Raw genomic sequence first — 144,179 nt, 5'->3', positions numbered from 1 at the left:
ATGACTATATTGTTTTGTATGAATGAGTGATCAGGATGGTTTTCATATCATTTTGTAGCAAAAACTCTAGGCTACAAGATCCAGTTCTCAAAAGGCTTGTGGACAAATGTTTATTATGTGTTATATGGCCTTATTTCAATTACTTAAAATGTTGTTGTTTTTTTCTAAAACCACGCATAAACGTTATTTTCTCAAAAATACAAACATGTACATGCATGTTGCTCACATATTATTGTAGCCCAGTTTGTGCTTTTTTTAAACAACTGAAAAAGCACAAATGTCAAGGCATGTCAAAAAAAAGTCTTATTCTATTAATAATGATCATTAATGAGCATCTTTAATATATTAAAAGTTGTATTTTCCTGGTTTTAGGGTATGGCATACTCTGCCATACACAAATGCCTCCCTTGCTCTTGAGTACATTTAGCCCATTTTAACAGAGCAGTACAAAAAGTTAATTCAGCAGCCATCTTGGCCACTCCTGGGGTTGCTAACAGGAATGATGTTAATGCTGCTTTTAACTACTCAAATGCACTCAGTAACTTTATGCTTGTGTCATCTTGGACTTACAGTGAAGCGTAGTGTGTGGATGCAGCATCATTCAAAATCAACAGTTTTCAGTTACAGATGCCATTGTAGAAATGTAGTATTCACAATCAGCCATGATTAATTTAATCCAAGATTGAAAGTGTCCAATAACAAAACAGTTACTGAGATTTAGCAACTAATATTCAGCTGATTATGGGATTCTAAAATGGCAGCCGCCATGAGGGTGCCCCTCCCCATGTAGAATAAAACAGCTTTTATAAGGTTACTGATATGATTTGAGTCCTCATATCATGTGAGTGGTTGTGATTTTATTAATATGTTTCAAAATTACAATAAAATGTGGTAACAGTGGTTAAACAGTGGTGTTTTGCTCAAATCACACAAAAATACTATCGTTTTCAGGCTTGTCCAGCCAAATAATGTAGAGTAAAAAAATTCATAAAAAAAATAAATAAATAAAACAGGCCATGGCTCTAAAAGGTTATTAGCTCTTTTAACTTAAAGGCGGGACTTCTATTCCTGGCTGTATTGAACGTTGTGAGTTCTCCAATTAATTTTTCTACAAGTGGTCCATCTCATCCCCCTTATAATGCCTCTGATGTAATGCTATAGTTAAGACACCATGATGTCCTTGCATAGCAGCCAAATTGGTCAATTAACATTTTGGATTCCAAAGAAAAAGAACTAACATTAAAATCTTTGTAAAGTGAATATTATTGCTACCATTATTATTGCTAATTACTTATTTTGATGCTGAATTTTGTTTTGTACATTTCACTCCTGAAAAGGGTTACCACGATGAAGAAAATAAATTATTCTTAAGCCCACATTAGAATATATTATATGGCCTACACCAGACTCTCTCTCAGTGTGCAGTTGTCCCAGAACTTTGGAGTACAAGATTGAGTACAAATTATGAATACTGTCTCTATGTGATATGGCGGGCAACAACCTCACCTGTAAACCTGTAAACCTCACACTCCTTACCTCAAGAGGTGCACTAACAGAGTGACACTAGAGGCTGTAGCCTTTAGCCTCCTTGTTAGAGCACCCGCCTCCCACACCGGAGACCTAGGTTCGAGTCCCGTACGGAGTGGGTAGAACAAGAGTATCACATATAGATATAGGGGTTCAGAACAAACCCTAACCAGAATGTTTGAGGAAAGTCAAAATAATACTGCCTTGCTAGCATTGTAATAATGAAAATAATAATAATAATTTGAAGAGAGTGAAAGCGTTCACATGCTCATCCTTGCATTCTTCCTCTGGACAATGAATGCAAACCAAGTACAATGCATCAGACGTGGTAACACTACATTTGTTCCACTAAAACACAGAGGAAGGAGTATGAGATGAAAACTTAAAGGAAGGCTGTGGCCATCCCTGCACATTACAGTCCTTCCAATTCACCGCAAAATAAAAAAGGGTTCACAAAAGTGTGAGAGGGTATACATGTGTGTGAGAGAGAAAGAAAAAGAGAGAGAGAACATATTGCCTGAGTTTGAGTGATTAGGGAGGGTGAAGAGACTGCTGCACATTCTTTTCCATTGAAGTCACTGTTTCTGCTGTATTCTCAAGTGCTCAGGGAGGCCAGTGCAGATGCAGGAATATGTCTGAGACCTGTGTTCAGAAGAACTGTTTGAAATAGCTCAAAAAATGGGGCTAGGTCTTCTAAAATAGAGTTTTTTGAGGGTTTTGAGGTGACAGGGTGATTGTCATAACTGACAGACTTTTTGAGTCTATCAAAATTAATAACTATAAAAGTGTGTGGGTTGAATACCAATTTACTATTATCAGTCAATTATGACATACACAAGAAAAAACAACAACAACAGACAGAGCTACACATCACGATTCCAGTGCAACATGAAACAGTTGTGTTGTTTGCCCTTTACAGCATCACAGACTCAATCTGTCTCCTCCTCTCATTCCTTCTTGCTGTGAACTATAATCTCTACAAGGCAGGGATGGCACATTTGGTCCATTATGCAGTTGGACTCTTGTGTGAGATCATTTATCAAGTGGGCTTATACTATTCATCAAATCACCACTTCAGAGTGTTCAACATTTTAAGGAGTTTTACTTGCTCACTTTGTGTATTAAGACACTTTGGCTCTGTTCCAAAACCTAATGAGCTACCTGCTTAGGCAACATTTTTCAGACTGTTCTCACTGTAAATTTGATGACAGGAGGTCAGGAGGTCAATAGTTCTGTCGCTGAAATCGGTCTGTGCTTACTAACCAGTAGCCGAAGCTGAAAGTGTTGTTTAACGACTGGGCAAGTGTGAGTTCCTGTTTCTGGGTGAAATGTCCAGAGTGGCACCAAAAGCGAGTTATCATTTTAGTTGTAAATTATGTGATATTATCTACAGGAAAGCATATTATAATAACCATATGCCCTAACCCCAACCCTAAACCTAACCGTCCAGTGGAGTAAAATGTCAATTTTGAGCGAAAATGAAACCTTTGAATCACGCACCCCATTGTTTATTTGAATGCGATTACTTCCTGGTTTTCACATGCAATACGTTATCAGTAGCACTAGAATTAAATGGGGTCGATTTTAGGGTAAATGAACATTTAGAAGCAACATGTCGATTTTACATGTGACCGTGTTGAATTTTAAGGCATCATAGCATCCAGAAGGCTGTTCCTAAAGGTGGGCTGCATGATTATTTTCTAAGATATCTTCTTTTGGAAAAATGATAAGGCAGCATAGCATCTCATAATACAGTGTAACAAGTTAAAAAAAACCATCCAAGATGGCCGACGAACCATATTGATTATTAATATACTTTTAATTTATTCAAATCTGAAAAGTATCAATGAAAAAAGTTCATTCTGTTTACCCAATATTTGTGTTTGCTATGTATTTATATGTTTATTAAAGTATTGTGGTGTTATCTCAGCAACATGCTAATGCCAGTGTTATGAGGAGCACTATTTGTAGGATGCAAGGAGTTGCAGCCTATGTAAGGCATTACAAATTGCTCACTAATTAGGTTCCATTTCAGTTATGAAGCTGCCATAGTAGAGCCTTTTGTGAAAAGCATTATAAAAAAGGTTTTACTTCCCTAGGCAGCAGTGGCGTAGCCAAGGGTAGGACCAAATTAGAACAATGCCCTCCCAGAATATTAGAGATTATTCTTTGACTTCAAATATGTATTTATAAAATAGTTTAAAAATTGCATAAATTCTGATTTCTGAAATTGTAAAAAAATATTGGGAAAAATCTTGGCCCATCCATTTTAATTGAGGCCCAGTAATTTCCTGGCTATGCTCTTGCTAGACAGGAAATAAAAAATACAATGTAGCTACAATATAATTACATTTTCATATGGTTTATCATTATCATTTGAAATGTTATTATAGATACTGCTTTATCTAATATAATTTCCTCTCATACACTTTAGGAGACTGACAGGAGAATTACACTATAACAGCTTACTGGATCAACTATCATGGATTAAGTGATGGCGCTCTTTCATTACATTGCCAGAATCGCATAGTAGGTCAGGCTGCACAAGTTTCAGAAGTTGGGATGTAGTTGTTGTACCTCTGTTTTGATAGGCTGGATCAGTGTGGTGCTGCTAACCTCTGAAATGTAAGTGGATGACATGGAGAGCTGCTGTGGGAGCAGATGGATCTACCTGCTGTGCCTAACTGAACAGAAAAGATCTGTCATGAGCATAGAGACAGCAACTGGGAGCAGGGATAGAAGAGAGGAAGCATAGATTACTTTTAGCGGTGCTCTCTGGCAAGTTTTATGTTTGAGGAGTGGAGAGGTGCTGGCTCAGGATGCAGCAACAGAACTTGGCTGAATTTCACTTTTAAGGAGTTGCACAAAAATAACTGCTAAATCAAACCATGGCCTAAGAGTGTTCAGATTCCATTAGAGACACCTGTCTCAGACAGTACAGTTGTTGGGAGCGACTTAAACCACCTGTTTTAGGTGACTGAGGAGAAGGAATATATTGCTATAAGAACAGAGAATGTGGTAGTTTTCAGAACCTGTTTAACAGAAGGATGCTAAAATCTTCTAGCATCAGGGAGTTCAAACACACCATTATCTGTTAGAGAAAATGAAGACTAAGATTTAGGTTTTGTTCTTGAAAACACAGAAGCAGTGTTACAAGGATCAACTATTATGGACTGGAAAATGATCAATCATCATTGAATTTATGCTAAGACATTAGCATAAATTCAAACTTACCCAGACTAGCAAACTTGATAACAGAAAAATTTGATATTTCAAAGGGACAAATCAGGGAAAATAGTATTTCCCTTGCTCTTTTAAAATAAATGTCCAATATACTAGAAATACTCTAAAGTGTGACAATGCAAAGCTCCCCACCAAGTTCAATCCGACCATGGAAAATAAGCAGCAAAAATTGGTTGTTCAGAAATCATGGTGGAATCTGAAATCTAAAAATATTACAACAATTTAAAGTAATAAGTCACAACCTAAATATTCTGTCACAAATGACCTCAACTTATCTCTTTAACATACAGTATGGACGTACACATTTGCATACAGTTTCACTGCCTTTAACTCATTATTCAGCGATTGAATATTGAATAGACAGACAAAAATTCATAATTCAAAAACGACACCTGTCAACTATGCTGGTATGTGGAGGTTAGCCAGACATACTACAGGTCATTTACATATAGAAGTCTTAAAAGCAGCTTTTAAAAACAGGTTTAAATTTTAAGGGTCATAGAGAGGGTAGAGACTGGTCATGAGAAAACAGAATTATGACTGTTTTTAGAAATTTCAATCAATATAAGTTGACTTCACACAGGGTTCTTGCAAGCCTTGTGACCTTCGGTATGACATAAGAACCAAAGAGGTTTGAAGTTATTTGACTTGTGTTGTTCAATGATTTGATTTGAGGGTGAGTAAATAATGACAGAAAAAGAAGGAAAAAAGAAAGAAACAAATTAGTTGAGAGCTCATGAAACCAGTATACATGAACTGTACTACATTTGGCATCTAACCAGACTCAAGATATAACCGTTGTTTGAGACATAACTGTTTCTCATTGTGGAGTATTAATCAGATGTATATGTATTTGTTGTCGGTCATGGGCTGCAGTTTGTCTCTAGTTTTACTCTTGACATTCTGCCTCTTTTCCTGTTCAGGATTTTCCAGATGCTTCGAGAGACTTTTCCCTACATCTCTGTGCCAAGCAACACCCTCATGCTCTCTCTATTCCATGCACATACAAACTAATAAATTCTCCCACAATTCTATCTGCTCTGTTTCTGTCCTTTGCTCTGTCCTCTATCATACCTTCAGATTTGTCCTTCTTTCTCCTCCATTTCTGTTACTGTCATACGCTTTTATTCCACTCTTACACTTCTCACTCTTCCTCCATGTGCTTCGGCCTGCAGCAGTATTTATGAGTGCCTGTGTGATGGCGTCTGGGGAATGATGAGGTTTCCAGACCCAGCATTGAACTAATTTCCTCCGCTATGCCTAGACATCTCTTGCGAGAATGCTTAAGACTCAGACAGCTCTCTTGACTCTTTTAAACTCATAAAAACCAATACATAAAATTTATAAATTAAAGGGATTCTACACTCCAACCCACAGACAGATTACATAAATGTTATTATGCCATATTTGACACACAAAAATTGACAGATGGATTTGAACAGAAAATTGAAAAGATTCGAAATGGTCACTCAAATAAGGACTTTTTCCATCAGGGTAAATAAATCACACAAAATAAGGTAATGGAATGACAAGACTTTAACCTAAAAACAGTCATTCTTACGTGGAGAAACCATAATTACATCTGGTGCAGCAGATTGTTAAAGGGATTGTTCACCCAAAAATGAAATCACCCTCATGATATCCCAGGTGTGTATTACTTTCTTTCTTCACCAGGACACATTTGAAGAAAAATAGAAAAATATCTCAGCTCAGTAGGTCCTTAAAATGCAAGTGAATGGAGATTTCTCTTTGAAGCTCCAAAAATCACAGTCAGCATAAACACCATCAATACAACTCTAGCAGTTAAAATAATGTCTTCTAATGCAAAATGATCACTTTTGGTGTGAAAAAGATCAATAATTAAATACTTTTTAACTATAAATCATCACTTATGGTAAGCTTCACGAGAGGGTGGAGTCCATGCGGTCTCTCGTGTGATGTATTCATGTTGCCATGATACAGAGGTAATCCCTGCCTCGGACCTTCTACCTACGGGTATGAGGCCATCGCGGCGAGCACTGTGGGCATTTCGGGGACAACCTAATCCCCACGGGCCTCCCATTCCCCAATTTAGGCGCTCAAATGAGTAGCATCAGAGAGCAGGCTCATCCAGTCTGACGCAGAAACCTCAGCTGGGCTGGGCGTCGTCACCAAGTCACAGGCGGATGCAAAAAATGATGGACATGCTTTCCTGGACCGCCGCTAGCATCGGGTTGGAGTGAAACTCTCATTTCTCCCCCAAACCCTCGCGGCTCGATGATTGGTATCTGGGCTTACGGTGCCTCTCAAAGCCAAGCCCCGAATAGTGCATTTCTTCCCGGAGGAGCTGACAAGATCATGGGAGGCACCTTTCACTGCCCGGTCCCGATCTTTTGGCTCCCCCGCTCTCACTACCCTCGATGGCGGAGTGGCCAGGGGTACTCTGTGATGCCCCAGTGGATAAGGCGGGTGCTCGAAGCTCCCATCCAAGGCTTGTAGGCTTACGCCGTCCCTGACGGCCAGGGCCTACTGTGTCGCTGGGAAAGCCACTTCCGCCCTGCACGCTATGGCTCTCCGCCATGATCGACCTCTGGAACCTCCATGTCTGGCCCCTCGACGGGACTTGGAAGACCTCAGTGGCCTACCACATGCCGTGGTAGACACCATCACTCAGGCCAGGTCCCCCTCTATGAGGCGTCTGTATGCCTTGAAGTGGCGTCTGTTTGCTAAGTGGTGTTCTTTTCCGATGCGAAGACCCACAGAGATGTGCAGTCGGCTCAGTGCTTTCCTTTCTGCAGGAGAGTTTGGAGAGGGTCTCACTCCACCTTGAAGATGTACGTAGCTGCTATAGCGGCATTACACAGTGGACGGTAAGTCCTTAGGGAAGCACAACCTAATCATCAGGTTCCTGAGAGGTGCCAGGAGGTTGAATCCCTCCAGACCGCACCTCATTCCCTCGTGGGACATCTCTGTAGTCCTGCAAGGCCTACGAGGGGCTCCCTTCGAGCCCTTCGAGTCAGCAGAGTTTAAGGCACTCTCCTTGAAGACTGCCCGCTTGACAGCGCTCACTTCCATCAAGAGAGTAGGGGACCTGCAAGCATTCTCTGTCAGTGAAGCGTGCCAGGAGTTCGGTCCAGGCTACTCTCATGTGATCCTGAGACCCTGACCGGGCTATGTGCCCAAGGTTCCCACGACCCCGTTTAGGGATCAGGTGGTGAACCTGCAAGCGCTGCCCCAGCAGGACGCACACCCAACCTTAGCATTGCTGTGTCTGGTGCGCGCATTACCCATCTATTTGGATCGCTTGCAGAGCTTTAGGGTCTCTGAGCAGCTCTTTGTCTGTTTTGGCGGACAGTGGAAAGGGAAGCGCTGTCTCCAAACAAAGGATCGCCCACTGGATCATTGAGGCCATAGCTATGGTTTACCAAGCCCAGCATGTGCCGCCCCCTGCAGGGCTATGAGCCCATTCCACCAGGAGTGTGGCAGCCTCCTGGGCTCTGACCAATGGCGCCTCTCTAACAGACATTTGCAGAGCAGCGGGCTGGGCTACACCCAACACATTTGCGAGATTCTATAATCTCCGGTTCGAGCTAGTTTCGTCCCGTGTCTTAGCAGGAATGAACAGGTAAGTCTGGGTCATCTGGCCAGGTATATCACTTGCACATAGCACCTTTCACCTCCCTTGAGCTGAAGATGTGCATACTTAATTCCCAGTAGCGTTCACAAATGTGTTCTCTGGTTGTCTTCCTCATAGCCCTGTGGCCGCCAGCTCAGTACGTGTGCTAACTAAACCCCATACTGGGACAGGTGCTCCGCATGTGCTGATTCCACGTAGGTAACCCCTTGCGATGTATATTCCACTGAAAAACGTTTCCCTGTTGGCAAACTGCGTCTTCCTTGGGCAGAGGCCCCTCTGCCCCAGTCACCATGCTCATAGAGCTTCCTCCCTCATTGGGTAGGACCTACCACGGGACTTCTCCACATGACATTATTCTGATTAGACTTGGCAAGGTCATGTGACGTATCTCCCTCTCCGGACGAGGTGTGGTCTCTGCAGTGTCATCCCCTTGGGAGGGACACCCCCAACGTAGACACTTGTGTCCTGGTCTGTTAACGATTTCTCTCTATTTCTGGGGAGAAAAAGAATAAAGAGAGAAGAGGCACAACTGGGCTAGCCTGTCCCTATCCTTTGGGTAGTCGATTCGTCCCCAAAGGGCTGTTTGACACTCATATTAGTGTCAGGGGAGGTTACGTATACTTTCAATGTATGGAACTACATCATTTTAGTTTTTTATTATAATAAAAGTTATGAACAAAACATAATGGGACATAAAATAGTAATTACAATAATTTGCCATTATCCTGTATTCATTACACATGTTCACTTAATTGGAAAACACTCTGGGCTATGAATTATTAAATAAGATATGATTAATTCTAAATATTAAATAAGATATTATTAATTCTAAATTTACAGTCCTCAGAAAATGTACAGAATTCTTAGGATGCATATGGATCGCATGTGTGCGTAGTTTGACTACGGTTTGAGCACATGCGATCCATATGCATCCTAAGAATTCTCAACCAATGAACAAAACTGAGAGCTCTCTTGTGCAATACGTTCTCATAATTTTAACCAGCACACATGCGCAACATGAGAGAGTACTTGATCGCAAATCTCCAGTTCTTAAAGGTGCCATGTCCAATTTATGTTTAGAGTTAAATTTTATAAAATTTCTACATTTAGCCTATATAGCAGATGCTTTTAAAAAAGTGTCTATTTGCACCCCAGTGTAAATAGCATCTGCCACACAGGGCAGCTATTTGCACCTTAATTGTCTGGTGGAACCAGAAAAATATACAACAAATGAACAAATAGATGTTGCTGCAGTGGCTTGGGGTGTAAACATGGTGTGTGATAGTGTATTGTTGTCCAAGCGAAACAGGTTCGAATCTGCGTTTTGTCCCAGCCTCTTTCCCATCCGATTTCCAGTTTCCACTCTTATTATTTCCTATATTTCCTTTATACTACTTAAAATAATAGATAAAATATTATTTGGTCACGGTGAATGTCTAGAGTGCAGAGAAGAGTTTGATCCGGAGGCCGGGTCTTTCGATCGCACTCGTTCCTGTGTGAAACCATGGTTACTATAGTAAAACCAAGGTTATTTTTGCTAAGGTAAGGTTAAGGTTAGGTTTAGGAGTAGAGGTTAATGTAGTGTGTCTGTGGGACTCTAAATAAACACAATAAACACACTGCAGTGATGCCCATTCTGTGTGTTAGTGTTTAAATATGGGTGCAAATAGTATCTGACACTATATGCACTGTGGTGTATATAGCATACACCATTATTTGCACCAGGGTGTAAATTGTATCTGACTTTAAGACATCCTTATTCAGTCCTGGAAAGTCATTGATCAGAAGATATGGGAACCCTGAAAATAGTAATTATAATACAGTTATTTTCACATTATAAATAGATGACTGATCTTCTTGAGGTCTTGCACCAGCACATACTTTCATATACAGTACTACAGCTCTAATGGTAATAATGGCCAAGTTCAGCAGGGAGGGATTTGAAGTGGAAAATCCACAGCCTCTTCAAAGTGAATGAAATAACTATTTATCATAGACCTCTGAATCACAGCAGATGTTTAGACTTGTGGTCCTATTTAAAAAAGGAAAGAGACAGAGAGAAGGGACACATATAGAGAAAAACAAAGGAAAAAAATAAGTACTTTTCAACTATGCACACTTTCGACACGACTTAACAACCTGGAAAATTCCGAAGCAATTCAATTAATTTTCACGCTATTCATCATTATAAGACAAAAAGCTAGAGGAGGACATTGCTTTAATTCCTTGTAGTTTGCAATTTAGAAATAAATCAAGACTGGCATTAGGGACTGCATTAGCTGAAAAGTCATCTGCCGATTAAAAAAAAGACAGAAAAGGATCATTATTACCAATGCTGTCCGATTCAGATTTTGAAGGGAGTCTTTGCGATTTCATGACTGCATAGCCGACACCAATCATAACATCAGTGTGTTGCTGCCAGTTACTGCATGATAATAAAGCACACAAACTGTACAAGATTAAAAAGAAAGTGTGGAAAATTCATGCACCATTTCTGCTGGTTATACTTGGAATTAATCTTAGTGCAAACTTGACATTCAGTGCAGAATTCTGAGTTATTTTAGTAGAGTAGGCTACTTGTATTATTCAGCTTTAGATGTAAGCTATGTCCTTCTCATCTGTCACTGCATGCATGTTGATAGCAGTGGTGTAGTCGGGGCCATATGCACGTATATGCCGTCTGCTTATTTTACCCAGGGCTGGTTGCATACAACGACTTCTAAGGATCAATATTTGCGTATACAAGTTTCAATCTACTGTCAGTGTGATCAGTCTGAAAAATAAACCTCTGTGGCATGAAAGAGCCCATAGTTGAATAAACATCTTCAGATTAGATTTTCCTTCGACATAACTTAGTTTACAACAATCCTTTATCATCATCATCATCATCATCATCATTCAGTTCAGAAATTCTCAACATAACTTGTTGTAGGCAAGAGAGAAACTGTTTACAAACCAAACAAGATTGACAACAGTAAACATGCTAGAAAAAAAACAACAAAGCCACAGAGTGTGTATTAGATGTATTAGAGATGAAGCGGAAATTTTCTTTTTCAGAAGTTTCTCGGGGCAGAGGTTTCCGATGATGAAAATGTCTGCCAATTTGACTGGAACTTATGTCTGGGAGAGACACAAGTGCTGGAGAAAGTTTAAAACCACATCTGTCAGGTGTATATCACTCACACTTTCATGACATAAACACAAAACCCAATGATTAATTAATAATGATTATCTGCCCCTCTTAAAACTTTTAAACACTTTTCAATATCCTACTATCTTAGCAATTCAGCTAATTTGAGTTTGTTTTAAAATGATACCTTCAAAGCTTTTTAAGTGTTTATGAAGTGTAACCCAAAATTCATAACCCTTCACTGTCTATAATTTCTCTTCAGTAGGTTGTGTCATGAGTTCCATTTGCCGTGTGCGCATTGTCTGAAGTCTAGGAAGAATTCAGTCATATTTTCCATTCGGTTTCTTTCAGTTTTCTCTCTCCCTGGCTAGGGGTGAAGGAGGGTATTGAACTTAGAATAGGAATCTGTAAGGGATTGTGTCTAAGAAGACAGACCTTCTTCGATTAATGAGAATAAGATGGACTATAAAGAGAGAGTGCATGTAAGGTAGCTGTGTTGTGATCTGTTTTGATGTACCATCTCCCATCAGACATCAGCTCAAATGTGTTTATCTTTTTCTGTGGCGCTACTGATTGATTTGATACCGTCTGATTGCTCAAGCAGCCTCGGAGACACTGGTTCTGGCCCCATAGAAACCAGGAAGTAATTGAGTTTATTTGAATAATGGTGAGCGTGATTCTAAAGTTGTTTTTTCACTCTAAAATTAACATTTTCCTCCACTGACAGTTAAAACATATCTTCCTGTTGACTGCATTACTTAATTTACTAAATAAAAACAACTTGCATTTGGCACCACCCTGTGGACATTTCACACAGAAACTGGAGCTCACACGCACCCATATGTTCAACTACAACACTTCCCTCTAAGCCCACTGGGGGGTAGTGGTTCGAATTTTGGTAAGAAAAGACTGGTTTCAGCAGCAGAACTTTTGACCTGTTGTCATTGAATTCAATGTCTGATCAGTCTGTTTTACATTTTATCAAATATTCTAGTTAGGGGTTGTTCTAAACACAACTCGAAGTATTAAACTTCTCTAAATAATTGATCCTACACTGCAAATTGTGTAGACTCCATTTAAAAATATACATTTATAACTACAATTTAAGATTAGACTTTAAAAATATTCTGTTGACTTTATAAAATAGTTCAAAATATAACCGACAGGGATGACATGGTTGAAAATATTTGCATACTGAATTTCGATGAGTCTTCTTTCGCACGTTTGTTTGCATACTGAATTGTGATTTGTTTCTTTTTCAAGCATCTGACTCTTTAAACAAACAGTCACCTTTAGACTGCAATAGTTCTCTTCTGTTGTGTGCTGATACTCATAGAACAGATTGATTTAAAAGTTCTGCTGCTGAAATCGGTCTGTGCTTACCGAATTCCAAACCACTGCCCTAGTGACTGAAGTGTTGTTGACCATTTTTTGTGTGAAAATCCATAGAGTGGTGCAAAAAGCAAGTCTTTGTAGTTGTGAATTATGTAATATAGTCAACAAGACTGCATATTTTATGAACCCAACACCCTAACCCAAACAACAACTCTAAACCTTACTGTCAGAGAAGGAAAAATGTAATCTTAGACTGAAAATGCAACCTCTGAATCGCGCTCAGGATAGTTTATGAGAATGCAATTCTTCTTGGTTTGCATGGGACAGGAACCAATGTCTCAAAGGTTGCACACACAACATGCTATCAGTAGCAACACAGGAAAAGGTCAACACATTTGAACTGATGCAAAAAATGTCTGATGGGATGCCGCTTGTCAATAATTCGACAGAGTAGGGTTGATTTCAGTGTACATGAACATTCGGAAGCAGCATGTCGATTTCCTGTGTAATCATGTTAAGATTTAAATCTAAAGCCTCAATACTATTCTTTAAGTGTCTTCCCGGCACTTGTGTTTCCAGCAGGAAATTTGAATCTAGTTCATATATAGGACTCTAGGAAAGTACTAATAATCTTTAAAAAAAAATAACAAATATTAGTAACAAATGATAAATGTTTACATTTTAGCATGACAATTTTGAAAGTTTGAAGAATTGCTCTCAAAATGTCTTTACAACTTCACTAGCCTTATGGGGCAGTCCAAGATTGGGTAGGGTCAGTGAAGGGCCATGCACATGAAAACATTGAAGTCTGTTTCCCCTCCTCCTTCTCATGCCTTTATTTTCACATTTCCTCTGCTGGTGACGTGGTTTGAGAGGGGAGCACAATGAACTTAAAATGAGGTCAGTGTTAATCTGGGGCAAGTTAAGAACTTAATTCATACTGCATTACATTAACCATCAACCTTGAGCCAGTTCTACAAAAATATAGAGAAGATTCTCAGATTCTCAGATTAGAATTTAACAGTAGAGCAAGAGCCATAAGTGTATCACTGTCCTACCAAAATTCCATCCCTTACACTGAGACAGTAAAATACTGGCCTGTAAGATTAAATGAAGGGGCTGAGGGATAGAGTTGGACCAAGAGTCAGTCTAAAGACAGAGGTAGAGAAAGCCATGTGATTAGACAATGACTACATCTCACAAAGATACAAGCTTTCTAAAGATCAAGACTGCCAAGCAATCGGAAGAAGTCCTTCCACTCTGTAATTATGTTAATCTTTTTTTGCTCCTTTTGCAGCTTCAAATGAACTGCAAAGAATATTTAAAGCAACTGTGAAGCAAATGAACTCATGGTGGCAGCATGAAGACACTTGGTGAAGAGAATGGTTGCACCAGGTAGAGTTTGCCCACAGGTGTTTGATGAAAATTATCCTTCTCTTTTTGAATACAAATGTCTTCAACGTTATCTGATGTGAAGGAGATTCAAAGTTGGTATCGGATGTATGTAAAACAGTGGAACAGTTATGCACTGGAATCAATTTATTGAATCATAATGTTCATTAGTGATTGTTATTTGTTAGTTGAGTTTCAGACCACATAAAAAATGGACCTAATCAGTTGTAGGAACACAGCATGATCCAAACTATTTGCACTCCTAATAGAACCTTTTAAGCTCAAGCATCTAAACAAAAAGCAATTTGAATGCAAACTTTTTGGAATATGATCTCCCAGATTCCAAGCTGCATTGTGGCAGCATAACCTTTACCCTGTCTTAGCTCACAAGGGTGGCCTGAGGATACAAATCACTTCTTGAGGAGTGGAGGGGAGGAGAGTAGGAGGAGAAAAGAGTGAATGGGCGGATTGGGGTTAAATGGCTTTGTTGACATCCATGAACAATATAAATACTGGTCTAGTGGAAATGTAACATTATCTCAACATTATCTAATCTAAATGCTATACCTAAATTCAACATATATATGTTTATAGTCCTTTATGTCTTTGCCAAGTTCAAACTTGATACAACTTATTTGTGATTGTGCAGCATTTTAAGACTAACTTGGTAAAGCAGGGATTCAGTAATGCTTCAGACTGGGATTGAACCTTTTGCAGACAGAAGCTGGACACCTTTCAGGAAAGCATTAGTCAGCCTACTTTTGCTCTGCATCACCAGAAGATATGTCTGGTTATGGAGTAAAAAATATTCCATATGCATCCTTTCTACAGTATTATTGTGTATTATAGGCTAAACAATAAACTGTCAGGTTCCTTAAAAATATAGAATGTACAGGTGAAAACAACTAAATAAACAAGTCAAGTCAAAAATATTATGAATCAAGCTCTCTATTAGGTTACACATGCAAAAAAAAAATATTTAAGGGTCAGATAAGGTACACTAAAAATATTTTTTTCTCAGTATTTGTATTGTCTTTTCAAATATATAAACATCTTTAAAACAAGAAACATTTACTTTTTGTTTGAAATAATCTAACAACCTTTATTGAGGTTTATGCTTAACAAGAAAAAACTATTTGCCAGTGTGCTACGAAGTCCTAATAAGTTGACTCTACTCGGTTGATTGAGTAAACTTGTTCCCTCAATTGAAATTGAGTAAGGTGTCTCTGAAACTTGTGTAATTAAGTTCACTTAATTTAGTGTTCATATAGAAAGAACATACAGTAGCTATGTAAGTTATAACTAGATGCAAATAGACTTGCGATTTATATGTTGTTATTTCAACTTAATAATATAATTGAATGGACTCAAATATTGGTCATACAATAAGCTTAAATAATAACGATTATGACTGATTCTAGGTCAATCATTCCCCACACAAATGCATAGACACCCGTACTTCAGTTGAACATGCACAAGAAGAACTGATATAGTGTTAACAGGGTCCAACTTGACCAAAGTGGACACGGATCACCCTAATGATGACAGCCGAAACAACTATTTGCAAAAATCATAAATAGTACTACAAAAGAGATAAACTTATATGAATCCTTAATAACAACTATTTAAATGCCCCCATATGTTCCCTTTGACCAAGGAAATATGATTAAAAATGCAAAAGTTCAAAGCATTGTGGGGGCAGTGGTGGCTCAGTGGTTGAGGCTCAGGGTTATTGACCAGAAGGTCAGGGGTTCAAGCCCCAGCACCACCAAGATGCCACTGTTGGGCCCTTGAGCAAGGCACTTAACTCCAGGTTGCTCTGGGGGGATTGTCCCTGTAATAAGTGCACTGTAAGTTGCTTTGGATAAAAGCGTCTGCCAAATGCATAAATGTAAATGTATGTGCTCAATAGTTTGAGTTAAATCTCAAAATACTAAATCTGTGGATTTGTAAGAAAATTAGTTTATGGATCTTACATATTTGAGTTATGAGCCTGAAACTTGACATTTTAAGTCATTTAATTAAGACAAAACTAGATTTTACTCCAGTAATGTCAACAGTAGGGTCCATAGTGAAGTAAATGTATCTTTTATGGATGTTTACATATTTTTACTGGAAAACCAGACAAATAAAACTCATTAAGTAATTTTTGTTTTTGTTTTTACAGTGTATAAATAGCAACTGCACGTTTCTTTTTTTATGGTGTACTGAATGCAGTGTCAGTCTCATATTGTGAATTCAGCATTCAACTTGCATTAGACTCACAACCAAGTCATTTGGATCAGAAAACTTCTCTGCATTCATGAATCAAGTAGAAATTTCCTAAACAGCTTTGCAATCGCTTAAGTATTCTCTGCATACTTATAGGCTCTAACGAGGACTCTAAGGTCAACTTTTTCAGAGCAGACTTTAAGATCAATCAGAGGCATTATCATAGTGATTTATTGTACTTAAGGAACAGCAAAAGATGAGGTAAAGAGGAGAAAGATGAAAGAAAAGAATCAGGCTCTGTCATGGACGGTCTCTCTCAGCGCTTCTTCCCCAGCAAGTAGAAACGTGTTTCATGTGTTCCATGGCTGTGCTCGTAAAAGAGAAAGGCTGAAGAATCTCCACTACCTTCCTGAGCACTATCCAAACACTTCTGCCATAACACAACATAAAAATATCACTTCCTTCCACATTCTATGTAATGTTCAGAAAAATGGGACATAAGAGAAAAGTTCAATGTTATTCTGTTTAAAATGCAATATGTTCCATTTAGAACATGTTAATCCATTGTGATACCCATTCAAATTTGATTTTGTGACCCATTTTGACTATGAACCGCAACATTAATACTGTTAATACTATAGCAATATCATGTCTTAATGTTCATCAACAAATACCAGTGTTCTGGTGTTAAACACTATAAAACAAACACAAAAGTTAAAGTGACCACACTTGATCAAATACACAAGATAATGCCCAGATATACCTGTATATAATCGTGCTCGAGTATAATCAAACACAGCTGGACTCAATTGAAGGTGTAGAACCATCTCAAGGATGATCAGAAGAAATGGACAGCACCTGAGTTAAATATATGAGTGTCACAACAAAGGGTCTGAATACTTAGGACCATGTGATATTTCAGTTTTTCTTTTTTTAATAAATGTGCAAAAATGTCAACAATTCTGTGTTTTTCTGTCAATATGGGGTGCTGTGTGTACAATAGTGAGGAAAAAAATTAACTTAAATGATTTTAGCAAATGGCTGCAATATAACGAAGAGTGAAAAATGTAAGGGGGTCTGAATACTTTCCGTACCCACTGTACTGTACCACCTTGGAGAATGAGAGCATTTATAATGTTAGCTGCCTCTGGCTTACTGACTTAACCAGTCAGTTATCTCAAGTCCTAATTTTACCCTCAATGAGTGAGTTCCATGCTCACAGTTAGAGGTGTAATGACTCCTCCTATGCTGTTTTCCTCCTATTTAGACACCTCTTACATGACCCATTATAGCAGAGAAACATATGGTCTTTCAGCTCATGAGGGGGAATAATGCAGACTACCTCTGCTCATAGCCTACTCTGCTAATACATTTACCCCGCTTACAGGTAAACATAAACCCCTCAGCATTTTGGGGAGATAACTTTTGTCCATTTAGAGATCAAGAACTGACTGTTCACTTGCTATATCCTACCCCATTGACAGGTGCCATTGTAATGATATAATCAATGGTATTTACTTGTTAACCACCTGTCAGTGGTTTTAATGTTGTGGCTGATCAGTGTATGCCCACCTGCCACATAGGCTAGCAGATGAGGTAAAATAATTCACCACTGCGAAAAATAAATTTGTTGGGTAGCCAGTGATAATTCCCTATTCCTTGAGGAGGTTTGAGAATTATTACTGAAAACAAATCTAAGCTGTGCACTACACAACTTTATCACTCCTCTTGAGCTAAACCTGCCCATTGAAAATGAATTGTGTCTTAGTAATGTAATTAGCTAATTTCATTGACACTCTGAACCCAAATTTGATTAGATGATGACATTGTTTTAAGACTATGACCAAGAGTGTTGTAGATTTAACATTAACACTTTGAAATTAACAAATAATTGGTCACGTAAGAAATATTTCTATATATTGTTGAGAATATATTGGTTCCTCTTTACTGGCTTATTTCACCACAGTGAAACAGTACAATGCCTTCTTTTTGTCTTTCTCCAATTAATGACTACTATTATAACTGTAAACAAGAGTATTGGCAGTGCGCATATACAGCATTTCTTTCTGAGCTCTCTGTGACATCTGAAACACATTCTTACTGTCAACTGCACGTATGCTTTTAGATCTATCTGACAAGTAAATGGCTCAAAATGTTTTGTCATTTTCCCTAAAATGATTTGGCACCTGGTTCAGAGAAAGCCATCCACACTGAGCACTGACCCTAGATGATTCAACCTAACCGCCAGTCTGAGCTCTACCAGACGCTGACCACAGAGGCACACATTACTGCAACTCCTGTAAAACAAAAACACTGAAAATGACCACTTCTGTTTAAACCTCACACTGCCCCAATCTAGACTGTCTTTCCCATCTTTCAAAAATAAAAAAGGTTCTCACCAGTAAATACATTTTATAAATGGCTGTATGGTGCTGGAAAGATTTTAGCTGCAAGTTGGGTTGGATTAAGAAAAAAAAAACATGTGTCAGGTGGATGCAAGTTTGACACATAGGCCTATTTAGGAGGGCTTCAGCCTCACTAAAATTTATCTCAGCCCGCCTAAAAACCCATGACTGCAGTCAGCACACACATTTTTTAAACTACGGCAGCCGGAGCACTGAACAAGTTCGAAGGGTGATTTTCCACCTGTAAAGACTGAATATAGCATGAGCCAATAGCATTGCAGTGCGTGGCTGTGAAGAAACATATCATTGGTTTGACCCAATTAACAAATTCGGCCATTTCACCCATTCGATTTATGAGTGAGTTTTAGCATCTGTAGACCGACTGAGGCATCTCGTTTATTCAGTTCAGTAATCTTGTTTACAAGGAGAGAAAGGGGCTGAATTAATTAAGATTCAAATTGACTGATGACATTACAATGTAATTTACTTACTAAAATGTTTTATTATTTTTATGCTAATATTCTCTCTCTGCTGAAGTCTCTTAGCAGACACACAGATATTAAAAAAGTATAACTAGACTTGTTTCTGTCATGAACATCATAAAAGTATGATTACAAAAATGGTCACTGAAGGTGTAAGTGAACAAATTTGAACTAATTTTGATATATACAGTTGAAGTCAGAAGTTTACATACACCTTCACCAAATACATTAAACTCTTTCACAATTCCTGACATTTAATCGTAGAAAACATTCCCTCTCTTAGGTCAGTTAAGATCACTACATTATTTTAAGAATGTGAAATGTCAGAATAATAGTAAAGAGAATTATTTATTTCAGCTTTTATTTCTTTCATCACATTCCCAGGGGTATGGAGGAGTTGATGCCGGCCTGCCTGGGAACCGGCAAGCAAATTTTCTTTCTCACTTTTGCTCTGCCTTGCCCTTGCCCTTAATATTCTGAATGAATATTAGCTGGCTATCTTGAATGATGTATTAGTTAACACAGTTATTTAAAAACAAAAATAACACTATCTATGCAAGAGTGAAATATACATTAAATGTGCACATCTTATAGTGTCTGTGGAGGCTGAGCCCCCCTAAGATTGAAATCCTAAAATCACTGGTTCGACATATGTAACTTTCCAGAATCAGGGCCTCAAATTTTTGCTTCATTGATCGTGAAAGGAGATGCTTAGTCTTGAAATCACTGTTCGGTCAAACTAGTATTATTATATGAGTTTCATTTTTCATACATTTTTTAAAGAGGTTTGTTCATTTTACAACAGTTACAAAAATACATTAATTCATTTAACATAATTTAATATAAAATGTTACTTTTTCATTTAAAAAATATTAATTAATTACAAATTATAATAGATAATATGCCAGAATGGGTAAAAGAGTTGGAAATACAGGGTTGCAAATGTAGCCTTAATTAAGCTATCACTATAATTCAGAAAGTATTCAGAAACATTCATTTTTTTTCACATTTTGTTATGTTGCAGCCTTATGCTAAAATGCTTTAAATTATAAATAATTTTCACATCACACTCCATATCCCATAATAACAAAGCAAAAAACTAATTTTGGAAATACTTTGCAAATGTGTTAATAAGAAAAAACTGAAATATCACACATAAGTATTCAGACCCTTTGCTATGACACTTTTTTATTATTAGCTCAAGTGCATCCCATTTCTAATTTAGCTCAAGTGCATCCCATTTCTCTGGATCATCTTTGAGATGTTTTGAGTCCACCTGTGGAAAACTATATAGAATAGACATGATTTGGACACTTTTATCCAAAGCGACTTACAGAGCCCTTATTACAGGGACAATCCCCCTGGAGCAACCTGGAGATAAGTGCCTTGATCAAGGACACAATGGTGGTTGCTGTGGGGATCAAACCAGCGACATTCTCATTACCAGTTACCAGTTATGTGCTTTAGACCACTACACCACCACCACTCCAAGATATCACAGCTGAAAATGAAAATGTGAGCAAAAACCAAACCATGAAGTAAAAGGAACTGCCTGCAGAGCTCAGAGACAGGATTGTGTTGAGGCACAGATCTGAGGAAGGTTACACATTTTTGGGGCTGCACTGAAGGTTCCCAAGAACACAGTGGCCTCCATAATTCTTAAATGGAAGAAGTTTTGAACATCCAGGACTCTTCCAAGAGTTGGCCGCCCAGCCAAACTGAGCAATCAGGAGAGAAGGGTCTTGGAGAGAGAGAGAGGTGACCAAGAACCCGATGGTAACACTGGTTGAGGTCCAGAGATCATGTGTGGGGGTGGGAGAAACTTGCAGTAGGACAGCCATCACTGCTACACTTTAACAATCTGGGCTTTATGGCAGAGTGGTCAGACTGAAGCCTCAGTGCAAGACACATAAAGTACCTAAAGGACTCTCAGACTGTGAAAAACAAGATTCTCTGGTCTGATAAACCAAAGATTGAACTGTTTGGCCTCAATTCCAAGCATCATATCTGGAGGAAACCAGGCACCGCTCATCACCTGTGCAATACCATCCCAACAGTGAAGCATGGTGGTGGTGATAGCTTAATGCTGTGGGGGTGTTTTTCAGTGGCAGGGATTGGGGGACTGGTCAGGGTTGAAGGAAAGCTGAACGCAGCAAAATACAGAGATATACTTCATGAAAACCTCAGACTGGGCCAAAATGGGACTGAAAATGGCTGTCCACCGACTGTCCCCATCCAACCTGACAGAGCTTGAGAGGATCTGCAGAGAAGAATGGCAGAAAATACCCAAATCCAGGTGTGCAAAGCTTGTCGCATCATCCCCAAAAAGATTTGAGGCTGTAATTGCTGCCAAAGGTGCTTCAACTAAGTATTGAGTTAAGGGTCTGAATACTTATGTCAATGTGATATTTCAGTTTTTTTTTTTTTTTTTTGCAAAGTTATCAAAAATCTGTTTATTTGCTGTGTTATTATGGGGTATGGATTGTAGACTGATGTGGAACAAATTATAATTTAAAGCATTTTAGCATAAGGCTGCAACATAATAAAATGTGAAAAAAATGAAGGGGTCTGAATACTTTCTGAATATAAACCAACCACCATATTACCTTAATCTGTTTAGAAAGTCAAAATGTGTGTTAAAAGAATTTGCAATTAATAAAATTATTCACACAGCTTACATGTCTTAACAATGAAGTTGCATTTTATCTAATAGACTCAAAAGTGTTTAATGGCAGTGTTTGACTGTTTGACAGTGTAGTGGATGTAGAAATATAAAGACACTGACTCTCACAATATTGAAACATAAGATCAATGCAATATAATTTTTTTAAATGTTTCTGTTGAACTATTCTGCATTATCCAAATGCATTGGACTGGAAGTGACATTGTAAAAAGAGCTCTGTGACTGACATTCTCATTCAAACAGCTGTTTCAATCTCATCTTTGATAAGGCCTCTAACGAAGGTTTTACATTTCACATTTACATTAACATTTCTGCCAGAGTGTACAATATAAAACCAGCATCCACATGTGGTTTTCCTGGGACAAGCGCCATCTACTCTGCTATATCCAGCCACACCATAAAAGATGATAGAGGTCTATTCTAACATGTGAGCCAGTCACATCTTTGAAGATACTTCTCAAGCTTGTCCTAATAAATCCCATAAATTAACAAACCATTGTGAAAATGCAGAGGAAAAAAAAAACAGTTCTCTTTCCCAAAAAATAATGATAATAAATTTGCCATTAACTCCAGGATATACGTCCTAAGTTCTGGCAGTTCAGTACCAAACAGATCCTAATCCACTTTAATCTTCACCTTTTGTCTACTATGTTCTGCTTTGTTATTGTTATGTACCTAGTACAAGAATATTGGGCCATTATATGGCCAGCACCATAGTCTCATTTCTCTACTCTTTAAGACAAGAGAAAAAAGGGGAGGTCAGACAAGGCCATGGATCTTGAAAGTGCAACGTGTCCACAGGGCAATGAGCATGGTTTGATGTGATGCCACATTTTCTTCTTTTTTTTCTAGCTCTATCTCTGTCTCTGTCTCTTTCTCTGTCTTCTCTTTTCACAACATGTTGCATATGAAAAGACTAATGGATCACAGCATCGCTCATATGTTCAGACATGCGGTGGATATTTGCACACATATTCATGTTGAGTTACTCTTATCTATATGGGTTCGACATTGATATTATTTATAATTATTATCATTATTATTTTGACATATCCCACTTTATAATCAAGGTGTCACTACCTGCTAAGTTTTTGTATTGAGTGTGGATGAAATAAATAAAAACTCCTTGCTTTTAACTTTATCTTTAGTCATCATCTTGCCAAGATTGTTGCAGGTGCTGTCATCACAGCCAAATCTGTAAACATCACCTGCAAGTTTTACTACAATTGGCCAATGCAAAGAATTTGTGCATTGCATTGTCACCTAAATCCAACTATAGGGCAATATTAAGAGTCAACCCTACATCCTAATGCTGTTTAGCCATCCACAACACCTTACAATACACCTTACAATTTATTTCCTCATCAAAATACTGCATTGAATGCTCAATACAGCAACTCTACATCTCACCATAGAGCACCATTTCTAAGGATCTACAAAGTCAACTAATGAATCAGCGAATCATCACTTGGAAATTCCTGCAATATAAAGGTTTGCACAAAAATGATCACATCCACTTAGGATGCAACCTGTCAAAGCCGAAACATGCAAATCCTAATTATAGCCATCCCGAGATAAACATTTTAAGGTTTTGATTAATTTCTTTGCAGTGTTAGCATTGGAAACCACCCCTGATCTTTCCATCTTTACGCTTCTGGGAAAAGGCATTGTGCACTGCAAAGCATCCTATCAAAACGTGCTCCATCACGATATCCTGAACCTCAACAACACTGCTCCATGTTTGAAAATGTCCACGTTGTAATGAGGACCCAGACGAGTTTGACATGTTTTAAGGCGGCCCTTATTGTTGGCTGAAGGAGGGACTCGCTTTAACTTGAACATGTAGAAGTTATCTTGTGCTCTCAGCACCTCCCCAAAACTTTGGCATATAAAAGCCAGGGTCAAACATTTAAGGCAGTAGGGAGTTTCTGCTAGGGTCTGGATTGGGGTTACACTGACCGGAACCTACGTGTATGATTAAGGACACAAACAGGATTCCCCTTACATCAAAGAGTCTACATGTCTAATATTTAGACATGTTCAGCTTTGTGGATTTCCGGTTAGGGTTGCTGCTCTCAGCAGCGGTCCTTGTGGTGAGAGGACAGGGAGAGGATGATAGTGAGTATATGATATTTACTGCTGCTTTTGAAAAGGTGCTTGACTGAGGGATTTGGAGAATGCAAAAGGGGTAAAGTGATTTTGGCAGCTGGGTGTTGTTGCTGATACCAACTGACCTGCAATCTAAAATCATTTTGGGAATGTCTTGAGGAGGAAAACAGCGTTTTCTCTGGCAGGCTTTTTCCTAGAATTCGTAACTTTTCATCTTATTGCACGCGGACTAGTTCAATTCTCGTGCGCCTGCAGATACATGTTCGGCGCGCGCACTATGTGATGTCCTCGAGCGAAGTTGCAGCGCGTCTGGATGCGCTTAAGGAAAGGCGTGACATGGATGACAGAGGGAAATAGCGTGCGCGTTAAAGCTACGTATCCTCTACGATTTGCTTTTGCATTGTACTATTACAGGATAATACGTCTTATCGCTGGATAACAAATGTCTTAAAATAAATTGGGTGCATCTCTCATGTAATAGATGCTGCTTTAGACAGTTTTAACCAGCATAACTGCTGGACTTAAAGGATAGAATTATAATTGTGCATACTGAAAGCAAAACAAGGCAATTTTAATCTATTGGGAAAACTTCTGGTTTTAATTTCAATAGTGCAGGCAACAATGAATTGCATGTGATCGGGGCGTGACGGTATTATTCACAAGACTCTGGCGACACCAAGCGGTGAACTGAAATACTGCATGGGTCTGAAATTTGGGGAAATTAGGAGGCCTTTTCCTCCGACACCATTTCCACCTCTCCCCGTTTTACAATTTTATCTTTCAACTTTTGTAAAAAAAAAAAAAAAAAAATATATATATATATATATATATATATATATATATATATATATATATATATATATATATATATATATATATATATATATAGAGAGAGAGAGAGAGATATATATAGAGATATATATATAGAGATATATAGAGAGATATATATATAGAGATATATATATCAGCCTAGGTTAAAACTATGATATAATATGAGCTCTGTATACTCGATTGTAATGGGTTTCGATTATAATCACTGATTGTTTTGGAAAGGTGACTCTTTATTAATTAATTACTAAAAAAAAAATACGATAAATGCACTGGGCAGGGTAATGCACTCTATCACCATTGCTTTAACTGTGCTAAATCTTAACGTTAGATGATAAATGCCATACTTGTTCTTAAAATATGAAATGCCCTGGAAAGTAACAGAAGTTTCTAGCTTTGGAACCCATTAGTTGAGACATTTTAGATTTAATGGAAGTGTTGGAGGGAGGTCAAACCTTAGTTTTTCTTTATATTTGGTGTCATGGAAAAGTGATTGAGTCTGTCCTGAACTAATTCACTTTCGTCTTTTTGTCACAGTCTCTTTTGGTAGTTGTTCATTGGACGGTCAGTCTTACGATGACAAGGATGTATGGAAACCTGAGCCCTGCCAAATCTGCGTCTGCGACAGCGGAACCATCATGTGCGATGAGGTGATATGCGAGGATACATCAGACTGTGACAATCCAGAGATTCCCGACGGAGAATGCTGCCCCATCTGCCCCGACGGTACACCTACCATCTTTGCCCCATTATGCGCGCAAAGTAGCTCTGTCGCCCTCTAGTGTACAAGCGCTTAACTACATGCTGTGGGAAAATACCGCGGAAGACCTGTGGAGGGCGCTTGTGTTCAAAAATATGACTGGATTTTCTCTGACCGTTGATGGTTTTTCACGGGACTAAAGGATTAAATATATTTTTGCTTGTAGTTTGTATTGCCTTTTGGATAATTGCACTTTTGTTAACACCTTTGACATGAATTAGTCATTAAAAAACAGTTAATGGTGCATAACAGATCAACTGTGCATTCCAAAAAGAGTCAGAATATTTGTGACTTGTTGAATTAAAATAAATTGATGAGCAGGGAAGTATCATATAATGTTTATAAAGTTATTATTTAAAGTTGTTATAAAGAGTCACTATATTTTTGTGATGATGCGGAACAGTCCTCCGAGTTAAGCATGTGCTCATCTATATATTTACTTGAGTTGAATTAGTGGCACAGTTCTAAAAAATACATGTATATGTTTGTTTGTTTGCTTGCATGTTCATTAGATGTAGTGGAGATTCCAGGAACTTTGCCTCCAGTTACTGATCCTGTGAAGGTCAGTGGGAATTTAATCAAATAAAATAATATAATGCACCTCATTTATTCAATAATATTACATGAAATTGAACTATCCAAAAATCGGATTTTTCACTTTCATATCTAAACCTTGTATATGTAAATTCACAACAATATATAAAATACACCAAAATGACGTGTTATGACTCATTTTCCATTTTTAGCCTGGCGAGCCTGGGCCAAAAGGTGACCCGGTGAGTAGAATTCTTGTTGTCTTGTTGCATGCTTATTGTTATCTTTTTAAAAACACATGTAAAAAATGCCAAATTATTATAATATTATATAAAGTGAAATCTTTTTTAATGCATTGTACCAGCTGCATTGGATAAAAAATAAAAATAAAATAAAAAGGCCAAGAGCACTTGAGATGAAAATGTTAAATATGTTGCAAATGGAAAGAATTACTGCTTGTTTTGCTAACATATTGACCTCTAATTGTCCTACTGACCTTTAACCTTTGTTACCATACGTTTTACAAAAAACGTATGGTAACGTACATAAGCAGAATCAAATATTATGGCATGTATTGTTACATTATATTGTATAATGTATTACATTATGATACTATTTCACGATTAGCCTACATGATTTTTGACCCTATGTCCTTCATAACATACCAACACATTTTTGTTAAAGGAACAAATCCTGATTAGAAATGTCTGAGGAAATGATTAAATAAATTGGATTCATGTATACACTTCCAAAGCTTAGAACTATTCTGCCATGCAAAGCCAAAACACAGTAACACACATTTGGTCAAAACTGAGTTATCGTTGAAATGATATCTCTGACACTATGATCTATCCAGGACTGACAGGTTTGGCTCAACTATGCTCGGATATTCCCCTTTACTGGACGTTAAAAAACAAAACAAAGTTGAAGCTGTTTTCCTCATTTCCTGTGCTTTTAGAATTTGTTCTAGGAAGTGCTATATGATGTTGAGATATTATTATAATTCTGTGTCATTTATAAATCTTTGCTGCTTGTTTGGTAGGGCCCTCCAGGGTCTCCTGGTAGGGATGGCATTCCCGGAGATAATGGACTCCCTGGACCTCCTGGTCCTCCTGGGACCCCTGGCTTTGGTAGTGGAGTAAGAAACTATATTTTTGCTCTTGTAAAACTTGAAATCTTGTAATTGTGGTGTCAATATCCATAGGATTACGTTTCTGAGTACTTTGCCATGTTGGCCTAGATTCAAAATATACTGCAAATCTTGCATTGGCATGATGTGTAGCTGCAAAAGCGCTAAATCCAATAGTTCATTTCTCTTGAAATTAACAAATAAAATTGTAGTTGTTGTTTTAGTTTTGCTTTTTACAAAAGTTTTATTAGCGCATGTAACATAGATCAGATTTAATTTTGATAGTAAGTTAAGATGCATGGAGCATCTGTCATGCATTGCATTATAACCCAGTTTAGTTCAGTACCAGCAAGGTGAACAGCTCCCAGCAATCTTACGTTACTTTGCTGAACATATTGAATTAACCTTGTTAAATGGTTTGACACTGCAAAGGTAATTTATTATTGTGGCTTGCCACATTTCAGTTTTTTTACAGCATTTATACTGTGTGATAAGCAAAATGTTTGCAATATCCTTCTGTAATTTCAGTGACACTGCATTGTGGTGAATGGCATTGTGGTACAGTTGTGGCAGTGTTTGTATAGTTAATTTAGAGGAACAATAATCACAGGTGCACCAAAACAAACTGAATATCGGAGATGAATAAACAAAGCTCTACTCGGCTTACCCTCTTTCTTTCTTTTTCTCCACTGTAGACTTTCCTCTCCCAGATGGCTTATGGTAGTGAGAAATCCAGCGGCCCTCCTGTCCCCGGACCACCAGTAAGATACAACTCTTCCTTCTGTTTCCTCTCTTTCATGACCCACATCTCACACCCAAAAGAGAAACCACTTATCTTTTAAAAAAGTTGGTAATTTGTCTTAATTGATCCCCGTTGTATACACACAATGTAATGTGATGTAGACCATTTAGCACTTTGTAAAGAGATGCATAAGGTGTATAATAGGCTGTGTGCCTTGAGACACAGATGAGCAAGATTACAGTTATACCATGCTATAGGCAAATGGAATATAAAGTATAACATATTATATATTACTCATTAGCTATACTATATGTTACAAGTTTTTCTTGGTTGTTGGCAGAGAGGATGTTCCAAGCTTCTTGGAGAATTTGCCACAGTTCTTCTATATAGTTAGGCTGTCTCAGTTGCTTCTGTCTCTTCATTTAATCTCAGACTGACTCTATGTTTAGTGGGGGGCTCAGTGGGGGCAATGCCATCTCTAGCAGAGCACCCTGTTCTTCTATTCTAATCTTTTCAATTTGCAAAATAAATGTTTGGGAGTCTAACATTTCAATTTCCTATTGACACACTAAAATTGAAGATATAAATATCCATCTTAAGACAAATGTGTGAAACATTTTATGTGCCCAAGACTTTTGCACAGTACTGTATATATATATATATATATATATATATATATATATATATATATATATATATATGTGTGTGTGTGTGTGAGTGTGTGTATGTATTATTTGCTTTACTAAATTCATTCACCTAAAAATGTTAATTCTCTCATCATTTACTCACCCTCATGCCATCCCAGATGTGTATGACCTTCTTTCTTCAGCAGAACACAAACGAAGATTTTTTGAAAAATATCAGCTCTCTAGGACCTCACAATGCAAGTGAATGGTGATCAGACGTTAGTTGCTCCAAAAATTACATAAAGGAAACATAAAAGTAATCAAATTAAATCCATGTCTTCAGAAAGTATTTGATAGGTGTGGTTGAGAAACAGAACAATATTTAAGTCCTTTTTACTCTAAATCTCCCTTTTAACTTTCACTTTCAGATGTGAAAGTGAAACTAAACAGGTATCACATGTTACTTTTAAATGTAAAAGTGAAAGTGGAGATTTAGAGGGAAAAAACAACTTAAATTTTTATCTGTTTCTCACTCACACCTATCATATCACTTCTGAAGACATGGATTTAATTTGATTAGTTTTATGTTTCCTTTATTTGAGACCAGTTTTGTAGCAAAAAGACGTCTGATCACCATTCACTTGCATTGTATGGACCTAGAGAGCTGAGATATTTTTCTAAAAATATAAATTTTTGTTCTGCTGAAGAATGTCAGTCATGCACATCTGGGATGGCATGAGGGTGAGTAAATCATTTTTGGATGAACTATTACTTTAAATAAGTGCAGTAAATGGCATATTGTACTTTAAATTATTATATTAATATCTTGTTTTATAGTATTTTCCTTTGTAGTATTTCTGTATTATTTCTAATAATTTTTTTCTTTCTCATTTTAACTTTTTGTTTTTCTCTCTTGTAGGGCCTCATGGGTCCCCGTGGCCCCCCAGGACCCCCAGGTTCACATGTAAGTCTATTTCATTAATTTTTCAACTAGAAGAAATGCTTTTGGTTTGTTAAAATACATTTTTAGCTTAAGTATTAAAGACTTGAGTGCTGTCAGTGAAGCCCATAGGCAAAACCTGAACACAAATGATATAACTTCCTGTAGCTCCTGTATGATTTTTGACTCTTCTGTATTATTGTCTGTTCTCAGGGCCCTCAGGGATTCACTGGTCCCCCAGGTGAACCTGGAGAGCCTGGTGCTCCTGTAAGTATCATCTACCTCCTTTGACCTTGTTTAGTTACTTCCTATAAACACTATTTCAGGGTTAATTTTATTATATAAAGTTTTTCACTGCAGACAGTGAAAAAATATTCAGAAACATGCTACATCATAGAACACTTAACATAGTTGTTTTATATTTTACTATATGTGCATATTTACAACCACCCACCCAACAAACTCATCCATACTAGCATCATGTGAGCTGTATTCTTCTACTGTTGTTGCCTACAGGGTCCAATGGGTTCTCGCGGTACTTCTGGTCCTCCTGGAAAGAACGGAGATGATGTGAGTTTTGTGTAGATTAATCTGAACTTCAGATGAATCCAGTTCAATGTGGCTGACTTCCAGGGTTGGCAAAATTATTTTCAATTCATTAGATGGAATTTGAATTTAAGTAGCCAATTGGAATCAATTGCAATTTAAAGACATTCAACACAAGGACAAAACACACTCCAAATAATATTTCAGTCCATTTTTAAGAAGATTCATTTGATCAGGCTTTAAAAAATTAAGCATTTGGATGTAAAAAATTTCATAAAATTTACATCAAACTGAATTGAGTAATCTTTAACAATTTGTATCTATAGATTATAAATTATGCACAATGTGTAATATTACATTTAACCTTAATACATAGATTTTTTTTCTTAATAAAAACCTGCATCTACAATGATTTAGCACATGTATAAAAGTTGGAACAAATCCATATGTTTAATTAACTCAATGTAGCTGCCATTCAGAACCAATATCCATTGTGATGAACATCAGAAATAACTATCAAAATATTATCATGATTTTTTTTGATTGATTGATTATCATTAATTGCTGCATTTAGAGTGGACATAAAGCACTTATATAAATATATATATATATATATATATATATATATATATATATATATATATATATATATGGTGTCTATTAAAGATCACTAAATTCAGTTAAATAGAAATTTGTCATTCAAATTTAAAAGCAACTGTTTTTTTTTTTATTATTTATGTAATTAATTCAAAAAAGTTTTTAGAGGAATTTCATTAGTCAAACACAGGTTTTTGTTGGGTTAACCTCCTCATGGTCACTATACTGTGGTTCTCACTCTCGGTGGGACACGTGGTGAGATGTGCGTGGATGCCGCGGAGAATAGCGTGAAGCCTCCACATGCGCTATGTCTGTGCGGTAACGCACTCAACAAGCCACGTTGTCCTCTGCCACCCGGATTGAGGCGAGTCGCCACCATGAGGACTTAGAGTGCATTGGGAATTGGGCATTCCAAATTGGGGGAAAAAGGGGAGAAAATCCACAAAAAAAGAATTAAAAAAAAAGAACACATCAGTTATATGAATTTCTTTGCATTCCATTGTGTTCTAATTCTACTTATTCACTACTTATTCTTCAAATTACAATTACAATTCCTCATCCATCGATATGGCAGATATTCAAAAAGGACCGGCTTCAACATGCATTCCTGTTAAATGTTCTTACCTCTTTCTTGCTCTTCCTCAGGGTGAAGCTGGCAAACCAGGTCGCCCTGGTGAGGTTGGACCTGCTGGGTCTCAGGTGAGTTTTGCTCACACATTGTGGCCCCCGCTTACACTCTGACGCCAACAAATGTCTGCCATATTTTACTCTTAGACAACATTAGGTGTCTCAAAATACAGTATTAATGGAAATGGTGCATGCTCATTGTAATAAACAATATAAACTCTCATTATTTAAGTAATTAAAATGGGTGGAAAGGTATGTTGTACATCAATTAGAAAATGCCATTTATTATAATAATGTTCTCTCGTTTATTTTAAAGGGTGCCCGTGGGTTCCCTGGAACCCCTGGACTCCCCGGCATCAAGGGACACAGAGTGAGTATGACAGCACATACAGTTTTATTTATAATTTTTTTTTATTTACCATTTGATCATATTTTCATTTTGTCTTTTTATTGATCATTTTTGTTTGTGTTCCTGAATTTATGTGCTTTAAAGCACTGCTTGAAAGGCGCTACTCAATACAATTCTCCTTTGTGTAACATCTCTGGTCACCTTTTACAGGGTTTCTCTGGTCTAGATGGAGCAAAGGGAGACGCTGGCATTGCTGGACCTAAGGTACGATTTTACTTCAATTTGTATGCTGTGTACATACAGTTATTTTTTCCCCAGATTTGGTGGTTGAACAAGTTTACTGATTTGACTTCACACATGGACATATTCTCTGTTAATAGTGTCTCTTCTCTGATAACAGGGAGAGGCTGGTTCCCCCGGTGAGAGTGGTACCCCTGGAGCCATGGTGAGTAGGAGATTCTGCTCTCCATGTAAAGAACTTGTAAATCTTGGTATCATTGTTCTTACTTTTCCTCTCCATATTTCTTTCAGGGTGCTCGTGGTCTTCCCGGTGAGAGAGGCCGCCCTGGTGCCTCTGGCCCTTCTGTAAGTGCCATATCCATGCATCACTGAGTGCGTTTACATGCACAGACTTATAATTATGTTGAATAACCTGAATACAAAAGGTCAAGTAAACCCCTTTACCAGTGTTCTGGCAACTTACTCTAAACAATCCTTGCAATTGTCATCATGTCATTGCGTTGTCTGGTTTTCAGATTGGGCTGATTTTTTATAGTTATTAGCGGATTACTTTGCATGAACACTCTCATTTGCTCTAAAACCCTACTGTGCTTAATCCTGTGGACAATAAACTACAAAACCATTCTCCGTTTCCCTTATTGCTTCCATTTAAGCTCTTATACAACCTTGAACAGTCAATGCTAATCTGTGATGATTTACTGTCCTGGTTGACATGATTTTGCATCTGATACTATACTAACTTCAGTCAAATCAAAGATCAGTCATTGTGCTAAATTCTTGTACATCACTACAGTCTACTCTTTGGTCTCTTTTGCACTGGCCCTAAAACGTATTTAGATACTTAAGCTAAGGTTGTTAAGAATGTAATCAACCTAGCATATTCTGTATCTTATACAATGGCATTCATTCATTGTTAAGTGTCCACATACAGTACTTTATGGTGCAACTCAATGTTAAATTCAGAATACACCTTATGTCATGATGCAAAAAAATACCCATCTGCTGGTATTTATATCTAGCAGAGGATATGGAGTACAACTTCAAAAATCAGTCCTGAAAACTCACACGGAGCAAAGTGATTGATTGGCATGGAGACATAATCTCATCTGGTATTGTATTTGAACCAAAATGATTGACTTGTAAACAGGTCAGATTTTCTGGCAGGGTTGAAGGTTATCAATCACTGTTATCACCATTTCATAAAGATGGACGATATCATTTTTTGTTTATTTCTTTTCTGCAGGGTGCTCGTGGTAATGATGGCAACACTGGTGCTGCTGGACCTCCCGTAAGTTTCATAAAATCAATACTTTTGTAATGCTGCAGTACTGCATACTTTATTGATAATCAAAGAATATTTTGATAATAATGAAAGTTCCTTTAGACAAATAACTTTAATAAACTTTAGTTTGGCTAAATACAGTTACGTCAAATACATACGTTACAGTAAGAAAGTGCATTTAAGCAGTTTATTTGGTGCTTGGCACTTAATTGGTTTGATAAATCATACATTTTGCATCCAGTAAAACTGTCAAATAACCAAAATTTGCACTCTATATCTTCATCATTGCACTTCAGCTCAAATTTCAATTAAAACATTTTATGTAAGATGTCCAAATGATAGTACTTTTATTGGATTACACCAATGAAAGTCATTTTTAAGGGACAGATCAGGTAGAGATAGCTCTTTACTGTAACAAATGCACTCATCCACTTTTAAAGATATTTTATGATCTTAATATTTATCTTCAATATTAGGGATCCACTGGCCCTGCTGGTCCTCCTGGATTCCCCGGTGGTGCTGGTGCTAAGGTAAATCAGCCCCCAAACACTTACTGTAACCCCACACAAACAAGCCCCGACCACAGATAACATATGTGTCTATGGCAGTGGATTGGAACAGCAGTCAATAGTTGTCATGTGCATAAACGTAAAGCAATCTGAAACTGTAAAATCTATTGAACATATATGTACCTCCTAAAATTGTGTAGACAACAATTAATTGATCGTTAAGTGACCTTGTTTTTTTAGCAGATAAATGTACCAACATGCAGCTCTATGCATATATAAACACAGATATATATATATATAAACAGGTGCACAGTGTCACTCACTGTCTGTTTGTCCTCTGTAGGGAGAGACAGGCCCTGCTGGAGCCCGTGGTTCAGATGGACCTCAGGGAGCCCGTGGTGAGCCTGGCAACCCAGGACCTGCTGGTGCTGCTGGTCCTGCTGTAAGTATTTACATACTGTGTAGATCAATAACATGATAAAACACTGTCTGAAATCACATAGTTCAAATAAACTAGTCTTGCATTTCCAGAAGGAAATACCAGTGCTTGCATTGTAGCAAAATAATAGTGGGAAATGTTTTGGTAAAATTATAAAAATAATATTAGCCCAAATATAACCCCAAATATAGATAAAGTGATAGTGAATGATAGTGAATGATAGTAGCATGCTATATCAATGTATACAAATAGATTATATTATATTCTATTATATAGCATAGTTAAGAGTGATTTTGGTTATAATTCAGTTTTGAGCGAATGTAGATACTGTGTTTTGCAGGTCAATATAGTATAGTACACTAATTTATTGTTTGATTGGTATGATTTAATTTTTATTTCTATCCTTATTACTCTTTATCTTTTTTTTTTTTTTACCTTCCCAGAACTAATATTGTTGTAGTTTCGTATTTTCTTTACATTTGCTCCGGTTTAATTTTTGTGTGCAAATAAATAAATAAAAAAAAATAGTATAGTACTGTAATATTAGTCCCTCTGCCTCTATGAAAGTCATATAAGCACTTGTGTCACTCCACAGGGTGCTCCTGGATCTGACGGTTCACCTGGTGCCAAAGGTTCCCCTGTAAGTCTGATTTTATAATACAGCAATTAAATGCAGTATTGTGCTATATATCTGTGTCTCTCTCTTTTTTAACACTATATCCATCTGTATGACAAAGTGGGCCCATTTTAATCACTGTGGACAAAAACACATTGTTGTTTTGCAGGGTGCTTCTGGTATTTCTGGCGCTCCTGGTTTCCCTGGTGCCCGTGGACCGGCTGGACCCACTGGCCCTAGTGGTGCTCCTGGCCCGAAGGGTAACAACGTATGTACTGTATACTACCCACTGTATTATATATTTCTGTGCTTTTAGCATTTGTCATTTTAGCAATTCAGCTAGCACAGATAGTGTTTGACTTATTGACAAACAAACAGAAATGTTTTGCTAGCGCCTGTTAGGAATGAGGCAGCGAGGAGAGAGGATCTAAATGCAGGCTTCTTTATTATTAACAAAATACAAAACAAACACAAAGGAAAAACCCTCGATGGGGAAACAAACAAACTAAGAACTCAGGCAGGGAAACAGGACGCTCCAGAAGTGAAGCCCTGGAAGGCTCTGGGGGCGGAGCCCTGGAAGGCTCTGGGGGCGGAGCCGCAGGAGGGTCGGGAGTCTCTGGGAGAGGAGCCGTAGAAAGCTCGGGAGGCGAAGCTCTGGAAAGCTCGGGAGGTACTGGCTCTTGGACGGTCAAGGCTACAGGCGCTGGCTCAGGGACGGTCGAGGCCACAGGCGCTGGCTCACTGACATCGGGGGCCACAGGCGCTGGCTCACTGACATCGGGGGCCACAGGCGCTGGCTCACTGACCTTCGGGCTGCAGGCATTGGCTGGTTGGCCGTGGTTAGCGTAGGCTGGAGAGCAGAGGCCTTTCTTCTCCTCCTCCTCTGGGCGGATGAAGTTAGCAGCGCTGGTTCGTTGACCACGGCAAGCGTGGGGGTTGGCTCACTCACCGTGGCTGGAGAGGAAAGCCCAGAGGCGGGAGCTGGGATCTGGAGAGGTGGTTCCCCGGCAGCGAACTCCTCCAAGATGAGTCCCACAACTCCCGCCAGGTGCAGTCTCCGGGAGTTCCCACCACCGGTGCTTGGGAACACCGAACCGGTATGCCACCTTCAGAGTGTGGTCATCCCAGCCGGTGCAACTGGCCACGTTGGTGAAAAAGTAGGAGAACTCCCGGACAGTCAAGTCCGCCTGTGTCAGCTCCATGAGGAACCCTGCTAGATCCATAGTTGGTCGTTCGTTCTGTTAGGAATGAGGCAGCGAGGAGAGAGGATCTAAATGCAGGCTTCTTTATTATTAACAAAATACAAAACAAACACAAAGGAAAAACCCTCGATGGGGAAACAAACATAAACTAAGAACTCAGGCAGGGAAACACAGATCAGGCTTGACAACATTCAACGAACGACAAGGAGTGAACAAAAAGCAGGGCTTAAATAACCAGGGAGTGATGACTGAATTAGACACAGGTGAGAACAATGAACAAAATGGCAGTGGTGATGGCTGGTGGATTCTGGGAAGTGTAGTACATTTAACAATGACAAGTGAAACCCAGGGCAGACAACAAGGGAATCGTGACAGCGCCACAGCAGGCTGTGTTATCAACCTGAGAATGTCTTACTTATAATTGTCTCTGCATAATAAGCTGGGGTAGGAGAAAGTATTTGACATTGAATAAGGAATTGTCTGAAGAGTGAGGAATAATGTGCTGAGCTCCTAGATTTATCTCTCATACTCTATTTACAGGGTGACCCTGGTCTCCAAGGCTCTAGGGGAGAAGCTGGTCCAAAAGGAGAGCCTGTAAGTATCAAATATATTTCCTTGGAAAAAAATATATTCCCATTATATATTCAAGGTACCGCTGCTGTTATATTTAACACATGCTGTTCTTTTTTCTAGGGCCCATCTGGACCTCAAGGTCTTGCTGGACCTGCAGGTGAGGAGGGAAAGAGAGGAGCTCGTGGTGAGCCTGGTGGTGCCGGACCTGTTGGACCTCCTGGAGCTCGTGTAGGTTAAAACCATATAGAACTAGAGTAAACTTGCAATTAAGTAATCTGTTTCCTCTTTTTGTGAAAATGAAAATTCTGTTATCATTTACTCACCCTCATGTTGTTTGAAACCTGTATGACTTTCTCTCTTTCTGTGGAATACAAAAGGAAGAATGATGACCTCATTCACCATTCACTTTCATTGTATGAAAAAAAAAGATGCAATAAAAGTGAATGGTGACTGAAGCTGTCAGTCCCTAACATTCTGCCTACAGTAACAACTCCTTTTGTGTTCCACAAAAACCAAATATGGGCATTGAATAAAATGAGGCAGAATTTGTATTTTTTAATGAACTTTCCCTTTGAAGTGTCCACAACTTTGTTTTGTTTTTTTGTTTTGTTTTGCTTTTTTGTTTTGTTTTGTTTTGGTTTGGTTTGAATTGTTTTGTTTTTTGTTTTGTTTTGTTTTGTTTTTTGTTTTGTTTTGTTTTGTTTTTTGTTTTGGTTTGGTTTGAATTGTTTTGTTTTGGTTTGTTTGTTTTGTTTTGTGTTTTTCACATTTTATCTTCATCTTTCAAAAGGGTGCCCCTGGCAACCGTGGTCTCCCTGGTGCTGATGGAGGACCTGGTACAATGGTAAGTCAAATATTTTCTGTTAAGCACTGTGAACACAAATCAGACCTAGGCTATACACATGCAAAATCTTTTACTCTAGTTCACTCTAGATGTGCAGTATAAAAAACTAAAAATTTACTTATTGCATCTTGTTTATTTCATATGATTGATTCAATCTGACTACATAGGACAATAAATGCATATGCATATCTATATTGATGACACCTTCTGTTAGACAACTGACTGATCTGGGTGTTTAAGAAGCATTTCATTTGTTAAATGTTTGGACATCAGCATTAGTTCCCTAATACAGTACTTTGAGAAGGAGCTGTCCATGGTCCTGTAGGAAATTCTGTAGCTGAGAAAGTAAATACAGCCATTATAACTGTCAATGAACTTTACACATTTCAGGGCGCCCCTGGTGAGCGCGGATCCAATGGACCAATGGGAGCTCAAGGAGCTACCGGAGAGGCTGGCCGCCCAGGAGAGCCAGGTTTGCCTGGATCAAGGGTGAGATATAGGTCCCCTATTTCTGGTTTGCATATCAAAAGTGTAAAGAGTCTTCACCTCACCTGATCCCTGGGGCCTCTCTTCTAGGGTGTGAATGGTTCCCCAGGTAGCCCTGGACCTGATGGCAAAACTGGACCTGCTGTAAGCTGAATATAATTGTTATAATTCACTGCCTTAGATACTAAATCTGTAGCACTAGTACACAATCATGTTTAAACATGCTTATACAGACACCATTACTGTATTACAAACCACAACACCACTAGTAGTATTTTCTCTTATCATTCTGTTTTGTGTACATTTCTACAGTATTTTATAAAGTACAGATGATCAATGGGTCTATATGGGTTCTTGTCTTTAATCTGAAGGGTGCATCTGGACAAGATGGCCGCCCTGGACCCCCAGGACCTGCTGGGTCTCGTGGTTCACCTGGTGTGATGGGATTTCCTGGTTCCAAAGGAGCTGATGTAAGTTTCTCTGTCAAATGTGCATATTTACTATTGATTTATAAATTATGTACAGTAACCGTTAGTTCCGGTCCACTAATTTGATTGCACAAGCAATTTTATTGCTTTATTCTGTTTTAGAAAGTAAATGGATTCCTTGATGAAAATCAGATTATGCAAACTGTTTCAAACTTTTACTAAATTCATTGATTCATATGGTTTTTTTTTCTGTTTACTTTCAGGGTGAGTCTGGTAAGCCCGGAGATAGAGGTGTTGCTGGTGCCCCAGGTGCCTTGGTATGTACTAAAATACACAGTTTTGAAACTGTTTCTTAGTTGTATGTCTTGATTTATGCAAAAAGCTAATAAAAAATTAACTCTGAGCTGAGTTACCTTGGTCAGCCCATATAAAGAGGGTTACAGCAGTGCATCTTTTCTGTGTATTCATATAGGGTGCTCCTGGCAAAGATGGTGATGTTGGTGCTCCTGGTGCCTCTGGACCCGCTGTATGTGTCTTTGAGCCTCTTAAAATTGCTATGATAAAAACATGTTTCTGCAAATGATGATGTGAACTGTTTCTGCTCTGATTCTGAGTCTGCCGTCTCATAGGGACCAGCTGGAGAGAAAGGAGAACAGGGACCCGCTGGTTCCCCTGGATTCCAGGTGGATTTTCAGCTACTCGCATACTTAAATACATTTTACCCCTAAATTTGATTCACTTTTATTCATTCTTTCACATTCATCTTCTTCCAGGGTCTTCCAGGTGCACAGGGTGCCACAGGTGAGAGTGGCAAACCTGGTGAACAGGTATGTGTGTTCGGTTGAATATCAATGTGTCAGGCATGGATATGTGGACAATCACATTAGTACATTGTTGCTCATCATTTAGTTGGTCATTGCTATTTATGATGTTTACTGTTCAACAGGGTGTTCCTGGCGAGGTTGGTCCTTCTGGTCCTTCTGGCCCAAGAGTGAGTATCTCCTGCTTTACAAACATGCCTCACAGAGATACTGCAACATCTCAAAACAATCTTTAAAACTCACCTGTTAACACCCATTAACCTTTAAAACAATAATCTGAAATCCACCATATTATCAGCAATACTACTGAAATCTCTTCATCTGTGTATTGTTTTTATTTGCATAGTAAAAGTATCTAAGCAGCCTTTAAAACAAGATTCACTTGAGAAGCAACATTTCCATTAAGACTTGGGGGCCTGGGTAGCTCAGCTAGAATTGATGCTGACTAAACCCCTGGAGCCGCAAGTTCAAATCCAGGGCGTGCTGAGTGACTCAAGCCTGGTCTCGTAAGCAACCAAATTGGCCCTGTTGCTAGGGTGTGTAGAGTCACATGGGGTAACCTTCTCGTGGTCACTATAGAATATATAGTCCTCCACACACTCTAGGTATCCGTGGTAACATGCTCAACAAGCTATGTGATATGATGCGTGGACAGACACGGAGGCAACTGAGATTTGTCCTCCGCCACCCAGATTAAGGCGAGTCACTATGCCACCACGAGGACTTAGAGTGCATTGAGAATTGGGCATTCCAAATTGGGGATTAATGGGGAGGGGAAAAAATTATTACTAAGACATGTTTTTGGAGAGTGTATCTTGAATGTCTTATCAACAAGAAACTTTTTTGAGTTATATTTCAACTAAACAATGCTTTTTGTTTTAGACGTGTTAGAAATATATGGTTAGGTAATGTATGGTTCAAGATAAAGAGTCTTCACTGAAAAAGTATGTGTTGGATTTACTTAAAATACATACATAGTATTTTTGTAAATTCAACTTATGGTCATTTTATGTAAAAAACCTTTGTTATATATACACAAATGTATCAGTTCATTAAACTTTATTTACTTAGAAACTAAAGCTTGAATATAACACAAAGTTGATTCAGATTAACATTTAAATCACTGTTTCTACTTAATTTGCTTGACTCTAAAGAATTAATAATTGAGGTCGGGAATTAAACTTGATTCCCCAAAGAAGTGCACATAAAGCTGCGCTCCAGCTATGCATATTCAAATGTGAATGGAAAAATGTAATTTAATGAACAGAATCCAAGTTCACCAATGGGAACACTAATCACACTAATGGTGACTTTGCACAAACAACTAATTACAGTAAAACAACATCAGTAATACTAAAAAATAGCTAAAATCTCTATGAATTCCTAATAACAACTAATGAAATGCCCACATAATACTTTTTGACCAAACAAACACACTTAAATGATTCAAGCGCAAAGGCTTATGTGTATCCCCCACAATCTCAGTTCTTTACTTTATCGAGTTAGTAGGACTTAACATTTTTAATTTGATGAATTTGTAAACTACAAAGTTCAAGGAACTCACAATTATTTATTTACTTTATGTATCTCTCTAAGTTCACCTTAAAATTTATATTTGATGTTGTACACATTAATGAAAATTAAGTAAAGCTAAACATTTTATAAATATGTCTATAAATATATAAATATATTTCTGAGTAGAAGCTATTCAATTTTATACATTATGGTTGTTGCGCCAACACATTTTTCTGGAACAAGATATCTTTGTAATTGGGTTTAATGTTTTTAAAAACTTAAATTTGATCTTATAGGTCTCTAAAAAAATTACAACTCGTTTTTATAAATATTGAATGATCAACTGATTGCATGAATCATGCAATTTAAAGGGAAGCAAACATGCATTTAATTTAATGGCAGTACAAATGTTCCCATCTCCATGCATTAGTAAACAAGCAAAAAAGAATAGAAAAAAAATATATATAAATATTTTCCAATTCAGCTCAACTGGTGGTTTATGGCAATTGCAACACCAAATATCATGGGTTTGATTACCATGAAACACATACTGATAAAAAGTACAAAACTGCTTTAAATCAGTTTTTCCAACAAATTCAAAGATCTTTTATTTTGAAATTTGCAAATCTTGTTCTTGTTTTAATCGTACCAAGTGTATTTTGTCTTGGTCCATTGAAAGATTAGGATAAGAAAACCTCAGTAAATTCATCATTTTATTTTAGATTTTCTACCAGCCTTGTACAGTTGAAGCACTATAACGATATATTGGCTTTTCCCCATTTTGCTTACCTCACTTCTACGGTGAACAGATTTTGTTAGACAGTTGAGATGAGAGACAACAAAATGAGAATCTTAAAATCCTGAATGTCATGCACAGGGTGACAGAGGTTTCCCTGGTGAGCGTGGTGGTCCTGGACCTGCCGGTGCTTCTGGTCCTCGTGGAGCCCCCGGTAGTCCCGGTAATGATGGTGCTAAGGTAAGATTCCTGGCTTAATAGCATAATGACTCAAAATAGTGACGTTTGAAAATATATGTAAATATCTGTAAATGGAAATGTTTACATGTATAGGGAGAGACTGGTGCTGCTGGAGCTCCTGGTGGTGTTGGTCCTTCTGGAATGCAGGGAATGCCCGGAGAACGCGGTGCTGGTGGCATGCCTGGAGCAAGAGGAGAGAGAGTGAGGTTTTTTCTTTATAACAAGCCTTCAAATCTCTTACTTCACATTTAAAGAGTTTTACCACTAAATTGTTTAATTGAGTGTTGTCTCTGGCAACAGATTTTCTACATTCATAGCTGTGCTAGTTTCATGTCTCTCACATGTTCATTTACGTATTTTATTTTTTCTAAGTAGCTATGTAATAAGAGGGAAAATGTACAGTCAGCCAGTCATCCCCCCAAAAAAACAAAAAACCCTTCAGGATGATTCAAGACCCTTTCACTTCTTATTAGGGTCCTGATCACCCTGTCTGGGATTATTGTCTGATAATGATCAGCTGACTGTACATTATCCCTTACTTAGTTTGTACAATAGCAATGTAACATATGTAGGGATAATAAATGGTTAAATATCTATACAGCTTCTGACTCACAACCATCATTTTACAGTATATACAGTAAACCATAGGCTCATTGGCCTTATTTTGCACTATAATTGCACCTCACATGGTAACATTTTAATTTTAAGCAAACATAGGAACTTTTATTAAACTGTCAAATACTATGTTTACAATTATGTTCCTATTTTCATCTTTAGGGAGATGCTGGACCCAAGGGCCCTGATGGTGCTTCTGGCAAGGATGGCTTGCGTGGGATGACTGGCCCTACTGGTCCTTCTGGACCCAGTGGTGCTCCTGGTGAGAAGGTAAAGAAGCCCAAGTAAAACACCTAATTACAATATCAAACAAAAAGATGAATTAAGATAATATTCTAAGACCCACATAATTGTCTGTAAAGGGATCCATGGAAAGGAAGAGGCGAGAACCGGCTTTATAACATAACATAAATAATAGTTTAATAATAAACTGAAACAAAGGACAAACACACACATGACAGACATGTTCGTAAACGATCTCTCTCTCTCTCGCGCTATCCTCTGCAGTCGACCTTTAACCCTCTCAGAGGCTTAATTAGCCTAATAAGGGACCGGGTGTGTAGGATCACGACCCGGCCCCGCCCTCTGCCCTGCCACATTCCTCCCTCGTTCTCTCAGGCTGGGGAGCCCGCAGACTGACGTACACACCCCCCCTTTCCCTGGGGGAGGGCGTGCTTTAAGCCTAGTCTGCCAGCAGGTCATCCCCATCTACTTGGATGAGGGAGGGGACAACGGGAGGGAAACAGAAATAATTCAAATGGGGGTACTTCCTGTAACAGTGTAGTACCCCCCCCAAAAAACACACAAATTTAAACGAGCGGGAAAAGGCCAACGCAGAGCGGCATTGAGAGAGAGAGAGGAGAGAGAGATGAAAAAAAAAAACCTACTCACCGGTTCTCCGATACGCCGTAACTTGTTCCTCGGCCACTCCTCCACCCTCTATCGGATGACAGCCGTGCCTCTCCAGGCGGATCAGAGGCAGAACAGGGGAACAGAAGGTGTCTCCCCTGCCCCTAGCAGCGGTTCTCCCGCTCCAGGCGGTCGGCAGCGAGCCCCTCCCCGCTCGGCGTCTCAAACCCCGCCGTGTTTCAGCGGCCGGTAGGTGACTCCTGCACCCCTGGCAGCAGCCCTGACCACCCCAGGCGGTCGGTTAGGAGCCCCTTCTCCCCTCGCAGATGGCCGCAGCTGCTCCATTGGGGTGGACGGTAGTGGCGAGAACTCTACTACAGCGTATCCCTCCTCCTTCCCGGATTTCGGCACCAGTGTAAAGGATTCATAGAAAGGAAGAGGTGAGAACCGGCTTTTCAACTTTAATAATAAACTGAAACAAAGCACAAACACACACATGTCCGTAAATGATCTCTCTCTCCCACACGATCCTCTGCAGTCGACCTTTATCCCTCTCGGAGGCTTAATTAGCCAATACGGGACCGGGTGTGTAGGATCATGACCCGGCCCCACCCTCCACCCTGCCACATTGTCCTATTGTCATGCTTAGAATAAACATTATATAGCACTTATTTTTCAGAAGCATCACTACAAGAATTATAATTATTCATTATTTGTGTTTAAGGGAGAGCCCGGTGCTGCTGGCCCTGCAGGACTGACTGGCCCTCGTGGTTCCCCTGTAAGTACTCAGCATGCTACCCAAAACAGTAGCTATGTAATACAGAAAAGAACTTCAACATACAACATAGCTTTTATAAGGTTACTGATTCTACATCTCATGTGAGTCATCTTGGTTTTATACAAATGTGTGAAAATTACTATTCATTTCTGAAAGAGTACAACTTTTTTAATGAGGGAAAAATTACTGAGTGCATCTTTAAATGTGGATAGCACCAGAATCATAATTACTTTATTTAATTACTTAGTTATGCACTTTACAATAAGTCTGTATTTGGTAACATTAACAAAATGAGTTAACATAGACTAACAATGAAAAACACCTTCGGAGCATTCATTTAGCTCTTTTATCTTCTCAGGGTGAGCGTGGTGAGGTTGGTGCCCCTGGACCTGCTGGGTTCGCTGGACCTCCTGTGAGTAGAACAATTTTATGTCCCATCACCTCAACTAGAAAAACCATTCTTTGCCAATTAATTATCACCATAAGGTGGATAAAACACCTCAGCTCAAGTTTCTCTGTTCTTAATGCAGGGTGCCAACGGTCAGCCCGGTTCTAAGGGAGAGACTGGTGACACCGGACCCAAGGGTGAACCTGGAGCCCCAGGACCTGTTGGAACTGTCGGAGCTGCTGGCCCACAGGTGCTGCATTCATCAAGCCTTCAGTGGCTTTAGATACATTTATGGGCTTTTCCCACTTAAAACTGTTAACAGGCTCAGTCTAAACCCTGGATTTACTCAATCCTGGGTTATGTAGTTCTATAGTATGATTTATACTTTACCCCATGTTAGTAATGAATCCTGGCTATTCACATTACAAGATTTCACACTGTACATATGTAAACCCTGGGTAAGCATTCTTATGTGCATACTACTGTTCAGTTTCTTAATGACTGCCTCTTGCTAAACAATTGGCTTTTACATTCTAACACCCCATCGTTCCACACTGTATGCCTTTGGCACTGTAATTTTAAAGGTTTAAAAAGCAAAAAGTGTCCTTGACCAAAGGCTAAAATTTATTTTAACCTAGGATTTAGCATAGTGTGAAAAGCGTCTTTAGAAAGTTAAGAAAACATTGCTATTGTTGAATGTTGTCAATAGAATGAGTGGAGATAGCTCCATTTGTCCTTATGCATTCTAATATAATTAAGTAGATGAAAAAAACGCTATCCGTCTCTCTTTAACAGGGACCTGCTGGATCTACTGGACCTAAAGGTGCTCGTGGTGGTGCTGGACCTCCTGTAAGAATCATTGCTATCAAGATTTGTTTATAAAAAAGGAAGGACAAAAAGTGTATCTATACTAACAAGGGCGTAGGAACTATTTGAACTATGTGTGGGGAGGGCACATTTATATCTTATCAGCCTCTATTTACAATATGATGCAGTTTTAAATGCCTAGTTTCCAAGGATGCTCTCATATGAGATATAATTTGTACGTTTAAAGGCTAAATATGGCAGAAACATCAGCCTCTATTGCATTTTTTGTTATAAAGGTTTAAGAATTAGGATTTTTCCACAACTCTAGAATTCTCCATAACATTTTTGGTAAAAGATGGGAATTTGTAGGTGACTAGTCTGAGTGGGACTACCATTTTCCACCAGCCAAATTGAGTTAGTCTGTTGTGGTTGGGAGGTGGGTGGTGTTTCCATGGGTTGGAACCCATTTTTATAGCTTTCCCACTTCAATGCTTATTGCAGTGGTTCACATTTTTTCTCTAAAACAGACAACAGTTTCACACTGTCTTTGTTTTTGTATAGGGTGCTGCTGGTTTCCCTGGTGCTGCTGGCCAAGTTGGACCTCCAGGTCCTTCTGTAAGTATTCTTCAAAACAATTGCTAATCGAATGCAGAGTAAGTATGGATTTTATTCCAGCTTCTCCTTGTGGTAATTTTGTTTGCCCCCCAACCATTTTAGGGTGCTTCTGGACCCCCTGGTCCAATTGGCCCTGCCGGTAAAGAAGGACAAAGAGGTGGCCGTGGTGATAAGGGACCTGCTGGTCGCCCTGGAGAGGCTGGTGCTGCTGGACCCCCAGGACCTTCTGGAGAGAAGGGTAGCACTGGTCCTGATGGCCCTGCTGTAAGTGATCATGCGACATATAGATCCATTGCCACAGCTACAAAAAACATATTGTTTATTGATCAGAATTTCTGCAAACATTTCAGCCAATGGCTGTTACCCCTGATCAGCCCTAGATTTCAACCAGTATCTACACTTAAGAAAAACGTTAACCTAAAAGATTTACTTCATGTGGTAGCATTTTATTCAAGTCAAAAATATTACTTAAAGGAACAGTTCACCCAAAAATGAAAATTCTCTCATCATTTACTCCCCTTCTTGCCATCTGAGATGTGTATGACTTTCTCTCTTCAGCAGAACTCAAACAAAGATTTTTAGAAGAGTATTTCAGCTCTGTTGGTCCATACAATGCAAGTGAATGGGTGCTAAAATTTTTAAGCTGCAAAATCAACATAAGGGCAAAATAAAAGTACTCCAGACAACTCTGGTGGTTAAATCCACGTCTTTTGAAGTGATATGATAGTTGTGGGTGTGAAACTTCAATATTTGTTAAATATTTAAGACCTTTTTCCTTTACTTTCTTCTTCTTCTGTCTTTGGTGGTTCATATTCTTTATGTATATCACCCCCTGCTGTGCAGGGAGGAGAATGTATGATAAAAAATCTCTTAAATATTGAATTTAAATATTTCTCACCCACACCTATAATATCATGTCTGAACACATGGATTTAAACACTGGATTCCTTTTATGGTCCCTTTATGTGGATTTTGGAGCTTCACAATTTTGGTACTTGCATTGTATGGACCTACAGAGCTGAAATTATTCTTCTAAAATCTTTGTTTGTGTTCTGCTGAAGAAATAAAGTCATACACATCTTGGATGGCATGAAGGTGAGTAAATCATGAGAGAATTACATTTTTTGGGGTGAACTATCCCTTTAACGTCATAGAATCAACCTGAAAATCCAGTGTTCGAATTGTGACAGAGCTCTAGGGGGGTACTTTTATGAACTTTTGTGTTTCTAGTATTCTAGCTTCGATAAAACACCAAGGAATCCCCCAAGTTAATTTTTTCTTTTACTTTTGGTCTTTAGGGCCCCACATCCCTTAACCCCCCCCTAATTTGAACACTGGTTATACAAACAAAACAAATTTTAAGGGTAAGATCAGATAGAAATAGCTCCAATTGCAGGTTACCACATTTTACAGTGTATTACCATATTTCTCAAAGCAATCTGCACCGCCTTTCCGTAACGACATTATAGGCCTCATTTATTAAACTTACAGTATGTATGATAAAATTCGATGGATTCCTTTAAAACAAGGAATAAATCTAGATTTATCAAGACAGAAGCTGACGTGAAACTATTCTTATACTTATGGCAACTAAAGCATGTGTACAAACATTTTTCTGTTCATGCACCAGTACACCAGTGATTATATTTATAGTAGATTATGTATGCATTATGTAAATGCCTTATTTTAGGTATCCTCTGTAGTGGAATATTTATTTATAGTCCTATCTGCGTCTGTCTGTAAGAAAGTTATTTTCAAACCTACGAGATAACAGCCAGTTGTAATATACAATATGTAATATCTCAAGAACATATGTTTTGGAGTAAGGATGAAAGAGAATAGTTTTCAAGCCTTAAAAGAAATTAACATAAATCAATATACAGATGGGTGAAAACATTTGTGGGTGTTCTTTAGGTGGACTCCATACCACCAAATGTTCCATACCATCGCAAATGTTCATAATGATTTGCGATTTAAAAATAGTACTTTTTTCATGCATGCAAATGTTTTGCAAATCATAGGAACATTTAGGAAATTATCATACGTTCATAATTTGGATCATGATACGCATGTTATAAATGAGGCCCCTGGTTTTTGATTCAGGCCATTAACTGAAGTTTCCGCAGATGTGTGCTGCTAGAAACTGTCGAAGGTTAAATTGTCTGGAATTGTCAGTTGAGTTAAAGATAACCTTGAACTGGCTTTGTTGTCTGGACTTTAGGGTCCTGCTGGTGCTCCTGGACCACCTGGTGTTATTGGATCCCGTGGTATTGTTGGTCTTTCTGGACAAAGAGGAGAGAGAGGTTTCCCTGGTCTCCCTGGACCTTCTGTAAGTGCTCCAACAAAAGCTTTTTCACCAAAATGTAAAAAAAACTAAAAAACAATCATGTTTATTTTACAAAAGTTAAATGGCTTGCCTACAGCATTTCATATTGACTTCAAAAATGAAAATTCTGTCATCATTCTTTCTTCCATGGACTCACAAAAGGAGATTTTTAAGAAGACTTTTAGGAACTGATGGCCTGAGCCATCATTCACCTTCATTGTAAACAAAAAATTATCCAATGAAAGTGAAAGGTGACTGAAGCTAAAATTCTGCTTAACATCTCATGGACTGTTTGCCATGGAATAAAGAAAGATTTAGGGGTCAAAGAAAGTCAAGTTTTGGGTGAACTATTTATCTTTATGTTATAAACTCAATATATTCATTGCCAGTCTTGATAAAATACTGTACATCTACTTTAGGGAGAGCCAGGAAAGCAGGGACCCTCTGGCCCCGTTGGTGAGCGTGGACCTCCTGGACCTATGGGCCCCCCTGGACTGAGTGGAGCTGCTGGTGAAGCCGGACGTGAGGTGAGAAATCTTTGTTGTTGTGAATCATTGATATCAAGGCTTAATCTTGTTTACCCATACATGTCAGGTCAAAGAACTTAGTGATTACATGCTATGAGTATGATGAAGATCATTCGTCACTGTGACCCTTGTCTCTCTCTGCAGGGTAACACTGGACATGATGGTGCTCCGGGTCGTGACGGTCCACCTGGACCCAAGGTGAATTCAATCACAACCTCATTCTAAGCCTAGGCTTCTGCCTTTGGCATTTGACAACATTTTGCTTTATGATGGCAACATACTATAATTGCAAATTAAAAGATTTCACAATTTATTAATTTAATTTCTTGTTTGCCGTAGGGAGATCGTGGTGAGGGTGGTAATGCTGGTCCTCCTGGTGCTCCCGGTGCTCCTGGTGCCCCTGGCCCTATGGGTCCATCTGGCAAGAATGGTGATCGTGGAGAGGCTGTAAGTTTTTAGATTCTAGCACTGCTTCTAAATTTCTTTCTATAATTGTTTTCAAGGCACACTAAATATTTGTTATCCACTTAAATGGTTTACACCTAAATAAATGTGGCTATGGTGGAAGCCATGTTGAGATCACATGACAAGTTGATGCATCTTTGTAAATAGTTATCATTATAAATTCTCAGACCTGTGTCATAACAATTTCTTAGGATGAATAAGAGCCTGTGAAATATAATTATGAAATTACTTTAAATTCTAAAAGTACACTTTTATTAAAGGTGTTCCCTGCTGAAAAGACCAACTTAGACCATTGTGAATTTCCATGCTGGTTCCATACTTAAGATGCAGTCTTTTGGGGTGCGTTGTGTTCTTTAGGGTGGGCAAGTGGTTGTCTCTTCGTTGGACAGGGAAGGAGTGTCCGAAGTTTCTGGGGGGCACAGGCCCCCCTTAGACCCAGCCATGGTTTGTGGTGGCTTAGTGCTTGTTAAGCTGGAGGAACAGCACAACGTGAAAGCAAAACCATCATGTTCGCTTTGGTGAAACTGACTGACTGAAGAAGGCTTGTTTGTTAAGCTAGGTAGAGGACACTAGCACACCAGCATCCAAAATGTAACATTTGACCTTTAATTGTGGTCTTTTCAGCAAGGTTGGGATTCTTATATCCTTTCAGCTAGGTTTGGAATCTCATGTCATGATTCTTTAGAATTTGGCTCAATGGATGTTCTCAGTGTTGTCCTCTATCTCTCTAAATTCCTTCCAGGGTCATGCTGGTGCTGTTGGTCCTTCTGGCCCCGCTGGTGCCCGTGGTTCTCAGGTATGAGTTTCAAAATGATTCCCATCGATTACTGTATTTAACTAGTAGTTTGTATTAATTCACCAGACTGATCACTTACGTTTCTTTCTATGTAGGGTCCTGCTGGTCCACGTGGAGACAAGGGTGAAGCTGGTGAGACTGGAGAGAGAGGCATGAAGGGACACCGTGGATTCTCTGGAATGGCTGGAGTTCCTGGACCTCCTGTAAGATTTGAACATCTACACATAAATCTGTCTACATAGTACGTTATCTACACAAATCTTCATTTCAAATGCTTTCTGAACATCTTTAGGGACCTCCTGGTGATCAAGGACCTGCTGGACCTTCTGGCCCCGCTGGCCCTCGTGTAAGAAACATCACATCTAACACATCACTGAAAGCATCTGATGTATTTAAAGCAGTGGAATGTATAGACACTGGAAAGGGTTTGATTTATACATATGACCTCACTTTTAAAATACATCGACAGATGAAACTAGCTTTCTGAATTTATTCAATCTTCAATACTGATAGCTCACTCAAAAATGAAAATTCTAATATTATTTACTTATCCTCATAATTCTTCAAACCAGTTTGGGTTTGTTTTTCTTCCATGGAACACTAAATGAGATGATTGGTGAATGTCCAAGCTGCTCTTTTCCATAAGATAGTAGACATTCACCAGGGGCTATCAAGCACCAAAACAGACACAAAAGCACTAAAAAAGTATAATAAAAGTAGTTCATGCCTCTTGTGTTATATATGCTAAGGTTAAAGTCAAGTGGTAGTTTGGCTCCCTTTAAATTACTCAGTATTTGTTTTGTCGAACGAAAAGTTGCTTTGAAACCATAGGACAAGCATTCCAGTGTATGCATTCAGTACACCAAATGATTTTCTTCTTTTAGGGATCTTCTGGCTCTACTGGCGCTGCTGGTAAGGATGGTATGAATGGTATACCCGGACCCACTGGACCCCCTGGACCCCGTGGTCGCTCTGGAGAAATGGGACCTGCTGTAAGTCCTATATTAACTTTGAAATCAACATGGAATTTACCCTATATTATCTGGCGTATCATATTTGAAACATGATTTTCTAAAGCCTCTACATCGTCACCGCGATGATTGTATACAAAATACTTAATATCTACTGACTCCTGGTGGATTATACTTGAACTTCAGGGGCCGGATTCACAAAACGTTTCTTCTTAACTACCATTTTCTTCTTAATTTCTAACTTAAGAAAACGTTAAGAATATTTTGTATTCCCGAAAAAACATTCTTAAGAAAGTTCTTATCTTTTTTTCTTAAGAATGTTCTTAAGAAAAAACTTAAGAAGCATTCAAATTCTCAAAATTGTTTTTCGTAAAAATCCTCATAAATAACATCTTAAAATTAGGACAACCTCACAGATGTCTTAAATCCTAAAAGGTAAGATGTTTAATGAATTTACTGGGTTTTTCATGTTGAGTCTCAAGTCGCTGTGGGCTACGTAGAAATTAGATTTTAGACCAAAAAAATGTTTTTACTTTTGTGTTTAATTATATTTTTTATTTTCAGCTTTCAAACCATGTAAATTTTATCACCAAATTCAAACAATAAATGTTGTTTTGTAGCTTCTTAATGTGGGGACCATGTGCTGCATATATATATATATATATATATATATATCTCCGCGATCTTGAGAGTTCATAGAAAGATAATAATTATAACATTAGAAAGCTGAGACTTTCTTTTTCATCCCTCATCCACATCACTATCAGAGTTGGGTACAGCGAAGACAGCCTGCCACCCTTTCCTATTTACCCGCCTCTTACTTTCCGACATGATATTATTATCAAACTTCCTAAGGAGAACTTTTTCCTTGAAGTAATTTCCTCAACAACTCTTGTAGTTTTTGTTTCTTTTCTTTTACTTCATGTCAATTTTAAAGTTATCAAATGGTTAGCAGCAAGTAAATTCTCCAATGATGGTTAATGTCGTTAAACTAACACATCTCACGCACTTTGTATTCAAATATCACGGTGCTTGATACTTAAAAAATAGGTTAATAGATACATTTATCATTACGATCTACCAGTGTTGAAGTATTGAATTAGTTGTAGGCTATTAGACAAGGCAACTCCATCTTTTTACTCTTAAGAAAACATTTGAGAGCTTCTTAAGAATCTTTCAAGAATTGCGCTTAGGAACGTTCTTACGAACTTCTTATAATTTATTCTAAGAAGTTTCTTAATTTTTTTCCTAAGAAAGTTTTTGTGAATCCAGGCCCATGATGCAATAGGCTTCCAAAATGGCCACCTCACTGTCGTAATGCACACCTTTTGCAAGAAAATCTTAGATAACACTTTTATTTTTGTCTAATTTTCTAGTAAAAATATCTTAATATTCTTAAAAAATTATATACTTACTTTGCAAGCAAAGTGGCACAAGATATTAAGTCTTGTTTTCAGAGAAATCTGACAAAATGCATTCAACTGTATAAAAAACAAATCTGCCAATTGGGTAAGAAAAATAAAAAATAATTTTTTTTCTTACCCAGTAGACAAATAGTTTGTTCTTGTTTTACACATAAACCTCACAAAATTTTGTTTGATTTCTTTGAAAAAAAGATTAAATATTTTAAGTCATTTTACTTGTCAAGTAAATTAATCTTGTTTTAAAAATATTTTTTTTTACTAGAAAACCAGATAACAATTCTGATTAAGAAAATAATTTTTTGTAGTGCGTCCACCATCCCGATAATTTATTGTGACATTGTCGCTTTTCCCCAGGGTGCCCCTGGTCTTCCAGGACCTCCCGGCCCTCCTGGACCTGCTGGCATCGGTGAGCCTTTCATGGCCATGCCCCAGCCCGAGAAGGCTGCAGATCCTATGCGTGGAGGCTACAGGGCTGATGATGCTAGCGTCCACAACCGAGATGCTGACGTGGACACTTACCTGAAATCCCTGAGCCAGAAGATTGAGAACATCCGCAGCCCTGAAGGAACCCAGGCCAACCCAGCTCGCATGTGCCGTGACCTCATGATGTGCCACCCTGACTGGAAGAGCGGTATGCCCAAGCAACAAATGGAAACCTGCACCTGCTTTAAATAAAAAACTTTTAAGATTGAAGTCAGCTCCAATGTCCCAAGTAGCCCAAGGGCAATTAAAGTGATGTGATAAAAATAAGTTTACAACAGAAATAGGGTAGTTGACACGACATTTGAAGCAGTTACAATTGTGTCCTGCAGTGTGACATGTTTCACTCCATCTAAAAGTATTTTTAAACAGCAACAAAGTTGCTTCTGCAAACAAATGATGCTAGATGTTTCCTCAAAACAAAGTGTTCAGATTTCTGAGCCATTTTTACAATTAGTTTTAACCTGAGAGGTCAAGGTGATTTAGTCAGTTACCCTCAAGTTTGCATGTGTAGTTCATCACATTAAATGTAAACCTTTCTAAATACATTTGTTGGGCCACTGTATTTATCATGGTAAGCCTTGCATTTAAAAGGTAAGATATTCACTTTATCATATTCTACAAGGTTCTTACTGGGTGGACCCCAACCAGGGCTCTCCTCTGGATGCCGTCAAAGTCTACTGCAACATGGAGACTGGTGAGACCTGCGTCAACCCATCTCAGGCCACCATACCCATGAAGAATTGGCACACTAGCAGTGTGAAGAAACACGTCTGGTTTGGAGAGTCCATGGCTAATGGCTTCCAGGTAGGTCAAGATCATAAAGTACATAATCTGTACTGACAATATGAGATTCGAGAGGCTGATTATGTTGGCTTGACGGAACCAACATACTGTTATTCTATTAACTTTGTTTAGAGTTTTTTTAAATCCCTAAACCGAGACCAACATTTCTTACACTCATAGAGCTTTCAAGCTAAATTCCCCAAACTTGGCCTAGATCTTCATACTGTTCTGGAATAGTTTGCTGTGTCTTTTCTAACTGATCGGACGTATTTTTTTCGGACAGTGGACGATAAAAAATTGGGAAAATACCATAGAGTTAAATTGACAGAATGTTCAAATGGGCCTACAGAATGCTTGTTAATTCAAACTACAACTGTCAAATTTTTAAATGTAAATAAACCCACAAAAGGCATTTGATCTGCTTTTTGAAGTTGTGCCATCATTATATATGTATCTCTTTATCTATCTGTCTATCTATCTAATGATTTGTGACTATCTTGTTATTTATTTTATATCATTTCAACTGTCAACTGTTGAACTTGTCTTAAAATACAATATGTGCATAGTCATGTTATGTGCATGAATATACTCTACCAGTCAAAGGTTTGGACAGACTTAACTGAATTAATGTTTCTCATGATCTTGAAAAACTTTTGTTCTAACCCTTATTTGGTCTTGCAGAACATTCAGACCCAATTAGAACCATAAAAAAAAAAAACAGACCCGCAAGACCAAGGAACGGTTTTGTTTACATTCTTGAAACTGATTCGTAGACAAATATACATGTCACCTGAAAATGGACATTATTGGTCACTATCCCAATCCCATACTTCAGTTTGTGATATTTCAGAGTTTAATGACTTTACTATTATTCTAAGATGTGGAAACAGTATAAAATAAAGAACAGTAGTTGTGTGCAAACATTTGACTGGCAGTGTAGGTAAAAGACATTTGGGCAAAATGTCTGTTTTAGGCGTTGCCATCGTAAATGCTTAGCCACATCATTATGATATTACCTGACAAGGACAGGTATATCACATAGAATATCACATGTCAACTGAGTGCTTGAGATAGAATTCTTCTTTGTATTTCATTAAGCTTTTGTTCTTTAGTTCCAGTATGGCAGTGAGAGCTCAGATCCAGAAGATGTCAACATCCAACTGACCTTCATGCGCCTGATGTCCAACGAGGCATCTCAGAACATCACTTACCACTGCAAGAACAGCATCGCCTACATGGATGAAGCCACAGGAAACCTGAAGAAGGCTCTGCTCCTGCAGGGCTCCAACGACATTGAGATCAGAGCGGAGGGCAACAGCCGCTTTACATACAGAGTCAGCGAGGATGGCTGCACGGTGAGCGTCCCTTCTTGTCTTAGTCTGTCAATATGCCTTTTCTCTATTTGTCCATCCATCCATCTATGCATCCATTATGACAGGCTATTACAGGATATGTTTATTTGCTTAATCGCTTCATCTTTGTTTCTATTCCTTCTACTCTTAAATTTTAGTGCTTTTTTCCTTCTAATCTCCCATCATATTTCTTTGCTTCAAATGTTTTAAAATCCTAAAAAAAAATTATATATGGTTTTAAATGGAATTTTAAATCCTAGATTTTCCATTTGATCTCAGGATTTTGAACTCTGCTGTACAGTATATGAATTAAACTATGCCTCAATCACTGATTTATTTTCTTTTTATCTCACAGTCACACACTGGCACATGGGGCAAGACAGTCATTGACTATAAGACAACGAAAACATCTCGTCTGCCAATCATTGATATTGCTCCTATGGACATTGGTGCTCCCGATCAGGAATTCGGCGTAGAAGTTGGCCCAGTCTGCTTTTTGTAAAAAAAAAAAATCTGGACATGACTTTGCTGTTTTTTTAGCAGTCATCTTCAAATCTTTTCCTGTTCATAAATGAACTCTTATTCGGCTGCAATAGGTCCATGTGTTTAAACCTGATTTCCTGAGGACGGTGCTTGTTGTGATTTCCATCTTGAGAAACCTTCCTAAAACAACGTTTAAAAGAAAATCGAGGAGCACTACATCAGCCAGCATTGACAGCATGGACACTTAGTGAGAATCCTTTGCGTCAACTGCCAACAAGAAAATAATATAACTTGTAAAATGCCTTGCCCCTGGAGTCCAAAGAAAAACAACAACCCCAAAAAATTCTTGTGACATTTTTTGACCACTGCAAAAGGACAATGAAAAACAAGCAAATGCCAATGTACCATTCTCTGGTGTTGAATAAATATAACAAACGACAGCCTAGTGTCTTGATCCTTCTAACCGAAAGTGAGACATAACATCACATAGGGAACAAAGTTAGGTAAAATTGTACACAGGACAACCCCATCTTCATATAAAGCCTACCTCAGGACAAAAAAAGTACATGTAACTCAAGTTTTGGGGGATATGGGGCAGTTGTATTTAATTCTATCGAGGATCAATAAGTAAAAACAACAGGTATGAAAAGGTGCTACTTCCTGTTTAGGTCCTGTCTGTGTATGTATGTCTTTGAGACAAAAACTCAAGGGGCAGGGCCTTTTTGGTGCTAAATGTCAACAGAATGTCTTGGTGTCAATGTGATGCAATTGCTTTTATCAAAGTGTCTGTTATAAAGGAGAGAAAATAGCTGGATAGGATGGTTACTGTATATTTGCATTTAATCTGATATGGGCTAAGTGGATGGACTGATTGCCATTTCCCCCAATCCAGAAACACCTTAAAGTCTAAAGAAGTATTTGTGTCTAGATGCCGCTCTCCGTGTCATTTCCAGATTTTATTTCAAAATGCAATGCACACCTCTTTTTCTATTTTTTTATGTTTGTTTGTTTGATTTGTTTTTAGTGAAATGATTCTTTAAAAAAAAAAAATTCATAAATGAGACGGCAAAGAAGTAAACCACAGAAGAAATCGACCCTCCAATGGTTCCATCAAAGGATCTGTACTTATTTTGTACATGTATAGTATTTTGAGATGTTTTTAATTATTTTGGATGTTGAAATAAAGCATGTTTATGTGGTCAACTAGATGCTGGATATGCTTCTTGCAATGGCCTTAATGCCTTTCTCTAAACATAAATTAAACAAACTTCATTTTACTCAACTACCTTAATTTCAACTTTATTTGCACGGGGTTTATGATTTGGGTGTAAAAATATTTTGGAATGCATGTTGGTAATGGAGAGGGAACTGTCATATATTTGCAAACTGTAGTCTAATTCATAAAAGGATGATAAAAACTCGCAAAGTGTTGGCACATTGTATGAAAAAATAGCTTTCTTTGGTGTGATCTGAGCTAAAGAAGCAACTTATGATAATATTGCTGTCAGATTTTACTGAGATTTTTTTATGCTGCTTGCATCCATAAAAAATAACTTTCAGGGAGCGTTCCCAAGATGGCCGCCAAATGGATTGACTTGCCTTGAAAGTAAATTTGAGGTTAGCTAACCATGCTGGGGACCGTTTGTCACCTTACCGTACCGTACACTAGTGATGGCCGTTTTCGAAGAAAATAACCATGAAACATAAATAGCAGATGAAAGACATTAAATAATTTCCAAAGCACTGTGTCATTGTCGCTGTTTTTGACTTGAGTCATTGCATTTACACACCTGTGACCAGCAGAAGTCCTCAGCATGCAATGTTTCGAGCGTATTGGTTTGAAGTTTCAGAAAGCTTTGTTTCTCTCATCACTAACCGTGCTCAAGTGGAAATGCTGCTGCTCTATTGATGACCCATTGCTCACTATGATCAGAACTGTTCAGTGATAGTGGAAAAGAACTTTAAGGTGGACCCAGTAATATTTGTATTATGTTATGTTGGACTTACACTGACACCCAACAGCAGGGATGCAACATAATTCGAATGCAATCATTTTTAGTAACCGATGCATTGTCACTATTCCCGGTCAGATACGATTAATTGCACCCATGAGTGAACGTTTCCAATAGCAGGCTAATTACTGAGATTAAGCGAGTAGTATTCAGCTGGTCATGTGATTCTAACATGGCAGCCCCCATGAGAGGACCCTCTCCATGTAGAATAAAATATTTCTCATAAGGTTATTTATATGACTTGAGTCTTCATCTCTGGGTAAATGTGCAAGATTTTATACACATTTCAAAATTACCATTCATTCTTTGGGAGTAAACATTTTTAACAACCTTTGAATGCACCTTTAAACAATAAAATATATTTCTATACACACAATCAAGTGAGGCCCCTTGTGGACACAGTACATTCTGGCACTGCATTTTCACACCTGTTGACCTAATATATCATATCTGGGTTTGAGCGGCCACACAAACGCAATTAACTTTAGTCAGGGTAGATGGCCTGTTTTATTTAATGTGTATTAAAACAAACCTGTGAGGGATAGAAGGTTTTAGATCAAGTCTAATACAACCTTTGATTTTTGTCCTCTGGAAATTTACAGTAATATAAGTTACATGCAGAACGCTTATCAGGATGGACTTTTTCATTCAACGTGCTAAGAATTAGAATGACTTTTTACACATCAAAGCACAATTCTGTATACAATCTAGCATTTTATCTAAGAAAGCAATATACAACTTATATACCCAAACTCCAAGAAAAGACAATGTTCCCTTATGTTGTTGCCAGTCTGGAGCTTTAACCTTTAGATACACAAAAGCAAAATCATTGTGAACTTTAAAACAAAACAATAAAAAGACTCTCACTTCCACAGAATATCTTCAACTTGGCTAAAAAAGAGGTATGTCTGTGATGTGGCAGTCATTCAGCTCTGCCATGAGGAGGGTCTGTAAGCACTGGCGAGGGGGATCCACAGTGAGCCTGTCATGCCCAGCCAGTCTCCGCAGCTCGCTGGCATTATCCTGGATGGTGATGGTACAGTTGGAGCCTGGGAAATACATATGAAGGGAAGGTACATTACATTGACAAGTAAAAAAGGGTTAATAAATAAGTACAGAAAGAAAGGTAAAACATGTTACATATATTGATTTACATAAAAATATAATCCAAACTATTAGCTAACTGTAAAATAATATGAACACATCAGGTGATTATAGGTTATAATCCCTGAGTAGGGTACCTACTCAGGGGTCTTGACCTTTTGTTTCAGACTGCCAATGACAGGGAGAAAAGAGGACAGGAAATGTTAAACTCCTGATATGGGCGTTCAAACAATATTTGTTCAAATATTGCCTTTCGACAAAACTTTCCAAATATATGAATGGGACATACACTGCTTCTCTCCGGCAGCACATAACATAGGCCAGGATGAGACAGAAGATCAGTGTGAGGGCGAAGGGGATGATGACTGTGACTATGTAGTCTGGGAAGAAATCTCTCTCAGGTGGAGACTCTGGAGGGTTGAACTCTCCACCCCACTCAAGAATCCCTGAACCCACTGTCGGGACTGGAGCATGGACAGATCAAACGACGGAAAGAAGGAGCAAGAAAGAGAGAGTAAAGGATAGATCATCTTGAAAATAGTATCAATTTAGCACAAACATCATTTCCTTTCGCATTGATACAGGATGGATGAAATCAAATGGGAAATTGCTTAATTTTATTGTGTTTGCAACAAGATCAGATTTTGCAAACAGGTTAGAATTGTTTCTTTGGGGGTCAGGTGATGCGCTTTGAAGAGTAGCAGTGCGAAGGCCGAGCTCCCTGTTCGTTTTCGGCAAAGTCTCATTAATAGTGATCTAATGTCCTGAACAAAAGCATGCATTGTGTGCTGAGAATGTCTTTATCTGATTTGTGGTCTTTATCTCTGGGCAACAAGAGGATTTTCACCTCAAAACTGAAAAATAGCATCGGTTACTGATGTGGACGCGCTGATTATCTGAATCAGCGAACTGGTCATCGATAGCATAAAGTCTACTTTGGACAAGAGAATAGATGCATATTATGTTGTCCATTTATGCTGGCCATTAATTAAGATTACCTCAATAGAGAAAAGGCTTGACAAAGCTGAGAAACAGATTTCGATTAACGACAACTCACTGGTTCAAGTGAGTGAATGATTATCTTAAAAGGAAAGTTGCCTAAAGGCTGCACTCGAAAGATTGGAAGATCAAGAGAACATGTCTTGGCACTGTAACATCAAGATTACCAATCTCATTGAAGGTACAGAAGGGAGAAATGCAAAAGACTTTAAGACCTGGCTGCCTATCCTGCTGTAGATGTACACTAAAAAGGGCAGAGTCAAAATTGACCGTGTCCACCGCAGCCCTGCACATAGTGGTAAGGTGGTATGGCGAGGGTGATCTACATTTGTCTGTACCATTTGTTAAACGTGCCATAATGCAAAAAGCTAGGCAATTATAGCAGCTCATGTTCGAAGATGCTCGAGTTCACATCTTCGTGGACTTCTCTACAGATGTCCAGTCTAAAAGAGGAGAGTTTGGCCAGATTAAGAAAGGCTTCGTGAGCTTGGCATTGTCTATGCAATGATGTACCCTGCAACTCTGAGGATTTCTGACCAGCGATGCACAACATTTTTAAGTTGCCGAACGATGTGGCTGAATTCCTGCACGGAATTCCATCAAGTTCACCTGGAGATTAATCCACGCAAAGGAAACGAGGGGGCTTTTCTGAGGAGGGCCCCCAATATTACTTTGTGATGGGCTGAATATAGACCATATCTTCAAGATTTGGAGACATTGCCAAGGTGTTCACCTTCCTATCTCTCTTTTTATAGTCAGTGTTAATTAGCGTTTAGGCAAGGAAAAGGTTGTCAGTCACTTACCCCTTAATTTGGTTGGGAAGGGTTCATTTTTTTATTGGTTCTTGATGTTCATGCTTATTTTTGGGGCAATATATATATATATATAGGGATATTGTTTGTAGAATTTTAGGAAAATAATTAATTTAATCCATTTTGGAATAAGGCTGTAACATAACAAAATGTGGAAAAAGTGAAGCGCTGTGAATAATTTCAGGATGTACTGTATATACACTCACCTAAAGGATTATTAGGAACACCATACTAATACTGTGTTTGACCCCTATTGCTTTCAGAACTGCCTTAATTCTACGTGGCATTGATTCAACAAGGTGCTGAAAGCATTCTTTAGAAATGTTGGCCCATATTGATAGGATAGCATCTTGCAGTTGATGGAGATTTGTGGGATGCACATCCAGGGCACGAAGCTCCCGTTCCACCACATCCCAAAGATGCTCTATTGGGTTGAGATCTGGTGACTGTGGGGGCCATTTTAGTACAGTGAACTCATTGTCATGTTCAAGAAATCAATTTGAAATGATTCAAGCTTTGTGACATGGTGCATTATCCTGCTGGAAGTAGCCATCAGAGGATGGGTACATGGTGGCCATAAAGGGATGGACATGGTCAGAAACAATGCTCAGGTAGGCCGTGGCATTTAAACGATGCCCAATTGGCACTAAGGGGCCTAAAGTGTGCCAAGAAAACATCCCCCACACCATTACACCACCACCAGCAGCCTGCACAGTGGTAACAAGGCATGATGGATCCATGTTCTCATTCTGTTTACGCCAAATTCTGACTCTACCATCTCAATGTCTCAACAGAAATCAAGACTCATCAGACCCGGCAACATTTTTCCAGTCTTCAACTGTACCAATTTTGGTGAGCTCTTGTTAATTGTAGCCTCTTTTTCCTATTTGTAGTGGAGATGAGTGGTACCCGGTGGGGTCTTCTGCTGTTGTAGCCCATCCGCCTCAAGGTTGTGCGTGTTGTGGCTTCACAAATGCTTTGCTGCATACCTCGGTTGTAATGAGTGGTTATTTCAGGCAAAGTTGCTCTTCTATCAGCTTGAATCAGTCGGCCCATTCTCCTCTGACCTCTAGCATCAACAAGGCATTTTCAGCCCACAGGACTGCCGCGATACTGGATGTTTTTCCTTTTCACACCATTCTTTTTAAACCCTAGAAATGGTTGTGCGTGAAAATCCTAGTAACTGAGCAGATTGTGAAATACTCAGACCGGCCCGTCTGGCACCAACAACCATGCCACGCTCAAAATTGCTTAAATCACCTTTCTTTCCCATTCTGACATTCAGTTTGGAGTTCAGGAGATTGTCTTGACCAGGACCACACCCCTAAATGCATTGAAGCAACTGCCATGTGATTGGTTGATTAGATTATTGCATTAATGAGAAATTGAACAGGTGTTCCTAATAATCCTTTAGGTGAGTGTATAATATCCCATCTATTCCACGATAGAAAGAGTTGAGGTTTAAACCAACTGTGCGTAGTGTCACATCACATCCGCCGGAGGGCACCATTGGGATAACTTTACAATGAAAGAGACACACTGTTATGTGCTTATGGAAGCAGCAAGCGGAGCGAAGTTAAGCGAGAATAAGGAGATGGATATATTGAGTGACTCATGCTGACGAGGAGGAATAGAAATCTCTGAATGATAATCACTTTAACAGCATCGGTGTATAAGGACTGTTTCATTTTAGCCTGGCATGATTGACAGTATTGCTTTCGTGATTTATTCGTTTAAATGCCCGGAGGATGACGAGCTCAGAAACACTTCCAACCAATCTGATCACTCTCGGTAAGAAACTTGAGAAAGATGTTCGTAGATGGCGTAAAACTGAACTCGTTTAAAAGTGATTACCTCTATATTTCACCGTTGTTTTGATTGTACATTTGGGGCAAAAATCCACAGCAGGAGAAACATTTTAGAACATTGCAGGCGCGTATTACATCTCCTGCAGAAAAGAAAAAACTTTAATCAGTCTGAGCTGATTTGGCTGGTCTTACTTTGTTTAAAATGGTCATAGCTGGTTTAAGATGGTCTCCCTGCCTGACCAAGTGCCCAAAACACCTAAAACCAACCAACTGACCAGCCAACCACCTCAGGCTTGTTTTGACTGTTTATATTTTCTACATGGATATGAATACATGCAGTATACGCTTGAATTCCCCAAAACGCTGTCTAGGTATTCATCTGAGCCAAGATTTTGGGACACAGCTCTATGTAACTGCAGTTTTGCTCATTGAAACCTTTTGTCCAGGTCACTTTAGTCCAGCTGTTTCCTCAGGCGTCAAATACAAGAAAACTAAACACTAAATAAAAGTACTAAAAGTAAGATTTAGATATGTATTAAAGGCACATTTAGTACATTTTTGCTAATTGATAAAGTTTGATGAAATCTTGACAATGAAGACACCAGTCATGTCAGAAACACAATAAAAGCTGTGTAATTTTACATGGAGTGGGTATGGGCAACCCCTCATGGGTGCTGCCATGTTGACAGCACATGCTGGCACTGTGTCATGCACTTGACTGAGTTACTACATTTAAAAATAACAACATGTTTACTTTATATAGCATTTCAGCCAATGCTGAAACATTAAAATACATGTAAACTAAACAATAAAACAACAAACCCAATTTACTTACTACAAACAACAGCAGAGCCCAAGTCAACAATATAGTCCAGAGAGATGGTATGGTATTGATCAGCAGGATTGTGAGCCACCAAACAGAATGATTGCAAATGGAAAGATAAAATGTCCAAAAAGAGGTCCCTGCTAGAGTGAACCCAAACCCAAAGAAATGGGTTGGGGGACAATCAACTTTGAAAATATGGGCCCTGTGACTATGAGGGCCCCCAGCCCTCTTATAGGACCCATTGGCCTTCCTGTTTCTAATTACATAATGTGGGGGGCAAAATGAAGCTGTCAGCTGAGGACATGTGAGGACACTGATGTACTTATCCTCTTGTTTAGTTGTACATCTGACCTTCCACATCTCTTTCTGTCCTTGTTAGAGATGGTTGATCTTTGTCTTTGAAGACTGTAGTGTACAACTTTGTATGAAATCTTCAGTTTTTTTGGCAATTTCAAGCATTATATAGCCTTCATTCCTCAAAACAATGATTGACTGATGGGTTTCTAGAGAAAGCGTTTTCTTTTTTGCAATTTTTGACCTAATATTGACCTTAAAACATGCCAGTCTATTGCATACTGTGGCAACTCCAAATAAGCACAAAGACAATGTTAAGATTCGTTTAACGAACCAAATAGCTTTTAACTGTGTTTGATACCCTCAGGCTATCCATCTCATGAACAGAGAAATTGCCCCATTGAGCAATAATTATGTGCATTACAAGTCTATTAATGTCTATTAGTTAAGTCTATTTATATTATCCAACATATCCACTTCTGCCATTACACACATTGCTCTGTACATAATATACTGTATTTTTTTTCTTTATATAACGAATTTGTAATAGATTTGCACTATGTGTGTGTATATGGGTATGTATGAAGGTGAGTGTACGTGTATGTATAATTATTTATTTATTTATTTATTTTTTTTTTATTATCTGTCTTGCTGCTGTTTTTGTATTGTTGTACACTGGAAGCTCCTGTCACCAAGACAAATTCCTTGTATGTGTAAGCATACTTGGCAATAAAGCTGATTCTGATATAATGGCAAATGCATGATTACTCAAGGATAAGGTGTTGGAGTGGTTTCCGCTGAATAGTGGGCCTGTCTAGATTTGATAAAAAATGGCTTTTTTCAAATAGTGATGGTGCTGTTTTTTACATCAGTAATGTCCTGAATGTACTTTGTGATCAGTTGAATGCCACTTGTGGTGAATTAAAGTGTTATGGTGGTAAGTGAGGACCCAAAAGCGATATAACAAAAACAGAGTCTTTTAATGAAGTTCAGGGAATAATGTCAAACACAAAGTCTTCTCCTTGAGAGGTATGCAAACAAACAACCCGCAGAGAGGGCGAATAAAAAACAGAACAAATAAGTGCTTCCTGGTAGTCTCAGAGCGAGTCCTTGGGTAACAGTCAGGGTAAGCGGGGAAGCAACTATAGGCTGTGGATCTCTCCCAAGGGCCGACCAGAGTCGAGGGTGGATAGCGGATACCAACTCTCCTGTAGCATCAGATAACTGGGCACAAATAGTGGAGATGGTTAGCAGCGAACAGAGAGAGATGACAGCGGATGCCAACAGGACAGGGCTCAGGACAGAGATAACAGGACTGTAGTTTGCTTAGAGTGTGAGAAACTCTAGTGAGAATCCGACAAAGAATGCAGCGAGAGCAGGGAGAGAATTAGGGAGCTAATCAGAGGAGAGGGGGAACAGGTGGGAAGAGGATTAACGAGGAATTCAGGGGAGATGAGAAACAGCTGGGAGCGGAGGGAAAGGAGAGGGAAAGTAACATATAACGATCAGCAGAGGGCGACAGAGTAGAGGGAAAGAACAGAAACGAGGCATACCGTGACAAGACAGGACAAGACATGACAGTACCCCTCCCTCAACGAGCGCCTCCTGGCGTTTCCGAGGAGGAGAACTGGCGGTCGCGGAGGAAATCATCGATAAGCGAACGGTCCAACACGTCCCGAGAGGGGACCCAACTTCTCTCCTCGGGTCCGTATCCCTCCCAATCCACCAGAAATTGATGACCACGACCCTGAGCGCGCATGTCCAGAATCTTGCGGACCCTGTAGATGGGAGCGCCTTCAACATGAACGGGGAGGGAAGGGGGACGGGTGGGAGCGCGAAGAGCGGGTTTAACACAGGAGACGTGGAAGACTGGGTGGACACGGCGAAGATAGCGGGGGAGAAGAAGTCGCACCGCGACGGGACTAATAACCTGCGAGATACGGAACGGACCGATGAAGCGTGGGGTCAATTTACGAGAGACAGACTTAAGGGGAAGGTTGAGAGTGGAAAGCCATACCTTCTGGCCGCGACAATATCTAGGGCTCTTAGTTCTACGTTTGTTAGCAGCTCTCACAGTTTGGTCCCTATAACGGCAAAGAGCTGACCTGACACCCCTCCAGGTGCGCTCACAACGTTGGACAAAAGCCTGAGCAGAGGGAACGCTGGAATCGGCGAGCTGAGACGAGAACAGCGGGGGTTGGTACCCGAGGCTGCTCTGAAAAGGGGACAAACCGGTAGCAGATGAAGGAAGCGAATTATGGGCGTATTCTGCCCAGGGAAGGTGCTCGGACCAGGACGCGGGGTTACAGAAAGAAAGGCTGCGCAAGATGCGACCAACAGTCTGATTGGCCCGTTCGGCTTGACCGTTAGATTGAGGGTGGAAGCCGGAAGCCCCAATCAAGCGACAAAATTCCCTCCAAAACTGAGACGTAAACTGCGGCTCTCTATCCGAAACAATATCAGAGGGGAGGCCATGAATTCTGAAAACATTTTCGATGACAATTTGCGCCGTCTCTTTAGCGGAGGGGAGCTTAGCGAGGGGGATAAAATGGGCCGCTTTAGAAAATCGATCGATAACCGTGAGAATGACTGTATTGCCCGCCGACGCAGGGAGTCCGGTGATGAAATCTAAGGCGATGTGTGACCACGGCCGAGAAGAGATAGGAAGAGGTCTGAGAAGTCCGGCCGGAGGAGAGTTCCCAGACTTGGTTTGCGCGCAGACGGAGCAAGCCGCCACGAAACGACGCGTGTCACGTTCCTGAGTGGGCCACCAAAAATGCTGGCGAATGGAAGCGAGCGTGCCCCGAACGCCGGGGTGACCAGCCAATTTGGCCGAGTGAGCCCACTGAAGAACGGCCAGGCGGATAGGGGTGGGAACAAAGAGAAGGTGTCTAGGACAGGTGCGCGGCGAGGGAGTGAGAGTGAGGGCTCGTTTAACCTGCCTCTCTATTCCCCAGACAGTCGACCCAATGATACATCCCGCAGGGAGAATCCCCTCGGGGTCCGTGGGAACCTCGGAGGAATAGAGACGTGACAAGGCATCAGGCTTGGTGTTCTTGGAGCCTGGGCGGTAGGAAATAACAAAATCAAATCGGGCAAAAAACAGAGCCCAATGAGCCTGGCGTGCGTTAAGTCGTTTAGCAGAACGAATGTATTCTAGGTTCCTATGGTCAGTCCAAACGACAAAAGGAACGGTCGCCCCCTCCAACCACTGTCGCCATTCACCTAGAGCTAGGCGGCTGGCGAGTAGCTCGCGGTTACCCACATCGTAGTTACATTCAGACGGCGACAGGCGATGAGAAAAGTACGCGCAAGGGTGGACCCTGTTGTCCGAGAGAGAGCGTTGGGAAAGGATGGCTCCCACGCCCACCTCTGACGCGTCAACCTCGACCACGAACTGTCTAGACAAATCAGGTGTAACAAGGATGGGCGCGGACGTAAAGCGGTTCTTGAGGAGATCAAAAGCCCCTGGGTGAAACGGACCATCTAAAGCACGACTTGACGGACGTAAGGGCAGTCAGGGAGCAGCCACCTGACTGAAATTACGGATGAAGCGTCGATAAAAATTGGCGAAACCGAGAAAGCGCTGCAGCTCGACGCGTGACTTAGGTACGGGCCAATCTAAAACGGCTTGGACCTTAGCAGAATCCATTCGAATACCCTCTGCAGAAATGACAGAGCCGAGAAAACTAACGGAGGCGGCATGGAAAGTACATTTCTCAGCTTTTACGTAAAGACGGTTCTCTAATAGGCGCTGGAGGACGCGGCGAACATGCTGGACATGAATTTGGAGAGACGGAGAAAAAATCAGGATGTCGTCGAGGTAAACAAAAACAAATATGTTCAGCATATCTCTCAGGACGTCATTAATTAGTGCCTGAAAAACAGCAGGGGCGTTAACGAGGCCGAACGGAAGAACCCGATATTCAAAGTGCCCTAACGGAGTGTTAAACGCTGTCTTCCACTCGTCCCCCTCCCTAATGCGTACGAGATGGTAAGCGTTACGCAGATCCAACTTAGTAAAAAACTTAGCTCCGTGCAAGATCTCGAAAGCTGATGACATAAGAGGGAGCGGGTAACGATTCTTAACTGTTATGTCATTCAGCCCTCGATAATCAATGCAGGGGCGCAAGGAACATCCTTCTTCTGAACAAAAACCCCCCGCCCTGGCGGAGAGGAGGAGGGACAATAGTACCGGCATCGAGAGCTACAGATAAATAACCCTCGAGAGCCTGACGTTCGGGAGCCGACAGCGAGTAAAGTCTTCCCGGGGAGTGGTTCCCGGACGAAGTTCGATACTACAATCATACTGAACGATGCGGAGGGAGAGAAGTGGCCCGGACTGACAGAACACCGTCCGCAGATCGTGATACTCCTCCGGCACCCCGACAAATCACCAGGCTCCTCCTGAAAAACAGAGACAGAGGACACAGGGGGAACAGCAGACATTAAACATTTCACATGACAAGAGACATTCCACGAAAGGATAGTATTATTAGACCAATTAATAGAGGGGTTATGTTGGACTAGCCAGGGGTGGCCTAAAACAATAGGGGCGAAAGGGGAGTGAAAAATAAAAAAAGAAATGGTCTCGCTGTGATTACCGGAGACTGTTAGGGTCAAAGGTAACGTCTCACGCTGAATCTTGGGGAGGGAACTGCCGTCCAAGGCAAACAGGGCCGTGGACTTTCTTAAATCCATGAGGGGGATACCGTGTTCCCGAGCCCAGGTCTCGTCCATGAAGCAGCCCTCCGCCCCAGAGTCAATCAAAGCCCTGCAGGTGGCAGAAGAGCCGGTCCAGCGGAGATGGACGGGAAAGGTGGTGCAAGACCTCGAAGGAGAGACCAGAGTAGTAGCGCTCACCAGTAGCTCTCCTCTTACTGGCGAGCTCTGGCTTTTACCGGGCAGGAGGTAACGAAGTGAGTGGCAGAGCCGCAATAGAGGCAGAGACGGTGGGTGATTCTCAGCTCCTTCTCCTTAGCCGAAATGCGGATGCCCCCCAGCTGCATGGGCTCAGAAACCAAGGTGGAGGAGGAGGATGGTAGTGCAGCGGAGAGGGGTGCAAAGGAAAATGTGGACTCCTGGTCACGAACTCTGCGACGACGATCGAACCGTCTTTCTATGCGGATGGCGAGCTCAATCACGGAATCCATGCTGGAGGGAACCTCTCGGGAAAGAATCTCGTCATTAACCTCCTTGCAGAGACCATCCAGAAAACGGGCGAGCAGCGCTGGCTCGTTCCAGTCACAGGAGGCTGCAAGAGTACGGAACTCAATGGAGTAGTCAGTAATGGACCGCTTACCCTGACGCAAAGACGATAGGACCCGGGATGCCTCCTCGCCAAAAACAGAGCGGTCAAAAACCTGTATCATCTCCGCCTTGAAATCCAGATAACGGTTAGTACATTCAGCCTCCGCCTCCCAGATGGTCGTTCCCCACTCTCGAGCCCGTCCGGAAAGGAGAGATATCACATAGGCGACACGGGCTCTGCTGTGGGAATAAGTAGTGGGCTTGAGAGAAAAAAACAACGTCACACTGGGTGAGGAACGCACGACATTCAGAGGGCTCACCAGCATAGCACGGCGGGTTATTAATCCTGGGTTCCGGAGGCTCGGGAGCCCTGGGGGTGACCGGTGGCTCAGGGCGAAGAGGAGGTATCTGCCTCGAGAGTTCGGAGACCTGAGCAGCCAAGCTCTCAATGGCGTGCCGCGCCGCAGACAGCTCTGCCTCGTGTCTGCCCAGCATCGCTCCCTGGATCTCGACAGCTGACTGGAGTGAGGCCAGGGTCGCTGGGTCCATCTTGGTCGGATTCTTCTGTTATGGTGGTAAGTGAGGACCCAAAAGTGATATAACAAAAACAGAGTCTTTTAATGAAGTTCAGGGAATAATGTCAAACACAAAGTCTTCTTCTTGAGAGGTATGCAAACAAACAACCCACAGAGAGGGCGAATAAAAAACAGAACAAATAAGTGCTTCCTGGTAGTCTCAGAGCGAGTCCTTGGGTAACAGTCAGGGTAAACGGGGAGCAACTATAGGCTGTGGATCTCTCCCAAGGGCCGACCGGAGTCGAGGGTGGATAGCGGATACCAACTCTCCCGTAGCGTCAGATAACTGGGCACAAATAGTGGAGATGGCTAGCAGCGAACAGAGAGAGATGACAGCGGATGCAACAGGACAGGGCTCAGGACAGGGCTCAGGACAGCGATAACAGGACTGTAGTTTGCTTAGAGTGCGAGAAACTCTAGTGAGAATCCGACAAAGAATGCAGCGAGAGCAGGGAGAGAAGTAGGGAGCTAATCAGAGGAGAGGGGGAACAGGTGGGAAGAGGATTAACGAGGAATTCAGGGGAGATGAGAAACAGCTGGGAGCGGAGGGAAAGGAGAGGGAAAGTAACATATAATGATCAGCAGAGGGCGACAGAGTAGAGGGAAAGAACAGAAACGAGACATACCATGACAAGACAGGACAAGACATGACATAAAGTACCGATTTCCTTCCGAAACAGCAAAATCTGTACATTATTCCAAACTTTTGGTCACCAGTGTGTGTGTGTGTGTATATATATATATATATATATATATATATATATATATATATATATATATATATATAGTCAAGAATATCTGAGGTTTTCTCTGTGTTACTCCATTTGACCTGAAAAACATGTGCTTTTTCATTCAAATGTCAAAGTATTGATATTTAATGATATTGCAAAATAATGATTTCATTTTAAACTTCACACACAATCTTGAGAGGTCCTCTCTGTTTTATTATTATTATTAGTTCAATAAAATAAGGCTACCTGCCTGTTGTTTATACCACCTGACTTTGATTTGGTGGGCAAATGTGTTTAAAATATTAATCATATTTTTAAAACACAACTGTTTCACAGCTTAATATTGAAAGAAATAATAATAAAAGATCATTCTTCTGCACTGTTCACACAAATTGTTTTTTTTAATTATTATTAAGAAGCTTGTAGAATGAGATTTAGATTTTTTTTTACATTACTTTCTCCTGACGGTTGGACACAGAATAAAAGTAACAATACAAAACATGATAAATATTTTTGGTGTGAAGCGGCAGCACTTGGTAAACAAACTTCCATTATCCTGGACAATGGGTGTCAGTATAGAGTCCAAATCCACAAGTACTTTTGTGACCGATGGATGAGTAAATGCCAGCTAAAAACGTATCACGCCAAACAGAATAAATCGCCTCCGAAGGGCACTTTGAAGGGGGAACGATCGTGGCCGCCATGTTGAAGGGTTGTTCCAAACCAAAGTGCCCTTCAAAGGGGCATTTCCATAGAGTTCAACTGATGCACTTCACTGCCAGATGGACAGTCATAAATCTACAGGTTTGTTGTAAATTAACCCACCTGCACTTCTAAACACTCTGGTTCTATAAACAAAAAAATCAGTGGTTTATAAATACTTTTAATTATTATAATGGACTTTTTATTTTTAAATTTAAACCCTTGGCTCTCTGTTTGAGAGTCATTAGCATTTGCCTTTGTGCAACGGCAGCGGCTCCATTGTTTTGCATAGATGATGTTGAAGTGCATTCTGACTGACTTATATTTTTGAGCCCTACACCCTTCAACCCTCTGAAGCTTTTTCTCTGGAGGGCAAACCCTCTGAAGGGATCAGGGCATAAGGATGAGCCTTTCGAAATGGAACACAACACACCCTTACTGACTGCACCTTTAAGCCTAATGTTTTATTGTGGTGGAAAAGATACTTATTTTTTTTGTTAGTTTTGTTTTTAGTCCACACTTATATCATGTCTGAACACATGGATTTAACCACTGGAATCATATGGGTTACTTTTATGCTGCCTTTTTGTGGATTTTGGACTTTCAAAATGTTGGCACCCATTCACTTGCATGGTATGGACCTACAGTGCTGATATAGTTATCTTGTAATTTGTGTTCTGCAGAAGAAAGAATGTCATACACATCTGGGATGTCAGGAGTTTGAGAAAATGATGAGAGGGTTTTAATTTTGTTTGAACTTCCTTTAAGTTTGGAAAAATGTCCCTTAATTTTGAACATTTTAACCTTGCAGCAGCAATGAGAGTGATGCAATTATATTAAGGTTTTTGATACACCGTCTGGTGCACCTGGACATATCATCAGTGACGTAACCTAGGATCACGGGGGGTTTCGGGTCTTTCAACAATCAGACCCCCTCCCCTAGGCGACCCAGCCGGGGTGATCAAGTCCCAGCTTATGTCCAGGTGGCGCTACTACCCTACACGCCATGCCTCTCCTCTCCTGATCCACAGCCACCTTGATGCTACTTCTGCAGCATCAGTGGCCAACTTGATGGCCCTTCGCTGACTCGCCCCTGTGATGCCAAGCATTTTGTAGGCCCTGCAAAGGGAATGGCCCACAAACCCTCGACATCCCACTTCGACAGGTTGGCATATTGCCCGCCACCCATTGCTCCGGCAACCCTCCACAAGCTGGGAGTACTTTGCCCTCTTTCTTTCGTTGGCCTCCTCCATACGGTCCTCCCAAGGCACTGTTAACTCTAAGAGAATCACCTGCTTGGAGGCCTCTGAGGTGAGCACAATGTCAGGCCTTAATGTTGTTATGGAAACTGCTTCAGGGAACTTCAGCTGCTTGCCCAGATCAACTGCCAGCTCCCAGTCGCGCCGTTGCCAACAGGCCAGAGGAGGTGCCCGGGCAGCTGGTATTGACTTCTCCCCAGCTCTGACAAAGGCTGTGGTCTTCACTGGGCGAAGGCTCTTGCTGTGGCTAATTCCACTGCAGATAGAATCCGCTACGGCTTTTAGGACCTGGTCATGCCGCCAGCGGTACCGCCCTTCGCCCAGGGCTTTTGGACAGCAGCTCAGGATGTGTTCCAACGTTCCTCTCCTCTGGCATAGGGGGCATGCTGGTGTCTCCACCTTTCCCCAGGAGAAGAGGTTGGATGGACTTGGCAACACGTCGTGAGACCGCCTGGATCAGGAATTTTATCCTGTAGGGTTCAGCCTTCCAAAGCTCAGTCCATGTGACTTTGCGCTCCACTGTTCAGCTCCCATCTTGTCCAGAGCCCTGTTGCCGCATCCCAGCCATCTGGCAAGCTCGTTTCTCCTCAACTCCTGCACGCACCTCCTCCAGGATCAGGGACCTCCTCTCTTTCCCTTCTACCTTGTCATAGCGAGGAGTTCTTCTGCTGCCCAGGCCAGCTCTCCCATGTGCCACTGAGCCCACCAACACCCTTTGCCGTAGCCTTGACTCTGCATCGTCCACTGCCACGGCAGCCCTCCACTTCCGCCCTGTCCTGACCTCAATCCCAGCCTGGGCAACCTTTGGATCACTGGAATCCCGATACTGTAAGACCTCCCTGGGCCGCGTCACCATGAACTCCTCGCTCAGGCTGCTCATGGGAAGCTTCAGCTTGTTGTTCTGCCCATATAGTGCAATGCTACTCAGGCTTCGAGGCAGTCCCAGCCACCTGCGCAAAAACCTGCTAATCCTCATCTCAAAGCCCTCCACCGTTGAAATGGGGACTTCATACACCAGGAGGGGCCAGAGGATCCGAGGGAGGATGCCATGCTGGTAAATCCAGGCCTTGAACTTGCCAGGAAGGCCAGACTTGTCCACCGCGGCCAGCCAGGTCTCCAGGTCTTGGTTGGTCGCTTTTGTGGAAGTTGCATCCCACAGGCTACAATTGAACACCTTCCCCAGGCTCTTCACAGGTTCCTCTGTCAGTGATGGTATCTTGGTGGTGCCAAGTGAGAAGTGGAACTTGTCAGTGACCTTCCCTTTCTTCAGCACGAGGGACCTTGACTTAGCCGGCTTGAAGTTCATGCGAGCCCAGGACATCAGCTCCTGGAGGCCGTTCAGGATCCACCTGCAGCCTGGGACAGATGTTGTGGTCACTGTCAGGTCATCCATGAAGACTCGGATGGGTGGCTGTCTAACTCCAGACTTCGAGAGGGGCCCCCTGCACTGCATCTCCGCAGATTTCACCAGCATGTTCATGGCGAGTGCAAAAAGGATGACTGAGATTGTACAGCCAGTGATGATTCCCTTCTCAAGCTTGTGCCAATCTGAGGTTGTTGTTCCGGAGGAGACTCATATGGAAGTTGGTATAGTAGTCCAGGATGAGGTCTCTGAACCTCTTCGGGGTATAATGCCGGTTCAGTGCCTCTTCGACCAGTTTATGGGGTATGGATCCATAGGCATTTGCGAGGTCCAGCCACAGCACAGCCAGGTCCCCCTTGTTCTCCCTGGCTTCCCTGATAAGCTGAATGACCACACCTGTATGCTCCAGACATCCAGATACCTCTGGGATTCCTCCCTTCTGGACTGCTGTATCGATGTAGGAGTTCTTCAGGAGGTAGTCTGTCAGTCGCCTGGAAATGAGGCTGAAGAAAATCTTTCCTTCAACACTCAGCAGTGAGATGGTCCTGAACTGCTCGATCTTCTGAGACTTCTCCTCCTTCGGGATCCACACACCCTCTGCCTGTCTCCACTGGTCTACTACCTTTCCCCTCCTCCAAATCACCTTCAGGATCTTCCAGAGTCTGTGGAGTAGTCTTGGACAGTTCTTATAAACCTTATACGGTACTCCACTAGGCCCTGGAGCGGAGTTTGCCCTTGCCCTTCTAACCACCTCCTGGATCTCCTTCCAGCCTGGCTCTTTCCCGTTAAAGTCTGTAGCCGGTGCAGGTGGATTGATCAGGAACCTGCAGGGGCCTAGGTCTTGCTCTCTGTACTCATCACTGTAGGATTGCTTGAGGTGGTGGTCAACCTCAGCTTTAGAGCAGGTGAGTTGGCCGCTACACTTCTGTCCTAGCAGCTGTTTTGTAAATCCAAATGGGTTCACTAGAAAGGCAGCTCTCCTCCTGGACCTCTCCTTCCTCTCCTCCTATGCCACTCTACTCTCCTCAGGGTCATCAGCTTTTTGCGGATTATGCTGCGTAGCTCCGCAAGCGGTCCCCTCTCCTCTTCGCTTGCAGCCTTGTACTGCTGCCTCAAGTTCTTCAGCTCCTGCCTGAGCTGATGGATTTTACTTGCTCTGTTGTTCATGGTATAAGGGGGCTTCGCTGCTCGCTTCTCCTCAAGTCCAAACCTCTCTGCAGCTAGGCTGATAATGATTGTAGTCATCGTTTTGAGGCGTCGATCAGCTCTCCCTTTGGCAGTTGCCTCCAAGATGGTATCTGCGTCTCCGTCAAACTGGCGCCACACCTTCTCCTTGCTAGCTTGGGGCCACTTCACCCGACGATGTTCTGATGTTCTGTGTGCGTCAGGTGATTGCATCACCTGGAGGCTCCGGGCACTGTGGGGTGACTCCGGGCCTGGCTCCTCCTGCGTCTCACCAGGCGTAGTTCCTGTGCGCTGTGACTCTACCTCCTTCTGCATACACTTCATCTTGGCCTGGTGGATCCGCAGGCCATGTCGGTTCTTGCATATCTTGCCACATATGCATTCCATTATCGTCGTCATATTTTCATTGCCATGTGTCGTCATCCTTTGATCCGTCCTGTGGGATTCTCTTCCGCCCCCCCTCTCAGGAATCCCTAGGGGTATATCTCCTGTAAAAAACCTTGCATCACTCACAATTCCCATTCTCATTTTTGGGTTTAACATGTAAATTTAAGATATGAATTATCTAGTTTTAATGCAATAAAAATCACTTTTAATTAATTTGAATTTATAACTGCTTTCATTCTGTTTTCTAAAGACTGGCTGGAAATCAATAGATGTATTATGTTTTTCTATTGACAGCTGTGAAAATGTAAGAAACAAAAAATCAAATCAGCAACTAATTTTGTGAAAAAAATATAATTGTTTCAGTTTTAGTAAGACAATATAAAACCCAATTATTTTGTTCGGAAACATTTTTGGAAATAACTCGTCTTTGTAATATAGTACTTACTATTTTTCTCACACACAATATGTTTTTTATACATGAAAATAGCCTAGCTGCCTTTATATATCTAAGGAAAGGCTCCCTTGCTAGGGGACTGTCATATTGCGGGTCCTTGGAATTGAAAAGTTTGAAATCCCTGGCTTTTAATGACCTGATAATTTGTAAGTTATTTTGATAAAAAAAAAGCAGTTTCTGCAGACATCATTTTAAAGGTTCACAAAAATATAAAAAAATAAATAAAAAGATCTGTCATCATTAGCTCACTCGCATGTTGTTCCAACCCCGTGTGACTTTCTCTCTTATGGAACACAATAGAAGGTGTTAGGCGGAATGTTATCCTCAGTCACTGTTGACTTTTATTGCATCTTTTTCCAAACAATGGAAGTGAATGAGGCTAACGTTCTGCATAACCTCTCCTTTTGTGTTCCACAGCCTGAGGTTGTGTCAGTGATGACTTTAAACTATCCCGTTAAGTTAGCATTTGATAAGTACATTTTATGTCTCCGTAGTCATTGTATTCAATTTTTATTTTATAATTTTTCATAATTTTCTCATATTTTAATACATTTTACTCTTTGTCATTCCTGTTTGTTTGTTTGTTTTTTATGCTTTTTTCTATACTTTTAAACTATGTTTTAAAAAAATGTTTACAGTGTTTTTGTACAGTTACAAAATCTGACACTGTGTACATATAGTGTGGGTTTTATGTATGAATTGTTGCAAATAATCTGTTTTATTATAATTGTTTATCGGTATGCATGTGTGTTTTGTTTACGCAGGGTTCTCAGTGATGCAATGAAGATGGGCGCTATATTGGAAAGTCAGGCAGGCACAGGTGGTTGAGCTGGTGTTGTGTACAGGAAGAATGCCCTTATCCCATATTGGCACAAACAAAATCTGCTTTCTGCTCTCCCTGGCATTCTGTGCCCTGCTGGTACTCCTTATACCCTCCTTACAACCTCCACAGCGACAGGGGGATCTGCCCCAACCCCGGCCCCACGCCAAACCTGCCAGAGTCGGACGGACCCATGACCTCCACAGGAAATCTGTATCAGCTGAACACCATGGAAATGATAATGCCAAGGATGATAGTTTCACCCACACGCTTCCTCTTGGGGGCCGACCCAAAGACCCACAGAGGGTGGTGGAGGGGGCCCCTGAACATGCCGACCCCTCCGGGTCCCGTTCCAAAGACTCTTTGGACTCGAGAGACATTTTTATCGCCATCAAGACAACCAGGAAATATCACAAGTCTAGACTGCAGCTCCTGTCCCAGACATGGGTGTCCAAAGCAAAGGAACAGGTATCGTGTCCAAGTAATTAAAGGGATAGTTCACCCAAAAATGAAAATTTTGTCATCATGTTATGCAAACCTGTATTATTTTCTTTCTTACATTGAACAAGAAATGTGAATTTTTGAACAATGTCCTGGTCACTCTTTTCCATGGACTTCAAAATGATGAGAAAAAAAAAAAAAATATCATAAAATATAGTATTTCTTCTAAAGTCTGGAACATACCAAAAATGTATTGCACTCAAGTCATGTGGACTACTTTTATGGTACTTTTTTTAGCCCTTTAGAAGGCTTGAGAGCCATTGGGCATCTCTAATTTTGTTAAAAAAGAAAATTGTACAGAGGAAACCTCATGTTTTTTTTTGTCAAGTAAATGTTGACACAATATTCAGTTTGAGTGAACTATACCTTTAATACACTTAATGCATCTTTCGAACTTTAATTTTAACATTTTCTAATGTCTAGAGGTAGGATTGTTTTAAAGGTTTTATGCAGTGGTAAGCGTAAAGGAGGAAGTGTGGCAGCTGCTCTTTGGCCGTGTGCCTGGTGCTTTTAACAGTGTGGATGGCTGGGGGGTGTCTTAATGGCCCTTGGGTCCCCTGAAAAAGGAAGTTACTCAGCATTCTGAGACCCACAGACACAAGACGTTGAGTTTGCTTTCATCCAAGTACATTCACTCGACTGCTAAAGGTGACAGGGAAATAGATATGCCCCCTTCCCGAGGCCTCTCCCATAGCCCTTTTCCACCGACATGGTTCGGGGGTGGGTTCCGCAAAAAAGTCAGTTCCTGGCCAAAAACCTGATTCCATACTGGCTCCAAAAGCTTGCTGGCCTCCACTCAGGAACCAATTACATTAGGGGGCGGAGGACGGGATAATGTTATGTCACCAAATTTTGCCCAAACAACAACAGTAGCTACCATCTGCAGCAAAGAGTGCTTCTGCACTCTATAAAAACAATCGAAAACCTAAAAATGATCAGACGTCAAAAGCTGATAACGCAGATGAAACAAGCACTCTACTTGCAATATAGTCTTTACAGAGATCCGAGATTAACTATAGAGAATCACAAAGGGAAAACATAGTCTACGAGAAGATCCGGCACGCAATCAGACAATTGACCAAATCTTAAACTAATTGAAAAGGGCATTTTTGACCATCTACTTGTTCACAGCTATCTGTTAAGTAAATTGGTGGGTTTCTCAATCAAGATGTAAACATAATAATTTATTATATGCTATGGTAAAACTCCAAATATAACCATCTGCTACCCCAATGTTAATAATGATCCCACTGTTACAGTTTACAGAACTTAGCCAGTTAAGCCATAGTTCATTCAAAATAATGTCGTCTTTAGCATAGATTTAGTCTCTGACCATCTTGTTAAGCAATGTAATAATGTTGGATTGCATTACTCCGTATATTTACATGTCCTCAAAAACAAGAGTAAAAGCTGTACACAAACACTGTTGTGACGTGCCATTAACCCATTACGTCACAGTTAGGTTCTGAAGTCAGCGGCTGGCCTACGAAGGGCTCCAGATTGCCCCAGCCGTGAACCAGCAGAGCACAGGCTCGGCATACAAACCATCACCATTTCGGTGGAAAAGGGCTACCAGAGTACTGATTGGGGCCCAAGGGGACCCTAAGATTGATATCTAGATTTTGAAACCAAGCATTTATAAAAAAAACAGCTCAATATTAAGTATCAGTTCATGCCAGCGGAAACATTCTTTCCCAATTGCCAATGTTTAAACTTGGCCTCAAAGTCCTTCTTTTTTAATTTTATGAATAAAATAGGAACTATCCTTCTCTTTTCAAACTGTTTTGTAGTTGACCTAAAGTCCATCAGACTTTCAGAAATTTGAATCGCCCTGCTTGCAATTTTTGGTAGGTGCAACTAGCAACTAGGTGCCAATAACTATACAGTAGTGGTCACGGAAGAGTTTGGATGTGTTCAGTGGAAAGGTTTAACCAGTAGTCTAATCCTCAACATTTGCAAAAACAATTCCAGACTTTCTCAGAGGAGCATTGTTTGTGTGATTTTCCCAGCGAGCAGTTTAAATTGAATCAAGTGCATGAAAGCTAATTACCTTAAAGGAATAGTTCACACATAAATCAAAATATTCTCATCATTTACTCATCCTCATGCCATCCCAGATGTACATGACTTTTTTTTTTTTTTTTGTGCAAAACAAAACAAAAATTAGATTTTTATAAGAATATCTCGGTTCTGTAGTTTCATACAATACATGTGAATGGTGACCAAAACTTTGAAGCTCCAAAAAGCACATAAAGGCAGCATAAAAGTAAGTAATATGACTCCAGTGGTTTAATCCATGTCTTCTGAAGCGATCCAGTCGATTTTGGATGAAGTAGATTAAAATGTAACTCCTTTTTCACTATAAATCTTTACATCAGCTGTGTCCTTGTCGATCATGATTTCAAGCTTGATTACACTTCTTAGTGCGTGACGCATGCTCAGAGTGCTAGATGGTGCTAGAAAGTAATAATTCCTAAAGACTGCAATGGCAAGATGTACAGTGAAAAAGTAGTTATATTTTGGTCTGATCTCACCCAAAGCTGATTGAATCATTTCAGAAGACATGGATTAAATCACTGGAGTCTATTGGATTACTTCTATGCTGACTTTATGTGCTTTTTGGAGCTTCAAAGTTTTAGCACACTTTAGCACACCCGACTCCTGCGGTTTCTCCAATGGGTGGTGGGCCCAAGGGATGTAAATGTTAAATTATTGTCACATTTAAAAACAAGTTCTTCAAAATATGGTATATTATTTATTATACATGATGCCTGCCATGCAGATCCAAAATAAATCAGATATATGTATACTGCATGCTTGTTTTTGAGTAAAAAAAATTATTTGGGCATTCTTTGATGTTCTGGGCTGAAGAAAAAAAAACCCAATTAAATTAAGAAATAACTTTGTTGACCAACACAAAATACATGTCTTTACAAGCTTTAAAGCTAGACTTTACAATGCGTGTAGGCAAAATATCAACTGTTAAATGGTGCTTTTTACGTAGTTGACAAATTAGACTTGAAATATGATTATTTACTGTACACCGTACTTTCAAACATATGGTCAAAACATTATACAGATAAATCTTAAAATAATATTCCAGAAAATGTGCCGCTATCTCAGATTTCTTTTTGTCACGTTGTGGGTTATGGTCTCTGGTTATAAAGTGAACCAATCACAGCTGTTGTGGTCTGCGTTCCATTTTTGGAGAGGTGCAAGTCAGGCTACGGCGTAACTGCCATGGCTATGCATTGCTTATGGCATAGGTTTGACGCAGAAGTATTAATTGACCTTTACAAGACTTCACAGCTTAGTTCTTTGCAGTATTGGTCACTGTATCTCTGGGTTCCACAATGAGCAGATTGTTTTGTGTGAGCGCAATGTATCAGATGGCAGTGATCCCTGACTTCATTCTATCTTTCAGACGTTTATCTTCACTGATGGGGAGGATAAGGAGCTCAGGCAGAGAGCAGGTAACACACGGTACTTTCATATGGATCATGTCGTCTTCTTGATTTCATATTAATCATAAATCATTAGTGATCTGTCATTGTCATGTTTTCACAAGGGCTCAACATCATCAACACCAACTGCTCCGCGGCTCACACTCGCCAAGCCCTGTGCTGTAAGATGTCTGTGGAATATGACAAGTTCATTGAGTCACAGAAAAAGTTGAGTTCGACTTCAGGGCATGCTTGCCACTTTACAAAGAGGCAGTGGTTTAATTGCTTTCTCTCTTTGCCATGTGTTTTGCAGGTGGTTCTGTCATGTAGATGATGATAACTACGTGATCCTGCCCAGATTGTTGGAGTTGCTCTCCTCCTACTCTCACACACAGGATGTGTACTTGGGCAGACCCAGTCTGGACCATCCCATAGAGGCAGCTGAGAGAGTCAAGAGTGATGGATCGGTGAGCATGGTGTCACTCATGGTGTGAAAGAAAGTGTAATTCAGTACTAAACTGAATGAATAACTGAGTTGAACTGAACCGAGCCATATACTGTATAAGATTTTATTTAGCCACAGTTTTGATGTCTTTGTAATCAGATCAAATCAATTTATTGTCATCACACTATTGTAACAGTGGGGGGAAAGTCTTTGGTGCATCATCCACCAACCTTGCAATCATACACTCACCTAAAGGATTATTAGGAACACCATACTAATACTGTGTTTGACCCCTTTCGCCTTCAGAACTGCCTTAATTCTACATGGCATTGATTCAACAAGGTGCTGAAAGCATTCTTTAGAAATGTTGGCCCATATTGATAGGATAGCATCTTGCAGTTGATGGAGATTTGTGGGATGCACATCCAGGGCACGAAGCTCCCGTTCCACCACATCCCAAAGATGCTCTATTGGGTTGAGATCTGGTGACTGTGGGGGCCATTTTAGTACAGTGAACTCATTGTCATGTTCGAGAAACCAATTTGAAATTATTCAAGCTTTGTGACATGGTGCATTATCCTGCTGGAAGTAGCCATCAGAGGATGGGTACATGGTGGCTATAAAGGGATGGACATGGTCAGAAACAATGCTCAGGTAGGCCGTGGCATTTAAACGATGCCCAATTGGCACTAAGGGGCCTAAAGTGTGCCAAGAAAACATCCCCCACACCATTACACCACCACCACCAGCCTGCACAGTGGTAACAAGGCATGATGGATCCATGTTCTCATTCTGTTTACACCAAATTCTGACTCTACCATCTGAATGTCTCAACAGAAATCGAGACTCATCAGACCCGGCAACATTTTTCCAGTCTTCAACTGTCCAATTTTGGTGAGCTCTTGCAAATTGTAGCCTCTTTTTCCTATTTGTAGTGGAGATGAGTGGTACCCGGTGGGGTCTTCTGCTGTTGTAGCCCATCCGCCTCAAGGTTGTGCGTGTTGTGGCTTCACAAATGCTTTGCTGCATACCTCGGTTGTAATGAGTGGTTATTTCAGGCAAAGTTGCTCTTCTATCAGCTTGAATCAGTCGGCCCATTCTCCTCTGACCTCTAGCATCAACAAGGCATTTTCAGCCCACAGGACTGCCGCATACTGGATGTTTTTCCTTTTCACACCATTCTTTGTAAACCCTAGAAATGATTGTGCGTGAAAATCCCAGTAACTGAGCAGATTGTGAAATACTCAGACCGGCCCGTCTGGCACCAACAACCATGCCACGCTCAAAATTGCTTAAATCACCTTTCTTTCCCATTCTGACATTCAGTTTGGAGTTCAGGAGATTGTCTTGACCAGGACCACACCCCTAAATGCATTGAAGCAACTGCCATGTGATTGGTTGATTAGATAATTGCATTAATGAGAAATTGAACAGGTGTTCCTAATAATCCTTTAGGTGAGTGTATAGTGATAGTATAATAATATACAAGATGTACAAAATACACAGTATACACACACACAATTATTGTTGAATATACACATACTGCACTGTGTACAAAATGTACTTTGAACAGTTTCTGTTGGATTGGCAATTGCAGAACGCTGATTGTAATATTCATTTGTTAGACCAAACCATTGATAACCATCTTGGATATCTTGTGCAGGTATCTGTGAAGTTCTGGTTTGCCACTGGAGGAGCTGGCTTCTGCATCAGTCGCGGTTTAGCTCTCAAAATGAGTCCTTGGGCAAGGTAAAACATTTATTTTTTTACACTTAAAGGAATATTCCAGGATCAATACAAGTTAAGCTCATTCGACAGCATTATTGCAATAAAGTTGATTACTACAAAAAAGTAGTAAGTTCTTAAGAAAACAAAAAGGAAAAATCAAGGTAACAGTGAGGCACTTACAATGGAAGTAAATGGGGCCAATTTTTTTTAGGGTTTAAAGACAGAAATGTGAAGCTTATCATTTTATAAAATCACTTACATGAATTCTTCTGTTAAAACCTGTGTATTATTTAAGCTATAAAGTTTAGATCATTGTTTTTACAGTCACTTTTATGGTTTAAGGGTCCAAGTGTGTCAAACTAATTTTGGTTTGCGGGCCTGATTGGACTGAGCGACATTGCTTGGGGGTTTATATTTATAAATGATATATACTGTGTGTGTGTGTGTGTGTGTGTGTGTGTGTGTATGTATGTATGTATGTATGTATGTATGTATGTATGTGATATATATATATACAGTTGAAGTCAGAAGTTTACATACATGTTAGCCAAATACATTTAAACTCAGGTTTTCACAATTCCTGACATTTAATCGTAGAAAACATTCCCTCTCTTAGGTCAGTTAGGATCACTACTTTATTTTAAGAACGTGAAATATCAGTAGAGAGAATTATTTATTTAAGCTTTTATTTCTTTCATCACATTCCCAGTAGGTCAGAAGTTTACATAAACTTTGTTAGTATTTGATAGCCTTCCCTTTAAATTGTTTAACTTGGGTCAGATATTTTGGGTGGCCTTCCACAAGCGTATCGCAATAAGTTGCTGGAATTCCTCCAGACAGAACTGGTGTAATTGAGTCAGGTTTTGCGGTCCTCATTGCTTGCCCATGCTTTTACAGTTCTGCCCACAAATTTTTTATCAGATTGAGGTCAGGGCTTTGTGATGGCCACTCCAATACCTTGACTTTGTTGTCCTAAAGCCATTTTGCCACTACTTTTGAGGTATGCTTGGGGTCATAGTCCATTTGGAAGAACCATTTGCGACTGAGCTTCAACTTCATGGCTGATGTCTTGAGATGTTGCTTCAATATAACCACATCATTTTCCTTCCTCATGATGCCATCTATTTTGTGAAGTGCACCAGTCCCTCCTGCAGCAAAGCACCCCCACAACATGATGCTGCCACACCCATGCTTGATGATTGAGATGGTGTTCTTTGGCTTGCAAGCCTCTCCCTTTTTCCTCCAAACATAACGATGGTCATTATGGCCAAACTGTTCAATATTTGTTTCATCAGACCAGAGGACATTTCACCAAAAAGTAAGATCTTTGTCCCCATGTGCACTTGCAAACCGTAGTCTGTCTTTTTTATGGCAGTTTTGGAGCAGTGGCTTCTTCCTTGCTGAGCAGCCTTTCAGGTTATGTCGATTTAGGACTTGTTTTACTGTGGATATAGATACTTGTCTACCTGTTTCCACCAGCATCTTCACAAGGTCCTTTGCTGTTGTTCTGGGATTGATTTGTGCTTTTCGCACCAAACTACATTCCTCTCCAGGAGACCAAATGCGCCTCCTTCCTGAGCAGTACGATGGCTGCGTGGTTCCATGGCATTTATACTTTTGTACTATTGTTTGTACAGATGAACATGGTACCCTCAGACGTTTGGAAATTAATGCCACGGTTTTTTCTGAGGTCTTGGCTGATTTCTTTTTTTTTTCTCCATGATGTCTCAAACTCTGTGCAAAGAAGCACAGAGTTTGAGGGTAAGCCTTAATATACATCCACAGGTACACCTCCACTTCAGTACACCTCCTATCAGAAGCTAACTGGCTATTGTCTAAAGGCTTGACATCATTTTCTAGAATTTTCCAGGCTGCTTAAAGGCACAGTGCACTTGGTGTATGTAAACTTCTGACCCACTGGAATTGTGATATAGTCAATTAAAAATGAAACTATTTGTCTGTAAACAATTGTTGAAAAAATACTTGTCATGCACAAAGTAGATGTCCTAAAGGACTATTCAAAACTATAGTTTGCTAATATTAGATCTATGGAGTGGTAGTAGGCCCCTTCTGTCTCGAAAGACAATGGCTACGCCTTCTTTATCTTTTTCAGTCAATTTTGTTGTTGGCAACATCTGGAGTGGCTCAGTAGTCCTATCCTTGCATGGCAGTCTCTGCCGCAATTTAGGCAGACAAAGCTGGATGGCGGGTTGGAGTCATGGCTTGGTTTCCCTCCTTCCTGTGACTTCTTTTGTCCTTCAACAGCTGGAGTCTCTTCACTTCTCCCCTTTGGATTCCATCACTTACTGTAGTTCTCCATACGCTGCGATTTTCTGCAAGAGGCTCCCAGGTATCTGGGGATATACCAGTGGTTTTTAAATTACGCTTGAGAACATCCTTGTAACGCAGTGCTGGTCGGCCTACAGGACGGTGCCCTGTAGCTAATTCACCATACAGTATATCCTTGGGAATACGGCCGTCCTTCATACGGCGCACATGACCTATCCAGCGCAGCCTACGTTGAGTTAGCAAAAGGTGCATGCTGTGGGAATTTGTCTGTTCCAGGACAGATGTGTTGGTGATCTTATCTTCCCAGTTTATACCAAGGATTCGACGCAGGCAGCGGAGATAGAAACTGTTCAAGCGGTTTTCCTGTCTGGCATATGTCGTCCAGGTTTCGCTGCTATACAGCAAGGTGTTGAGAACGCATGCTTGGTATACTCTGAGTTTGGTATTCAATGAGATGTTCTTGTTATCCCACACTTTCTTGCTCAGTTTGGACAATATTGCAGCAGCTCTTGCAATACGTGTGTCTATTTCTTTATCAAGCGACAAGTGACTGGTGATGGTGGAGCCCAGATACTTGAAGTGGTCAGTGTTTTCCAGCACTTCGTCATCAATGCTGATTGATGGTGGTGAAGGGACATTTTGGCTCAAGACATTGGTCTTTTTAATGCTGATCGTGAGCCCGAACTCTTTACAGGCATGGGAAAACTGGCTAAGCAGCTGCTGTAGTTCTTCTTCAGTGTGCGCCACCAGGGCCGCATCGTCTGCAAACAGCATCTCTCTAATGAGTACTGAGCGGACTTTAGTCTTGGCTTTCAGGCGGGTCAGATTGAACAACCTTCCGTCACTCCTGGTGTGTAGATGAACACCTTCTGTAGAGTGTCTAAAGAGTGTCTAATATTAAATCTGTGGAGTGGAATATATATATATATATATATATATATATATATATATATATATATATATATATATATATATATATACTTTAACTTTGTTTAAATAACTTTAAAAGTTTAATAATAAAAAAGTATTTTATTATCTTTAAAAAAAATTGCATTTATAAACAACAAGGGTAATAACTGATATAAGTTTGAATAACTTTGTATACAAAACATTTAGACATGACTGAGAGCAACAGAAAATCGCATATTCATATCACATATTCATTAAGCTCCCTCCGAGTAATTCAGTAAGTTCATTGACTGAAGGATTCATCAAACTTTTTCAAAATGAGATTTCGTGAGCTGGTGAATCACTGTTTTAAAAGTACCAGTTCATAAGAGTAATTCATTCACGAATCGGACTAAACCAGTCACCGTGTTTGTTGTTGAGTACAGTTAGTGAACACAATGCAATACAATGCATGCTTTTTTTCTCACCACATTTAATTCGGACTGCAATCTCATAACTTGGGTAAAACTTGTCATAGCTAACACTGGGGTAAAAAGATACAAAATAAACTTTTTGCCCACCAACCACAGTGGCTGTAAATGCCCATTTTCTCCAGCCACTTTGCTTTTTATACCAGCTCCTTTGGTTGTCCATATGAAAACACCAGTACTGTAATGTAGTGAATTATGATAACAAACATGACAATTCATTTATTTCACTGCATTTCATTTGCTTTGTATGGTCATGTATTCAGCGAGTACATCAGTGAAGATAAACGTCTGAAAGATAGAATGCATTCAGGGATCACTGCCAAATCAAGCAAACTAAACTTAGAGCACCTCCTGAGAAGGTCTGAGATCATTTGCAGCATTTTCATGGACGAAACTGTTCTTGCAGTTGCAAACTATTTTCAGCTGACTGAATCAAAGCGGAAACAGTGAGCACTCTGCATGTGCGTGTTCCATGAGTGAATCAGACACACTCATCAATGGCTATTAATATATAATCAAGTGTGTTTCTTCAAACGCACATCTTTGTGTCTGACAGCATTTCTTGTTACATGTCACTTATTATAAGTTGTCCACCACAGAAATAACCAACCACTGCGCTTAAAATATCCACATTTGGCAGGTTAGTGAGTGCTAATTTTAAATTCTGAACAAAAGGAAAAATACTGAATCTAATATTTATCCTTAGACTTGTCCATGTTATCATTATTTCCATTAGAGAAACTTCACTGTGGGAACCTGTGGCCTTGAAACTTGTGTCACCCTCAGACATGTGTGGCATTCGCTGGTACGCGTGACACTGCGAGTGCAGAATGTCGGGCTTAATTATAACAAATTCCACTGATGATGCAAGCTATGACATGCATGCAACACTACAAATTTAAATTAATCTGTTCTGCTGGTGCTAATAAAATAATAATATGAATACATTATATTATATTATTATCATATATGATATCATTCTGTATGTATGCAATGTCAAAATGTTTCTGTCCAAATTTCTTCACTTTCACACGTTACTTTAAGGCTCTCCGATTTATCTCACAAGCCCTTATTTCTCATGAAGAAAGACCTTTAGTATTCTGTTTTTCTTAATTCTATCATCTCCTTAGCAATATAGTAAGTAGACATGACAGTGCTTCTCTGTGTCAATAACACAGCATGTATGAAATTACAATTGCTAATAAAATTTGACATTACACGATCATATAATTATAGTGAAACCGGAGCGATTTGATTATATTTTTGCGGAAGTTTGTTGTGAGCCTCCGCATATGGCATGTCTATCATAGTCCTTCAAATCTGGTTCAGTAGCGTTTAATCTCTACACGCTCTTCAGGAGCTGCACTCAGTGCTGTCCGTAGTGAGGCTCAGTGAGACTGTCGGAGTTCAATTAAATTAGATGCTCAAATGTGCTGTTCATTGCTTATTTGGACAGTAAATTGTGATTTTAGTGCACAATAGTGCACTAAAGTTTTTGTGGAATTTAAAGTGCACAATTACTGTGATTAGATCAAATAACCACGATCAGAAGACAGGCCTAGTCACACATGCATGTGTTGCCATTCTGAAACTTCAGTGTCTGATGATGCAACAGTTTATAGTTTTAAACAGGTTTACATGCAAATCAGTGAGTTGATATTTGATGGTTATCAGCATTTTGGTTTGGATTTAAACTCATAGTTTTGCATTAATTTTAAGTCCTCAGGTCTGGTTTGAAACATAATTTTTTTTTTCTTTCTATCTCGCAGTCTTGGAAACTTCATAACAACTGCAGAGAAGATCCGTCTCCCTGACGACTGCACAATCGGTTACATCATCGAGACTCTTCTGAAGGTTCCTCTGACACACACGGGTCTGTTCCACTCGCACCTAGAGAATCTTCAGAGACTTCCCACAGACAGCATACTCGAACAGGTCAGGGTTCCCAATGACTGCGCTTGCATGCACAATCATGTGCTGATTCTGCTCAGCCAACAACATGTATGTCATGTTTACAGCATAATGTTCTTTTGTTGAAGAAACAGTTTGCAGAGAACCTGATCGACACACCTAGAATTATTCCTGTTTCCCAATTCTGCTTTGCATAAATCACCTTTATTGGCATTCTGTAAGCTTTTTCTTTTTGTTTTGATGTCAAGAGTGGAAAAAAATCTTTCTTGTGTTGTTTGTTTATTAATATGCATGTTAACCAATAAAATAGTTTTTGTTGCACGAATCCAGTTTCAGTGACTAGCTAGGTTAGTTTGAGCAAACTCTGTTTTTTCAGTCTCTAGAATGCGGGTCAATTTTTAACGGTGTCAATCACCATAGCAACTTACGCCGCACGGCTAACCTGCTACGAAGCAGGCTTTATTTAGGGTTACAGATCGAAAACTAACACTGAACCAATCAGCTGTGAGTAAAGTGACATCTCTTACACAATAAAGTCACCCTGTCTGTATTTTTCACTCCACAAGTAGAATCACGCCAACTCTCTCTGAGCGTCACGCATTGGCTGTTGGTGGCAAACGTCACTCGTTCAGCACTCGCTTGAGGGTTAAGCATGAACTCAGGATCAAACTCTTGAGTTGAAAGAGAACATTTGGAGCGAGCATCTTGAGATCATCGAACCCTATCTAAACCAGTTTGGATTTATCTAGTTTTGTCAACCTAGTTTGTTCAACTAGCTTTGTGCTACAGGCCTCATTACTAGCTAGCTGTGTATTAAATTAGATTTTGTGGCATATCTGCTGAAGAGAAAAGTTTAAACCAGTCTAAGATGGTTCACTCAGGTCCTTTGGCTGGTTTTTGGCACTTTTCAGCTGGTCGAGCTGGGAGACCATCTTAGACCAGCTACGACCAGCAAACCAGTGTAGGCTGGTTTGAGGCTTTTTGTTTTCAGCCTTTATTGTTTAGTGTTCTTGGGCAGGAGGAATTGACTTTAAAGGGATAGTTCACCTAGAAATGAAAATTCTCTCATTATTTACTCACCCTCATGATATCCCAGGTGTGTATGACTTTCTTTCTTCTCCAGAACACATTTGAAGAAAAATATCTTAGCTCAGAAGTTCCTTAAAATGCAAGTGGGTGGTGATCCAATTTTTGATGCTCCAAAAATCACAGACAGTCAGCATAAACGTCATTGATATGACTCCAGTGGTCTTCTAAAGCAATGCAGTCACATTTGGTGTGAAAAAGATCAATATTTAAGTACTTTTAGTAACTCAAAATCATTGCTTCCCGTAAGCTTGGGTGGAGTCCAAGTGGTCTCTCGTGTGATGTATTCATGTTGCCATAATGTGGACATAATCTCATGTTCTCCTTTTTATTTTTCACACCAAAAATACATTAATTTAAGAGCTGGTGTCAATATGGATGACGTTTATGCTGACTGTCTGTGATTTTTCAACCATCAAAAGAGAAATCTCCATTCACTTGCATTTTAAGGACCTGCTAAGCTGAGATATTTTTCTATTTTTCTTCAAATGTGTTCTGGTGAAGAAAGAAAGTCATACACACCTGGGATATCATGACAGTGAGTAAATAATGAGAGAATTTTCATTTTTGGGTGAACTATCCCTTTGAACCGAGATTCTTCTCAACCACTTGATTTGTCCCATCTATATGACCCTCTTACATAATACCTGCCTACTTTTACCCCATAGTGCTTGAGATCTATAAAGTGGTTCAGTCTCAGATAACTCCTACTTTACCCAGCAGTAACAATCATCTGCCTTCCTAAATCTAACAGCTTCTGAATCTGTGTGTCTTTGCATTGCTGCATAGGTGACCCTCAGTTATGGGGGATTCGAGAACAGGAGAAATGTGGTCAGTGTTGGGGGAGCATTCTCATTGTCTGAAGACCCTTCACGGTACACAAACACATACATACAGATATATACAGTGGGGTCCCAAAGTCTGAGACCACATTGAAAATCTGAATTTTTAAACAGAATATAGTTATGAATAAATATGTAAGATATGTATTTCTGAGGTCAGTAAGCTAATTTGTGACTGACCCTCTCAAATATAATTTTTTTCTTGCTTCTATTGAAGCACACAATACTGACACACAAATTTTCAATTCACCATTTCACTCAAATTGTTGTGCTTATAAAAATGTTGTGATTTTTTTTATTTATTAAATTAGAAAATGCTTTTGCTACTGTTAAGTGCTGTTTTTAATTTCATAACCATTATCTCTTTAGGTTTAAAACGGTTCACTGCCTACTCTACCCAAACACTGAGTGGTGTCCACGCAAGAGTCAACACTGACTGGGATACAAATGCCTCTCATCTTGTCTCAAAACTATTTATCCTACGATGATGCTCTGAATAATTGAGATGGCTGTCTGTATGAAAGGGCAGTTAACCACCATTTCATAATTTTTTTCTACATGCACAGACTCAAGAGCTGTTGTTTAGCTGGATAATAATATCTTTGTTTTGTATTTTGTACATTTATATGGTGAAACAGGATGAAAAAAGTATGAGAATTGCCAAGAGATTGATGTGTTTTAGTCCCTGTTTTAAGAGGGTTTTGAAAGGATTGTGTTATCTCAGATTTAGTGGGGGATTTTTGTGGTTTTGACATGTTTATACTGTTGAGTCATCTTTTTTCTGTGGGTCGTAAAATTGCCCACTTTTTGTGTGCAAGATGATCTCATCAATGTCTCCAAGGAAGATAAAGACAGTATTGATGCTGTCATCGCCGACTCGTAAGCCGCAACTATAAGGGAGACTACACGTTGGATATCTTGCTCAAAGTACAATTTATTAAAAAGGAAACGAGTAATAAAAAGAATAACTGGTAACAAAGGAGAATAACACAATCTGGATCTGGGAGAGGCACCAATGGAATCCTCAGTACAGGAGAATCCTGTCAGGACTAATCATTGGGCTCATTATTTTCTTAACTCAGCCACATCCAATCTCTCAAAACAAAATGAACACAAAAGAAAAACCAATACAGCCCAAAAGGGGCCGTAACACCCTATCCCATAAAAAGGGATCCATAAGAGACCTGCTTAAAAAAAAACAGCCAATCTCGCCTTTGGATAGCCCCAACCCATACACCATGCCAACTCCGGCTTTCAGCAACCACAGGCCCTGCAGAAGCAAATTAAGAAGACAAGACAAGCATGGTATACATTAGGGCAACCCAACAAGGTCGATTACAAAGACTTGGGGCAAGAAGGCTCTAGATAAGGTGTCATCCAACATGTTATCAGAGCCTGTAATGTGTCTTATGTCCAGTGCATAAGACTGTTGTGACGTAATGAAGCTAGGAAGCAAGTTGCAAGTTGACAATTAGTTTATTGACAGTCAAATTGAGAAGATAGGGGAAAAGTCCGGGGTGATGGTCTAGTGGCGCAGAGTCTCCAATGGTCAGATGATCGTGGTGAGAAGAGTGAAGAGAAGTGTTGAACAGACACGGCGAATCCGGGTAACAGCAAACAGGACACGAAACAGGGACAACGAGAGAACTGGACTGGAACTCTGAAGAGCTGAACAACACCGGACATCACAAACAACGATCTGACAAGGAGATGAGAGAGTGGTGAGAATTTAAAGGGAATGGGAATGAGTGACAGCTGGTGAGAGGAGTGATTGCGGCAGAGCTAATCATGGTACAAACAACACGCCCACACATTCACGCACCCACACAACACACACTAAGAACAAGGCACGAGACAAGGAAGAGACATAGGATTAAATACCGTGACAGTACTCCTCCCCTAGGAACGCCTCCTGGCGTTCCCAGGCTCCCCTTACCTGCCGATTGTAGTCATCGATAAGGGAGTGATCCAGAATGTCTCTGGCCGGTACCCAACCTCTCTCCTCCGGACCGTAACCTTCCCAGTCCACCAGGTACTGAAATCCGCGCCCCTCCGCCTTGAGTCCAGAATACGGTTGACCGAATAAGTAGGTTCCCGTCTCACGAAGTCGCGGCGGGGGAACCGAACCGGCGGGTTAATGCGGAATAAAAGACGGGTTTTATTTTGGATACATGAAATACGGGTGAATTCTCCTGTACGCTGGAGGAAGGTTGAGGCGGACTGCCACCGGACTAACGATCTTGGTGACAGCTGAACGGGCCAATAAATTTAGGTGCAAGTTTATTAGATACGGAACGTAGAGGAATGTTCTTAGTAGAAAGCCACACTTTTGACCAACGACGATACGGGAGGCCTAGACCGGTGGCGATCAGCTTTGGCCTTGGTGCGTGACCCCACTTGGAGTAGAGTCTCCCGGCCCTAGTCCAAGTGCGGTGACACCTCTGGACTAAGGCGTGAGCGGAGGGGACCGCGACTCGGATTCCAGACTAGGAAAAATAGGTGGCTGGTAACCTACACTACACTCAAACGGAGATAGGCCCGTGGATGATACTGGTAACGTGTTGTGGGCGTACTCAACAAAAGACAGTTGCTGACTCCATGAGGAAGGATTCTTGGATACCAAACATCGTAACGCTCTCTCCAGATCCTGGTTGGCTCGCTCAGATTGACCATTGCTCTGGGGATGAAACCCTGAGGACAGACTAACAGTCGCTCCCAGTAATTTACAAAATTCTCGCCAAAATTTGGACACAAATTGGGGTCCTCTGTCAGAGACCACATCTGTCGGGAGGCCATGTAGCCGAAAGACGTGGTCAATGACAATCACCGCTGTCTCCTTGGCAGAGGGTAATTTGGGCAAGGGAATGAAGTGGGTCAGCTGAGAACCGGTCCACCACGGTTAAAACTACCGTGTGTCCCTGTGAGGGTGGGAGGGCGGTGATAAAATCTAGAGCGATATGGGACCAGGGTCTCGATGGCACCGCAGCGGTTGAAGTAACCCGCCTGGGGGTCGATTGGAACTCTTACCAGTGGCGCAGACTGAGCAAGCCAAAACAAAACTGTGAACGCCACGTAGCCATCAAAGGCCACCAGAATCGTTGCTTGACTAAAAACTTAGTTCGATTAACTCCTGGATGACAAGCCACATTAGAACAATGTCCCCACTGAATAACGCTGGACCGTGAACCCTCCGGCACAAACAAACGGTTCGGTGGGCACCGAGCCGGGCGCTACCCCTTCTAAGGCCGTCTTGACCTTCGATTCGATCTCCCATGTGAGTGTAGAGATGAATAGAGTCTCTGGTAAAATGCACTCGGAGTAGACGGGCGCTCGGAGTGATCAAAAATACGTGATAAAGAATCGGGTTTGATGTTCTTGGAACCCGGCGGTACGAGAGAGTAAAATCAAAACGACCGAAAAAAGAGCCCACCGAGCCTGCCTGGAGTTTAATCTTTTAGCTGTGCTGAATATATTCCAAATTCTTGTGATCGGTCCAGACGATAAAAGGTACCCCGAACCCTCCAACCAGTGGCGCCATTCCTCCAAAGCTAACTTGACTGCCAACAACTCTCTGTTACCAATGTCATAATTACGCTCGGCCGAGGACAAGCGATGAGAAAAAAACGCGCAAGGGTGTATCTTGTCGCCTGAAGGAGAACGCTGGGATAGCACTGCGCTCTACCCCCACCTCTGATGCATCGACCTCCACCACGTAACTGACGCGGATGGATCAGGGGTTATCAGGATGGGGGCTGAAACAAAGCAACCTTTCAGTTTGGCAAACGCAGCCTCAGCTGCGTCTGACCACCTGAACGTTGTTCTGGGGAGGTCAGGGCGGTCAGAGGTGTGGCTAGTTGACTGAAATTGCGAATGAAACGCCGGTAGAAATTGGCGAACCCCAGGAATCTCAGTAGGGCCTTACGAGACTCTGGACTTGGCCAATCTACCACAGCCTTGATCTTCTCAGGATCCATGCGCATTCCCTCAACCCGACACGATGTACCCTAAGAAAGGAACAGACTGTGCATGAAAAGCGCATTTCTCCGCCTTGACAAAAAGCCCATTCTCTAGCAATCTCTGAAGCACTAGCCGGACGTGCTGCACATGTTCCTGGAGAGAAGAAGAAAAATCAATATGTCATCCAGGTAAACATATATGAACTGATCAACCATGTCTCGCAGCACGCCATTGACGAGTGCCTGGAAGACCGCTGGGGAGTTGGACAAGTCGAACGGCATGACCAAGTATTCAAAGTGCCCCTGGGGTGTTAAAAGCGGTTTTCCATTCATCCCCCTCCCTGATGCGGACCAAATGATAAGCATTACGTAAATCCAATTTCAGTGAAGATGGATGCTCCCTGCAACCTCTCAAAAGCTGAAGACATCAACGGTAGAGGATAAGTATTCTTTACCGTGATGTTGTTCAGCCCCGATAATCAATGCAAGGTCGCAGAGATCCATCCTTCTTCCCCACAAAAAGAATCCCGCCCCGGCTGGAGAAGAGGAAGGGCGGATGAATCCATTAGCTAGAGAATCAGAAATATATTTCTCCATAGCCTCCCTCTCTGGAATCGAGAGTGAATATAACTTGCCCTTAGGCGGAGATGTACCTGGCAATAACTCTATGGCACAGTCATAGGGACGATGTGGAGGGAGAGAAGCCGCCGAGACTTACTGAACACCTCCTTCAGGTCCAGGTACTCCGCGGGCACGTTAGATAAATCCACCGCCTCTTCCTGAAAAACAGGGACAAAAACAGACGAACAGGCAGAAACAAGACAAGACTTATGACATTGAGTGCTCCACGCTGACACAGACTTAGACTGCCAGTCCACTTTAGGGTTGTGATGGGTGAGCCAGGGATGACCAAGGACGATGGGGGCAAGAGGAGTGTCCAGTATGTAGAAGGAGATGGTCTCGGTGTGATTGCCTGGCGTGGCGAGAGTGATGTCTTCAGTGGCTAGGGAAATGGTGGGAAGTTTCTGGCCATTGAGGGCGTGAACAGCGATCCGGTGAGTGAGAGACTTGAGGGGGACTTGGTGGTTGAGTGCAAAAGTGTAGTCCATGAAATTTCCTTGACCCCAGAATCCAGAAGTGCTTCGACAGTCGTGGCGGTGATTAGACCATTGAAGACTTACGGAAGGAGGGTAGATGTGGATGAGGTCTTCTCGTGGGAGATCCCACCCGATAGTAGCCTCATACTTGCTATCAGGCGGATCCTTTTAAAGGACAGTTGTAGGCAAAATGTCCAGCACCACCACAGTACAAACACAGTCCCTGGGATCTCCGCCTTTCCTTCTCCTCCCGGAGAGCCGGGCTCGACCCACCTGCATGGGCTCGGGATCACAGAGCGGGGCTGAACGCGTCCCGCCTCCAGAACATTGACCGCCCTAATCCTCTCAAGGGGCGGTTGGTTTGTACTCGCTGTTCCATTCTGGATAACCTTGCGTCCACTCTAAGCGCCAAGGCGATCAAATCGTTTAGCTTGGTGGGGAGATCCATGGCGTATATCTCCTTTTGGACGCGATCAGCCAGCCCATGCAGGAACATGTCCCACTCGCCTCCTCATTCCATTGGCTCTCCGCCGCTAGCGTCCGAACTTCGATAGAAAAGTCTGATACAGATCTCTCCCCTGGCGCTAAGTCGGCCAGCACTCTGGCTGCCTCTCTACCGGAGACAGCACGGTCGAAAGCTTCGCTTCATCTCCGCGGAGAGTGCTTGAAAAGAGGTGCAGCATTCATCTTGATTCTCCCACACGCCCGTTCCCCAAAGGGCCGCTCTCCCAGAAAGTAAGCGTCAGGACAAAAGCGACCTTGGTTCTTTCATCACAGAATGTTCTGGGTTGTAAAGAAAAATGCATTGAGCATCGTGTTAGAAAAGCTCGGCAAAAATTAGGTTCACCTGAATATAGCTCTGGAACCGGTAGGCGGGGCTCCGACTGGGAGGGGGCTGGTGGTGGTTGAGGAATCAGCGGTGCGGGTGGCGCAGTGGGAGCTCGCAGAAGTTGAATTTGCTGGGTGAGTCCGGACACCTGCGCCACTAGAGCCTGGACAGCCTGAGCCGTGTCATTGAGATTCTTCTCCTGGTTCTCCATCACGAAGTCTGCTGTTCATCACGAATTCTTCTAGGCTGTCTGAATTGTTACTCGCTGCTTCCATCTTGTGGTCAGATCGTTCTGTGACGTAATGAAGCTAGGAAGCAAGTTGCAAGTTGACAATTAGTTTATTGACAGTCAAATTGAGAAGATAGGGGAAAAGTCCGGGTGATGGTCTAGTGGCGCAGAGTCTCCAATGGTCAGATGATCGTGGTGAGAAGAGTGAAGAGAAGTGTTGAACAGACACGGCGAATCCGGGTAACAGCAAACAGGACACCTGAAACAGGGACAACGAGAGAACTGGACTGGAACTCTGAAGAGCGAACAACACCGGACATCACAAACAACGATCTGACAAGGAGATGAGAGAGTGGTGAGAATTTAAAGGGAATGGGAATGAGTGACAGCTGGTGAGAGGAGTGATTGCGGCAGAGCGCTAATCATGGTACAAACAACACGCCCACACATTCACGCACCCACACAACACACACTAAGAACAAGGCACGAGACAAGGAAGAGACATAGGATTAAATACCGTGACAACTGTAGGAACAAACACCACCGGGAAAGGCATTGATTTGTGCACTGCAAAGAATGTAAATATGTGAGTGGTTGTGATCATGTACACCACCAATGGTTATGTACACCACCAATGGAACAACCACTGACCCAACATAGACCTCAAAATGTTGCAGGTCCCAAATCAAAGCTAATGTCTCCTCCTCAATCACAGAATAGATTGAGGAGGAAGATAACTTTTGGTCACTGGTAAGAAGATAACTTTTTTGAGATGTAGCTCACCGATCAACCTATACCCTAACGGTCCTAAAAAAATGCATCAACTCTTTTTTTTTTTTTTTGTGGTAGGAGAGGGGTAGCGATCCATTGCGTCAACCTTGGCATGCACTGGTCGCACACACCCCGTCCCACCACCTTTTCGAGATACGTCACTGTTGCCCTGGCAAACTCACACTTGGTCAGGTTGACAGTGAGATGCGCCTCCTCTAGGCAACTGAACAGCGCCGAGATGCGACACAAGTGCTGCTCCCAGGAATCACTAACGACAACATTGTCCAAATAAACGGCCACTCCCTCCAACCCAAAAACAACTTTGTACATTAATCGCTGAAATGTAGTGGGGGCGTTGCGTAAACCAAAACTCATAACGTTATATGAGATAATCCCGCAGGTGTAATAAAAGCACAAATATCTCGAGCATGTGGTGTCAGAGGGACTTGTCAGTCAATAGCCCTTCAGTAGATCGAATTTACTTATAAATTTAGCAGCCCCAACTTGGTCAACGCAAACCTCCATTCGAGGGAGAGGGAAGGAGTCGGCTTGGAGTCAATTTTTCAGTTTGTGTTTGGGTTAACTGTAATGGTCCATCTCGGTTGTTTGTGGATGCCAGAAGACAATATGCACTCAGACTAGTTTTTGGCTTGCAGACAGATGTGCTTCACTGGAGTCAAGCATTTGGACTTCTCTGAAAATATACAGACCAAAAAAACAAATGCTTATTTCTTCAGTGCTAATTTATCATTTGCCATTGAGGTTATGCATCCATTTTTTGGATAACAATATTTCTCAAAAGTTTTCATTAAAACACCAGTGAGTGTGCTGATAAGACACATGGCCTTTCAGAGTCTTGTGAGCAGTGTTCGACATATTTTTGTTTCACATGCTGTCCAAATGTTTCCTTTTGAATTTTGCACAAACATGTTCCTCACAGCAGGCCAGTGGTTTGCGTAAACATACCAAAACTGCTATTTGGTGTTACTTTCCTCAACAATGTCAAACGTTTTGTTCATGTGGTGGCTTTTCTTTCTTAACATCTCTTAAACTGCCAAATGTCTTTGGAGTTGACTGTTTGTCAATATGTTTTATATCCAATTAATTGATAATGTTAATAAATATATTTATTATGCATGTACAGCGTATGCATGATTCGTTTGAACAGCTACAACACATCTAGTTGTTTAAAACATTAGGAAAATCTACCCAGTGTCTGTTTTGTTCAGTGTCCTTTGGCGATTTTAGTCAGTGACTTTTTTTTGTGAAATTCATTTTCTGACGTTTTTCCATCTTCATGAAAAAGTAGCTGATATATTGTTCTTTGAATTATTTTACTCTAAGAGACCACAGTGTTGATGTTTTCAAAATGAAGTTATTCAGATGTTGCATTAGACATTGTTCACCCAACTTATTTGCACAAAAAAGCATGTTATTTGAATAGGCTTAGCTTTTCATGCATTTGTAAAGCATTCAAAATTGCAACATGGAAGTACTCTTAAAACAGCTGTTCGTTCTTTGCTAACATTGCCAATCACATGTTATTTGGTCTCATTTCCAAATTACAATGATAAAATCATCATTCTTTGGGAAATGCCCCTGGTTTCATAGGATACAAATGAAGTAATAAAGCAAATATTAAAAAGGAAACCAAAATGAGCTCTTGGACTGGTTAGTCTATAGTATATTCCTAGTTCAATACAAGGTCAGCTCAATCAACAGCATTCGTGGCATTAAGTTGATTGCCAAAAAAAATAAAAATAAATGATACACGTCTTTTCAATTAAAAATGCTAACTCAAGGTTACAGTGTAGCACTGACAATGGAAGTCAATGGGGCAAATTTATGAAGGGTTTAAGGCAGAAATGTGAAATTTCTTCACTGACGACTCTTTGATTTGTCTCACCGGGGGTGATGGTCGACACGCGTTTATCGTCGAAGGAATGAGCGTTAAACTGAGGCCTGTACTCTGGAGCGGGATCGATTTGGAGGTGGAGGGTCCTTCATGGTCTGGGACTGTGTATCACAGCATCATCGGACTGAGCTTGTTGTCATTGCAGGCAATCTTAATGCTGTGCGTTACAGGGAAGACATCCTCCTCCCTCATGTGGTACCCTTCCTGCGGGCTCATCCTGACCTCCAGCCTGACAATGCCACCAGCCATACTGCTCGTTCTGTGCATGATTTCCTGCAAGACAGGTACAGTATGTCAGTGTTCTGCCATTGCCAGCAAAGAGCCTGAATCTCAATCCCATTGAGCACATCTGAGACCTGTTGGATCGGAGGGTGAGGGCTAGGGCCATTCCTCCCAGAAATGTCCAGGAACTTGCAAGTGTCTTGGTGGAAGTGTGGGGTAAGAACTTCCAAATCTGGTGCAGTCCATGAGGAGGAGATGCACTGAAGTACTTAATGCAGCTGGTGGCCACACCAAATACTGACTGTTACTTTTGATTTTGACACATTATTCCATTTCTGTTAGTCACATGTCTGTGAAACTTGTTCAGTTTATGTCTTAGATTTTGAATCTTTTTATGTTCATTCAAATATTTACACTGTTGAATCTTTTTATCTTCATTCAAATATTTACACTGTTGTATAGTTTTATGTTCATACAAATATTCACACATGTTACGTTTGCTGAAAATAAAATCAGTTGAAAGTGAGAGGATGTTTTTTTTTTTTTTGGCTGAGATTGTCTTTTTATTCTATTTAATCATTCTTGGCATTTAAATGTTTTTAAAAAATGTAATTACTTCTAATTGTTGTATTTATTATTGTATTATTATCTTAAAACCATTTATATTTACATAACCTTAGAAACTATACTCCAGTTGTCATGGCAATAAAGCTGAATTGAATTGAATGGAAAAAAAAAAAAAAAAACTTTCGTGGATCTGGCCCCTGGTTTTTATGAACGATTGAGAAAAAGATAGTGAAAGCGAAAATGAAATTAGGGCATAATAAGGCTGTGTCTTGTTTGGATGGCTGCATCCTCTGTTGGTCACTTCGAAAGCGACCTTCTTTCAAGGGAATTCGGAGGATGTATATGAGGTGTATCCTTCGTGGACACTCACGACCCACAATTATTTGCTTCAATGGAAAAGTCTAGAAAAAATGACGGCAATTTGCCCGTAAATATGATGTTCAAATGCAAAAAATGTTAATTCCCAAGTTGAAGTACCTCAGAAGATGGGTGCAGCAAAGTAAACAATATGTATAATTATATTAATATATAATTAAAATAAAGTATTAGACTAAAAGTACAACTGTAAAATGTATGTTCTTTTCTCTTTACATCATTATTACTCTCCTAAAATGTACCTCACGCATTCCCTTCTAGAGGGACTTTGTTCCCTTCTCACTCAAAGTGCTCATGTTTAAAGAGTGGCGTGCTGTCATTACAACCATGATACGTTCTGTTTCAAGGACGCTCAGTATACTGCAGCCTTGAAAGGACGCATCCTACCTAGCACGAAGCCCTCGAAACGAGACAGCCTAAGTAGGCTATGCCTAGTATGTTGGAACGCAACCTCGATATATTCCACACTCATCCTAGACTCTATTGTTTAAAACACAACCAACCTTTTAAACAATTACACGTTATATGAGCTGATTGTATGATAATTATGCCCTCTTATACAACATTACATTTCACTCGTGATACCATAAGCTGCTTAAGGCACTTTAACAGTTTGTTGGCATTTTGCTTGTGCTGTCACGTGACACTCCGGTGAACTTTGGCAAAGTCCCTTTCTGTTCAGTTCCCTGACTTGTGAAGTAAACATGAGATTGAGACTGAGGTACGTATAGAATTCTAAGTGTATATTTCATGCAACTGCTTCGTTGATTATAATGTGAGCGTTTCGTTGACTGCGTAGTTTTGCGTCGTGTCGCGTCGCACGATTGGGGTGTACAACATTGCGTATTTGTTGACTTCGCATGCAAATGCTTGAAATACAAACGTATTTTTCCTTTCAGATGCTATAGAGTAGTTTACAGCTGATTGTGTAGCAGAACTTCGTGTAAAAGACAATATGGAGGTAAAATTTACTGGAAAGCGAGCTTTGGTGACTGGAGCTGGCAAAGGTAAGCTTTAATACTTAAAACAACAATAACAACAAACTTAAAACATGAAATCATTTGAATTGGAAATGAATTATTTTCTGATATTCTGTGGAATGATGATGATATTCAAAGGTGACTCCAAATTAGTCACCTTTGTTGAATATAATGATATGCCAGGATCTTTTGACTTTCCCTCAATGCCTTCTAGGGATTGGACGGGACACCGCACTGGCTCTGGCACGTTGTGGGGCAGAGGTCACGGCTGTCACACGCACAAAAGCTGACCTGGATAGCCTATTGCAGGAGGTAATGACCACTTGGTTAGCTTCAACTCATCCCCAAGACAAAAATCCTTGTCGATCTTTTGTCTACAATTGGGCATCAATTCCAAGTGTCTGTGCTGCTGTTTTACCATTTAGCTGCATTCCTCCATATTTTAAGAGGGCCTGCTGCTCCTTTATGCTTATGCTTTATAGTTCTCATTCAGCCAGACTATGACAATGGAAAACCTCTTTGTAATATCTGATGCTTTTGATCCCCAGTGTCCCTCCATTAAACCGGTATGCGTGGACCTGTCGGACTGGGATGCAACAGAGCAGGCGCTGAGAGATGTTGGTCCAGTGGATCTGCTGGTGAACAATGCAGCCTATGCTAAACTTCAGCCCTTTTTGGAGGTCACGCCAGATCAGTTTGACATGTGGGGCATTGAAATATCGCTCATACTCTTATCGTTTAAGTTTTTTTTTCATTGAATTGCATGTCTGATTTAAACTAGAGATGTGATGCTTTTGCAGGTCTTTCAATGTCAACGTGAAAGCTGCACTTCATGTTGCTCAAGTAAGACAAAACCCTGGCATTATGATGAGTTTTAATAATGCTACACACAATCATAGTGATGATGTGAATTCATTGTAGATTGTAGCTCGAGGTATGAAGACCAGAGGAAGTGGGGGCTCCATTGTGAATATCTCTAGCCAGGCTTCACAGCGTGCTTTAAAAGACCATGCCGTATACTGTGAGTGGGATGTTTCTAGTTTTATGAATCAAATGTAATTTTTGTTTGTTTAAAATCTTAAAGGTGTTGCGTGTTATTTCTGCAACACCAAATAGAATTTTAAAACTGGTTTCAAACTGTTTTCCCCAAACACTCCCTCCTTCTGCTTTTATTTGGACAGATAGTCCTGCCCCAATGTCATGCCATTGGTTGAGCAATGGATAATCAAATAGAATAGATCAAATGTTTCCAAACATTGTGCAACAAAGTCTGTGTTTACACTTTTGGGGGTTATCAAACTTCTATTGGCATACTTATAGTTGTTTCTGCATATTAAAGGGATAATTCACCCCAAAAATAAAAATTCTCTCATCAAGATGTACAGAGAAAAAATAGTTATCTGTTCTCACCCACTATTGATTAGATTGCTTCTGACGACATGGATTAAAACACTGGAGTCGTATGGAATACATTTATGTTTCCTTTTTTTTTTTGCTTTTTGGAGCTTCAAAGTTCTGGCCACCATTCACTTGCATATAACAAAGCTGAAATATTCTTCTAAAATTGTTGTTTATGTTCTGCAAAAAAAAGTAATATGGCAATACATCTGGGATGGCATGAGGGTGAGTAAATGATGAGAGAATTTTCCTTTTTGGTGAACTATCCCATTAAGCTGGGATAGGAGAAAGTATTTGAACATAGAAAAAAAAAAATGCACTGTGACAGGGCGGAGGGCAGGGCCGGGTCCTGATTATACACACCCGGTCCCTTATCAGGCTAATTAAGCTTCCGAGAGGGTTAAAGGCCGATTGCGGACGGTGGTGCGAGGAGAGAGAGATCGTTTACGGACGTGTGTGTGTGTGTGTGTGTGTGTGTGTGTGTGTGTGTGTGTGTGTGTGTGTGTGTGTGTGTGTGTGTGTGTGTGTGTTTGTCTTTTGTTAGTTAATCATTAAATATTGTTTATATCGCCAGGCCGGTTCTCGCCTCCTCCTTACAATTGAGCTGCTTTACACTGGTGCCGAAATCCGGGAAGGAGGAGGGATACGCCGTAGTTGAGTTCTCGCCACTACCATCCACCCCAACGGAGCAGCCGCGGCCGTCTGCAGGGGGGACAGAGGAGCCCGGCCGCCTGGAAGCGGAGGAACGGCGCCGACCGTGAGGGGAGAAGGGGCTCCTAGACCACCGCCTGGAGAGGTCAGGGCCGTTGCCAGGGGCGGGGGAGACCCCTTCTGTTCCCCGAGAACGCGGCTGGGCGTTCCGTCCGCCAGGGGCTGGAGGACTGCCTCCGATCCGCCCGGAGAGGCACGGCTGTCGTCCGCGGAGGAGTGGCCGAGGAACAAGCTACGGCGTATCGGAGAACTGGCGAGTAAGTGTCTTTTTCCCATCTCTCTCTCTCCTCTCTCTCTCTCACTGCCGATCCGCGTTTTCCTTTTCCCTCTCGTTTAAATTTTACAGTGTCTTTTTGGGGGGTACTACACTGTTACAGGAAGTACCCCAAGGGCGAGGCCGGGTCGTGATTATACACACCCGGTCCCTCATCAGGCTAATTAATCCTCCAAGAGGGATAAAGACCGATTGCGAACGGTGGTGCTACAAGAGAGAGATCGTTTACGGACATGTCCGTCATGTGTGTGTGTTTGTCTTTTGTTTAAGATAATCATTAAAATATTGTTTATATCGCCAGGCCAGTTCTCATCGCCTCCTTTCCATTGAACTGCTTTGCACACTTGATGCACACTTCAGCTTTAAGTAGTTTTATCAGTTATCAGATTCCAAGCACTTTCAGTAATGAAGGGTAAACTTAATGTGTTGTATGAGTGCTTATACAGTTATTATAAAGAGAACCTCTTATAGTGATTTAGAACTATATAAAATGTGACATTAATTGTGGATAATTAAAATTGAATACATCATAAATTAATAACCATATGATGATAACATTATAAGTGTACGTCTTTTACAGAAATGCTCGTTTGATTTTGTAATGCATGTTCTGTCTTTATTTGTATGTATATATGAAGGTGCCACAAAAGGAGCTTTGGACATGCTGACCAGAGTGATGGCGCTGGAGTTAGGGCCATATCAGGTTAATCATTGACACTTTTTCATTAACTTGTTATTTAAAGTGGAGATTTTGTCAGAACAAATTCGTGGCCTACTTATCGTGTTTTTAAATTCATCAAACACTATGCTCAAATGTTGTTTACTGCCTTGACCAAATAAATCTTACATTGTGGTGGACGGTCTTGCCAGGAGGCTCCCAGTGAATCAACAAGTATGCTTTTAAAATGATTCATAGGCTGTACTGTTGTGATAACTCCTAATTGTCCCATCTATTAAAAATGTTGGTGTGTTTCACTAACTGCATTGTAATTACTTGAAGAAGGGATGTAACCACTAACAGCTAGTTATGCATATTTACAGATAATGATGTTTGTGCATTGGCATTGATTGTGTGTTAATATTTACCATCTTATTCTTCCTGTTTGATGAGACAACAGTTTAGATTTTGAAATGTAGATTTTTTATTTTTTTTGTTATTAACAATCATTATTGATTCCAATGACTGATCAAACAAACATAACAGGAAACATGGAATCAAACTACATGAACCTAAACCCTTCCCTCTGAAAATCTCCCCACCCCAACAAACACACACCCCAGTGGCCCAACAGCAAACCAACAATGACACACAAATAAACAATAAATCAACAAAGTATTCAGAAAAAAATAATTAAGAATGCACACGCACATTCAACATTGCCAATCTCCCTCCCCATGAGTGCCCTCCAAAAAAATACAAATATCTACCTCATTTTTTTATTAAATAATCCCATGTTGCGCAGCCTTCTTCATGCCATCTCCTCAAAAGCCGCTACCCTGCCCAACTTCGTGCACCACTCCAGAAACGAGAGCACTCCAGCTGACTTCCATCCCCTAAAGATGACCCGCCTTCTGATCATGACACCAGCCAGGACCCAACTCTTCATGAACCCATCCCCCACATCAATAACCGTCCCATCGATTAGAACACAGAGCCTGGGGCAAAATGAATCCCGAGCACCCAACACATCACAAATACAAATTTTAACCCTCAACCACAATTCCTGAATCTTAACACACCACCAAAAAACATGTGTTGTGTCCCCGTCTTCTGATTGGAATCGGCACATATGGGTGTGTCTTTGAGATACAATCTAGAGGGTGTCCAATAGAATTGATATAAAATCTTAAATTGCATCTGACACACCCTTGCATCTTTAGATGTAGACTTGATGTTTTTTAGTATCCTAGCCCACACTCCCTCCTCCAATACCAAGTTTAAATCTTTCTCCCATAATCTCTTGAAAGAAGTTAAAGCTCCGTCTCCCAGACTTTGAATTAGTAGGGAGTAATGCATTGATGCCTCATGACCTTTTCCAAAAGCAGTAATCACCACTTCCAGAGGTTCTTTAGTGGGGTGTATGCTACTCCCAAAAATAGTATAGAGCAGATGGCGCAGCTGTAAATGCCTGAAGAACTGAGATCTGGGAATCCTAAAATGTAGAACCAAATTTTCAAAAGAGCTCAACACTCCACTCTCATATAGGTCACTGAGCGTATTAACCTGCCTCACAATCCACACTGACCAACATAAAGGGGACTTATTAATACCTAATTTTGGGTTCATCCATATGCTTGAGTCAACATTTTAATAAATGTCTGAAATTAACACTCTGGATGTTACGTTAAATGACATCAAGCGACTATTCGACCATGGAATTTTTTTATTATTATCGTTGAAATTTACCTTATCGTGTGCAAATGCGAGATAACGAGGTGTGACTTCTCGGGTTAGTCAGGGTTTTTCCTGCATAGAGAACTACTAGGCGGCCACCTCTGTCAAATTTGGTGCTGCCTCCAGCTGTCTGCAAAACTCTGGTAGATGTCTTCATGGAAAACACTAACAAGTGTTGCACTCGGTGTATTGTCATTTGTAACTGCAAATCTCAGTGATAATAATAAAAAAATGCCATTGTTGAACAGTTGCTTGATGTCATTTAACGTAACATAAGATCATCTAAAACTATAATGATGACACACAAGACGAGCGCTGCGGCTCGAATGTCTGATAGAAACACAGATCACATCTTGGCGATATATCTTTATTTCATCCTTAATTATAGTTCATATAATACGGGAGCATGACATGTAAATAAGCACAAACTCCAAAACTGTCTTTCTCTGTGCGGTCAGAGCCTCTTCAACCAGTCGCGGAAGTGACTCAATCTGAGTGGGAGTCGAGACCGGGAGAGATTTAAAGTTCTGCCGGCTGATGCGCACTAACACGGAGACGCTTGTCTCTCACCCCTGCTGTCTGCAGCTCGCATGCAACAAGTTGCATCATTGATGAGATCATCATGATAAGATCAATCTTATGTGAAAAATAACACTAAAATGACAACAATAATAAAATATGTGTGTGTGTATAATCTAAATACACAAGGTTTTGGATTGACTAGATTGGCAAATGCTTATCAATAATACTCTTATGACTAAAAAAGTTTTAATTGACTAACACTACATTAAAATGCCCAGACTTTGTCAACTAAAACTTGACTTAAAAAAAGAAGATAGGATAAGGTTGATTAAATATGATAAAAACTAAAAAGGACATTTGACACAGGACTAAGACTAAATTAAAAAACAGCTGACAAAACCAACACTAGTATTCAGTTGCCAGGTCATTAGGATTGTATTAATTCAAAGCCAATATTTACGTGTTTTTAACATCGTATTTATTTTATCAGTATGGTATCACCTCCACCTCATTTTGAGCCAGGAAAAACCCTGTGTTTAATAGAAAGGCTTTGCAATGGCAAAATAGGGGAAAGAACTTCCTGTTCAAAACTGAACCATGGAGCAGCTCTCTCAGGTGGAAGCGACCAATGAGCCAAATGTCTGAGACCGAATGCATAATAATAAAACTATATCTTGGGTAGGCCTTGCCCACCTTTGTCATTTGGCCTATGTAATTTGTTGAAGTGTAATCTGGGATGTTTACCATTCCAAATGAAGGACTTCGCTATGCTATCAAATTGCTTGAAATAAGAGAGGGGGACATGTACAGGGAGAGATTGTAGTAGGAATGCAATTAATTTTAATAACATTAACCTTCCCAATCATAGATAAATGTAATGATGTCCACATTGCTCAAACTTTTTTGCTTAAGGGGTCAAAATTAACTCTAAATTAAAAGCCGTTACTGGGCAGTGCGCTGTCAGAGCCAAACCTTCGGGAATTAATAATTCTGTGAAGGCAAGGCATAGATCTAATGTGGTCAGAGACGAATAATAAAATACAATTGCATAAAGCAAAAGCTTATGCGCCACACCTCCCCTATAAAATCATCTTCCCTTCTTATTGTGGCTGCTAATGGTTTAAGGGCAAGACAGAACAATAATGGGTAAAGAGTTTAATTAAATATTAAACGCCTTTTTGGCGTCAAGTGAGACGGCAGCGACCAGAGTCAGATCATTCGCCACTGACCACATGATATTGATGAGACACCTGATGTTATCAGAAGAGCTGTGGCCCCGAATAAACCCCACCTGATCTATATGTATAAGAGATGTTATAACTTAATCGGTTAGCCAAAGGTTTTGACAATATTTTAACATCTAGCTGAATCAGGGAAATTAGATGGCAACTCTTACACTCACTTGGATCTTTGTCCTTTTTAAGACTCAGACTGATCTGGTCTTGTGTCATGGTTGGCAGAAGCTTTCCATTCTTTAATGATTCCATATAAACTTCTAATTAAAGTGGAGCCAATTTTGTAGCATATGATCTAAAAAATTCAGCAGCAAATCCATCTGGCCTGGGAGCTTTGCCTGTAGGCAAGGCCTTAATTACCTCTCCAAGCTCCTCCAAGGTTATCTCCGAGTCAAGAGAATTCTTTTGCTCAGTCGTCAGTTTAGGGAGTTCTAATGGTTCCAGAAAATTTCTAAAATCTTCATCAGTAGACAAAGACGTCGAAATATAGAGATCAATATCGAATTCTTTAAAAGCATTATTAATATTACCGGACGAGGTAAATATATCCCCACCTGCAGATTTCACTGAGGGAAAGCTTTCCTGCTTTGTCCCCCGACTCAAAATATAACTGTCTTGCCCCAAATAACCAAAACTCCACCTTCGTGACAAAATAGTATTATATCTGTATTTCAATCGGGTCAGTTCTTTGAGGCCATCAGACAAACATCAGACAATAGAGTGCTTCAACTCTGCCTTTGCACTTTTAATATTCCCTTCCAACTCCACGAGTTCTCGTGCTTTGGAGGCATACTGTATAATCCGACCCCTAAGAAATGCCTTAAGTGCCTCCAAAGCTACGCCCACAGAGGATACTGAGGACCTAATCGTCTCCATATAAACATTGATTTCAGCCTTTAAAATTTGTTGGAATTCAGGATTTTGCAAAAAGTATACATTAAAGCACCAACTATATGATTTATTTTTCTCCGTATGTGGCAACACCTCTAAACTCACCAGGGTGTGATCTGAGTCTTAAGATGTTTCCAATTGAGCACTCAACATCAGATGAAATGAGGGATTTATATATACAGTGGGTACGGAAAGTATTCAGACCCCCTTACATTTTTCACTCTTCGTTATATTGCAGCCATTTGCTAAAATCATTTAAGTTAATTTTTTTCCTCATTATTGTACACACAGCACCCCATATTGACAGAAAAACACAGAATTGTTGACATTTTTGCACATTTATTAAAAAAGAAAAACTGAAATATCACATGGTCCTAAGTATTCAGACCCTTTGCTGTGACACTCATATATTTAACTCAGGTGCTGTCCATTTCTTCTGATCATCCTTGAGATGGTTCTACACCTTCAATTGAGTCCAGCTGTGTTTGATTATACTGATTGGACTTGATTAGGAAAGCCACACACCTGTCTATATAAGACCTTACAGCTCACAGTGCATGTCAGAGCAAATGAGAATCATGAGGTCAAAGGAACTGTCTGAAGAGCTCAGAGACAGAATTGTGGCAAGGCACAGATCTGGCCAAGGTTACAAAAATTTCTGCTGCCCTTAAGGTTCATAAGAGCACAGTGGCCTCCATAATCCTTAAATGGAAGACATTTGGGACGACCAGAACCCTTCCAAGAGCTGGCCGTCCGGCCAAACTGAGCTATCGGGGGAGAAGAGCCTTGGTGAGAGAGGTAAAGAAGAACCCAAAGATCACTGTGGCTGAGCTCCAGAGATGCAGTCGGGAGATGGGAGAAAGTTGTAGTAAGTCAACCATCACTGCAGCCATCCACCAGTCAGGGCTTTATGGCAGAGTGGCCTGACGGAAGCCTCTCCTCAGTGCAAGACACATGAAAGCCTGCATGGAGTTTGCTAAAAAACACCTGAAGGACTCCAAGATGGTGATAAATAAGATTCTCTGGTCTGATGAGACCAAGATAGGACTTTTTGGCCTTAATTCTAAGCGGTATGTGTGGAGAAAACCAGGCACTGCTCATCACCTGTCCAATACAGTCTCAACAGTGAAGCATGGTGGTGGCAGCATCATGCTGTGGGGGTGTTTTTCAGCTGCAGGGACAGGACGACTGGTTGCAATCAAGGGAAAGATGAATGTGGCCAAGTACAGGGATATCCTGGACGAAAACCTTCTCCAGAGTGCTCTGGACCTCAGACTGGGCCGAAGGTTCACCTTCCAACAAGAAGCACCCTAAGCACACCGCTAAAATAACGAAGGAGTGGCTTCACAACAACTCCGTGACTGTTCTTGAATGGCCCAGCCAGAGCCCTGACCTAAACCCAATTGAGCATCTCTGGAGAGACCTGAAAATGGCTGTCCACCAACGTTTACCATCCAACCTGACAGAACTGGAGAGGATCTGCAAGGAGGAATGGCAGAGGATACCCAAATCCAGATGTGAAAAACTTGTTGCATCTTTCCCAAAAAGACTCATGGCTGTATTAGATCAAAAGGGTGCTTCTACTAAATACTGAGCAAAGGGTCTGAATACTTAGGACCATGTGATATTTCAGTTTTTCTTTTTTAATAAATGTGCAAAAATGTCAACAATTCTGTGTTTTTCTGTCAATATGGGGTGCTGTGTGTACAATAATGAGGAAAAAAAGTGAACTTAAATGATTTTAGCAAATGGCTGCAATATAACAAAGAGTGAAAAATTTAAGGGGGTCTGAATACTTTCCGTACCCACTGTATATATATTATAATCTATTCTAGAATAAATCTTATGGACTGATGAAAAAACATATAGTCCCTACCTAGATGGGTTCAAAATTCTCCAAATATTTGAAGACCAAGATTTTTACACATCCTGTGAAGCATCAATGTTGCTCTAGGGTGCTTGCACTCTTTTGCTTCACTATGATCAAGGACTGAATCCATCAAAAGATTAAAGTATCCTCCCAATATTATATCATGAGAGGTACCAGCGGCTTGCAACATCCCTTCAACATCTATTTTAAAGCCCTGATCTTCAGTGTTAGATGCATAAATATTAGCCAAAATCAACCCTGAGTTTGCCCCTGAATTTCTGCTAAAACAATAATGACTCATCCTAATGTATCTTTACTCTGTTTGAGACATTTGAAATGTAGATGTTTTCTAGTCAATGTAATGACTCCCCTACTCTTACTTGAGCCAGAACTAAAGTAAACATGTCCACCCCATATCTTCCCAAATTTTTCAGCTTCCTGTGGGGAAAGATGCATTTCTTGAAGAAACAGAATATCATATTTCATACGTTTTAAGAAAATAAATAACCTTCCTTCTTTTTATGGGGGTGCCCCAACCCATTCTCATTCCACGTGGAGAGAGATAATTCACTCATTTGACATTTTGGCATATGAGAAAAAATAGATTGTTTGTCAAAAATAAAATAATTTTATTTATATTATTTTGCATTATTCAGTCAAACCCCCGAACTTTCCCCAGAACAAAAAAGAAAAATGTGTGCATTAACCCCATGCACGACAGCGCCAACTGGCGTCCATCCCTCTAAACTCCAACAGTCCATGTACGCCTACGAGAGCCTGTTGCTGTTGGATTGCTCAAATTTTGTGAGACAGAATTACATAACAGAAAATAATGTATAAAACAAATTTCAACCCATAGGCAGAATAAACACCAAGAACGTGAAAATTTATTCATATAACTGTTCCGAAGGTGCGTTCCTCCACAAAACAAACTCCAGCTGCTAGCGGAGCAGCACAAAAAAAATAAAGAATAATAATAAAACAAAAAACAAACTTTTAGTTTCCTTGGGCAGTCAAACAAATGTTCAGTGAGCAGGCTGTAGCAGATGACGTAATCCTTCAAATGTCCTATAAAAAATACTCACAAAACAAACTCCAGCCAATAGGAGGCATACACACAAGGCACGTGCAGATTCTCCACAACTGTCCCGAAGGAGTTTTATTCTACAAACGAAACTAGGCGGAACCAGCACAAAAAGAAACAAAACATGCGCTCCGTTTACTCGGACGGTCAAGTGAATTCAGTGAGTCAAGCTCACTTGGAGGCAACGTGAGAAACACACCATGACGACTTCAGTCCGTTGATATTATGAAAGACATCACTTGTTTTGAGCATGTAAATATTTTGCGGCCATCCTTATTCTCAGTTTGGCCGGGAACATCAGTGCAAAAGCGACCTTCTATTGATGTAAGAGTTTCTTGCATTCTGTCAATGCAAACGTTCCTTGAAGGAGTGTTATTCCACAAAACAAACTCCAGCTAATAGGAGGCATAAGCACCAAGAACGAGCAGATTCATCCACAACTGGATGAATAGGCAGAAACCAACACAAAAAGAAACAAAAACGTGCCCAACTTCCTCAGACAGTCAAGTGTATGTTCAACGAGTCAAGCTCACTTGGGAGCAACATGAAAATCACCAAATGGCTTACTCACCCCTTTTTATCTACAAAAGACATTGCTTGTTTTGAGCATGTAAATATTTTGCGGGCATCCTTAGTGTCTATTTTCAATTTAGCCAGAAACATCCGTGCGAAAGCAAACTTCTGTTGATGTAAGAGTTTCTTGCATTCCTTGAATCGATAACGTTTCTCTCTTGTAGAATTCCCAAAGTCTGGGAACAAGAAAATTTTGTTGTTCTTCCAAGAAAGCCTTCCTTTACTCCTTGCCTCATGTAACACGAGATCTTTATGGGATGATCTCAGAAATTTGGCCAGAATTGATCGGGACCTGTCTCCTTCCAGGATTTTGAATTCTTTGATATATTGACTTCTTAGGTCAGTTATGTAGCAGGGTGTATAGAATCTCACCGGTTTAAGACACAAAAAGAATTACAAGCTAGCAAAGTGCGCAGAGCTCACCGTTCACACGTCCGACCCTCGCGTGGCATCACGTGACTTTCCGAAATGTAGACATTCTTGGCAAGCTTCTAACATTTTTATATGTCAATGATTTTAGCAAACTGGTTTGTTCTAGGAACATCAAATTAATGGAAAACCACAAGTCATGATGCTTTCCATTTAATTCATGATTAAATAACATATTTAATATATGTTTTTCCCTCTAATAAAGGAATAGTTCAACCAAAAATGTAATGTCTGCTATTATTTATTCGCCCTCATGTTGTTTAAAACACAAATGCTATTTCTTTTCTTTTTTTTGGTGGAACAAATGTAGAAATTTTTGTATCTTTCCATAGAACAACAGTTCATAGTGACCACATCTATAAGCACGCAAAGCACAGAAACACCATAAAAGTACCATGTATGCATGCCAGTTCTAACATGTCTTATCTGACCTGGACAGATAAGAGTAAACTCAGTGAATCCAACCGTTGTGATGACAAAGATGGGTAAATATGGATGGAGTGATCCAGAAAAGGCCAAAAGCATGACATTGCGTATCCCAATGGGTAAATTTGCAGGTAAGCCTCTGTTTCTTGTCAAGTAAATGTACTGACTAATGTAGGTCACCTTAAAGGGATAGTTCACCCAAAAATGCCATCCATGATGTGTATGGCTTGCTTTCTTCTGCAGAACACAAACTTAGATTTGTAGAAGAATATCTATGTTCTGTAGGCCCATACAATGCAAGTGAATGTGACCAAAACTTTAAATAAAACATAAATGCAGCATGAAAGTAATCCAGAGGTTCAATCTGTGTCTTTAGAAACAATCCAATACATTTTGGGTCAGAGCAGACTAAACGATCTGACAAAGACAAGAGGGAATAAGGCACAATGTATAGAAGGAAAAACACATGAGGAACAGGTGACGACATTTAACACGAGGACTAAATGACGAGGTGGTGAAAGGGAAGCACATGGCTGACACTAAAATTAAGCTATATGTGCTAAAACACAAAACAGCTACACACCCAATGCCAAAACTGACAGACAGAGGGCAGTACAGGTGGAATCATGACACTCGATTACACTTCCTATCACGGCATTTAGCACTCTGCACACGGGTCAAGCACTAGGAAGTGTAATCAAGCTTGAAATCATGATCGTGCCTTGAGACTGCAATGGCAAGATGTACAGTGAAAAAGGAGTTTCATTTTGGTTTGTTCTCACTTAAACTGATAGGATCACTTCAGAAGACATGGATTAAATCACTGGTGTCGTATGTATTACTTTTATGCTGCTTTTTGGAGCTTCAAAGTTTTGGCCAACATTCACTTTCATTGTGAGGATATTCTTAAATCTTTGCATTCTGCAGAAGAAAGCAAAGCATTAAATATTGCAAATTTTTTTCTTACTCTTGCAACTGGATTTACACATTTAAAAAAATCTGGGAGCATGCAATTTATTTGAACACTTTCACAAATCTTACTCTACACATGCAAATCTTTTAGGCACTAATTTATCTTCATACATTAGCTTTTTGGATTATGAAACATCAGAAGAATGTCAGTCTATCCACAAATATATTCTTGTTTAATGGTGTTCTGAGAGGTTCTGTTTGAGAAACTCAATAATGCCTCAATGCCTTTTATATTATGTTCATTAGAAGTGGAGGATGTGGTCAACTCCATCCTCTTCCTCCTCAGCGATAAGAGTGCCATGACCAATGGGGTGATGCTGCCAGTGGATGGGGGTTTTCTGGCCTGCTAAAACTGAGTATGGTGTTCCATCATGTTGTTTGGAGATCATCCCTCGAAAAACAGTAGAAAAAGTACAGTATTTTCTGGATTTTCAAAGTTGTGCACAGTTTAATGAACTGCATTGTATACGTACCCGTTACAACTTTCATGTCTCTCTAGATTGTGCCATATTAAAGGATAGTTCACCCAAAAATGAAAATGATGTCATCATTTACTAACCATCATTTTGTTACAAACCTGAATGTTCACACTTTGTTTTTTTTTTGTTTTTTTTACTACAGTTAGCAGAGACCATCAAACTTTCTTTAGATTGAAAACTTCACAAAATGAAAAAGATATTTTACTGAAAAGAACAATGATAACAAAACCTTTCTGAAGGTCTCTCCTTCTAGTTAGTTCCAGTTGCCATGACAATACAGTAGATTTTACTGTCTGGTCTCAAATCCTGAAATTTCAAGTACAACCAGTAGAGATCACCATTTACAATCATGTCTGGAATGTTTATCCAAAAATTAGTGATAAAAATCCAGATTTTGCTGATCAAATTTCTAATTCTAAAACAACCTCAGCAACTACGGAATTACATTTTTATTGTGAATAAATATTTTGTGCTATACACTATTTAAACAAAGCACTTGATTGTATGTTGCTACGTAGACGTTACAATGTAAAAGTATTGCAAATGTCTGTATTAACATTATTAATATTTTTGGCAGAAATTCTGAAAAGTAAAATAAAACAAAAAGGCAAAGGGTCAAAATATGGGTAAAACATGAATAGATTTATTAATTAATGCATTCCTCGTCTAAAACATTTTTAAATATACTATATTACATCATGGAAATGTCTTTTGGCAGCTGTGAAAATCATCTTTTTTGTCCATTTTGAGAGTTATTTACAAAGAGAGGGAGTGCTGTAGCACCGACGCAGGATACTACTGATTGTGACCATATAGACTTCAGAGCTCACACTCAACAGCCACACCACTGCACATCACATGCAGACACATTAGCAAGGTTTCCAAAGTGGGAAAATCGAGAACAAATGCCCATGCTCATCCTTCAATTAAAGAGAGGTTGGGGTTAGTAAGACTTCTCATTGTGGCATGCTAGACACTCGTACGTACCCATTAATGGGCATTTGTTCAAATAAAGCTTGGATATTTTGGATAGTGAAGCATTACCAGAACACCCTTCATCATAGATCAGGGTGGGGGAATAAAAGGATGAACATGGTTTAAAATACATTAAAAAACGAAAAAAGAAAGAAAATTCAAAAACAGTGTATTCGCTCACAAAATTGTTGATTTTTGTATCAACATGAAAATATAGACACAATGTACCGGCTTCCCTAGTGTTTGCAATGTTGTTTAAGAGTTTCTAAAGAAGAAAACATTTAGCGTTCATAACTGCATGTGGCTTAAAGTCAACATGAAATCCAAATTGACCCTATTTACTTTCTTATTACATGTTCCTTATCATATTGTGAATGATTCATTGGTGCGTGGTAATCCAAAGAAGAAGAAAAAACATGCTTTTTACTCGTTGGAAATCCTATTTCACTAAGAAATGCGTCACATTATGGAAGTAAAATGGGTTGCAAATGAGGTTTCATGTAGACTTTAACACCACCAGGAATGCTAATACTGTAATGGTTAGCTTTGTACAAGACTGTCTAAATCAACAGAAATTTCCCATTTCTTTGACACACTTCCTTTACAACACCAAGAAACACTTCCTTACAGTATGTCAACAATTACATTGTACCACTACAGTAAACTTCTCATATAAACAATATGAAATGGAATATTACGTCTCTGGACGCTTGAAGCCGCGAAAACAAAAGCCATCTACCACAAGGTTTCCCACCGCCTTGACGACACCTCTAAGTCTAGCCAATGGTTCATATACATTAGAACTTCATGGACAGCTATCACTTAACCTGTAAGAGTAGTACAATATATTTCCCAAGAGGCTGATTAAAAATATTGTAGTTTTGTGTGGGGGTGCCAGGAATTGTCATCACTTTAGCTCAGAAGAGAGTGCACCTCTTGCCGCGTTTTTTGACGGGTGGAGGGCACAGGACAGCACGGATGGCCTCATCAAATACAGTCTTTAAACCGCGCTGAGTCAGAGCCGAGCATTCCAGGTACTTCACTGCACCTGTAGGATAAGAACGGGAAAGAATACTTAACATTTTCAAAGAACAGTTTTTATAAACCATTCTTTTTTTTTTATATATATATGATTTTCTCCCGAATTTGGAATGCCCAATTCCCACTGCGCTCTTAAGTCCTCGTGGTGGCGTAGTGACTCGCCTCAATCCGGATTGTGGGGGATGAATCTCAGTTCCCTCTGAGTCTGAGACCGTCAATCCGTGCATGTTTTCACGTGCCTTGTTAAGCATGCTTACAATGGAGAATGCATGTGGAGGCTCACGCTATTTTCCGCGGCTTTTTATATCTATAAACTTATTATTTTTATTATTAATTTAAAGACATTTGCAAAACAGTTCCTTTCCTTTATAAATGTAACTAAAAGTAGTCCAAATAGTCCATCAGAGACGTAATGGGACTAAAAATCATCCCAGAACAGGGCAATGCGATACCAAATGAAATGTTAGCTAATAGTTCTGCCTGCTGAAAATACAGAATTATGTTAGATCCTGATTACATTCATTTAAAATATTTTACATTAAAATTGCATATTTCTAAAATAATACTGTCTCTGATTACATCTAAATATTTTTTCAAAAAGAAAATTGTAATGGAAGTGCATGCTTATCCAGTTAAATAATAATCATTTATTTATTAAATCAAATCAGACATGACGTTGGACATTAGGATTATATTCCCCCATAGAATTATTATAATATTCTGCATTTGTAGATTAAAATGGCACTATCATTAAACCTCTGTAAACTTTCATTTTCTGTCGCGCAGTCAGAGCAGATCATTTTCGACATTCAATCCCTTGCCCTAAAAAGGCACATCTCTCTCCCTCTCCCAGGGATGGGGGGGGTTGTTGTTCATGTCCAAAAGGGTTTTCAAGCCAAGGGGGATCACCAAACTAGATCACGCAGCCTTAAAGCCCAGGGCATCCCCAGGCAGTCATGGGCCCCCGGTAGTCAAGGGCCCCTGGGCACTGGACCCATTGGCCCGGTTAGTAGTCCGTACCTGCCCTCACCTGGTGCTCCCTGTATTGCATTTAGATTTTCAGTTTCAGACAAATTCATCGTACAACACCTGTGGCTACTAGTGTCCAATCGTATGTCAGAGCTTCTTGTGTGTAATGAAATTATTTCCATTTGTATGCCTGCGTTGCGTAGGTCATCGTGCAAATTGGATAGAATTGATACTAAGAAAAAAAAAAGTCCAATCTCCACAATGCACATCGCCACATTTTTTAACCGCAAAGTATCGTGCCACGAAAAAACGTTACACCCCTAATTAAAAATTATATAAATATGTAAAATGATTGTTTCAGAGTTGTTGATTATTAATATAGAATTTCAATTTTATTGCAATGTAAGTGAAAAATTATGGTACTAGCAATCTCCCACTTTTGCAAGTAGTCAATGGCAGTGCATCATGGGAGTGAGCGGTTGTTGCAAAGCTCTTCTGGTGTGAAAGAGCACCAATTCTGCTATGAAATAAGTATTTTTTAAATTAAGTTGAAATAACGCAGACTGATGGCGTCAACAGAAGCATATACCATCGATTAATAACCTCTGAGCTCACGGTAGGTCTGTCTTATCAATAATAATCAATTCCCCACATGAAGATATTAAAAGGGAATTTTACTTTCGGAACAAGACAGTTGCGCTTTATACCGAATTTACGTGGTTAATTGTTAAAACATATACAACAGCATTTCTCACTGTTCCACGATGGCGGCTTTCTCAAAACTCATAAATTATACTCACATTATTCTAACATAAGCCTAACAACTTGCTCTAAAAAATTTTGACGTATGATGTAATTATTAATTCCAATCAGGTGTTTTTGCAGTCTGGCCCATGTAAGATCCTAATTACACCACAGGTTCCTGCTAAACGTCAGCGACAATTATTTGGAGCACTGGTCTTGCACAAGTCAGCTTGCATAAAACACTTCACACTTAGGCTACTTGCAGCATACAGACCAACATGACAAAGAGCCCTTCTATTTCAGCTGACAGGTGGCTCTCTTAGGAGAGGTAATTTTGTGTATTGAACATCTTTCTCTGGCAGCCACTCCTCCCACACACTCTCGGCTCATGCTGGACCTCCACCGGTCAGACAATGAGCCTCTGTGTGTGGCCCACTCCACTAAACAACTTGAGCATATGACAACACAACCAGCATCCCACTCCCTTAGTGAGACCAACTCAATAACTCTATTATTAGTTTGCTGAAACATGCCTCCAGTAATGGAAGATATGTACAGTACGATTTTACAGCTTTTCTGCTGTCTGGATTTATAATTCAAGGTTCACGATGAAAGTGTTACAATATTACTTTGGTTTCATAATTTAGTGTTCTAGTTCTCTTGGGGTCTGTAATGATGTAAAACTAATTTCTGACCATAAACACCCCCTTTCCCTGTCCTCACCGATCTCACGGGCCATGGCCAGGCCCTGGGGGTAGGTGATGGGTGAAAGCTTTTTGTCTCGCAGCCTTTCTATAGTGTCCTTATCATCTCGCAGGTCCAGTTTTGTGCCCACAAGGATGATCGGTGTGTTGGGACAGTGATGTCGCACCTCGGGGTACCACTGGTTCAAGAGGACACATTACAAAAATTAGACTTACATAAAACAAAAATAATATATATAAATAAAATAATACATTTATTTGTATTGCACCTTTCAAAAATAAAATGCAGTTCAAAGTGCTTAACAGGTCAGAGTATGAAGAAGATAAAAAAAAAAAAAAAAAAGTGTAGATTACATGTAAAAAAATACTTTTTTTAAATGAATAGTTCACATAAAAATTAAAATTGAATCAGTTGTTTCACACTTAAACAACAACTCTCGCAACTGATGTCAAGATTTTAACTGAAAAATGACTTGTTTCTTGTTTCTCACCAAAACTGCCTTCAGAGGACCTTCGCTGGGTTTCCATCCAAATGTTTAACATTTTTAATCGCATTTCAAAAAATCTGATTAAGAAAACGCAATGTGCTTCCATCCACTACAACATGCATATTATCTTAAAGGAATAGTTTACCCAAAAATGAAAATTCTCAAAATTACCCAAAATTTTTATTTCTGCAGAACACAAACAAAACTGGAACTTTGAAGATCAAAAAAGCAAATAAAGGTAGCATAAAATAATCCATAAAACTCCAGTGGTTTAATCAGAATGTAATGTCTTCAGAAGCAATATGATAGATGTTGGTGAGAAACAGATCAATATTTAAGTCCTTTTTTACTATAAATCTCCACTTTCACTTTCTTCTTTTGTCTTTGGCAACATGCGTTCTTCGTGCATATCACCACCTACTGGGCAAGGAGGAGAATTTATAGTAAAAAAGGGCTTAAACATTTATCTGTTTCTCACCCACACATATCATATTGCTATTTAACCACTGGAGTTGTATGGATTACTTATATGCTGCCTTTATGTGCTTTTTGGAGCATCAAAGTTCTAGCCAACATTTAACTGAATTGTATGGACCTACAGAGCTGAGATATTCTCCTAAAAAAAAACTTTGTGTTCAGCAGAATAAAGAAAGTCATATGGGATGGCATGAGGGTGAGTAAATGATGAGAGAATTTTCATTTTTGTGTGAACTATCCCTTTAAGGGAGCCCGCCTTGTTATGATGGAGCAGCTAAATGACCTCCTTGCTTCAAAGAGAGTTGTATTTATGGTACTGGAGCAATTGTACATTGTTTTATTAAATGCTGCCACGGCAGGAGATGCCGCAGAATGAGTGTATTATTTCATATGATGAGAGCTGAAATGGTTGCAATGCCCACACACTGCCAGCCTCTGTATACCTGGGAGCGCCCGTGCTCAAAACTGTTCTGACTGATTGTGGAGGACTCCCTTTAATGACCAGCTGTGGGTTAAACAATTACGAATGTCAAGGGATATTTTGTGTACCAAGGCTGGACCTTTCGTTGGTCCATTCACATCAAGTATCACAAACCCATCAAACATGCACAAATGGTCATCCAAAAAACATCATCCTTTTTTTAATAAACAGTTTTTAATTGATTTAATGCACATTCTGACTTACGCCAAATTCTACCAGGACTTACTGTACATGAAAACATGTCCTTTTGTTTTAGGGTGAACTGTTCATTTAATTAAAAATGTTAATACTCTTCTCCAGCATGGTATCAACATTTATGCTGTAGCTAAAACCAGATATAAGCTGTTTTGTCTGCTTTGCATGCTATTTCCCCCCAAAACAACTACATAATGAGTTGTTTTAACACTCACCTTTGCACGGACATTCTCAAAGGATGCTGGACTCACTAAAGAAAAGCATATTAAGAACACATCCTGTAGAGGAAACAGAGGAAACTGTTAATAAGCTTTTATGATACTGCACATATAACCCATATAAATTCAATCCACTTCCTGTTGTTGTGCAGGAGACAACTGAAAAATGATGGTACTAGGAGACTCACACTTTACACAGTTATTAGTAGACCCACTGAGAATCAGTTTAGGCAGAATTTTACTTAAAGTCCAGCTGATTTCCACAGTATTGGAAGACCAGTCAAATTCCCTGAACCTTTATATTTTAATTTCTTACATTTTTATGGGCTAATTTCAAGGGATAGTTCACCCAAAAATTAACATTCTCTCATCATTTACTCATCCCAGATGTGTATGACTTTCTTTCTTCTGGAGAACACAAACAAAGATTTTTAGAAGAAGATTTAAGCTCGGTTGTCCTCACAATACAAGTGAATGGTGACCAAATCTCAGAAGGTCCAAAAAGGACATAAAGGCAGCATAAAAATAATCCATATGACTCCAGTGGATAAATCAATGTTTTCTTAAGTTATGTGATAGGTGTGGGTGGCAAACAGATCAATATTTAAGTCATTTATTACTATAAATCTCCACTTTCATTTCCAGATTCTTCTTTTGTTTATGGCGATTTGCATTCTTTGTGCATATTGCCACCTCTGGTCCCGACAAAGCAGGGTCAAAGGTGGAGATTTATAGTATGAAAGGATTTAAGTATTTAAGTGTTTCTCACCCACACCTATCATATAATTTCTGAAGATATATATTTAAACACTGGAGTCGTATGGATTAATTTTATGCTGCATATATATGCTTTTTGGAGATTCAAAGTTCTGGTCCCCATTCACTTGCATTGTGTGGACCATCAGATCTGAGATATTTTTCAAAAAATCTTCATTTGTGTTCTGCAAAAGAATGAAAGTCATGCACATCTGGGATGGCGTGAGGGTGAGTAAATGATAAGAGGATACAAATTTTTGTGAAATATCCCTTTATTTATGGTTTTGTGTTTAAATACATTATGCAGATGCCCCTCAAAATCAGCTAACATTTTTTTAAAGGTTTGAGATTTCTGTCCGGGCCTAGATATTAGTCAAGAAGATGAAGATACCCACCGTCTGTGGGTATGAGAGGGGACGAAGGCGATCATAGTCTTCCTGTCCAGCTGTATCCCATAAGCCAAGGTTGACTGGTTTTCCATCGACCATAACATTGGCAGAGTAGTTGTCAAATCTGAAAAAGGCCCCAGTTGATTGATATTACAACCTCACTAAACATTTGGCACGACACAAATGGCATCCGAATAAGTCCTGAATGCAGTCATCTCTATAATGACTAGAACAATTACTCAAAAACATATTCCGAAGTGCCACGTTGCTGAATTACATAAACTCTTTTGGAATATCTCCCTGCAAAGCATCGGGGCATAGTTCACTTGATCTTTAGAAAAGTTTAGAAATTGTCTCATTGAAATGCAAAGCGATGCTGTCACATGCACTTAATGGCAAGTGAAACAGCAAAATAGGTCCCAGACCAGCAGTGAGACCAATAAATCATGTGACTAGTATGGGAGTGTGACTGGGTGTAAGCCTTTGTGTAAACAAAGTGTAGTCAACTTGAAATCAAAATTGACTTTCTTTACTTTCTAAATGCATATTCATCAATGAACATTACATGTTTCCCACTCATTTTGACCAATGAATTTCCATGATTTTTCCAATAGAGCACAACAGTCTGGTTCCAGAAGAAAAAAATCCCATTCATTTTTTTTTCCATTGATAACTAGATTTTCATCGATAGATTCTAATCTATAAAAAACAGACCTACAGTGAACTTAAGGTTGTTCATCGATGGCATATGCTTTTGTTAAAGCCATCGATGCATGTTAACTCAACTTAATTCCTAAAAAAATTGTTTACAAGCGAAATTCCTGGTAAACAACTACATTACCCATGGTCCAGCAGAGAAAGATCAACCAATCAGAGAACAGAAACCAGCAAAGCCCACCAAACAAGTCCAGGAGCATCACAACCGAGTCAATCTCCCTACACTCTCAAACTACATATATATATATTTGCATATATCAGAATATTTTGCCATAAACTTAAAATATATTTTTTCTGTACTTGCAGTATTATCAACAATCTATTTCTATTGTTTTTTACTTGATTACATCATTCGCAATGCTGCATTGGATTCATGCCCTCGTGAAAGATGTTAAATTCACAGTTTTGTACCTTCATCTTTTTGTCTGATAAATAAAAAATAAAATGTATTAGTATACTTTGAACAAAATGAAAAAACTTGCTCCACCTCGAAAAAAACTTTTTGTCTGACCTCATGAATCCCTCTTGCTTTTTAAGCCCCTCCCCTCCAACCACCGTGGGTTCGATTCTGGTATGATCGCCCTGTTTTTACGATCCAATCAATTCCTGATCGATAAACTAAAGTCCCGTCCGACATATTTATTGATTGGTTTTAATCAGAAATACATTTGATGATGGAAGTAAAAGGGGTTGTGAACGCTGGTCATGATGACAAAACTATAACAGGTGCATACTATCAGACTGAAGTGATCAGATACTCACACTGTGGGGATGTACTCGCCAGGGAAGGCATTTGTGGTGTAGCTGATCAATAGGCAGGTCTTACCAACCGCCCTGGGGGAAAACATGAGAGAGAGATTAATTTAATATCTCTGAAATTTATTTTTTGTCAATTCAAAGCAGTTATAGAAGATATAAAGTTGAAAAGACCACTCATAACAGTACATCAATGCCTGTTTCTTCAACCACAGGCACATGAAAGGAATAGTTTTAAAATCTGAGGTATATCCTTTAATGTTAACCAAGACATAATTCAGTGCATCTGCTCTAACTGTATTTGCTTGATGAAAAAATAAACTATTTTCTGTTTCAGATAGAGGACTCACCAGATTTGGTTAAAAATGCAGAGTTCTACATTTGAACATATTCTGTTTTCATATTGAGGAGACAGTGTTCCTGATTTTCATGTTTTTTTTCTTATACTGTATATAATCATAGCTACATTACTCAGGCATGATTAAGAAATCTCATGATTTGAGAAAATACTGCTTTTGACTTTATTCACATATGTGATCTTGAGGCAATCAGAAAGTAACTAAAAGTAATCTGGTTACATTACTTTCTTATTGAGATTACTGGATTAAGTTACTGAATATATTTCTAATATGTAATCTGTAACCCTCCCAACCTTGGCCATAGACATAAAGGATATGCGTGTAGTTATCATTTTAGTGTGATAAAATCACTTATTAACCTTTTCTGTGTAAAGTTATATCCAATTTTACAACTTCGTTACCATGACAATGTAATGTCAATAAATCCTAAAACTCTAAAATGACTGTAAAAGTCATGATTTAAACATCTTTACCACTCAAATAGTTTTAATAGTGTTTTAACAGAAGAATTAATGCATGTGCTTTTATAAAATTATAAGCTTCACATTTCGGTCTTTAAACCCTCCAAAAATTGGCCCCATTAACTTCCATTGTAAGTGCCTCACTGTAACCTCCATTTTCTTTTTAAGAAAATGAGGGAGTCAGGAGAGAGTCTAAATGAATTATTGTGGTTATCAACTTATGCCACAAATACTGTCGATTGAGCTTAAACTTGTATTGAACCCGAAATATTCCCTTAATATAAATATCCACTTTCGCATTCTTCTTCTTTTGTTTTTTTGCGATTTGCATTCTTCATGCGTATCGCCACCTACTGGGCAGGGAGGACAATTTATAGTAAAAAAGGTCTTTAAATATTGATCTGTTTCTCACCCACACCTATGATATAGCTTCTGAAGATATAGCTTAAACCACTAGAGTCATATTGATTTCTTATACGCTGACTTTTTGTGCTTTTTGGAGCTTGAAAATTTTGGCCACCATTTATTTGCTTTGTATGGACCAACAGAGCTGAAATATTCTTCTACAAATCTTCATTTGTGTTCTGCAGAAGACAGTAAGTCATACATATCTGGTATGGCATGAGGGTGAGTAAATAATGAGAGATGTTTCATTTTTGGGTGAAGTATCCCTTTGAGCCCTGTTGACTTTTTGAAACTAAACTCACGTTTTCAATACTTTTTTGTCCACATCAATGTCCAACAGTGTATATTCATGCACCACGGGATAATTATTATTAATATTATAATTATAATTAAATAAATAAACATATATATTGTTTTATTTTTCTTTTGTGAACTCTTCCACCACAATGTAATTTCCATAACATTTCTCATATTTCATTTCAAGCATGCTCTTCACTGCTGTTTCCATGGTAATTAAGTACACTAACTTTAAAAACAAACTTTTAATAATTAAAAAAAATATATAATAATTAGCCAAATATTTTTTAAATCTCGGTCTGTGACGAGGGTGAAACATACGGAAGAGGATTAGGGCCAAGCAATAATAAAAAAAATAAAACCATCTCGAGAATAAAGTCATTATAATGCGAGATTAAACTCGTTAAATTTCGAGAAAAAAAGTCATTATAATGCGAGATTAAACTTAACGAGTTTTTTCTCGAAACAACGACTTTATTCTCGATATTTAATGAGTTTATTCTCAAGATTGTATTTCGACTTTTTTCTCGAAATTTAACGAGTTTAATCTCGCATTATAATGACTTTAATCTCGATATTTAATGAGTTTATTCTCAAGATTGTATTTCGACTTTTTTCTCGAAATTTAACGAGTTTAATCTCGCATTATAATGACTTTAATCTCGATATTTAATGAGTTTATTCTCAAGATTGTATTTCGACTTTTTTCTCGAAATTTAACGAGTTTAATCTCGCATTATAATGACTTTAATCTCGAGATGGCTTTATTTTTTTTTATTATTGCTTGGCCCTAATCCTCTTCCGTAGGAAACAAGAGGCTTTTGAAAAGTAACAAAAGTACATGATGCATGGTAAAAACGTTTCACAAAAAAAGCGAAAAGGCTGAAAAAAAAGGTAGTTTTAATAGAAAAATCTATCCCTGGGACATTAAAGTGCCAGTTGTTGAAGAAACACCTGAACAAGAATAATGTTGTATCCTGTCAAACTATTTGATAATGCTTCTGTGCTCTTTGTGTGGGTGCTAGTGTGAAGTGACAGACCCTGTCCCAGATTCACAGCCGCCCAAGGGCACACACTCGCCTGCAGTGCTCCGTTACATTAGGAGTGAAACGCATAGTGACAGCAGGGGAAACACTCTCGCGGACATGCACGAGCCGCACACACATCTCGTGCACGCTCGCGCGCTTGAGAGGGAGTGGTAACCATAGCATAGAGCAGCGTTTGTGCTTCAGGTTTTTACCATTCAATGTGGCTCAGTAGTACAACGGTCAGGGAACACCCTAATCAATAAACTGTCTGGTTGCAAAGAAAAATGCGCGTTTCTGTTGAAAGCCTATTCGTCTAATCTCCAATAATCAATGCATACTGTCAAATCCCACGTGCATTAATGAATCAGAATAGTATTGACATGAAGCAATACATTTCTAATGATGTGATGCGCCCATTACAATAGCAATTCCGATTCCCATAATAACGGGTATATTGCATACAAACAAAACGGATTATTAAATATAAGCTACCCCGTTAAGCAAATTATAAAATGCAAAGGCAAATACTACGCATCAATGCATTGCAATACCACACACGGGTTTTCAAGGATGCTGTTCCCCATCACTTCCCAAAAACACACACAAACATAAAAAAAAAACCACAAGGCTACTTACCCATCACCGACAACCACGCATTTAATAGCTTGCATTTGCGGACAGGCAGACTGCTTCACTGCACGAGTATAAATATAATATTATCTGATTTTGATACAGCTCTTAGTAATCCCGAGAAATGATAGATATCTGCAAAAATACGGTCACTGCCCTCTTTGCAGCAGCGGTTCTGACGACGAACATCACCGAGACCTTCCTAAAAAAGCCGAACGAATTTAAAGGGACAGGAGCCCACACAGCGTTCATGGCTATGTTTGAAATGGCATCCTATCTTGGCAATTACTGAATACTAACAGAGATGATTTAGTAGAGACGGGCCACTTCTATAAAAATGAATGGGATAAATTGGAACGCTCAACCAAGCAGCTTTGAGCGTCCAACGGTCAACGGATCAAAGGAAGTCCCGCCTTACAGGAAAAGGAGCCAATCACCTTTTTGATACAGACATCACCTGTCAATCAACTCCATAACGCACATGTGCATTAGCTATACAATCCTGGGAAATAGCGTTATTTAGCATAATATGAGGTAACAAAAATCACAATTTATTAAACCAGTATTGTCAGATTTTATTGCTGATTTATAATATGTTCTTTGATCGTAATCTTGACCAACCGTTTTTGAGATTTAGGTCTTTCTCCATTCAAGTAGATAGGAAATGCACTGGCATGACTGGAAATAACCTCCCAAGAGGGTTCCAAAGATCCCCGATAGTGGACTGACTGCTAGAAAGACTTTGATAGTCCACACAGTATGCTGCTTTCAAAAACAGTGAAACAAAATGCATTATTGACAATAAACTGTTCAAACAGTAGTTGCTACATTGTAGTTGTTGACATGCTACAATGTTGCAATGATCTCATAGTTATGCATGTAATTGGCATTCCAGTTATTACTTTGGACATACGTTTTTTTATAATTATTATTTGTTTATTTAATTTGTATTCAATTTTTTTCCAAAGCTTTTGGCAGTTCGATCAGATAATGAGTTAGAGAGATAAAAGAGAGTTAATAATAGCTGTAATTACTTCCAGTTCAGTCAAGTTAAAGGAATAGCACACCCCCCAAAAATAAATATCTCTTATAATTTACTCACCCTTGTGCCATCCCACCCAGATGTGTATAACTTTCTTTCTTCTGCTAAACACAAACAATGATTTTTGAAGAATATTTCAGTTTTGTAGTTTCATTCAATACAAGTGAATGGTGAACAACATTTTGAAGCTCCAAAAGCTCATAAAGGCAGCATAAATGTAATCAAAAACTGTGGGTGAGGAACAGATACAAGTCCTTTTTTACCATCAATCTCCACTTTCACATTCTTCTTCTGTTTTTGTTGATTCACATTCTTCATGCATATCGCCATCTACTGAGCAAGGAGAATTTATAGTAAAAAATGACTTAAATATTGATCTGTTTCTAACCCACACTTATTATGTAGCTTCTGAAGACATGGATTTAACCACTGGAGTGATATGGATTACTTTCATGCTGACTTTGTGTGGTTTTTGGACCTCAACATTTTGGTCCCCATTCACTTGCATTGTATGGCCCTACAGAGCTGAAATATTCTTCTAAAAATCTTAATTTCTGTTCTGCAGAAGAAAGAAAGTCTTACACATCTGGGAAGGCATGAGGGTGAATAAATGATGAGATAATTTTCATTTTTGGGTGAACTAAACATTTAAATGCAAAATGAGATGCAGTATTCTGTGCAATATTTTTTTTAATTTACTGTACATTTTGGTAAATAGGCTATAGTGGGTCATCGAGGTATTACATGAATACAGTGCATAAATTTGCACACCGTGCACAGTATACACTATAAACTGCAGAAAAAGTAACAGTGGTATATTAGTATGCCATTGAATTCCACAGCAGTTATATACAGACAGCACAGAACTTCTTCAAAACCACACATTTTATTTAAGGCAAACAGCAAACATATCACAAATGTGGAAAAATTCCAGAAGTAAAAAAAAAAAAAAAAAGTTAACATTTTACAATATATAAGCTGCAAGTGCCGCAACATAAGAGCTTTGATGGACAATATGGCACAATCATGATTTTTCACAAGACAGATACGTGAAAGAGATCCAGTATTATTTTCAAACCAAAATACATATATAAATTTAAAGACACAGGAATGCATAGCAATGCCTATGTGTTGAAGCATTTTTGGGGTACTTTGTTTTCCAATCCATAAAAACTGTCCACTCAAGCATCTCTATTTCACATAAAAACATTTGAATAAAAGCTTGAAGTAGATTTACTGTGCATAGCTTATAAGTGCCCTGGAACTGATGGAAGGTTTGCAAGAGGGGATCCCTGGACATAAGTGAGTATGACATTCTGGAGGCAGCTGACTCACTGGTCCTCATCCTCACACATGCTGGATCTCTCCCTCTCTAACAGACAGTCACTCAAGCATTGAGGAGATCTCGCTTTCTTTGTCCAGAAGGGCCTCTCTTTGGGTCGTACTGAGAACTGATCCAAAACACAAACACACATACACTGAGTCAACTGAGCCTGCAACATAGGCAACAGGTTGCATCACAAACAGGCATGAAAGGAACAACAACAAAAATAAGTTTTGCATCTAGTCTTATGTAAAATGAGCAATTTGAATAATTATTAATAGTGCAAGAAGTTAGCATAAATCATTTACCATTAATTTCTCTCTCCAGAGCAGCAATTTTCTCTTTTAGGCCACTCTACGTTGTATGCTCAGCCTTCAGGTGGCCAGTTTGCTCCTGTAGTTCTACCCACACAAGAGTCATGTCAGCTCCTTTCTCCTGCACTTTCCCTGCAAGTTCCTGTGTTTCAGACACATGGCAAGAGGTCAGGAGATTCACAGACTAATATCAGCTAAAGCAGACTGAAACTTTCAATGATTATTCATAAAATATTACTCAATATGAAAAAAAACCCCAGTTTGAACCCTTTATCTAAATATTAGTACCTTTTTTTAAAATATAAATTCTAGGCGACATAACTAAATAAACAAAAGCAAAATCTAATTTTTTGATATATTTGCTATTTGATATTTAACTCGATATTTATGCATTTGCTCTGAAATGGCTAAAAAGGGAACATCACTTAAACCAAAAAGCCATTTTGGCCAAGTATACTCAAAATGTTTCATTCAATAAGTAAAATACAGTAAAATCAAAGTATTCACTAAATGAACACAAGGAATGTCAAATAATATTCTATAGTCATAAATAGCTATATTTACCTACACTGTAAAACATTTCCATCATTTTAATGGTAAAAGACTGTAAAAATGCTAGAGTAAAGTTTTAAATATATTATATATATTATTATTTGACAATGCACAGTTCCGTACTTTGGGGTGTTCTGTTTTTTATTTGATGTAGTTTAGTTGATGTTTATTGCATTATTTTAATTTCACATGTGTTACCCTGATGGTGTTTAGTGTTTGTGTGACTGACACCGAGCACTGTCTCTACAGGTTTTATGCTCATTGTTCCTGGAAGGGCCACTATTGATAAACGTCTGTAATTACTACAGTGATTAACAATACATTATAAAGTGAAAAGCAGATTTTTACAGTTTCAGAATTTTATTTTATTAAGTTTAATATATTTAATCATTTAATAATATGAATAATGGTACTGCACAGTAAAATATACCATAAAAACAAGGATCTGTGACACAACTGTGTGATCTGTTTCTCACAAACATCTATCATATCGCTTCTGAAGATACATTTATGCTGCCTTTATGTGCTTTTTGGAGCTTCAAAGTTCTTGTCACCATTCACCTGCATTGTATGGACCTACAGATCTGAAATATTCTTCTAAAAATCTTTGTTTTGTGTTCAGCTGACGAAAGAAAATCAAACACACCTGGGATGGCATAATGGTGAGCAAAACCTGGTATGGCATGAGGGTGAGTAAATGATGAGAGCATTTTCATATTTGGGTGAACTATCACTTAAACTAAAAGATATGGAAAAGTAAGTGATAGACATTTAAAATATTTAGCAATTACAACAGCACGGTGTAAACACTGAGGTTCAAAGGACAAAACTGGTGTTTTGCAAACATTTACATGACATCAGCTTCAAATAACTGGGACTGCAGTTCTTTGCGCCACAACGCAACTCTTGTCCACATACAACAGTGAGGGTGGAATTTCTTTCCTTGCACTGAGCTGTTTTTAAATCTCGCCCAATTCTTGGAGACTTTATAAGTTCTTCTTTAGAGCAATATAGAGCTCTGCTGCCCTCTGGTGGATGATTTGGTTATTGAGTCAAGCTGTGCGAGAGAGATGTTGGAGGCCAGACCTTCCTTCACAAAATATGACAAATCTTTCCTCCCGCATTCCCAGAGCATTCCATTCCAGGCCAAATAAAACAGACATATTTTTTTTCTTAATAGTTTCCAATAGCCCTTAATCTTAAAAATAGGGCAATTAAATTGGTGGTGGCAAATGTACAATATAAACCATTTTAGACTAATATAAATCATCAGTATTCAGAAGAAACATTTATATGATGTGGTTATTGAGATTAATAGTCAGATTAAAGTCAAAGTGAAATGAAACACTAGACAATATTTACTTCGTTAATGCAGATTCCTGGTCTTATTTTGCACGACACATGGATGCACCTTATTCCAAATAAAAAAAAATGGTCACAATGTTAACTTGCTCCTTCTCTGAAATGCACCCCTAACGACAAATGCCCCTTACAATTTCAACCCTTCCCCTCCAACCAACTGGCTCCATCTTAATATTCAATGTCCACTGTCATGATTCCATCCCTAGATTTGTTTTTCATCAAATAGTTTGTTTTACTCAGAAATACAATGGGTTGCAAACTGCATTTCATGTTGATTTATTAATTAGGTGATATTCAGATGGCAAAGACACATACAAATAGGGTGATGCAATTATAAAGAAAGTTATTCAATTATTAAGACAGTGAATAATGTTTACAACAAATTAAACAATTATAAGTTGGAAAGTAATGTGTGATTTAACATAACGCCCCAAAGCGTCAGCTACTGTTCCTCTCTTGTTAATTCCCTTAAGAGAAATTATATTTAAAAATAAAACAATAAAATAAAACCACTTGGTAAGAACTACTGAGAATATATTTTAAACCAAGAGACAGACCCGTATTACATAATATAGTATATTTTAATATATATTTTATTCTATAATGTTATATATCATCTAACAGATAACAGATCAAATTATATATTATAAATAGATTATACTGTTAAGTAAAATATTAACTTACATAATGGTAATCTTTAACTTCAGGTCCAACACTTTCACTGTGGCGTTAAAGCAAAGCCCATTTAGGGTTTGCTTGACACCTGTAAGAAGTATAGACATTAAAGGAACAGTTCACACAAAAATTTAAATTCTCTCATCATTTACTCACCCTCATACCATTTCAAATGTGTATGACTTTATTTCATCTGCAGAACACAAACTAAGGTTTTTAGAAGAATATTTCAGCTCTGTTGGTCCATACAATGCAAATGAATGGTGACCGGAACTTTAATGGTCCAATAAGTGCATAAATGCAGCATAAATAATAGTAATCCATACGACTCCAGTGTTTTAATCCATGTCTTCAGAAGTGATATAATAGGTTAGTGTGAGAAACAGATAAATATTTAAGTCCTTTTTTTACTATAAACCTCCAGATTTGACCAGCCCTGACAAACAGGTGGCAGAATGGGAACATGAAAGTCACTTCCACACCATAATCACCCACACTTATCATGTCGCTTCAGAAGACATGGATTTAACCAGTGCAGTCGTATAGATTACTTTTATGCTGCCATTATGTGCTTTTTAGACCTTCAAACATATGATCACCATTCACTTGAATTGTATTGACCAACAGAGCTGAGATATTCTTCTAAAAATCTTTATTTGTGTTCTGCAGAAGAAAGAATGTCAGACATATCTGGTATGGCATGAGGGTGAGTAAATAATGAGAGAATTGTCATTTTTGGGTGATCTATCACTTTAAGTCATCCAAACAGCTATTTTATATGCCATTTCTTTAGATATGATGAGCAATATTAAAAGGGATATACATTAGTACATTTCTTAAGCAGTCCACATATTTTAAGCAAAATTAATTTAGTAATAAAAAACATTAAAAATAAACAGCTTATTCAAAGATTAGTGCAATAATTATGTCCTCATCTACAAACATCCACATGCAACATGTATTTTCAGGAAGGTGAATCTCATGAAACTGATCAAGACATTTTCTGGGTAATTGTTTAGCACCAAAACCAAAAGATCAAAATAAAAAAGTATATATTTTGCACAATGAATATGAAGCATATTTTAGGACAATAAAGTGTTTTTTTTTGTTTTTTTTGGGTGACATTTTTCATGGCAATTAAAAAATGCTCCCCCAACTTCTCATTGTCATTATGTGGAAAACAAAACAAAAAAGTAAAATATTATTTGAATATTTTATACATATTGGTAGTATTTTTTGTACTACCTTTGATTTATGCTCATTTAAATAATAACTTTTTTTATTGACACACCTTTGAAATAATAGGAATCATAAAAAAAGTAAAATGTCTGGACACATTATGGTAATGAGAATTTGGTGGGAGAAATATTCTTATCTTGATGCATGTCAAAATGCAAAAAAGATGATTAATTTGAAACTTGAGCATTCATGTCTCACTATTGAAGCTCTGTAAACCACACACACACACACACACAAAAAATCATATTAGTTTTACATAGTGTACAACATTATAACCTACAGTGGAGGCAATTTGTTAATTTACAAGGCATTTATTATCCAGCTCTTACACTTTTCCAATACAGAAGGTTTCACTTGAAATTCAAATGCATCCATCAAAATATTTTTACATAGAAAATGTAATGGGCTCTCTTTTCATGGCCGTGCTAAGTGAAGCACTATGCAATAACACTGTGTGCTAAGTCCTCTCCAATTTTCATGAGAGCGTTAATTACATTTTTGTGCCAGCACAATGTGCAAGTGGGTGTGGGTGGGAGTGTTCGTGCTATCTGTGAGTGTATGTGTGCTAACTTTTGGTGTATTTTTGGTGTATTATCTGTCTGTTTTCACCACAATGTCTAAACACAGTTCCTGCATTTGCAGTTTGGAGATCCCACCAGCAGGTGGTAATAAAGGTCATGCCCAAACTTTGAAAATATTGTGGAACATCAAATTACGTCCCTGACAATCACTGTTGTAGCCGTTTTATGAGCCAAAAATTTATGAGATTTGTGTTAAACTACAACCGATCCCTCCAGCCTAACTTGGAAGGCCGATACAATTTATTTTAATACTAGCCATGATTTGTGTGTCACTTGATCAACATGATTAATAATACATACATTCTCTATAATTTAACGGAATGTACATCCAAATCCTGATGAGAACCAAATTTTCCATGTGTATAAAAGGAGTGCGTAATTAGAAATATGCCCGACAGTCAACAAGGATGCAGTTAATGCACAAAAGAACGTAAGTCTGTATTTCCATTTTTCTAATACATTGCATACAGTCCAACAAATTGTCTAAAAGCAAGTTGTCTGAGGTTTTACTTGCTCAAAAAACCTGAAAAATAGTGCAAAATGTTATATTACATATTTGTTTGTTGAAGAGAGTTAGACAAAGCAAACACATAAATGCAGTGTTTTCATTATAATAAAGGTGCTTGTGAGTATTTGCTCATTACGCTGGTCTCACTGAGGTTATGTGCATGAACAGGCATGATATTAAGTGTTGCCATGTGTGATTCCCATCTGTGCCTGCTGTGATTAAGGGTGGGGTTTAAATTAGTAGCTTTTCCAGATCATTTCTGTCTGTTGTACATTCACTAATGGCAACAAGCACATGCTTTCATGATAAATTATAGAAGCAAAGAATCCTATTGTTTGTGCTGCATATGGAGTGGATGACATTCTGTGATCAGTGCACAGGCAATTAATGCAACTTTTTGTGATTAGAATCAGAGCTCCAATTGATTCCAGTCTTATGGGGGTCCCCACACCTTAACATGGGAAACCAAACGTTACCCTGTGAAACTGTTAAAATCACTCTTAAACTGTGTCAAATTCAATAGAACAGATATCAATGAAACAAAGCAGGTTAATCATGATACCAGCATTGTTTTTATAATGTGCAAAATGTTTTTTCTTTGCTCCTCGGCAATTCACATTGAACGGATCTGCTGAAAAGGCAAGTGAAATTATTCACATGCAAGCGCTAGCAGCTGCGGGCCGTGCATTTTAAGTCTAGGCCTTCAGTGTGATTCATACCAAATGGGAAAGTTTCACAATGAATAAGATGCCATATATCTTTGGGCATCATACATTATGTTACAGCTGACTAGTAATACCAATTTACATTTTAAAAACACTTCCACGCATGAAAGCCAGAACTTGAAACGACACTTAATGCTCAAGCAAGCCTAATTTTAACAGCAGCATGACTGTTTTGTGAAATTAACGTCAAAAATTATCTTTCATATGAATCCACCAAGGAGGTCTATAATACCTGGAAAAATATATCTAATAATATTTGCAATTTAAATGTTGCTTGCAATAAATTTTGTTTTGTCAGGGTAAACGGTTATGCTACGTTCCATTCAAGTTGGACGTGGGATATTGTGTGATATCTCCGACCATATATCCCGACATTCGAACTGCAACACTCCTGTTAGCTTAGCAGAGGTTTGACTCATTAGAGATGTCTCCTAGCAACCCAACTGATAAACAATGCTGCAGCACTAGTATTTGTGCTTCAGGTGTACGATTATCAAAAGACCTCATAATGTTTTATACACCTGTTTCTGCAGTCGTTTGTTAAACAAGCTTTAATATCATGTAATGTGGAAACAAACTCATTTATCGGTATTACTTAATAAAGTGAATGTTTATCACTTACTTTGTATATCTCCCTGAGTGTCAACATGTTTGTGTGACATCACGCATCTGCATCCCAATTGCAGTTCAGAATTTCTGCACGAGCCAACAAGTTTTAATTTTGACTTCAAGATGCAATCCATTGCACTTTTCCTGGTAGGAAGTGAAAACTTAAACTGTCACTGAATTCTCAAACAGCCTATATTTTACACTTAGAAAACTCCTGATGTTGCTATAACAATGCAAAAAGCACTTACAGATTTACTTGAAGTGAAAATCAGTCCTCCTCCTTTCCTGTTTAATAAATTAATCAATCACAAGATCATGCAGAACATCTCCTGTTTTTAAATACATAAGGATCTCTTTCTCAATGGCGATAGTGGCAGTGATGACGATCTCGCATTCTTCGCTTTCAAATTACATACACCACTTAAAGCGGGATCACTCAAGGCCAGCTAGAAGGCCTCGACTGGGATATATCCTAAAGATCACACCCACCAAGAACAAATAAATCAATCTGATTGACTGATGAATCTGACAATCTGACTTTAGTTGCTCATTCATTTGCACCGTTGAGGGATTCTGTGGAAATTCTGAAGGCCTGAGGGGGTGGAGTGCAGACTTACGTGCTGCTTCGGATTCGGGCATGCGATTTGTGAAACAGTTGTCACACTTTGCTTGTAAGCATCAAAGGAATACATTCTGACTGGATAAACTTTTTGTTTTTCTCTATTTGCTTGTAGATTAATTACGAGGGGAATGCGATTAAAAATACATAAGCAAAAAGGTGATGGAGAATGAAAGGATGAAAAATATTTATTTATTTGGAATGTTAGGCCAGCAGAGAAGGCTTTGCTGGCCCTGAGAATTCGCCACCGTTGGCTAGGCATCAACCAATAAAATGACTTCATTCCTCCACCACCGAACACTGGTTTTGCTCGCTCTCATTAGGATTTTACAAGTGCACAAGTGAGTTTTGCTACAGGTTTTTTACAAAAGTTGTTGCAAAAGTCAAGGCTTGAAGATTTAAAGTAAGCAGTGCCAGATTTGAGAGGTTGTAAGTGCCAATTTGTAGCTGTACTGTGAACATGAATTAAAGTACAAAAGTTTATGTGTAATACAAGTTTGTGTCTGTAGTTGTATTTATGTGCATGTCATTTTACACATTTATGACTACTTGTCTGTAATTGTGAATTCAAAACACAAGCTTTGATTTGTCTGTGATTGCAGATTGCAACATTCAACTTCAAACTTTTATTTGACAGACCTCTCAGATCATTAGGATCAAGTCAGTTAGACATACAGAGGGTTCACTCAAAACAAGGTGAGACAGCGTTTAGCTATTATGCCACCCACAGCTGGAACCAGCTTCCAGAAGAGGTCAGATGTTCCCCAGCTGTAGCTACATTTAAATCCAGACTGAAAACACTTCTGTTTAGCTGTGCATTTTCTGACTGAGCACTGTACTGAACTTTTTGATTTCACTGAATCATTTTGCTTTTATCCTCTGTTTAATCATTGAAGGATAACAACAATTAAAGTGTGTATCAACGGGGGCCTGGGTAGCTCAGTGAGTAAAGACGCTGACTACCACCCCTAGAGTTCACAAGTTCGAATCCAGCGTGTGCTGAGTAATTCCAGCCAGGTCTCCTAAGCAACCAAATTGGCCCAGTTGCTAGGGAGGGTGCGGTAACCTCCTCGTGTCGCTATAATGTGGTTCGCACATGGTGAGTTATGTGTGGATGCCGCGGTGGATGGCGCGAAGCCTCCACACATGCTATGACAACTGAGATTCGTAAGGCTGGGAATCGATTCAAAACAATTCCTTCTGGGGAAACCGATTGATATTTTCGGACTGTGTTTATTTCATCGACCACTGCACTACTACACATTTTAGAAGCCTAACAGCACTAATAATATTTACAAAATGATTATAAAATGACTGCATCTTAACAATCATTAATTGGACTCAAATCCGCTCCGTTTTCAGTTCAGTTCAGTTCAAGTTCTTTATTCAGTCATGATGTTATTACAGACACAATATTAATCACATCAACAACAAAAAAAAAATAATAATAATAATAACATTCACTGCTGAAAAGGAGCATGAGGAAGACCTAGTCTTATAATTACATGCCCCTTTTTTCAATAATTTTATCTGACACAAAACAGATGGCTCGCCGTTTTTTTTTTCTTTTCTTCTTTTTTTTTTTCCTTTTCCTTTATCTAGGTACCATATTACTTCACATCTAAATAATTAACAATTTCAAATTTGTCAAACATTGGTTCTTATGCTTCACTGCCTTACGTATGTTCTAAGAACATTTTTTTATACATTTTATTGAATTGAACAATCGTGTTACATGTTTTTTGCACAATGTCCAAAGAGTTCCATAAATTAATCCCAATTACAAGAAACCCTGTTTGTTTTTTCATCTGTATGAACAAGCCCTTTAACACATCTGCTTTCCAGGCCTGGATAGTCTGCAGGTATATATATATATATATTTAAGCAATATCACATGAGCAAGAGTGCGACATGGCCCAAAATCAGCACTGCTGTGATTCGGCCGCAGACACGAGGCCGTAGGTAATCACCGCAATACTATGTGACGGATCAGCCAAACCAAATGATGCATCCAAGCCTTCGTTAGTAATTAAAAAATCACTACAGAAATAGTATCACAGCTTGTACTGTTTCTACCAAGATATTGGATAAACAAGGATGGATATTTGTGTATGTGTGTGTATGTGTGTGTGTGTGTGTGTGTGTGTGTGTGTGAGAGAGAGAGAGAGAGAGAGAGCGATAAAGAGACAAAGCATGTGTGATCACCTGTTGCCACTCCCAAGTGATGCTGTCAGCTTTCTGAATATCAGCTTTCTCAGTGGACACATATCGGTCCAAGCGGGGGTAATTCTCTCAATTTTGTGGTAGGCGTTGCGCAATAGTCTTTCACTATAGAAAGCGCAATGTCCATTTTGAACAGTACTTTTTCTCCAATATGGAAAGTCTGGTAAGAGGTAAGCGCCTTGAGTTGTGTAATTAATCAGTCTGTGGTGTCTCTCAGATGTGATGATCCGTAATGCTGAAGTTGTTCGTTTAAATCCATTTAAAGCTAATTTCTAGCTGTAGTTGTGTAGTAGTAATACCGCTGTTGTATGTAAACAATGACCAACGGATTCGCAGTCACCAACTGCTCATATTACACACAGAAATGATCTTTTGCCACCACCTGCTGGCTAACCTATGTAATGTCAAAAAATAAATAGAAAAATACATGTAAGAGACACTTATACAGTAACTCTTAACACATATGCACTACTCTTACAATTTAGTTTAGAATGGCACGAACACAAGCGGAGTGATATACACACTGTGAAGAGTCCGAATGCTGATGGTGTCAGACCATCAGTGCTCATGGAACATCTCTCGTCCAATCAGATTTGAGGACCGGAACTAACTGTCCATGCGCTCTGCGCCCGGCCTCGCCATGGCAAGGGCTCTCGGGCAGGCAATGTCAACCTTGGTGGTCCAGGAGCACCACCTGTGGCTTAACGTGATCTAGCTATCACGACCGCCGGACATCGAATGTTCACAGCAGGCAGGGCGCTACCGAAGCGGGCTCCCTGCTTTTGTGCACCCAGTTGTGGCACACACACACCCACGCTTGGGCGGTTGTGACGAGTCACAAGGACGTTCACTCTCCTCCCCCATTGGGCGCACAGAGCAAGGTCTACTGATGGAGGGAACGAGAAGTTGTGTCGATGTAGTGAAACTAGGGGTCTCTCTTGAGAGCCTCGGTTCCTCTGAACTTGAGAAATGGCCAATGAAAAATTAGCGAACAGAATTTCCATGTCCCTCCCCCGGACATACGGGTACAAAGGAGGGTGCAATATGGCTGTTCATTCAGGTTTTGCACTGAAGAGCCAAGAATAAGGTTCGGCCGTACAGCGGTTGGTACAGTGTTGTGGCAAGAGGGACACAACGTCTCGTTCCCTCCATCAGGGAACGGGGGTTACAACAGTAACCTAGACGTTCCCCTTCTGTCACTCACTTGACATTATGTCGATGTAGTGACACTAGCGTTTCCTATCCAATAACGCCATGATACTAAACCATGTTACGTGAACTGCTGATGCAGGTGCAAGAAAGCTGTTGTGTGCAAAAGGAGCAGACCGCATCAGACAGCACATAACCTTACCCAACGCCCAGGGCTGGATTGGCAATCTGGCACACCGAGCATTTTCCTGGTGGGCCGACACAATTTGGGGCGATCATGGGCGGACTGGCCAGCGGGAGAACCAAGCGGGCTGGTGGTGCATCCCTGAAACGTGCCGTGATAAGCAAAAATGAGCTGCAGCGATATGCAGAACGGACCACAAAATGGTGCCGCAATATGCAGAAAACAACAGCGAACCCCCCTCTTGCACAACAACTTTTGGATGATCAGGTCATGCTTCCCTAAGGACTTACCGTCCACTGCATTGTGGTGAGCCGATATAGTGGCTACATAAACCTTCAAGGTGGAGGGGGACAGCCCCCCCCTAGCCTCTCCTGCAGGAATGAGAGCACTGACCCGACTGCGCACCTCTGTGAATCTTCAGGTAGGGAAGAACCTCAATTTGTGAACAAACGCCACTTTAGGGCATAAAGCTGCCTGGTTCTCTGGCTTAAGGGATCGTGTCTATGATGGCTGGTGGTAGACTACTGCCCCATCCTTGAGGAAGAAGGTACTTCCTCAGGGGAATTCGCCAGGTAGGTGCTGTCGCGAGGAGCGTGAGATCCGAGCACCAAGTCTAATTGGGCCAACATAGGGCTACGAGAGTGACTTGTTCCTCGCCCTCCCTGGCTTTGTGCAAGTAGGCTCACTGGGGGAAATGAGTACTTGCGCAGACCCCGGGGCCAGCTGTGTGCTTGAGTGTCTGTCCTGAGGTGAGCCTCCAACAGGGAGTATCAGGTCTACCTGTGCTTCACCCATTGATTCTAAACTAGCTGGACCACCTGGGGGTAGAGTCTCCACTTTCCACTGAGCATAGCCTGTCGTGACAGCGTGTCCGCTGTCGTATTGAGGCTGCCTGAGATGTAAGTGGCGCACAGCGACCTCAGCTGCTGCTGACTCCAGAGGAGGAGATGACGGGCGAGTTGTGACATGCGACAAGAGCGAAAGTTGCCTTGGTGAGTTATATATGCTATAGTCGCAGGGCTGTCTGAGTGGATCAAGACGTGCTTGCCCAGAAAATGTGTGAGGAATCTCTGCAGGGCAAGAAGTACAGCCAGCAACTCTAGGCAGTTGATGTGCCAGCCCAGCCGCAGTCCTGTACAGGAGCCAGCAGCTGTGTGCCTGTTGCACATGGCGCCCCAGCCCAGATTTAAGGTGTTTGACCATGACCTGTCTGGACACCTGCTGTAGGGGGGACTCCTGTCTGCAGAGAACAGAGTTCTGTCCAGGGGCTGAATAGCTGATGGCAGAGAAGGGTGATGTCACATGGTATGTGCCATAGCGCCATGCTCATCTCAGGACTCGAGTCTGAAGCCAGTGCTGAAGCGGTCTCATATGCATCAACCTGAGCGCGGCCACCGCTGAGGATGCCATATGCCCCAGGAGCCTCTGGAACTGCCACAATGAAACCTCTGTGCCTTGTCTGAACAAACTTAGGCAGGTCAGCACCGGCTGCGTGCGCTCGCTTGTGAGGTGCACTGTCATTGAGACCGAGTTGAACTCCATTCCAAGAAAAGAGATGCTCTGAACCTGGAAGAGCTTGCTCTTTTTCTAGTTGACCTGAAGCCCTGAGGTGCTTGAGAACCTGGTCTCTGTGGGCGCACAGTGACTCTCAAGAGGGAGCTAGAAACAGCCAGTCATTGAGATAATTTAGTATGCGTATGCTCACTTCCCTTTGCGGGGCAAGGGCTGGGACGATCATGTTTGACGTACCTGGTGGGGCTTCGCAGCGGAGAGGAGCAGGTAATGTTATGTCGGGGAGCAAAGTTGCGTCCCGAGACAGATGTGCTGAGGGAAAACTCAAAGGACTTACCTTGCTCCGCATACCCGGATGGGGGCGGGAAAGTGACTGTGTAGGAGGTCCTGTGGAGGCGTCCACTAGACTCGTCAGAACCGGCCTGCCGGGAGTCTACAGTCGAAGGCATGGAGGCGAGGGGACCGCGTCCATCGTGCCGTGACTGTAGGTGTTTGGTGCCAGACCGGCGTAAGAACAGCATGTGTGGAAACCGGTTAGGTGAATCAAGGAGTGAGGAAGCTGCTCCTTTGGGTACCACAGCCCGGTCGGGGTTCCTGGATCACGAGGGTGGCCATCGCCTGTCCGAGTTCCCGTGCTGTGACCTTCATGGCCCGGAGGGCGAGGTGGCTCTGTAGGCTTTGGATGCCAGGAATGACGTCGTCCTACAGGCCTTGGAGGTGAGGTGGCCACGTTTTGCGGGCACAGGCGCACCACAACCACTTTGTACACTAGGGGACCTCCGTGTACCCGTGGACAGCTCCGCTGTTGAGGGTAGTGAGAGCGGACGAGTGAGGAGATTGACTTTGGGCAGTAAAAGGTACTAGATAAACCATCATTATAAAATCATGAAGAAATACTATCTATCTATCTGTCCGTCCAATATACAGTATATTCTTTCAAGTATATTTTTTTGTTCTATATATTTTAAAGTATTAAAACTTTAATTTTAGGACCAGGCTTTGTCAAGCCAACATCAAATTTTGTTTCTTATTGTTTCTCTAGGCTCTTACAATGTGTATTTACATTTACATTTATGCGTTTGGCAGATGCTTTTAGCCAAAGCGACTAACAGAGCCCTTATTACAGAGACAATCCCCCCGGAGCAACCTGGAATTAAGTGCCTTGCTCAAGGACACAATGGTGGTGGCTGTGGGGATTGAACCAGTGACCTTCTGATTACCAGAGTACCAGTTATGTGCTTTAGACCACTACACCACCAGATACTCACCAGATTACCAGTTATGTGCTTTAGACCACAACACCACCAACTCAATGTGTATAAAACTATTACTGTCTTTCTACTACTCTAATTGTAAAATCGCTCACACACTAATCAGCAAGAGCCTATTATACATATCTTGGCTTTGAGCCAGTCACCACCCATGCGTTAAATCAGCATCAGCAAAAGAGGAACTCTCTGACTGTGGAACAGATGTCTTAACATCATAAAGCAACTGGATGTGACATATTAACAGAGGAGCTATTTTACTGTAATCTTCCATTTACCATAATATTTTTTAACACTTGAAATAATAAATAGCATTAGTGACTTTAGTGTTCATTTGAGAGTTCAAATGAAGCCACTCCTTTGTCACTGCATGTGTGTGTGCTGACCCCTTTGATAAAAGAGAATATCGCAGGAAGTTCCGGGGATGGACCACAGATGGCGTGGCGTCTACATGGCAAACATCCATATGTTCACCGTGACAACCATGAGTGGGGACATCCACTTCTTTGATGTTTTCACCACATCCTGTTTTAAGCAAGTTAATTTGTTTGATACGAACCAACAAGTAGAACAGCCAGATGTAAATATTTGCTTTTCTGCTTACTTTATGACCTTGTTTTCCCCTGTCTGTGTTTTTTCAGGACTGAAGTATGTTGCAACTGCTCTGTGTTATTAGTATAACACAAAGATAGGCCAGTGATATTTCATGCCCCAGTTCTGAAGTGGAATTAGGCTTGTTAAAAGGATGGTTTGAACCAACATGAACATTCTGTCACCATTTACCCATGTAGTTTCATATTTCATATGTGTATGACTTCAATTCTTCTTTAGGAGAAAGTCTATGGATGGGGACCATGGTCTGTCAAGCTTTAAATGTGCTATATGTAATATTTTTGCTCTACTAAATCATAAAATGACCATACTATGTCATTAGAGAATTAGGAAACATGCTAAGTTGTAATACTGGCTTCTCTGATAACAATGCTACAGCCAGTATATTCTACTTTGAAGTTTCTATTTCGGGCCTGTTATGTTTTATGTTTTGGCCTGTGTGATCCCGCCCACTGCCCACACACCAATAGTATTTCGACACTGCCGGGTTGACAGAAGTTTACAGGCAAACAACACTGCGTGCTGCAACCATGGAAGCCAGCAAATGAACTGAATCAGAGATAGCGGCTGTGGCTCAGGTGGTAGAGCGGGTTGGCTGCTAACCAGAGGCATTTCCAGCATTGAAGGACATCCGGGGCTTAGCCCAACCATTTTATGCAAATACAGGGATCACTCGAAGAGTTTTTTTTTTTTTACAGTAACACTTTACTTTCAGTCAAAGTACATATTAATTGTGTGAGACTTTAGTAGAACATAATATGAACTGTTGTGCATTGGTATATTACATTTTAAGTCAACAAAAACAACTGTCCTAGAGAGTTCAGTCAATCTCTTTTCACCTGCTCCTGTCGCTCTCCCTTCTCATCAAGTGTTGCTGTCTTTTTCTCTCTCCTTCCACCAGAAAGCTACCAGAGAGACAAAAGGTGTTTAATGTTAACATTATTTTAACATTATGCACACACACACACACACACACACACACACAACACACACATTCAACATACAACATACACAATTCACCTCTTGCTGTCTATCTTGTGTCCTTCTCATTACTTGGTATATTTCACTCTCTCATCACTTGCTGCTGTTTCTCTCTCTCTAGTACTATCCTCGACTAACTCATCCTCTCTCCTCCCTGAATCATCTGTGATGCAAAAGAACAGATACAGCACATAACTTATTGAAAATCAGCTTCAAACAACTAATTCATCAAGTGCTACATATGTCAAATTGTGGACCAATACCATTGAAGAAAATGTATTGGGAAGAGCAGATCAGTGGGATTTCCCTAAGATCTATCATGATTCTTTAATTGTCATGTTCATTACCATAAAGTCATCACAAAAGAGTTATTAGTTACGTTAGTGAGTAAAGTGAGGTAAAAAAATATTTAATATAAATAATTTATATTTTTTGACATAAATAGTCAAAATGATGTATAAGATCCTAAGTTAAAGCAATACATGAATGACTTTAGTCTAAGTTCATTGACACACCATGGCATCGAACTGTCAAAATCCTTTCATTAGGATCATTCGAGCATTGGGATAAACAATGTTTCACTTTTAACTTTCTCTAAATTAAAGTGACTTATTAATTGTTACCAGTTTCCATGCCTGATTCTGGCACAGCTGCTGCTGCTGCTCCTCAGTCTGTTGCTCATCTTTGCTACCCTCTACAAAACCATTTAATCAAATCAAAGTGTATATTTACTACAACCTAATATCACAAAACAAGTCACACCTGATAAACAAGGAAAGTATTCAGTGCAGTGGGATAAAA

The 144,179-nt window shown here is 40.0% G+C and overlaps 4 protein-coding genes and 1 pseudogene across 5 annotated transcripts; 3 read left to right on the top strand and 2 right to left on the bottom strand.

Moving 5' to 3' along the window:
• Window positions 1-23,932: 23,932 nt before the first annotated feature.
• LOC127633211 (collagen alpha-1(I) chain-like) lies at window positions 23,933-56,610 on the top strand. Of its 2 annotated transcripts, XM_052112136.1 has the most exons (51): window positions 23,933-24,142; window positions 25,499-25,687; window positions 26,234-26,283; window positions 26,468-26,497; window positions 27,298-27,393; window positions 28,080-28,145; window positions 29,672-29,716; window positions 29,906-29,959; window positions 30,209-30,262; window positions 31,481-31,534; window positions 31,779-31,832; window positions 32,022-32,075; window positions 32,212-32,256; window positions 32,343-32,396; window positions 33,295-33,339; window positions 33,810-33,863; window positions 34,186-34,284; window positions 34,877-34,921; window positions 35,067-35,165; window positions 36,640-36,693; window positions 36,793-36,900; window positions 37,463-37,516; window positions 37,907-38,005; window positions 38,093-38,146; window positions 38,374-38,472; window positions 38,694-38,747; window positions 38,903-38,956; window positions 39,060-39,113; window positions 39,204-39,257; window positions 39,377-39,421; window positions 41,644-41,742; window positions 41,836-41,943; window positions 42,520-42,627; window positions 43,931-43,984; window positions 44,343-44,396; window positions 44,515-44,622; window positions 45,168-45,221; window positions 45,741-45,794; window positions 45,897-46,058; window positions 48,016-48,123; window positions 48,540-48,647; window positions 48,792-48,845; window positions 48,987-49,094; window positions 49,855-49,908; window positions 50,004-50,111; window positions 50,201-50,254; window positions 50,793-50,900; window positions 52,658-52,934; window positions 53,409-53,590; window positions 54,682-54,924; window positions 55,277-56,610. In XM_052112136.1, the coding sequence occupies exons 1-51, from the start codon at window positions 24,061-24,063 to the stop codon at window positions 55,421-55,423; spliced, it is 4,350 nt and encodes a 1,449-aa protein (XP_051968096.1). In that variant the 5' UTR covers window positions 23,933-24,060; the 3' UTR covers window positions 55,424-56,610. The 2 variants fall into 2 exon arrangements, with proteins under 2 accessions (XP_051968096.1, XP_051968097.1); XM_052112137.1 differs by lacking the exons at window positions 44,515-44,622; window positions 45,168-45,221.
• A 5,351-nt stretch (window positions 56,611-61,961) lies between these two features.
• Window positions 61,962-90,871, top strand: LOC127633609 (beta-1,3-N-acetylglucosaminyltransferase radical fringe-like). Its single transcript, XM_052112831.1, has 9 exons — window positions 61,962-62,122; window positions 75,930-76,453; window positions 79,911-79,959; window positions 80,055-80,157; window positions 80,243-80,396; window positions 82,038-82,123; window positions 87,540-87,705; window positions 89,557-89,642; window positions 89,979-90,871. Exons 2-9 carry the CDS (start codon window positions 76,016-76,018, stop codon window positions 90,043-90,045), a joined length of 1,149 nt encoding a protein of 382 aa, XP_051968791.1. The 5' UTR covers window positions 61,962-62,122; window positions 75,930-76,015; the 3' UTR covers window positions 90,046-90,871.
• LOC127633608 (uncharacterized) lies at window positions 71,510-74,663 on the bottom strand (annotated as a pseudogene).
• A 9,300-nt stretch (window positions 90,872-100,171) lies between the features above and the next one.
• Window positions 100,172-113,879, top strand: LOC127633796 (L-xylulose reductase-like). The gene is made up of 9 exons (XM_052113112.1): window positions 100,172-100,291; window positions 100,470-100,577; window positions 100,765-100,862; window positions 101,099-101,253; window positions 101,351-101,393; window positions 101,472-101,571; window positions 103,572-103,636; window positions 112,372-112,489; window positions 113,577-113,879. Exons 2-9 carry the CDS (start codon window positions 100,526-100,528, stop codon window positions 113,678-113,680), a joined length of 735 nt encoding a protein of 244 aa, XP_051969072.1. The 5' UTR covers window positions 100,172-100,291; window positions 100,470-100,525; the 3' UTR covers window positions 113,681-113,879.
• A 557-nt stretch (window positions 113,880-114,436) lies between these two features.
• LOC127633321 (ras-related C3 botulinum toxin substrate 3-like) lies at window positions 114,437-126,095 on the bottom strand. Its single transcript, XM_052112361.1, has 6 exons — window positions 125,906-126,095; window positions 122,726-122,797; window positions 121,253-121,370; window positions 120,099-120,161; window positions 118,262-118,421; window positions 114,437-115,832 (listed from the first exon to the last, which is right to left on the bottom strand). Exons 1-6 carry the CDS (start codon window positions 125,938-125,940, stop codon window positions 115,702-115,704), a joined length of 579 nt encoding a protein of 192 aa, XP_051968321.1. The 5' UTR covers window positions 125,941-126,095; the 3' UTR covers window positions 114,437-115,701.
• Between the last annotated feature and the right edge of the window lie 18,084 nt (window positions 126,096-144,179).

This window comes from Xyrauchen texanus, chromosome 40 (assembly GCF_025860055.1).
Source record: "Xyrauchen texanus isolate HMW12.3.18 chromosome 40, RBS_HiC_50CHRs, whole genome shotgun sequence".
NCBI lineage: Eukaryota > Metazoa > Chordata > Actinopteri > Cypriniformes > Catostomidae > Xyrauchen > Xyrauchen texanus.
This window is presented reverse-complemented; position numbering and strand designations above follow the sequence as displayed.

Bases quoted from the DNA above. Each gene is read 5' to 3' on its own strand.
- LOC127633321 (XM_052112361.1), bottom strand. From the start codon at position 125,940: ATGCAAGCTATTAAATGCGTGGTTGTCGGTGATGG. The intron at 121,371-122,725 runs GTGAGTATCTGA...GGCCTTTTTCAG, and splicing joins GGCGAGTACATCCCCACAGT to ATTTGACAACTACTCTGCCA. The intron at 118,422-120,098 runs GTGAGTGTTAAA...CTCTTGAACCAG, and splicing joins TTGAGAATGTCCGTGCAAAG to TGGTACCCCGAGGTGCGACA.
- LOC127633609 (XM_052112831.1), top strand. From the start codon at position 76,016: ATGCCCTTATCCCATATTGGCACAAACAAAATCTGCTTTCTGCTCTCC. The intron at 80,158-80,242 runs GTTGAGTTCGAC...TGTGTTTTGCAG, and splicing joins TTCATTGAGTCACAGAAAAA to GTGGTTCTGTCATGTAGATG. The intron at 80,397-82,037 runs GTGAGCATGGTG...TATCTTGTGCAG, and splicing joins GAGTCAAGAGTGATGGATCG to GTATCTGTGAAGTTCTGGTT.
- LOC127633796 (XM_052113112.1), top strand. From the start codon at position 100,526: ATGGAGGTAAAATTTACTGGAAAGCGAGCTTTGGTGACTGGAGCTGGC. The intron at 101,254-101,350 runs GTGGGGCATTGA...ATGCTTTTGCAG, and splicing joins ACGCCAGATCAGTTTGACAT to GTCTTTCAATGTCAACGTGA. The intron at 101,394-101,471 runs GTAAGACAAAAC...AATTCATTGTAG, and splicing joins CTGCACTTCATGTTGCTCAA to ATTGTAGCTCGAGGTATGAA.
- LOC127633211 (XM_052112136.1), top strand. From the start codon at position 24,061: ATGTTCAGCTTTGTGGATTTCCGGTTAGGGTTGCTGCTCTCAGCAGCG. The intron at 44,623-45,167 runs GTGCTGCATTCA...TCTCTTTAACAG, and splicing joins TCGGAGCTGCTGGCCCACAG to GGACCTGCTGGATCTACTGG. The intron at 50,112-50,200 runs GTAAGATTTGAA...GAACATCTTTAG, and splicing joins CTGGAGTTCCTGGACCTCCT to GGACCTCCTGGTGATCAAGG.